Source organism: Coturnix japonica, chromosome 8, assembly GCF_054131305.1.
Source record: "Coturnix japonica strain WE chromosome 8, WE-NBRP24, whole genome shotgun sequence".
NCBI classification, from domain to species: domain Eukaryota; kingdom Metazoa; phylum Chordata; class Aves; order Galliformes; family Phasianidae; genus Coturnix; species Coturnix japonica.
Window position 1 is genome coordinate 19,471,088 of NC_140670.1, and position 139,052 is coordinate 19,610,139.

At 37.2% G+C, this 139,052-nt stretch overlaps 3 protein-coding genes and 1 long non-coding RNA gene across 20 annotated transcripts in view; 1 reads left to right on the forward strand and 3 right to left on the reverse strand.

Annotated features, from left to right (window-relative positions):
• The window catches only part of FFAR4 (free fatty acid receptor 4), a 6,289-nt gene extending 2,003 nt beyond the window's left edge, over nucleotides 1-4,286 (reverse strand). Inside the window, exons 1-2 of the mRNA XM_015867144.3 lie at nucleotides 3,618-4,286; nucleotides 3,069-3,197 (exon numbers count right to left, since the gene is read on the reverse strand). Coding sequence (XP_015722630.1) covers nucleotides 3,069-3,197; nucleotides 3,618-4,148 — 660 coding nt within the window. The 5' untranslated portion in view covers nucleotides 4,149-4,286. The remainder of the gene's footprint in view (nucleotides 1-3,068; nucleotides 3,198-3,617) is intronic.
• Nucleotides 4,287-10,927: 6,641 nt separating this feature from the next.
• Nucleotides 10,928-21,922, reverse strand: CEP55 (centrosomal protein 55). 4 transcript variants are annotated; one of them, XM_015867142.3, is made up of 8 exons: nucleotides 21,518-21,922; nucleotides 20,246-20,530; nucleotides 17,599-17,664; nucleotides 16,952-17,093; nucleotides 14,686-15,002; nucleotides 13,811-13,882; nucleotides 12,875-13,000; nucleotides 10,928-11,876 (listed from the first exon to the last, which is right to left on the reverse strand). In XM_015867142.3, exons 1-8 carry the CDS (start codon nucleotides 21,698-21,700, stop codon nucleotides 11,670-11,672), a joined length of 1,398 nt encoding a protein of 465 aa, XP_015722628.2. In that variant the 5' UTR covers nucleotides 21,701-21,922; the 3' UTR covers nucleotides 10,928-11,669. The 4 variants fall into 4 exon arrangements, with proteins under 4 accessions (XP_015722628.2, XP_085411316.1, XP_015722629.2 ...); XM_085555190.1 differs by having other exon boundaries at nucleotides 21,447-21,571; XM_015867143.3 differs by lacking the exon at nucleotides 12,875-13,000.
• Nucleotides 21,923-22,038: 116 nt separating this feature from the next.
• MYOF (myoferlin) lies at nucleotides 22,039-84,298 on the forward strand. Of its 14 annotated transcripts, none has more exons than XM_015867133.3 (55): nucleotides 22,039-22,342; nucleotides 29,026-29,081; nucleotides 29,975-30,066; nucleotides 39,065-39,173; nucleotides 40,332-40,416; nucleotides 42,450-42,610; nucleotides 43,285-43,413; nucleotides 44,472-44,534; nucleotides 44,620-44,670; nucleotides 46,003-46,033; nucleotides 46,429-46,544; nucleotides 47,733-47,859; nucleotides 48,077-48,180; nucleotides 49,139-49,207; nucleotides 49,340-49,383; nucleotides 50,251-50,333; nucleotides 51,778-51,816; nucleotides 53,646-53,770; nucleotides 54,161-54,277; nucleotides 55,338-55,515; nucleotides 56,317-56,441; nucleotides 56,954-57,060; nucleotides 59,039-59,231; nucleotides 59,790-59,945; nucleotides 60,346-60,477; nucleotides 61,774-61,937; nucleotides 63,285-63,399; nucleotides 63,529-63,634; nucleotides 64,705-64,847; nucleotides 64,978-65,151; nucleotides 66,250-66,358; nucleotides 67,853-67,930; nucleotides 69,684-69,865; nucleotides 69,960-70,118; nucleotides 70,288-70,386; nucleotides 70,717-70,878; nucleotides 71,384-71,549; nucleotides 72,086-72,162; nucleotides 73,629-73,685; nucleotides 75,726-75,737; nucleotides 76,136-76,234; nucleotides 76,824-76,949; nucleotides 77,403-77,558; nucleotides 77,670-77,761; nucleotides 78,453-78,623; nucleotides 79,140-79,288; nucleotides 79,538-79,677; nucleotides 80,057-80,145; nucleotides 80,231-80,326; nucleotides 80,923-81,064; nucleotides 81,206-81,305; nucleotides 81,743-81,936; nucleotides 82,629-82,738; nucleotides 83,076-83,223; nucleotides 83,629-84,298. In XM_015867133.3, the coding sequence occupies exons 1-55, from the start codon at nucleotides 22,273-22,275 to the stop codon at nucleotides 83,662-83,664; spliced, it is 6,213 nt and encodes a 2,070-aa protein (XP_015722619.1). In that variant the 5' UTR covers nucleotides 22,039-22,272; the 3' UTR covers nucleotides 83,665-84,298. The 14 variants fall into 14 exon arrangements, 11 of the variants coding, with proteins under 11 accessions (XP_015722619.1, XP_085411314.1, XP_015722617.1 ...); XR_014948893.1 differs by lacking the exon at nucleotides 22,039-22,342 and adding an exon at nucleotides 23,088-23,550 and having other exon boundaries at nucleotides 76,824-76,960; nucleotides 79,145-79,288; XR_014948891.1 differs by lacking the exon at nucleotides 22,039-22,342 and adding an exon at nucleotides 23,088-23,550 and having other exon boundaries at nucleotides 79,145-79,288.
• LOC146759974 (uncharacterized) lies at nucleotides 78,479-121,692 on the reverse strand. The gene is made up of 3 exons (XR_014948894.1): nucleotides 121,287-121,692; nucleotides 80,811-80,930; nucleotides 78,479-78,675 (listed from the first exon to the last, which is right to left on the reverse strand). It is a non-coding gene; the product is annotated as an uncharacterized LOC146759974 (long non-coding RNA).
• Nucleotides 121,693-139,052: the final 17,360 nt, after the last annotated feature.

Sequence of the window (139,052 nt, forward strand, 5' to 3'; positions counted from 1 at the left end):
TTGATCTTTCCGTAAATGCAAGCTGGAACATAGCTAACACTCCTGTTGATGCACAAGAATGAACCAAATCTAACTGTATGATTGCTATGCTGCTATTGTAGGGTAGGTATTAAAAGGAGCATTAATGTATTACAGTAACTAAATCGTAGTATATTTTCAATTTGAATGGGATTTTAAGTTTTGTCAGAACTCTTAGGTTTTCAGTCATTAATCAGAATTGCATTCTATGAACTAATCTGAATTCATGCAGCTGCTTTCATCACTGTGGAAGTCTCTGTGTGTCTTGTAAACTTACTGGCTGACGTAGTAGACCAGAGTACAGTTAGTTTGGTGAATATACTGTTCATGGGTGTGTAACATCTGTCATTAGATAGAATGTTGAATCTTGGGGGCTTGCAGAAAACTTTAAATCTAGGACTCTGCTCTCAGTGTCTTCACTGATGTTTGCACAGAGTAAGAACCTTCTTTCTGCTTGTACGTGTGACATATCCCTTTACCAGTAAGTTAAATGCAAACACTAACACATAATGGTTTTCTTCTTTAGGTAAAGATGGTAATGGTTATAGACTTTCAGTTATTCTTTCTGCAGTTTTCTGACATTCTCACAGAGATTGATGGCCTGGAATAAGTATTATTTAAGAATCTGGACTTCTGGCAAAGTTATCAACAGAATGTAGGTGTATAGATCAAAACCTGTGATAGAAAAATGGGCTTCTCGGTACTTGTTAAGCCTGAGAAGAAGACAGTCTCATGAGCTTCTTCTGTAGGCAGAGGATTCTGGTGTTTTAAATATGTAAAACTATTGCAGCTTGGTCATATCCTGCAGTACCTACTTGAAATCCAGAAATCAGGGTAACTCCGAAGGAGCCAATACAAGAGTTATTCTCTGAGCAAACAATGCCTACCTTAGTAGGGACATGCTTTGTGTAAAATACAAAGGACTAATAGTCACTATAGTCACTATAGTCAGTCCTATAAAAGTTCCCCTCATTTCCTGATGGAGCTGCACAGGCTAGAACTAAGAATGCAGGAATCACCAGGACTGCATTTTAATGAAATGTTCCATTGAAATGAGGTGATAATGATAAGTTTTGAATCCCTTTCTGGTCTGCTAGCAAAATGAATCTTGATAACTACAGTGGGCACCTGGACTGTGCTCTGAAGACCAGAAACTTAAAGGTCATGTATATGCAAATAATATCCTCCCAACATTAATTTCTTTACTAGTTTTTGCTTCTTCTCTAAATCCACATAGTTTGGCTCTTGCCTGAGAGAGGAAATACTGCAAAAAAAAATCAGTTAACAAATCATGCCTTCTAATCTGTCCTTTGTGGAAATATTGGAAAAAATTAATACTCAGATTCCAATTAAATTTAGGTACCTTTGGAGAGTACATTTCTCATAAAATTAGAGGTCTTATCTTTGTAGTGAATTGTCATCATTGGTGCTGTGTTATCTGAATACAAAAATGCTTTGAAGTGATTCCAGTAACTCAGCATCATACTGTGTGCACTGTTATCACAAAGTGTTCTCACAAAGTTAAAGTGAATCTGTTCTTGGGAATGACTCAGGGATTAAGATATTCTGCAGCTGAGTTCTGGTTGCTTCCTGAATAGCAGTATGAGAAAGAAGATCCGATTATAACATATGGGAACCTGCTATGGTCTTCATTCCTTTTTCAGTTCAGGAGGAATGGTAACACTATTTAGCATCTGTGTTATCAAGGTGGAAAAGAAATGCGAACATAGCAGTATGGGGCTGATTTATAATCCAGTATCCTGAATATTTTTGGGGGCTTCTAGGTCCCTGTGTACCACTGTGTCTTCTAAATCTACCAGCTGTAATCTGAAATCTGCAAGAACAAGCAAAACACTGTTCCTGCCCTGGTCTCTGTCCTGGGACTGTGGCATTTCTTGGTATGCAGTTGTTTTGCAATTCTATCAACAGGCTCGGAATACAGCTAGTATGAGGTTGCAAAGGGGAAGTAGTTTAGTTCACTAGAAAATGTTTACATTATGCATTTACCTCAAGATTGTAATGAGGTTAGAGCACAAGGAAACAAAGAGATTCTGATTCTGACTGTGAGCCCAATCAATAGCAATACATGCAGAGTCTGGAGCGTAGGTCATAGGTTCATGGTAACATCTACATCTAGCTCTGCCTCATTTACTCACAGGCCCTGGTGCTCACCACATCACCAATTAATTCCTTGATCAATAATCTGTGTGTTTTAGTTTTCTTTCAAAAGCCTGAAATGTTCCTTATAAATAATATGAGTTGAGATGCCTAGTAGAGGAACCAATAATACTGTTGTTACTAAAAAAAAAAACAAACACAAAAAGCCCAGGCATTCCAGCACTTAGTTTGTAGTTTTCTAATTCCTTTCCCACTTATTTTTTTGGAATAGGAAGGGGTATGAACAAAGTTTTGTTAGGGAATTTAGGTATCTAGAATTTACACTGTGATGCCTGATGTCTTGACCTTGTATTTCAACACCTACTCAGAAAGAACATGGATGCAGAGTACTTAGTTTACAGTCTTTGTCTGCAAAGTCAGAAGCTGTGGAGGAGTATGAGTACTCAAGTAAAATCTGTGAGCTACAAATATAGGCACAAAGCAGAAAATCACTAGATCTAAAATGGGAAGAATTTTGGTTTCTAGTTCTACCTTTCTTTGCTTTCCGACCACTCCCTCATGAGTCCCTGTAGTTTAAGCTTAAGGAATGCAAGATCCAATTTTATATTATTTCTGATGCTTAATTCTTTAAGCATTTAAGAGTCTGACAGTCTTTAAATATGAGTAACACTTAAATGAATACAAGTATTAAATACTATATATAAATGAAAGACGAACTTTATATTGGTCTTTCAGTAATGTGCTATTCAATTATGTCCCTAGTTGGAAAGTACAGACTGTTATTTACAGGATAAAATGCCTTGTTTTATATCACACGCTCTTCTATCTGAGCAAATAATGCACATACTCTTTAGGTGTATTTATGTACAATGACGATACACTGATGCCTAATGAATTAGTTTATTTGTTCTATAGCAAAATTTTAAAAATACCTGTAAGATTTTGGAATAACTGATGACAATGATTAATCCTGGTATTAAAAAGACAGCAACAGCATATGTCACATCCCAGATTATTTCTCCTGCATGGCTGGGCCAATCCAAGGTACAAATGTGAATCTCCTGTTTACAAAGGAAAAAGAAGAAAATGAACATTCTATGTTATTTTCCTATTATGTTCTATTTATCTCTCTGTGACCCCATTGAAAAATTGGCTGCAGCCTACTGAATCTGTAAAAACTTTCTATTCAAGCAAAGCTGTCAATTAATATATTACTTTATATTTTTAAAAGCCCACATATGTAGAAACAGATAAGTTAGATGAGTTGTTCACAATCTAATTGCTGCTGTAATTTCCATATCATATGCTAATGGAAACTTTAAGATAGAAAATGCAGACTTAATAACATATTTGAGTGTCACATTGGATGTGCTTTTGCATGCATTTCAAAATACCAGAATGAAGACCCTATGACCTATGCATGGCCACTTTGTACAGAGGCAAGCACACTTGCTGGGTGGCCATCCAACTTTCACCCTTACCTCACCAGTGACACTGGGCAGCTGCACCACAGTGAAGAAGCAGCAGAGTGGCAGGGTGACAATAGCAGCGAAGCCCCAGATGAGGAGGGCAGCAGCCAGCAGCTTGCGGCGTCGGAAGGCAGTGTGGTGCAGCCGAGCGATGCTGATAACCCTCTCCAGGCTGACGGCTGAGAGGGAGACAATGACAACGGTGCCACTGAGGGTCATCACATAGAAGAGCATGTGGCAGATGACATCGCCCAGCACCCAGGTCTCAGTCCAGCGCACAATGCCAATGAATGGAATGGCGGTGATGAAGAGCAGATCGGCGCAAAAGAGGTTGAGGACAAGGTAGTTGGCAGCACTCAGCCGTTGCTGCCGCCACACCAGCAGGCAGATGCCCCAGATGTTGCCCACTAAGGCCAGCAGGAAGACGGAGCCCAGTGCAGACAACTCACCAACAAGCAGAGCCGTCATGTTGCCACCCCTGAAGTCTGAGAAGAATGGGAAGTAAGTCTTGTTCTCCCCTTGTGTGCACCCAGCCCTGACCATGAGGGCAGCTGCTAGGCATCAGAGTGCTGCCCTAGGCAGCGGCACCATCCCTAGGGTTGCATTCCCAACCACCACGGTGGCACCTGGGGTGCTCTGACACAGGGCGGGGAGCTGGTTGCCATCCCCCTCCGCTTCTTCCTTCTGTCTGTGCTGCCAAGGGCTCGGCTGTGCCAGCCGTACAGTTTATGACCCTCGCACTGCAGTGCAACAAGGAAGTGGGAAGGTAAACACAGCACAGCTCATACAAAGGTGAGGCCGCATGTCTGGGGAGGCAGCGAGGGGCTGGGTGTGTGTGGGGCCTCCTGACACCTCCCCAGGGAGGGCGTGGGGCTGAGCAGTGGCACCTCCATGCCAAGGGGACCTGGGCCTGGCCACTTCTCTCATGGCAGCCTGATGGGCCCTTTGGGTGCCAGGTGAGCAGGGGGGGTCTTGCAGGCTGCTCCAAGATGCTCCCCTCTGCTGAAAGCACTTGCACAATAACAGGGTGAAACAGAAGCCCCAGGAGGGGGCTTCCCCAAGGAGGAACAGCTGGGCAAGCTCGTCTTGGGAGGCAGGAAAACAAGCTCTGTCCTAAGGTAAAAAAGAGGGATTTACTGATTTCCTCATGTCTCATCAGGGACCTTTGAAGTGTGGTCTTGTGCACTGCATGTCCTAACTGTAGTGCCATGTGAAGGGGAGATGTCGCAGTACAATAACTTGGAATTCTTACACTAGGTTGAGCTAGAGTTGTCCTGTACCTGTTGTCCATGGTATGAGTTCTGGCAGAAGAAGCCTTGTTAATCTAGACATAAGTAGAAAATACCATCTTTTCTCAGGATGAGAAAAGTTGCTCAAACACTAGAGGTAGCCTTCCTGCTTACACTCTGGGCTGGGAGTGAAGCATATGAAGGATCAAAAACAAGCAGATAATGCCTCGTAAAAGAAAATGAAATATTTTCCAGAACTGTGTAAACAGTTGTATAACTTCAGACAGCTTCATGATTCAGTATGAATGCAAGTTTCTCACTGCTGTCTGCACAAAATGCTTTAAAAGGGGAATGCAGTGGTGTATAAAAAAACCAATCATGACAGTGGGATGTTATCAAATGAATTGGAGTTCTTTGTAAAATAAAGACTGATTATTTGTGGGTCTAATGGATCCACTTAGCTAAAATAATACTTTTCCCTCTATGAATTACAAAAGCTATGTTTGCCATTGGATAGCTACAATCATAGCAACCATCACTATGTGAAATCTGAGGAAGGGAGGAATTGTAACCTCAATATATCTACTCTTGCATTACTGTAATAGGTGGGTGCTCTGTGCAGTATAGAGTCCATGTATGCTTATGAACAGGAAGTGATTAGCAAAATGCTTGGAAACCTGTTACGATGCATCATTTTTCAACCTACTTTACATTCAGAAGAGAGGCAACTCCAATCTCAGAGTTCTATACTGAATGAAAGCAGTAGGGATCTCTGAGGAGCTCGTTAGCTAGTCTCAGAGGTTACATGTCTTGTTTCTATTTTTTATTTCTTTTTTTGGTCCTGATTAAAAGCTCTAGTCTTTCCTTCTTTGTGGCAAGTAAGTGCTATGTTACCTGATAGCATAAGCCAAGCTCAGTTTTTCAGATTGTTCCTATGACAACCAAGAACTGTCATAACAGGTGGGGGTAGTTCAGCTTATTTATTTCTTGTGCATAAGAAACACTCCCATGGAAAGGGACCTCCTGGGCTAGGTGATGCTAGAGATGGTCTTTTTTTTTTTTTTTTTCCTCTCATTTGGACGTGACTGAGGAAAGCTTTTCACCTTATTTATGTAATCTCTTGCATAGAAATTGTTGTTTAGGTCTTTGGGCAGTACTTCCACGCACCCATGTCACAATAAGTAAATAATATTCACTTTTGTAACAGGTGTGATGTATATTTACTGTTTGCTGAGTATTATGAGTTCACTGTGTTAGAAATATTGATCCTTTGTCTTCACAATAGAAGCTTTAAGCTGGCAGGTGACTCAAGCTATGTCTATATAATAAGAGTTTCAGCGTAAGTTTCAACACAGATTAGCTTTCTATTTTTATTTCTTTTTCTTTTATGTGCCATACTTGTAGCTGTTCTGCTCCTAGACTGGAGTTGTTCTGTTTCCATGCTTGGAAGAAGCTATACTACTCAGTCAACAGTCTTCTTATTACATACAGTAAAGGAGGCATTTCTCTGTAAGCCAAGTGCATGTGTGAGTACAGAATCCACATAAGAGTGAGTTGTTCAGACAGTCATGATCTCTGTTAAGCTACGCTCTAAGCAGAGCTTCATGAGGGTGTCTCAGCTCCAGCTAGACTCTTCTGACTAAATGTAGTTTCCTGTTTCCTCTAAGCTTAAGATACTGTATTACATTTACACGTCTTGTACCTGGACTTCAGGAGTTTATCACTGATTATAGGATATCAGGATATCAGAATATCATACGCAGTGCAGAAATCATAAATGTCATCATTTTCTCTCATATCCCACAGACAGCGATTAGAGAATGCTTTTATTTACAGACTGGCTTCCTTGCTTTCCATTATATCTTATCTTAGAAGTGACTTGTTGAGATCAGCAGAGGTTCTTCAGGTCAGAATCAGGATAAAAGCTTTAATTTTGACATTCCTTCTTGAAGAGAAAGTTTGTGCTCAGCTAGCATAGAAGATGAGAGAAACAGAAAAGCCATCCTTGCAACACCAGTGAGAGAAATTACAGATAACTCCTTTAAGTTATGATGTAAAACCCTCTGACTTCCCAAGTGTAATGCTAAATCATATTAATTATTTCCCCCACTGCTCATGTTTTTTGTTATCTGTAGCTGTTTAGAGTCTGGTTACATTATAACTTGAAATGAGATAATTAAAGAGAAGCAGCTTACAGCTTCTCATAAGCCATGTCCAGACACATAGACACCTAAATTAGGCTGCATAGTTTTCCATCTAATTGAATGAGATGATACTGACCAGATCATACTTGTTACATTATTAAAACTTGAATTTTTGCTAATGCACTGTGCTTGCTCACTACTTTTGAGAATATTAGAGAAATTAAACCTGGCTGCACTTCTGTCATGAAGCAAGCTGACACTGACTTGATAAAGTCCTAGGCCTTGAAGGATGTTCTGAGGCTATTTGCCTCGCTCTCTCATTTTAAGACTCCTCACTCAGCTTGAAACATTTAGGCTGCCAGTTGGCTGGACAGGCAACAGAAATGAACTCAGGTCCTTGGAATGGTTTAGACAGTTTTATGTCTCTGTCCCTGTGGAGATTTTACAGCCAACCACCAGAGATTTACCCAACCACCAGAATGATTTTCCTTATGTATGTCAGAGTTCCTGTTGCAGTTTTAACCTTGTTACTTTTCTCACTAAGCATAGGAAGATTTCTTTCCATCATTTTTCACGTGTGGTCTTTGCTAAAGCACATAGCCCCAGTTCTTGGCTTATTTTGATGAGAAATCTGAAAGGTTTGCTACATTCACATAAGCTCAAACTGTTCTTGAAATACAGTACTTGAAATTACATGTCGTAGTCCAGCTAAAACATTATTGACTAGAATTGCAAAAAATATGTGTAAAACATAAGAGTCTGTTTATTCATTGTGTAAAACTGCTGTGCAATCTTTCAAGTGGGATAACAAATCACACTCGGTTTCTGAAACTTCCCTGAGAATTTGATAAATTGTCATACTACTGATTTTGCTTTTAGACGGTTGATCGTTTGTACCTGTAATAGTTACTGCATTTGTCCTGTTTGTTTCAGCTCATTCCTCTTGACAAACTGAATATTAATGCTGTCCTCTGAAGAGCTCTTAGTCCCTACCTTGGGTTACCTCAGACTTCATATATACAGTGTTGCAGCATCATGTGCATCATCTGTAAAAACCCATAGTTTTGGAAACAGATAGATTAACCTGGAATTGCCTGATACATTCCTTTCTTAACCACTTCATATTTTCACAGGAGTTCAAGGGGAACCTAGGAGAGAAATCCACTGAGAGCTACTAACATATGGGAACTGTCTGGCTCTCAAAGCCTGAGATCTTCAGGTCTCAGAGATGAGTGAGATACATCACCTGTCCTTATACTTGACATCCACTTGAGATTGTTTGTCAGAGATACTGTATGTTCTGACCACGTAAGTCAGAGCAGAGATCCACCTTTAGCTGCACTTATGTTCTAGTAGCTATGAAGCATTGATACTTAATTAATTACAGCTTTTCAACTACTTATGCTTCCTACGGTATAGGCTAGAGGAAATAATTATTTCCCTGCATTAAGAAATTAACATTTGATACTAAAGTCTATGTTAGCATATATTTTTTTCCCCTTTCCACAGCACTTGCTCAGTAAGGAAACCACAGGTGTGTGATATGACTCCAAGTGCCAGCTCTTGACAGTCTGTTTTGTTTTTTTCCAAGAATCAAAGTTAGGTTGATTTTCTCTATTCCTATGGCTTTTCTTCTTCCTTGTTAGGTATCATGTTTTGTTTGTTTTTTTTTTTATTTGTTTGTTTTTGTTTGTTTTAATTTCCTCTGAGTCTTTTAAAATCCCTCCACTGTCCTTGTCTGGTAGATGCATAACTATTCAACCTTATACTGTGCCTTGAAAATAGCTCAAATGGACCTCCCCAGTGACAGTGGTTCTCTTTAATACATGGAGACTTTCAACAAGACCATTCTTTACTGCAGGGAACAGATCCACTAGGCTACCTAATTTTGTCATGGTTTTCAAATTAGAGGAAAGAAAAGATTTAGAACTGCTACAAGTAGTGTTGCTATGCACTGCAGTTTGTGTTATAAGATAGTGTATCTTTCTTACATAATTTTAATCATTTTCACAATAAAACCAACTGCTAACTCTAATCTTATCCATTCAAGCAAATACAAGATGTGGAAACTAAGAAATTGATTGACAGTTTAAAATGGAACTGCCACATTTTCGTTACTTGTAATCTCTCACTTGCATCTTTATTACAGAGATATCACAAGGACAGCAATATTCCCCATAATCTTGTCTTGAGGACAACATATCATTCATGGTAGCATTAGCTGCCAAACAGAAGCAGCCAGTTCTCTAAATATTTGTGCAGTTGATCATGATTCTTTTATAGCATAACAGGCGCTATGCTTTCCTGCCATAATGTCTTTGCATGGTTAAAGTAGTTTATAATATAGCTTGCCTAAACATCTGTAAAACAGCTGTTGGCACAGAGCAAATAACTGCACAAAAGATCATAAAAATCGAGAGTAAGAAAGTTGCACAAGCAAATAAGTGATGAAGAATCATGAATGGTTCAATTAATATAACCTTACCTTGATAAGAGCTATCTTTCAGTCATTGTTACATTGTAAGAAATTGTCCTTGTGTAAAGTGACAGAGTAGTCAGGCAGCAGAATGGCTGCCTAGGGAGGTGGTGGAGTTGCCATCCCTGGCAGCGTTCAAGAGACATCTGGATGAGGAGCTATGAGATACAGGCTAGTGGCTTGTAGTGCAACAGAAATGGGAGGATGGTTGGACCAGGACTTGCAAGTCCTTTCCAACCTTGTGATTCTGTGTTAGGCTCAGTATAGCTTCTTTCCAATCACACTTCGTCACATCAAAAGCACTTAATTCACTTTCCATTTACAAAGAACCATATATGTGAAAGCCAGGATTTATTAATACGCTGTATTAATCCATACGCTTTCCTAGACTGGCATCCTTGTATGATGCAGACTTCATAGTTCTTGCAGTGTTGAAATACAGTTGTATTAAAATTCAGTAACTTGAAATGGACTGCTGAAACTGAAAATACAAAAAGTGCTTGAGATATCAGCTTCCCCCCCCCCCCCCCTTTTTTTTAAATTCTTGCCTTAATAATTAAACTTACAACTAAGTCCTGGCAGTGAGACAAGCATTAGGTACAATCCCATCTTTTGTAGACATTTAAAAAAAAGACTGCAGTCTTAGACTCCTTCACTTCCAGTGGCCTCAAAAGAGACAGTGATATGACCTGCATGCTTTATGAAAGAGTCAGAGTTCCCTTCTATGGTTAGTAATGCTAACAAACAAACTTGTGATTGTGCCTTCAAAGTATGATTTCTTATCCACAAGAATGTCATTTTGCTGGTTTTCAAACAACATCAATGCCATACAAATGTATCATTACATTCTCTTATGTTGTGCTTACATAAATATAAACATGTTAAAGTCTAGAGCAGGTGTTGGAATAAACAAGACACTTTAAAAGATATCAGGTTATCAACTTTATCTGAATCCCCTCCATTTAATAACTGAGCAGCAGCTAATGAGCTGCAGCCTTTCAGTCCTCCTTGGTAACACCAGCTTTAATGAGAAAGTGTTTTAAGCTAATTTAAGAAAGTCTCAGAATTACTGCAGAAAAGCTGCAAGCAGGCAAACTTATTTCATCTATAATACATAAAAGATCAGAATTTATTGCAGAAACTATGCTGAATATACAGCTGGGAATAGAGTACTAGCTGATTAATATGTTGTGAAAAGACACCTAACCTAAGCGCTTCTAAAAAAGTAGTTTAATAAGTGATTAAGGTCATTAGGTTGGAATGAAAAGCGTGGTTATCTGGAATTTAAAAGTTAGGAGGATGTGAAATGAAGAAAATTTCTATCATGACAAAACCTTAGGATTCTGAAGCACAGTTTGCGTTACTTCTTACTTCACCATCTCTTTGCTAAATAGTAGCAGTATGCTTTCTTGCCAAATGGTCAAAGACAAAACTAAGCCTGACAATGAGTAAAATTGCATCACCACTTTTCAATTGTCTTTAAATATTAGCTTTTAATAATATGATGCAATATTATAATAGTAATTGGAAACAACTTTGGAAATACTCCATACACAAAAATAATATTTAACCATTTAAGAGTAGGAAGAACCTTATGGGATAGATACACAAAATTTTACAGCAAACTATGGTGAAAATTTGACACTGGCTAACAATTCAAAATGGTACACCAGAGATAGACTTACCTTACAGCCTGAGTGCAGGTAATTTGCTGGTCTCAGCAAACCATAAATTTGTAAGAGAAGTTAATTTATATAAGTATACTATAAGTAGTCCTCAATTTCATCATTCTTATGATAACAGCTTGGACTTCATTATAGGTAAAATGAGGAAAATGCTCACAACAAACCCAGGTTTACAGTAGATTTTAAGAAAGAATTATACTGTGATCACAAGTCAGTAAAGACTCCATTTTCTGTCAGTTTCAGAACTGGAAATGCTCTTGTTTTTAATAGTGCAAAAAAAAAATAAAAAAAATCAGTAGTTTACTGTATGAAAAGAGCCCTAATTCTACAAATATTTCCATTTTCGAGCAAAAATGCAATGACCACTCCCACAAGAGTCATGTGGAATATCTGAGGCCAAATAAGTTACTGTTTTCATTGAACAGAGAGTCCTTCATACAAGCTTAAAAGAAAAGTTTTACAAAAATATTTTGCCTTTTTAAACAGTATTTTGGCAATGCGTAGAGAGCAAATGCAAGTCCATTTGGAGCTTAGGCTGTACAGAAATCAATATGCGCTAATAATTCTCTGTGCTGACTTGTTGGATACTGTGCTTTACATCTGGGACACTCAAGGAAACTTTCATCAAGGAGATTTGAATGTCTCAGGGAAGGACTACTATCATATGCTGCAGTCTTCTCGTCATACACAACTTTCAAATCATCTTGTGGTTCCGTAAGTCCACACTCCTGGAGCATCTGGAAAAAGAAAAGCTTTAGTAAAGAATTGTGGCATGCTCACACGAGGTTCTGATCACATAGATGTAGGACAAAAAGATATTTGATGGCACATAAACCACATGTTACATACAGCAATAAGGACAGAATTTTAAAGATGGCTAAATGCAGTTATGTTACTTGCATTAATAATAAGGGGGCAGTATGGACCTGTTGAATAATTTTAATACAATATTTGAGTTAAACAGCAGATGCATCTCTGCAGGCTATTTAACACAGGCTTTCCACAACATCTCATTAAATACACAGAGAAGACAGAAGAGTATATCAATTACATTATAGCAGTATTTAATGCATATTCATAGTTTGAAGTGCTTCTCTCCTTCATGAACCACTGAATAAGAATATGAGTCCTGCCACTTTAAACACTGTGCAGCAGCTACCAGAGAGTATTTCATAAGGTATAACAAAAAAATCATGGTGAAAACTATGACATCAAGCTTCAAACTCCCATGTTATCATTGCTAATCTGCAGCTACTTGGCCACCTTACAACTTTGTCATGGTTTGGTGGTGTTGCTGTCAATATTCTACATCATAACATCATGTGCAATATGGATTATTGGAAGGTTCGTGCTCCGGTTCCGTGGAATGGCGATGTCCCAAGTGCTCAGCACTCATAGGAGAACTACATATCCCAGAGGACATCGCAGAGGAGGGTCTAGTGGTTAGAATTTGGCGCTCTCACCCCCATGGCCCAGGTTCGTTTCCCGATCAAGAAATGTCATGTTCAGGGAACCATCCTCTGCGAAGTCCTCTGGGATATGTAGTTCTCCTCCAAGAGCTGAGTATCACTTCTCTGTAACAGAACTTGTATTTAACTAGCTAATATAAGGTTCTGAATAGCTAAAGGATGTTAATATCTGATGACATGAGCAGAAGGCTCACTACACTCTAGAATAAAAATCTGTTCATTTATGCAAAATCCCTGAATTAACCTACAAGTTACTCAGTACATACCAAAGGTTCAAGACGAGTTATTTGCTCTCTAGCCTTGAATAGCTCCTTAAAGATTTTGTTTAACTGATGCTTCAAGTTCTGGCGGTCAAGCTTTTCATTCTCCAAGTCTGCAGTACATATTTGGATCTTGCAACACCACAAAAGGAATTAAAAGTAGAATTATTAAGAAAAATGGTGGAAGAAGGGTGATTTTCCCTCTTTATATATTTAAAGCAAGCTTTACTTACAATCATGTCCTAAAATATGTTAAAATCATTTCTTGCTTTCAGTGGAATTATATGCTCAATTATGAAAATAATCAGAGGTAGAGTTAAAAATTATTTTGATTGAAGGATATTTCATCTGTCTCACACTCCTAAACTGAAGATTTTCTGGAAAAGCATATAGGGGAACTTCCCCCCACAACCTCCAAAATTCCAGTTTCTACTCCATGATCTTTGTTGTTGCAATTTGAAAAAAAAAAATATGGGCAGCACTACACCAGAGCTTGCAAACATTCAACATTTTCTCCCAAGGACTTAAGTTAGATCTCTAAAAACTTCTTTGGGAAAAAAAAAAAAAAAAGTATCAGGGAGCAGACAGCAAAGCAGTTATTTGTAAGTTACAAATTTCAATGAGCTGATTAGTTTTAGGATGTTTCCCAGACCTAATTTGAGACTGTACAGTTTATATGTATTTGAACAAGTGATTGTACAGAAAGTAGCATTAGGTTTTAATTGAAGCCTCTCACAGATTTCCTCTGGAAAACATAAGAATATTTATAAGCACAGGAATCACCCAGAGTTGCATGTTAATATCTATTACTACTTTAATATACTGTTTATTCTTAAATTTGAAGTACAATATGCACAGAGACTTTCTAGAATAACTTAAGTATCAGATTATTGAAAACAAAAAAACAAAAATCAAGTCACATCTGAACATGCAACTTCATACCTGTTGTTCCAACAAAGCTATCCTAGCATGTTCCTCCTGCTGCTTGAGCAAGGACTTACGAAGAAGCTGTACCTATAAGGCAAAAAAAGTAATTTCCATGTACAATAAGTCTAAGAAAAAATTCCCAGGAAGGAATGGAACTAAACTTTTGTATTCCAGTGCCAGCAGAAAGCGTGTCTATTTTACAGCTGCCAAACAGGATTCAAATACCTCTCCTTCCTTGGGGAAAACCCCAGAAAATGCTATCACTGTAAAGATTAGAGAAGAAGGTAGATTAATATTTTACCAAGTAGAAAAAAAAGTCAAAATCAACTGAACTTTCCCAGGTGGTTGGCAGAACAGAAAAATACATGTATAAAACAGCCTATGTTTAAACTAACATGTCATGATAATGCTAGTGTTTTTAAGGAGCAACTTCTTTTAAACAGAACTGAAAAGTTAGAAGATACTGGACTATAAGGCATTAACTAAATGCATTTATAAGATATCCTTCATTAACAGGATATATCAAGCTTATACAATGAATGCTTTTGTTCTGTTAAAAATATATATATATATATATATAACAGCTTATTATCAGCCAGTGATAACCACTAACCTCTTCATCAAAGACATGATTGCATGCCCAAAGAAAGTTTGATTACCACCAAGATGCTGACAGGAATACTTTGCTTTATTTTACCAGTGTAGTTATCCAAACAGAGAGTCCTTGTGATTATTCCAAACAAAACGTAAGTAGCAGATTATTATTTTTAGCATAAAAATACAGCATATGTATGCATTCCCAACTCTTCTCAACCAGATAGGTAGTGAAAAGTCAATGGGCTCAAGAAAAAGGAGGGAAGAATCAAGAACTTCAGTTTTTATCTGCCTACCTGAGATAAGAGATCTTCAGACTTTTTCTTTTCCTCTCTCAGCTGCACTTTAATACTTTCGTTTTCTTGTTTTAGCATCTGTATTTTCTCTTCTTTAATTTTGTTTTCATTTTCTTGATTCTTCATTTCAACAATCTGTTGTGACTGCAGTAAGGCATTTAAGCTCATTATTTCTTGTCGTCTTTGTTCGTACTTCTTTTTGAACTCATTAAGTTCACATTTCAACTGGGTTACAGTGCATCTTTCAGCTTCAAGATCACTCTTTGCATTTCGTAAGAGCTGATCATAATGTTTTTGCATTTCTTCTTGTAGATGACCTTAATGAGACAAATATGGAGAGAATACAGGAAAAAAAAACTCTTCAGAAGCAGAGCACCAAACTCTTGATAGCATTTTGAAGCATCCTGATATAAACTGACATTTTAGGCTGTCACACAGCCTAGATTATCTCCAAACTAAATTAAAACAGCTTTATAAACTTCTAAAGCAGAAAAACCTTCTCCAGGAATAGTTACTGAAAAACAGCAGCTTAGCTTTGGTGTAGTGCCACAGCCACTTCCCTTCACTAACTGTTATAGTAGTGTTAGAGTATTTGTCCTGGCTACACAAGCTGGTTGGTCCCACTGATAGTTCTTATGTGGCCTCATGCATTATAGCAAAACATTAAAGATCAAAAGATATTAGAATCTCATGTTTATATTCAGGCTCCTTAGTAAAGGTTCCATCATTACTCTCTCCTTAGAGACACCCTGGAGGTCTTATAAGTTCTGCTCTATCACCACACAAAATGAAATATCTGTTCTCTTCAAGTTGTATGTGATCACTTCTACATTACATTTAGAGGAAAGTGAAGTAGGTCCTTTGATCAAGAATGCCTGCTTCTTGGCTAATGACCTTTGCTTAAATCACTGTTAAAATAGTTTGTGCTTGTTGACCCAAGAAAAACTTATAACTAGGAAAAAGAAGTGCTCCATAGAAATTCAGAATATAAAGTATACCCAGAAGCAAAATAAGGAATGCACATTCACAGTCCCTTGTGATTTCTGGTACTCAAGTTCTTGTCTTGTGTGCTTCTCCTGTTCAGTGCTTCCCTCATGTTCTTCAAAGTGTACTTTACTAGGGAAGGTTTCTTGCTTGAATGTTCAACACTCTCTACCTAAAGTTAAGCCTTAAATTTGTTAGCAATACTCCTTTACTGGGCAAGTAGCTCTTCAGAGAGATATCAAGGTTTTCCTTGGAAAAAACAAAAAAATTCATTCTCAATTCTAGCTAGTTTTTTAGGCTTTGACTTCTATTGCTGTCTAGTTGCTTGAAGAGGAATGCTCACTCCCTTACTCCATGTTTCTTTGCTCCTTTGATGACAAAGCTTTGACCACAGAAACTCTAATTACTTCATCTAATGAGCTACTACAGTCTACACTTTCTCCAATACACTGTTCATAGATTCTTGAATAAAAAAGATTAAAAATGATAGTTCACAGTTCTCTGTAAGGTTACCAGCAGCAATAGAGAAACTGCATATTAATTACAAAGTGGTAATTAAGCATGTTATCACTCCAGCTGAGGATAGTTCTATTTCATAAATTTACCTTGCAGATCAGCTGCAGTATGAACCTGATAATTTGACATTAGAAGGAATCCAACTCCTTCTGGCTCTTCTATTCAAGATTTTAATTTTACTCTACAAGCTAGTCAAGCGTGACTCAGGTCAATCTGACTACACAGTATAGAGAAGGTGCTTACTGAGGAACTCCACAATGAGTAAGTGAGCTAGAGGTAACCAGATCCATTATTGCAAAACATTCTGGACATGTGTCAAAACCTATCATAGATGCCAAATGATCTGTTCAGATGAATAAAGAACATGTCAGGCTTGAGTCATTTTTAATAATATTTATTTTGAAAGAAACAGACTGATACACACCTAGCCAGTAAATTCTTAATGCTTCCTTTATGGAGGCTAAGAGTGTACTTTGAAGGATGGGAGATATGCATATATTTACCTCGACACTTTTTGCAAACAGAAAGGTGGCCAATAAACTGTCAAAGCTTTTAAAAAATGTTTGGTGAAGTAGATAGGAACAAGATTGATCAAATAAGGCATCTAAAAAACAGGAAGCAGAGAAATTCAAAAGTTTTACCATTAAGTAAGCAAAATACTATGAAGAAAGTCATGATTACTGCTATTGTTTATGAGAAATGTATTTTATAGATAATTATGGTTTGGGTCACTCATGAGGGGAAAAAAAAATAAATAAATCAATACCTTCTGCATTAGATTCTTTGGGTTGTTGCTGACTAACAATTTCTGACCTCTGTTCAAGTTCAAAGATCCTTCCCAGCAGTCCCCTGACATACACTTCACGTTGCTGGTCATACAGTAACCACTGCTGGTTTTTCTCAAGAGCCTTTGTAGGAAAAAGAAATAATATTAAAAAACCCTCTGGTACTTCACCAGATTTGAAAACATTATTCACCTCATTTCTTTAAAAGTTAGAAAAACTACACATTGTACATTTGTTTAAAGAAAAACTACTTATTTCCCCTGAAAACTGCATTAATCCTGTCTGCACAGTTAATAAAACCCTTCTTGGTGTTACTGAGCATAAGTTAAAAATGCAGCAATATTAAATTCTGATTGGCTGGCTTACTGGAGTAGATTAATCACTGGAAGATTTTGATGAGTCATACTTCAATGAATTAACCTTTCATTTTGTCAAATACAGTGGAATACGTTAATGCACTACAACTTATAGCTAGATGTCAGATATCCTACCCTGCTTTATCTGATATTATCCTCTAGCATACCCCCCCTGAGGTCCTATTGTAATCAAGAATATATATGGTGACAGTTTACATTCTAATACATCATGATACATCATTTCACATGGAATGCTGTACAGGAGAACTTACATCTTTTAACTGCTTCTCGACTTCACTAAGATTAGTTGAAGACCCAGGACCGGTTGTTACAGCTTCCTACAGATGAAAAGCAATCAGTTAACATCCTTTAAAATAAAAGAGTGTATCTAGTCTTGTATAACTACTAATCTCAGGGTTAGCATAAGAGTAGTTTAAATTAAGGCAGATGCATTTACATGACACTTGAATTAAAAAAAAAAACAAAAAAAAAACCTACTCTATTTTTAGAAGAAACTAAATTGCATGGAAAAAAATATCCCATTTTTTAAAATCTCCTGGAAAATACGGAACAAATCTCTCAATTTAGTTCCCTGAATAACTGTTACATTAAAACATTTCATAAAACACCACTTTTTTTGGTTGAACTTCTGTCTTGTGTGACCTGAAGTGTAACAGGAAAGCTTCTGAAGAACTCAAGTATCTACAGTTTTTATTTAAATGAGAAAAATGTAAATTATTTCTTTTTATTTTTATATCATCATTATACCAGTTTGACAGTAAAACAGACCAATAGGAACTGTTGGGGGAATCCAGAGAACTTAAACTTATTTAAGATAATCATAGGATTATAAACACCTAGAAAATGATGCCTGTTCAGAATTATAAGGACATACTGGTTTTCCAAGGCCCAGTCCACAGCAGAGTGCATAAAGTGTGAGTTTCACAGTCCTTTAGCCCCACTTAGAACTGAAAATCCGTTAAACATTTAACCTTTGTTCATAGTATGTTGTTCATTCACCTCACAATAGAAAGCTTTTCAAAGTTGTGTACATAAGCCAGAAGAACTTGTAAGGACATGAATGGAAATTATGTGCTAAATCAAGCTACATTTTTCTAAAGTGTTCCTGTTATTTGTTGAACATGATTTAGAGCAAGTTTCATAGCTGAAAAATACAAGAGATTTTAAGTTGGACACAGTTATTAAAGCTCAGTTCTTTCCAATAGGATTTAGATTCATCGCAACTGTTCAAATTCTTATTTCTGTAAATATTAAAACTTGTACATCAATGAAAACTGCATCACTTCAAGTTGTCATACAGCTGTTCTTTCCACTTTGGAGTATACCTGTTGTTTGATCATTGCCCAGCAGTTTTAAAGAAACACTGCTCAATTTGTTTTCAAGTTTCCCAAAATATTCAGCAAGAAAGTCTAAAAACATTGTTGTCCTCCACTAATATATCAGCAAAAATTTACAAGTGCTGATTTTAAACTAAAAAAATTTGGCAATTAGAATCCATTTTAAATAGTCCTTCAGGCTTCTTTTATCACCAATTGAGAGCAAGTTATTCTAAAATTAGAGTGTAATTTCTAGCATTACCAAGAAACCTGATGAACACTTACTTCACTGCTGAGGTAAGTAGTAATTACTCTTTAATCCTCCTATTTTGTACCTGAGATTAAAAGATACACTTCCTGCTTAAAACTCCTTAACTAAGAACTGAAGACTCAGTACAGATAGTAAGTGATGGTCTTCACACTTCAAGAAGGATTCTGCAAGATACAGGATGCTTTGCTCTTGTATTTTTTTTAAATGACCCATTATCTTGGTATGCCACTAAACCTTTCTGCAGAGTCAAAATATTACATATATTAGAATATTATGTGTAGTGCCACTTAACTGTAACTTTGTGCTGCCTGTAGGATACTATGCTAGATGCAATAAGGGAAGTCTACACAGAGCATCCTACTGTTTAGAGCTGCAGTTTTACTATTGTTGTGGTACAAATTCCTGTAGTGGTAACTAGATAAATAAATCCATGGACATCATAAAAACAACACTGAATGAAGTTTTCATTCAAAATTCATTCATTTTCATCAAAAATTTTCTCTAACACTTTTCAATGCTTTGAAATTAGACATAAAACCACTAGGTGTAATGTGTTTATTTCCCAAGATACATATTTGTATCTTACAGAATAGCAAAGTATCATAATTGAAACTGAACCAATTAAATAAACCCCAACCTAACGTGATTGATAAACGCTGAATTTCTAGAAATTGCTTAACTTCATTATATAGCTTGTGGAACTAGCACCATCTACAGGTTGCAGACTGAAAGAGACTTACAGGCAGCTCTTTTCAAGTACTGAGTTCCGTGCGCTCTTTAGTGAGAGAATACTGCATTTTCCATAGAGCTTTATAATGGGCAAAAAAGCAAGCAGAGCAAACAAAATGCACTCATAAAAGTAACAAAGTGCCTGACACCACAACTATTAACGAGTTTAAAAGAAAAGTTATTACTTTACATTCTGTTATGCTGAAGCATTTATCATGCATTATGGGATGTAAACTATAGGCAACTTATTTTAACCAAGAAATAAATGAAGATTTGCAAGAACAGAGAGGATAAAGGTATTCTCACCACTTACCCTGACTTAAGTAGGTGAGGAGTTTAGCACTCCTTTATTAAGGCCCCATGTCTATTGCTGCACTGAATTCTTCCCAGCTGTGCTGCTAGAAATTGTACTCTCCTGCCTGTTTATTTAGTGGTTAGTCTGGATACCACCTGTTGTGTTATATGCTGAAATCATCTTATATGAAGACTCATAAGATTTAAAACTACATTTTATAAAAGACAGCAGTGCTCGGTGGGTGAAAATTCCAAACCTAACTTGTAAACAATTTCTTCAGTGCTTACCTGCGATGCCTGAGAACCATCAGATCTGTTCTCAATCTCAGAACATTTTGCAGTAATAGTGGATAAATTACATTTTAATCGGTTCATTTCTTCTGTTAGAGAACTAAGTAGCTGTTCTCTCCTTTCTGCTTCCTTCATTTTTTCTTCTAGCTGACTGTGTAATGAGGAGACTTCACTGTTCTTGCCTTTGGACTTAAGCCTGTCTCTTAGGTTTTGGATTTCTTTGTCCTTCTCTCCCAGAAGATGGTTGTATTTTTCTTTTTCTTTTTCAAGACAAAGTATTTTCTGAATGAAACAGAGAAGCCGCACAAATGAGTAAGCATCAGCATATACAGCAGTAACATTAGGAAATACACAGCAGTTCAATATATTCCATTTGAAATGTTCTCTCTGCTTAGTTACCTGACAATGCTACAGCAACCACCCAAAATATTCCAAATGATTCCAACAGTGCACAGCAGGCGAAAGAAAGAAATAATGCAGAGAATGACATTTCACAGTCTTGGTAAGCAGCTTTGTTTATGAATACAAATCGCTATAGTATAAGAGCGGCTATAGAGTCATTCAAAGGTGGCAGAGAAACTTGAAGCACTCACATTTTATAAGACCTCACTTAAGGAAGGATTTGACCCAACACTCACAGGAGCTAAACAGTGATGCCTAAAGGTGATATGCCTGAGCATGCATGTGACTGTCCACATGTAAACTAGTAGCCACCTATTAAATAACCAACATTCAGCATGCAGCATACTCCACCATACATCAGAAATGCACAATAGGAATTTGCCATGGCAATAAGCCATAACTGGTACTTAGACTAGCATGAGAACTGACACTACAGCACAGACACATCAAAACCATTATGATGAGGCCCAGAAATATTGTGCCCAGTCTGTTAAGCATATCCCTTGAGTGAGTCCACTTAAAGTATACCAGTGCCTTAGGAAAGCTTGACAGCATCACATATCGAATACAGCTTCTTTACCTACGGCCACAGATGTACCTTTAACAGACTACAAGGTATAGAAGTCGGCATGGAATAACAACATAAAGAATTAGCTATGGTTTTATTTAACCATGGCTGCAAAGGTGCTCGGCAGCCTTGTTCATGCAAAGGACCCAGTGCGCTGGGATCAGCTGGACATACAGGACCAGACACCGTAGCACTGTGGCCTCAAGCCTTCGTATTTAACAGCCTTACCAGGCAGCTTTATCTGCTCAGTTATCACGGGGAAATAACTGAGGACAGAAGCGTGGCAGCGCACCCCTCACCTCCTGCAGCCGGCTGCGCTCCGTGTCCTCTGCTCGGCCCTTCCCTTTGCTGACTTCCTCCAGGGATTTCCTCAGGGCTGCGTTCTCCTGCTTGTACTTCTGCAGATCGCTCTCCGGCCTGGAGCTACCGGACTTTAAGCCCCATTTACCAATAATGACACCCTTGGCCGTCTTGGAATTCATTTTCCAGCGCCTACACAGACAAACGCACAGAATCGCCTTGTCCCCGAGCAGGGCAGAGCCTCTCCCGCAGCTCCGATGGAGCTCAAACTCCGCAGTGCTGTCAGCTCCCGCAGCCCCGCACACCGATAGCGGCGCTCACCGTCCCCCCGCGTTGGAGCAGGGCAGCCCGCAGAGCGGGACAGCGGCCGCCCCGCTCAGTCCCTGTTTCGCTTCCGCAAGTTTGAATGCCGCGGCCGGATCATCGTCACTTCCACCCGCACCGCCTCGCAAACGAAGCGAGAACTACGGCGTCCTACGAGGCTTAAAACAGAGCGAGGGCGAGGCGGGGGTTGGAGAGCGCTTCTGCGAGGGGCGGGGATGGAGCAGGTGGCTGTTAACGGACAGCGATGCGCTGCTGCGGGACTGAGAGGGGGCTGTCCATTGGGAGGCGAGGCTTCATTGGGCTGTACCAGCACACCTGGAGCTGAGCAGGGCAGAGCACGCTGCTGGTTGTTTCTCTTGTGTAAAGTCATAATCAATAAATGTTTGCTTAATTGGATTTTCTAAGTTTGCAATTAGAAGATGGTTTTACAATGCAGGCATTGCTCATGTTGCTTGTTAAGCGTGGCTGTCCTGCTCGGTGTGGGGCGCTCCTGCAGGAAGGTAAGTGGCAACCAGGGGGGCTACAAGGCTCAGGAGAGCGTTTCATTTGAGCTGTTTGTATCTGGTTGTTCCATCCCTGTCACCTTTCCTGAACGTGCTGTGTTGAAGCTCTGAAAAAGGAAACAAGTTTCACACCAGCTTCAAAAACAATAAGTGATGGGTAGTTCCTGTGGTTCCCCATATAACAGCTCGGTTGACCTTTCTGGAGGACTCATTCTGTGCTGTTTTGTTGCCCTCTCCACCCAAAACACAGGTTTTGCAGAAGTAGTGCAATCCGCTTCTTTTTTTGCATGTGGCTCACAGCTGGTGAAAATGGCTAGAAAGCTGAGGATGAGGATGGAGTAGCTCGGAGCAAAGAGTTCTTGTTCTTGCCATGCAATGTTTAGCTGCATTTCTTTTAGTGCAGTCTACCACACGTGTTTGTGTTTAAAACATAGACCTCCAATACACAGGGTGTTATTGTGTTGTTTGTTTGTTTGCTGCACGTATTTGCTTAATTCATGTCGAGGGATCTACTGAATATGTCACGTTAAATGCAGAAAGGCAGTAATTTGGCACAGCTTCTTGGCAGAGCTCAGGATTCATCCGCACGACGCTGTCAGAAGGATGGTGTGATTTCGGGCGGCCCTGTGTGCAGGCAGCAGTTGGGCTGCGTGCTCCTCGTGGCTCCCTTCCACCTCCAGGTGTGACGGACTCTCATTTATCACGCGGAGGCTCCGCAGCTGGCAGCAGGGGGCGCGCGGTCGGACTGCGAAGTTCTAAAATGGAACAGAAAAATGCAATGCCGTGCCTCGGTGTACCGAGAGACAGATGCGATGGGTCCTGACTGCTGGAGCTACCTTGAATATGTTGCTCGTGCTTGCCTCGGTTACCGGTGTGATATTCATCACACAGCTGGATCGCACCAGTCAGAGCTCCTTTTGTGCAAAACCGCGGCGCTTGGTGTCAATTTACAGGCACTGAATTTGTCATAGCCTTCGGGAGCAGTTCGTCATAGACCCACCCCGAGCTCCGGCAGCGCCGTGCCATTCCCTGCCGCCTCTTCCTGCTCGCGTTGCCGCCCCGAGCTGCGCCTTGTAGCCCGCGGGTTCCTTACGTGGCTCATTGCCGGCTCGGAGCGATGCTCCGGGTGATCGTAGAGTCTGCTTCCAACATCCCCAAAACCAAGTTTGGGAAGCCAGATCCGATCGTTTCCGTTGTTTTTAAAGGTAAGGAAAGCTGTCATACACAAACCTCCCTTCTGAAGTATGTTTAAGGGTAGCGTCCTACGTAAGAGTTAGAAAATCTGTAAAAACACGTTTGCATGAAGTTACCTCTGATGTACCGTTAGGAAAAGCTTTACTTAGAGAGCCTGAAGTTACCTGCGTGGGGTTGGTCTTGGGTGGAGTGAGCTGCTTTTTCCTGCGCTTCTGTCTCAGGATGCAGGTTATGGGCTTTGGCAGAGGACGAGCTCTTTGCTTTAATATGCAGCCACATTGCAGAGATGAACTGAGTTTCAATTGTGATATTTAAAATTACCACCCAATCAATCACTCCTCTGTCTTGAGTATTTTGCTCAGCTGCTGCCCACTAACAATTCTACTGTTGCAGCACTGTACCTTTAGTTGTTGACTTCTCTATTGCTGTATTACCAGCATGTAAAACAGCAGTGCAGTTACTGAAGGTGGTAGGGTAACTTTTTAGCAAGATGATTTGTATTTAAGATGTTTCCATTTTGAGACTATTTATTTAGTTTAAAGATGAAGGATGGATAGCACATTTTCTATTTTTAATGTCTAGATGCATCTGGGAGGGGGAGAAAACTGGTATAATTAGCATTTACATGTAATATATAGAAACCGTATGTTTTAGCTATTGCCATCACTTGTAATATGTAAAGTTAACTATGTTTTACTATATGTGTTACCTATTGCTGTCATTTCCTCTCTTGTCTAGACTAAAGGAATTTGATTGTAAATATTGATTTATCTTAAAGGTGTAGAAAGCTGCAAACTATCTTGGATCCTTAGATGAAATCTGGTTTTCTAACTGCCCTGAAATGAGAATGGTATTTCTTAAAGCATGAAATCATCAATCACTGAAAGGGCTTATCATCTTCAGAAGCCAACTATAAAATGTGCCTTCTCTTCTTTTGTACCTCATGTCTGTTTAAATCCTGCCAGTAATCTGCTGTACTTCCTATGTCATCCAGTACAATTCAGTTGTAATTAGTAAATATAATTTTCAGAATTTACTTATTTTATGTTTTTACTTTGGTATTGATGTTAGTACCCTAACACAAAAATTTTATAGCAAACATTTCAGGAATGAGTTTACATTTATACTTTGTGTTCTGTAGTTGGCATTACTGATATTCACAAACCTGGTCATTTATTTTCTTCAATTTAACTTCACAATTTTGGCATCTAATTTATCCTTATGTGTAACACTTCTCTTTTATGCCATTGCACTACCTAGCAGAGGTCAGCATTTCGGCTTTCTAAGCAGAGTTGTGTAAGGTGAGCAGTATCAGGCTAGTGCAAGCTGTTGAGGAGCTCTGATTTAGTTTGCAGTTGGAGTAGCTGGTTGCTGAATGTGAAGGCATAGGGATCACATCTGAAATACCTTGAACTTCTGGCTCTTATTGAGGTGTTTTACATGCAGCCAGTTCCCTCATGCCAGTTTCAAGTTCATGCAATTAAAATGTTGTTTTTAAAATGATGGTTTTTTCCCTTAGTTTTTTTCAGACTTGAGCTTTCCATAGCCTTTGCTGGTGTCAAGGTTCAGTGATTTTAAGACTTATTCTCAGTATCTTTCAGAATTAGATCTTTACAGCCATTAATGTGAAGAAAAGGCCATGACCCTACAGCTACTACTATGGAAGGGACTGAGAACACTTTATGTGTTAACCTGCATAATTAGTGTAGTTTTATCTGTGCATGCAATAGGCTTAATCAATACTTGTGTAGGTAAGCAAGTTATAGGCTATCTAGTGCCAGCACAATTAATAAAGTGATGCCAGGTACTTATAAAAAGGAAATAAGCAGCTGTTTCTATTGGATGTTTTGTTTACAACAGAGGCTTTTTGTGTAAGCATTTGAGTTTTTTTGCACATTTCTATTCAGTCCAGTGGGTTGGAACATTTCATTTATTTACCTTACGAACAGCTCATTGTTCAAAGAGAGCTACGCCCTGAGAGCAAACCAGTACGGCCATCTGGAACTGGCTGCTGCAGAATTCTGAAATAAATGATTTGTCAAATTAATAAGAAAAAGTGTTGTCATCTGCTGAAGTGGCAGGAAGTGATAATGATTATGTCAGTAGTTTTTTATTTCTTGTTAAATATACCAAATTGGGGGGAAAATGTGTAAGATTCTTCTTTGGAAGCAAAAGAAAAAAGAAAAATCAACATAACTGCTCATAGGTGCAGTCAGGTTTCGGACATTTAGTACAGTGCTCCTTCCTTTTGACTGTCACTCAGCTTTATTCATTAAAAACTGCCATGAAATAGTATTAAGTTTAACTGGGCCTATCTGAATATATCATCATCCACTTGTGGTTAATATAAGAGCTTTCCAGCAGATGCGCAGCCATTTATTGGTTCATATTTCAGCATATGAAAGGATTATTAGAATGTAATAATTCACAAGATATATACCCTCTGTTCTGTGGAGATTAAATAACTTCCATTTTGTGGCTTTTGGAGGTCTGGTTACTTGATCCTGCTGTTTCTACTACTGTGCAGTCTTAATTCTTCATTAAGAACAGTTCTGGGAAAACAGTGTAGTGGATTGTGATGCTCTTTTGAATCTCAGTTGTTACAGGAGAGTAAATGCAAGATTTAAGCTTTGATTGTTTTTTGGTATTGCATTTGTGTTTCTAATGATGGAATAGTTGTTGTTTAAGCAGCTCATCTTTGAATGAATTTTTTGAATACTGCCATTGGCTATCACAAAGTTCTTATTGCATGGAAATATTTGCAGTGAAGAATACTGAACAACCTTTTGTAATATCATGCCTCTATCCAGACAAAGCACTGCAAGATTTCTTTTGCTGCATCAAGAATGGCATAGTTACTTTTTAAGGAAACAAGCATGTGGAGTGTCCCACTCATATGCACTATCATTTCTTATAATTTCTTGTTAGGACCAAACTAAAAATGATGACAGGCCCCATCTTAGAATGTACTGTGAGTTGCATTATAGTCTTGGCTGCTGTAACTGTAGAAGAAAACAGACTGAGAACTTAAAACTACACCATATATCCTGTCTTGCTTGGCAATAACATGTTTAGCAAGGTAAATTTGGTGGGAAGAAAGTGTTTTTCTTACAGGTTAAGAAGCAAAAAGCAAACAAAAAAAAGCAATACATGAGAAGAATGGTAATAAATAGGAAAGTTTGTAAAATACAAAGTAGAAGAAAATATGTGACTGAGAAATATTAATGTTATACTCAGACTGACTAAAACTACAGTGGAACACCAATGTATGCACTGCTTCCCAGTGTTTTCCATCCAACTTCCATACACATGCACAGCACAAGATTTTTTTCTTAGAACAGTCTAGGATGTGCATACAGTTAGTGGAGTATCATAAATCTGACTTTCTTGTTTTTATGAAAAAGTCCAGAGTGGGAATACTTTACTCTCTGTCAAGAACTGTCTTGCCTGATGTTCAGGCCAAGACATTCCTCTCATTACAGAGTTGCATTTGAGCTTAGACAGGGATCACAGGACTCATATTTGTTAGTTCTCTCAGGATCTGTGATTCAGAGTCTCCTTTACAAACAGCTGCAACTGTTCCTTTTTCTGCTGGCACTGAGAACATCTTTTCCAATTTGTAGGAGGACTTTGAGTACCAATTCCAAGCCATAGACATTCCAAGATATCCAGCTTTCAAAATGCTTTGTCTTCTCTTAGATATCTTTTTTTATATTAAGTTGACGTCCCTTACTGGCATGATATTTAATTCCTTGTTCTGCAAAATGTACCTGAAGCATAGTTAGTTATGAATGCTCTTTCCTTTGTGGTGTGACGTGAGTCAATATCCTGTATAAACTGTAGACAATGCCTGTTACATAAATGCAAGTCAGCTCTCGCAATTTATATTATGGAGTGCCTTTTTTTTTTTTTTTTTTTTTTCCCAATACAGTGCACTCTGATCCAATAGAAGCAATCATCACAGGCTCCTGCTTGAATAGTGTGTATATGAATCTGCCCATGTAGCATGTCTTTGCTCTTGTTTCCCAGACCTCTATAGAGTTTTCCTAGCAAAGTAGAGGCATTAACTTGCAAGTAATAGAAGTGCTACCACCTTTACTGTACTCCTTGAACTCAAGAAGTCTGTCTGTAACGTGGGTTTCTTGAGATGGCTGATTACCTGACAGATCAGCAGCTAGGATACTGACTTGGCTGAGATGCATGCATTTGTTAACACTATTATATGACATTTCTCTTTAGAGACCTGCTTGATTGCTGGCATTCTGTGCTCTTAAGTGCTGTGTCATGACATCTTCTCTGTTAGAGCTGTGTGCCTGTAGTGCAGCTAAAACTTAAAATATTACTTGACTTATTATTCTCTTGTAACAAAGTTCCATTTCCCTTTCTCAGAGGTGAGGAGGTCTGCAGAGGGCCTCTGCAGCAGTTACTTGTATTCCTCACCAAAGAAGGAACTTGAACTGGAATACCACAATCTAAGAAATTTACAATCCCTCTGTCATTTGTAGGTTAACCAAGTGCAAATTTTACCATGAAGTATTTGTTTATGAAGTCATACATGTGATGCCTCTGAAAACCTTCCCCCCTCCTCCCTAGATGGACTGTAATTCCTTTTAAATGCAGATGTACTTCTGTTAATATTTGCTCATTGAAAGCAGAATATGCTGACAGTTTAATATCTTAAGGTTTTGGGTTTTTTTTTTCAAGTGATGAAATTTCAGATTTAGACTATTGTGTAATACAGATTTAGTATCTGTGTAGCCTGTTGCTTTTACTAGTAAAGTTCTGTCCCTCTGAGGTCACCATGCAGTTAGATGTCTCCAGGCTTTTTAGTTTGTGTTATTCCATCAGTACTGTATTCGTAGTCAAAAGTCACAAAAGATACCTAAGCAATAATTTTGCTTTGTGAGAATAGGTCTAGCCATGCTTAAACAAAACAAAATAAAAAGCCTCAGCAACCTCTGAAATTGCCCAGGAAAGTTGTTTTGTTTTTTTGTTTTTGTTTTTTTTTTTTTAACTGGACAATCTGCAGATATTGAAAGGGGACTGTATAGCTGTAATTACAGAATGAATGGATAGCTAGAGGGTATATAAGAAAAGACTCACCAGTGCTGAGGCTCACAGTCAAGATGGATGCTCACAGTGTTGAGACTTGCCACAAAAAGCCCACACAGGAGCAATCTCCAGAAAGAGTCAGATAGCGGTGGTCAGCCCTTAAATGGAATCTAGGAGAGGTGGAGTCAAGCTCCACCCCCTTCTGGGAGCACAGCTGAATTACCTTCACCTGTGCTCCTGCAGCTGGCCCATCACTTGCCTCAGATGATGAATCAGAGATTCAGGCTGTGATTAATAGTTTCCCATACGGGGGCAAAAAGAATTGTAAAGTTTGGTTTAAAGCTCAAGTTTTGTTTTGAAAAATGAAAGGAAAAATTTTGGTACGTGTAATACTTCAGTGAAATCAAATGATTGTTCTTTATTTGTCTTTCCAGATGAAAAAAAGAAAACAAAGAAAATTGACAGTGAGCTCAATCCTGTTTGGAATGAGGTAATTTTTATTTTAATTAATTCTTGATCCTTGATGATACAAAGCACCTGTAAAATTTGAAAGTCAGTTTCTAGACTTGTGAATATTAGAGGCTGGAGCTAACAAATGTATGTTCTTGAAAGTGTACGTACAAGGGAATGGGTTCATCCTGTGCCACAAACTATAATGCAGTAAATAATGATTTTATGTTAATGTAAATGAGTATCTGGTGAATCTGTGTGTGTGGTTGGTATTTTTTTTTTCCTTCTTACTTTGGACCAAACAATATTCAGCCCTTGAGTACTGTATATGAGTGCGTAATTGGATCTTTTATGATATACTAAGAAAAAAAAAAACACAGAATGAATTGTAAACTGAAGTCCCATGTGGTTTACGCTAAGGCTGCTATTTTGCATCTTCAGTAATATCTTTCTTTGGGGGAAATATTTTCCTTTTTTATTTTTATTTTAAACAATCAGAAATGAAATCTAAAGATTATTCATTGAGTTTATAACATGTAAAAAAGGGAAGCCTCAAATATTTATGTAAATTCAACAGCAACTGACTTCCTCCAGTTTTGGATGGGAATTGTATCCGATTCTATGAATAACAATAAACTATTTAGTATGACAAAGTGGAACTGCAAAAGATAGTATCTAAATATGAAACAATTGAGTTCTTTTTCTGTGTTGTTAATAGAAAGCAGCAACTCAGTGTTCTCTGAGCATGTTCCAAGGTTTTAAATTTTGCTTTTGCAAATGCCAGTGCATACTTGTATATCTCCAACTAAAAGCAGAATTTATTTCTGACTATTTTGCTGTATAGATTACTCTGCTATTAATTACTTTTAATGTAACTTGTATTATGAGTTAGTTTTTTTACTGCTATTTTTTTATTTTTTTTTTCCCCCTCAGATTCTTGAATTTGACTTGAAAGGAATCCCTCTGGATAATTCATCTTCCCTGACAGCTATTGTGAAGGATTTTGAAACAATTGGACAAAACAAGTAGGTACTTTTTTTGCTACATTAGACACAACTTTTAATGTAGAAGTCCTGGAAAAAATTAAAACTGATAGTTGCTGCAGAGAAGTGATGTGTGCGATTCAGTGCTTTCTGATGTAATAACTGCTTCTGGCCTGTAAGGCAGCATGTTTCCCATCCTTCACCCATTGGATTGTTACTGTGAAGAAAGTGCCTATTTAATTTTAGACATTCTGAAGCTAAGTCCAAGGTGTTTAATGCAGAATTTTGTTAAAATTTTGATCCCTGTGGCTATTACTTCCATTTGAAAAGTACAGATACCATGATTCAATCAAAACTTCCTTGTAGTTAAGGTCCTTGTGTAAGTAGACTTCTGTCACTTCACATACCTGGAACAGGTCATTGTCTTGCAGAAGTGTGCAGTGCAGAACCCAAATTGTGCATGCGTGTGTGTGTGTGTATATACATATATATATATATATATGCTCTTATCCAAAATGAGATGTCAGTTCCCTACTACTTTGTATGGAGTTCCAAGATGTTCAAAAGGACCCATTCCTTTCCTGTCAGCCCTTCTTCCTCTTCATGAATGCCAAGTACTACAAGCCCTACAAAGGGCTATTGCTGCTTTGAAAGGCAGTGATGATAAAATTTTATGACACTGTATATATTTGCACCTATTGGTAGTAGTCTACTTCCGCTGTAGATTTTTCTTTATGCCTTTCTACCTCCTCCCAACACTTAAATTGCAGTTTGTATTTTTATAGTGGTTCATCAGGTCTGCCTTTAAAACTCTGTTATGTGAGCAGTTGCCCTCAGGTCTCTGATTTCTAAGATTTCTTTCGGTCAGTAAAGCAGTAAAGCATGCCTCTGACTTTAGGAAAATCCCAGAAACCACTTCAGGGAGGAAAGCTGGCCAGGAATCTGAACGTTGTAATGGAATTTGTAGATTATTACCAAATAAGGGAAGGTACTTAACTCGAGCCCTTAAAATACTGCATTCTGTGCAGGGGTTCAAACTGTAGCAAGCGTGTTTTTTAAACCCTTTTTGTAACTATCATCTGGGCTTGTGACTTGGGCTTGTGAAACCTAACCACAGTTTATACAAATTCCATGTTTACGTGGTGTGTTCCGCTTACTTATTTTGTGTATAAATAAAAAAAATTTAAAAAAAAATAAATCTGGAGAGAAAAAAAAAGTGAAATTGGGAAAGTGATTTTCATGCCCAGAGCTGTACAACAATACACACAGTCCACACTGAAGACAGAGCAGTGCCTGCAAAGTCATCACCTTTGAAAATAAATCCTGAAAATCCACCACATGTTTGCACTATGTGATGTATTTGGCAAGGAAACAGGATAAGCAGAGTTAGAAGTAGGAACAGATGAGTAGGCATCCTGGCTCTAATGTGGTAATAGGAAATGTCATCTCAAAATTTCTTTTAAAGAAAGAAAGCACTGTAGCAGCAGAAGGGGCTTTGTGTTAATGAATATGTAGTGATGGAAACATATAAAAGAGAAAGTTCTGGAATAAGTTTCCCACATAATACTTGCATATTTCTGTAGAATTACTGATTGTATTTAGTATTACTAAGTTGGGGAAGTTTTTAGATCTACCATGTGATTGTTTTGACATTGCTTACACTCTTCAAAATCGTCTGATATTTGTTTTTATCAAGGTGGTCTCTATCACAGTTTAAGAGTCTCTAAAAACTAATGAGACCACAATTTATTTGAATTAAGTATTCTTTTTAATTTTTTTTAAATACAAAAATCTTATCTTTAAAGACAAGATCTTGTACTCAGCCAAACATAGTGCTATGTTTATTGACTCAAAGTGCGTAATAATAATAGAAATTAAGTTTATTTCCAGGTTATTATCCTCACTCATTTGTAATCATAGAATTGTTTTAGTTGGAAGGGACCTTTAGGGGTCATCTAGTCCAACTTTTCTGCAATGAACAGAGACAACTGCAGCTAGATTTAGAAGAATGTAGGTTTTTAGTTCTAAGAATAATTCAAATTTTGGCTGCCAAATGAAGCCTTTTTCATGACACCTAGCTCAACTTCTGCTGACTTCAAAGCAGAACATTTCTAGTTAGGGAACTATTAAAGTCTGTGCAAGGTTTGTGAAGGTCTTGTACTTCAGGTTTGTGAAGGTGTTGTACTTCAAAGAAGTCAATTACACAATTCTGTTTTCTTTGTGTATATCTAAGAAGATTTTTGTTGAAAACCTCTCCAGTTAATTCTTCTATGAATTTGTTGCCCTGTGAGGTGGATAGCCAAAGCAAGGGAAAAATTATCTTGCAGGTATCTCAGTGTGCAGCACGTAGCTACTTCAGTGCCCTGTTCTGAAAAGATGCTAAGTGTGCAAATGGCACTGCCTTGCATTGTCTGCATTCTAGTTCAGGACTGGGAAGGTAGAGTTCAGTGTCTGCCAATGGTCCTTACTACTGTCATTATAAATGACATTAATGTTAAACAAAGCAATAAACAAATATAAGGCAGGGCAGAAGAGTGCGTGCTGTAGTGTACTGTATTAATTTTTAGATGTAATATTGATGTTGTTAACTGAACTCAAGCTTTTCAGACATAAAGGCCCGTTATTTCAGAAAAATGGTCTTTGTTGTGGACTTTTGACATTAGATGTGAGCTTTGGAATTATGTCTTGTGCTTAATGTAATGGGATTTGACTCTAAATTAAAGAAATTGTTCATTACTGTAATCTTTTCTGTAGGGGTTCATGCTTTTATTTTACTTTATTTTATTTTGAATTCTAGATTGAACTGGGATTTAGCTTCTGATTGTAACAGGTTAGTGTAGGGGATTGTGTTTGCTGAGAAAGGGCAATGAGAAGAAACTACACCGTGTGTTCAGCCTTATTTTCTTTGTTCTAGAGGAACATTCTTACAGTGATGCAGGATGAGGAGCGCTGTGGATGACTCATTGCTTTGGCATGTTTCTGTAAAAACAAGTTTGAAAGAACACTTGAATGTTTTCCCTTTCTCTTTTCCTGGAGATAGAATTTACTGTTCTATTTACTGGATTACTGAACTGCAGATAGATGAAATGAGTACTGTTCATGGTAAAAAGGCAAAGTTGTTCAAAAAGATAAACGTAGCAAACCACACTTACTTGTATGTGGACAGATCATCATAAGAATTAACCAGAAACCACTCATGTGATCTGTGTTGAGCTAGATTTTCCAATGTAAAGTTGTCTGAAAAGAGAACACATCTGCTTTCTATTATGTCTAGAAATGTTAGTTGAACGATTTCAAACTCTGCGAACAAATCCTTATGCAGTTAAAGATAAATAAATAAAATTGCATCAGTCATCCCTGAGAAGTTTAGATGAAATACCATTAAGTTACAATCTTGATGAATGAAGTGATCTTAAATTGATTTGAAGGGAAGAGCTGGGATTTCGTGTTTCTCCATGTTCTTTGTGTAGTGAGTAACATAGCAACAGAGGAGAAACAGATTGGGCACACCCTTGCAGTGCAGCAAACAATCATGTTTGAGTGTTTTCCATAGGTACACAATTACTGGATTGTTTGAATTTTCCTGCAGTTGGATCCTATAGTGTAAATTCCTTTCTATGTCAGAGCGGCTGTGCATGAATTGGCTTTTCTTTGCATAAGTTACATGCAAGATATAGGCTGGTTAAGGTTCAGCTTGGGAGTTTTCTGCTTCGCACATAATATCTCTGTATTGTTTCATAAAGTTTGTTTGTACAACAGCTATTATCTAATAACTAAAGAAGATTAAAAGCAGTTGGTTTGCTCTTAATAAACATTTTCAAACATAAGATAAGTAACAGAGGATGGATGTTGGGTCTTGTAACACAGAAGCTATAATGCAACATATATACTGAAAGAGTAAGTGTGGAAATTATAACTGTTACGCTCAAGTTTGCTGATGAGAACAATCAATAAAAGCTCTGCCAAAGTAAACTCTCAAATACAAGGCAGAAGAATTCAAAGGCTTGAATGTCTGCTGATTTAAGGTTACTTGGAACTCAGTACAAGTAGTATTTAAGCAGATGGAGTACTTGATATGCCAAAGAATTCAGTATAAGTTGTTACTTTCAAACAGAGATAGAGTCATAAAATGATTGGTACTGTGAATTAGCATTTCCTCATCCAGGAATGGGTGTGAAGTTTTACTTCTCTTGGGTATTTATTTGGGCAGCTAACAGGAAGTGCTAGCCACAGCACTAACAGATTAATTAGTATTAGCACACATTCAGCACTGCTTCTAATAGTTGGACATCAGAAGTTTAGTGATTTCATGCTGATAAACTTAAGTATTTCCATTGATTATGAACAGGAAAGTATCACAGGCCTAGTATGGTAAATTATATTTCACAGAATCACAGAATCACAGAATCACAGAATTACCCGGGTTGGAAGGGACCTCAAGGATCATGTAGTTCCAACCCCCCTGCCTGGCAGGGCCACCAAACATACACATTTACTAGATCAGGTTGCCCAGGGCCCCGTCCAACCTGGTCTTGAACACCTCCAAGGACGGGGCATCCACAACCTCACTGGGCAGCCTGTTCCAGGACCTAACCACCCTTCTAGTAAAGAACTTACCCCTAACATCCAACCTAAATCTTCCCTCCTTCAACTTAAAACCATTTCCCCTAGTCCTGCTATTATCAGCCCTTTCGAAGAGTTTACTCCCCTCCTGGGAGTAAGTTCCCTTCAGGTACTGAAATTTCAAGTGGTACTTGAATATACTGGTATAATAATATATGGTATACTGATATTTCAAGTGGTTTAATATCTGCTTCTGAATGTGGATGTTATTTTTCTCTTTTGAGGTCTTATTCTGTGATATAGTAGAACTGCTTGTGGCAAGGCAGCTTCTTTTCCTTTCCTTCTGCAAAGCCAGAAAAGTTTGAGGCCTGCCTGACAGGGCACATTACATGTGCAAGTCTTGGGGGTGGTTGGATAAGTATGTATGCAGAGTTAAAAAGCAACGCTTGGCTGCTTAAAGAAAAAGACTCCCCGTCACCCTTAAAGTCATGACTGCAGAGGGGAATTGCAGGCAATCCTGCCTCGAGGTAAAGAAGTCTAGAGAGCCCAGAGGAACAGATCAACTTCATATAAATCCATAATAATGGTGCAGAGAACTAGGCATTTATCAGAAGTGAGCGCAGTAGTAGACCTTGCAGAAAAAGGATTAAACAGCAACAGATTGCTCAGAAACATGGTGACGGTGCTTAGCTGATAGGCTCTCACATGACTTAGACCAAATGTTAGGGACTAGGGAGAAACAGCTTGGGAAAAGGCTTTCCTCAAGAGTTGTCGAAGTCATAAAGGTGAGACTTAGTGATGACCTTGAAGCAGTCCTTGTTACTTTTGAAAACAAGACTTCAGCCCTTGAGTAGCCACATGATCAAAACCAGACTGGACTGGCAACGTGTTGTAGTCAACCCTTAGCTGAGGTTTGAACAGCTTTAGAGCAATTCTGTCATTCTTACAGGGGAGGAGTGAAACAACTGACATCCGATGAAAAGGACCACTTTGAGGAAGGCAAAGGACTAACTGCCCAAAGTTTCTCTAAAGCTTAAAATGAGTCTAGGATACTGCATCAGCTATTTATTAGATTTCTTAGTCTTGCTGTAGTGGAAAAGATAGGAGACTGTTGTCCAGCCTGTTAGGGGAGGGCAAAATGAAGGACTGCAGAGAAAACTGGAAGCAGGCAGGTGGTCTGTCTAACTGACTCAGCCTCCCTGTGGTGATCAGTGTGTTACAAAAGATTACAATGTATTTAAATGTGTGCACTGTTTTTATTTGCTTAATACAGAGAAGGATACAGAAGTGCAAACTACCACTAAGGAGCTATTCCTTCAGTTAATGTCAGCCGATAAGAGGGTGTGGTTGCTGAACGAGTCAGCCAGATGAAGCTCCTTTCAAAGTTAATATAAGTCACTCCAGCTCATATCAAAGGATAATAGCAAGCATGCATGCAAATTTTTTTCTGCTTATGTACATGGGAATAGATTTTATTTGCCTTTCTCTAGAATCAGGTATGGCTAGTTGGTTTTTAGTACTCTTGGTTTTGTTTCTTTTTTTTTCTTTTTTTTCTTTCTTTTTTTTTTTTTTTCCAAGGTTTGTATATTTATGTCTGTTATTCTCAAATAAAAAGGCACAGTCATAGTTGAAGGATTTGAGGAAAATTTGAAATAGAATTTTTTTATTGATTAATCTTTCACTGAAGGAAGAGTAGTGAAAATTTGATTTTCAGTATCAAGTTGTATAAAGGAAATTCAAACATTGGTTCCTTTCATTTATAGGAGTTGTTTCCCATTTGTTCATATACTTGCTTTCAACGGTATTTACATCTTAGAAGCTATGAGATAAAAAGGCATTAAACTACACAGGATTTTCCTGGCTTAACCACTTTGAGCTGGAATGAACTTTTTTGACTTCTCTTTGACAGTTGAATAACATAACTGCCCACAGGACATTTGTTCTTATTGTGGTAAAATTTGGCCAAGCACGGAGGAGAGTGTCTGTCCGGTATATAATGTCAGGCTTACGTGACTTCTGTGGAACACCAGTTTGGGGAATATTAAGACGTGGGTGGTGTGGGGAAAAGCCTTTATCCATTTGAGAGAGGCCATCTACTGTTGTTTCCTGTGCTCAGTATACATTACTGCCTGGTGTCAAGATTTGCTGAATGAAATCATTACTGAAGGCAATGTCAAATAATACTACAGTTGGAGATATATATAAGAGTACCACAGTGATGCATATCTGATGTTCGTAATCTACATTTTTCTTGTGAGTTGAATGCAGTCATTACATAACAGGAGAATGATTCTCAAGCTCCTTGAAGTTGAGAAATGCATGGAGTCATTGTCAGCTAATGTCCAGCTCTGTACAACAGTTTGTAAGAAGTGAAAATGTACCTAGCATTGATTAAATGTCCACTGAAAATAACCTGTATTTTTGTAGCTTTTAAGGAATGCTTAATTGAGACTACACTGAGTGGAGGAGTCTGTTTAATGAAGGAAAGAAAGGCAGGTGTCAGAAATGGAATCAGAGTTTCAATTATGATCATTTTAAAGGTTAGAACAGCTTCACCTGTGCTGCATGGCCTGTTCTTAAACTGCTATTTACATCTAGCCCATCTCCTGTTTGTCAGGAATATGTGATGCAAAGCTAGAATATTACTATGTGCTGGCAACTCTTCTGTTAGACATTTTGGGGGAGATAGGGCTTGTGGATTAGGACTCGCTGCTGTGTGAGGATTGCCAGCATGTCAGCACACAGTGACTTTTTTCTATGGCACATCTCATTGCATTACAGGACCAAAAGCAATTGAAATTCATTTCTGACAGTAAAGAGAGGACTTTGAATATTCATTCATAACCTAATTTAGAGACAATGTTGTATGGAAAATAACTCAGATTAAGAGGACACCTGTGAAACTAGGAGACTTGACCTGGTGCCCTCTTGCATCCTTTTGCTTTTAAGATCCTGTGACAAACCAAAGAAGTGGTTAGATAGAGAAGAAGAGAAGGAGTATAGGAAAGATCTCTGTAAGCTAAAGGGAAGTTAAGGCTTGAAGGAAAAGTGTGTAAGTGGTGATATAGAAAAAATCTTTGCTCTGAATTAAGATGGTATTGTAGGCCTGCCATTTAGCTGAGATGTTGTTTGAAACTTTTTAGTGAAAGAGAGGACTGGAGAGGTTCTGAGAGCTGGAGTATTGCCCGTCAAAAGTAACTGTTCAGAGAAGTGGCAGATAAAACAAAATGGCAATCATATGAATGCAAATGGAGCAGAATGTTTTTTAAGGTGGGACAGAGATTAAGACAAGGGAAGGTACATTGGGAAACAGAATGTAACCCTCTAGACAAGTTTAATGAGAAACATCAGCAGGGAACTGGAGGAAGGTTCTGTATCTGACATGCATACTCAGCAATGCATGTTCTCTTGACATAGCGCCTGAGAATGGCTACGATAATGCCCTTGCTTCATGCCATAAGTGCCTTTGGATCCTTATTCTCTGCATGAAAAAGCTTTTTAGATTATGGTGCAATGTAATCTACTCAAAGGGACCACACTTAGATCTTTTTTTCCCATGTCAGCAGCAAAGTTGGTATCTTGTTTGAAAAAGGTCTTTTACAGTATTTACAAGATGAAATTATCCTACAGGTTTCTCACTGGTAAAATTTTCACTTATTCCAGTAATCCACTTTGTAGGTGTTAACTTTTACTACATATTTTAGTAACTAAATGCAGTACCAGACATCGTGGAACTGATTTCACACAGATAGAAACTCAGCCTAAAAGAAATGTCTCAAGTTAGAAAATGAATGCAGTTTTCACTTTTTAATGAAGATGACAGAGAGACAGTTTGAAGAAGGCAGAAGCAGCTCAAGAGAGTCTGACTCGTAACTCTTGGGCGTCTTCTTTTGGTAGGTCTCTCTAGAGGCATATATAAACATTTAGAGAATTGAGAGGCAAGCATGATAAATATATTTGAAAATGTAGAGTACATTTAAAAGATTATTTTGTGAAGAATGTAGAAAGAAGATCAATTGTATTTGGTCTGTTTTATTGTTTTTATTACAGAGAAGTGTGTACCTTTTTGTGTATGTTTTTGTGTGATACAGCTGTAACATCTTTACATAGTACTTTACATCTGAGAGTTTGCAAAACCATATAGGAAAAGATTAGATTACCAGTGAGAACTATAAATGAAACAAGTTACATGACTGATGATGGTTATACGCAATGTAATAATCAGAAATGTATATATATATATTTAATTTACTTTTTTAAAAGTATCTCTTCTGTAAAGAAAATGAGTACCTATAAGCTCAGTGAAAAAGAAAATATGAATTAATACTATTCATTCATCAGATGACATTTGCAATGATCTTTTGGGTTTTCAAATTATAGCTAGAAACATTTTGCTTACAGACACAAGCTATGGGTGAAAAGGAACTTGTGCTTAACAAATGTTTGTATTCTAATAATGATTTTTACTTCGTTTCAGGTTGATTGGCAGTGCTTCCATAGCTCTTAAGGACCTTGTAGGTAACCAAAGCAGATCATGCCCTTTCAAGTTCATACCTCTGCTAAATGAAAGAGGACAAGAAACTGGGGTGAGTGACTTGCGTTTCCTGCTCCAGCAGCAAGGAGCAAATATATTTCAAAATTATTTTTACTGCATAGACTAAAATGCTTTGCAGTTTTGTAGTAAAAGCTTTGGACACTTATAATTTATAGCAAGATGTAATTATTCCTGTATAGGCAGCTTGTCTGATATCAGAGAGATTCCTTTAGGTTAGTTAAATTTTTTGTGCATGCATTACATATTTGTCTATATGTTATAGATACAGTGAGCCACAGGGTGTATGTGAAAATCAGCCTAGTATTAAATATATATATATTTTTTTCCTAAGTAACAAGTTGACTTCGCTTTTTGCTGTATTCTAATATCCACCTGTGTCATAACCATGATTCTAGGAAGCCCATAATCATGTGAATTTTTACTTCCAGCTCAGTTCAGAAAACTACACAAGGATTGCTTAACTTAGTTTAGCATGTGTTTAAATTTAACAGAGTGATTAACCAATGTCTGAGAAAAGTAATGTCTGGAACTAAACTTTCTGTTTGTGCAGACTGGCTGCTAAGGCACTAAAAGTTGCATAATAAAAGACCTTAAAGGGTATTCCGTATTTCATCAGCTGCAGTTTAGTATCATGGTTAGTTGGTCATGGAGTTTTTCTTTTTTTCCTGACTCCTCATGTTACTGTGGCAACTACGAATAATAATATTTTATTCAATCATCTAAAACCACAGTCAAGCACAAAAAAGCAGTTCTGCAATTAGAATGGAAAATGACGTGTTTTTTCTTCCAGGATGGAAGTATGAACAGGCAGTTTACAGAGCCAAATTGGAAATGTTGCTTGTTTTTCAGACTTCTATTGCTTGTCAGATAGTTTATATCTCTCTGTCTTTGTTTTTTCACTTATATGTGAAAGATGTCACCTAATCTGCATCAGTATCATGAAACTAAATAAATTAATATTTGCTGAATGTATTATGTACTTGTATTGTAACTGCTTTTTCAAAATATAAACAAGGCAATATCATTTTTTTGAAATAAAATCTTAGAGCAATACTCTGAAATTTTATTATAAACTTATCCATGAACATACATAGTTGTTCTAATACTGTACATGAATAGTAGCTCTCTGCTTTAAATGAGTTGTTGTGAACACTGTGTACTTCATAGGAAACCATGTATTTTTCTATAGGCAACAATAGATTTGGTAGTAGGATATGAGCCACCAGCCGGACCTGCAAACCCAAATGACCCAGGAGGAAACAATACACAAGAAGGTATTTCAATCGTTTTTCATAAAATTATTTTTTGGTGTCCTGTGTATCATTTTAACCAGACTTTTGCTGAGAATGTTTTTGAGATCCTGCATTTTTTCCAAGTCATCAGGGAACTGTGAAGGAACAACTTTTTCAGTTGACAGGTAAATAATCACACTAACGGTTAGACTGTGCTTGTGCAGAAATAACTAAATGTAATAATATTATATGCTTGAGGAGTAAATCAGTTTGACCATTATCTACTGATATCAGGTAACATAAGACGGGGGAAAAAAAAAAAAAAGAGTATCCTGGGGTGAAATTTTGATTCCACTGAGAGATGTGCTTGGGGAGTAGAAGGACAAGTAATGCAGACACAAAAGTTGTGTGTTAGATTACTAAAATTCAGAATAATTACATGGAAGTGTGGACTTGAAGGCTAAAAGTGTTAATCGACTTGTATGAGATTATTTTTATAGTTTGTTCTTTATTTTAATATTCTGTAACAGAATACAGATAAAACAGACTTTTATCTAGTATCCAGCAACTGCATGAAAATTATTTCAGTGCCAGTTAGTGAGCACCTCTTAGTTCATTATTGTAAATGTCTATTTCCTATTAGATTAAACGAGTTGTGATTGTTGCCATTCAAGTTAAAAATGAAGCGCCGAGTCAGGGTGTTAAATCAAGTTGAGTGTTTCAACCAGGGCAGATGGATTTTTAAAGTTGTTAGGGAGACAGAGACTTCCAGTTACAAAATATATGTCAGTTATGATTTTGGGCATCTCTTACAAGGATCACTGGGGAATTCATTATGCAAAGTGATCATCATCCTGTGTTGGTGAACAAACTCATGAATTTAGTAAATGGTTCTGTTAATGCTAACTACCATACACAGCATGTTCTTCCTGTGCATTTTACCATATTCACTGTCCTTCACTTAATGAAGGAAGCTAAAAACACAAGGGAAATGACACTTCTGTGGTCTATATATTTATAGATCCTGTTTCATAATACTGGAATTTCACTGTATGATTCAGTACTGCAGTGTCATGGGGTCGTAGAACTGTGTTCCACAAAGATCCTGTGATTTCAGAACCCTCTTTAAAGAGGATTTTTAAGAAACTTCCCCTTATTTTGGAGGTGGATTTAAAGTTTTGTTTTAGATGGCAGTATCTGCCTTCACAAACTCATGAATGGTTTCATATTTTCAAGGTACTGCTATGCTACACTCTAGTCTTGCTGCTAGGAAAAATAGCTTCAGCTGGTGGATGGCAAGCTGAACATGAGCCAGCATTCTGCATTTGCAGCCCAAAAAGCCAACTGTATCCTGGGCTGCATCAAAAGAAGTGTGGTCAGCAGGGTGAGAGAGGTGATTCTGCCTCTGCTCTGCGCTGGTGAGAGCTCACAAGGCATAATGCGTGCACACATCAGTACAAAAGAGACATGGACCTGTTGGAGTGCATTCAGAGGAGGGCCAAAAAAAAGATTCAAGGGGTGAAACAAGGCTCTGGGAAGACCTGAGGGCGGCCTTTCAGTATCTAAAGGGAGGCTGAAGACAGACTCTTCAGTAGGGTTTGTTGTGATAAGGCAAGGAGAAATAGTTTCAAACAAATAGATAGATTTAGATTGGATGTAAGGAAGAAGGTTTTTTTGGTTTGTTTGTTTGGTTTTTACACTAAGGGTGGTTGAGACACTGGTGCAGGTTGCCCAGGGAGGTGATGGATGTCTCATCCCTGGAGACATTCAAGGTCAGACTGGACAGGGTTCTGGGCAACCTGATTTAGCTGTAGATGTCCCTGTTCATTGCAGGGGAGTTGGACTAGATGACCTCTAAGGATTCCTCTCAACTCAAATGATTTTAGAATTCTAATTGTCTTAGATAACCTGCACCCCAGAGGAGGACAGATCTACAGTTAGCTTGGCTAAGATGAAGATGAGATAATACAATTTCATTACTATTCATCTGTATCAGATTCTTGTTACTGAAACTTCAACAACGGTACATCAAGCTGTACTATTTGTTTATTATCTGCACTGCTTTTTAACTGTAGCAGATGGAGAAGATGATGCAGACTATGAAGATGTGGATGGTGCTGTTGCTGGCATCACACCAACAGTTCCAAGTGGCACAAAGGAAGCCCAGCTGGCTAGGCGCATCACCAAGGGAAAGAAAACACGGAGAATCCTTTCTAACAAACCACAAGATTTTCAGGTAACAGATTTAGGGGTGGGGAGCAAAGTGGAGAGGCCAGAGTCCTTTCAGCAGTGTGTGGAAACAGGACAAGGGGAAACGGCCAGAAACTGGAGAATAGGAAGTTCCGCACAAATGTGCGCAAGAACTTCTTTATGGTGAGGGTGACAGAGCACTGGAACAGGCTGCCCAGGGGGGTTGTGGAGTCTCCTTCTCTGGAGATATTCAAGACCTGCCTGGACACCTACCTGTGCGACCTGGTGTAGGGAACCTGCTTTGGCAGGGGGGTTGGACTTGATGATTTCTAGAGGTCCCTTCCAACCTCTATGATTCTGTGATTTACTGAGTACTAAGTGTTGCCTTTTTCTGATATCACTCCTTTCGCATTATATTTAATATAATTTAATATCAGATCATTCAAAGCTAATGTAATGTGAAGACAATTAACCTCTAAATTTAGAAACCTTTAAAAGCCTAAATTGTTACGGAGATGTCCAGCTTTGAAAAATTCAAGTAAAGTTATATTTGCTGTCATAATTAATTTTGAAAAGTCTGTCGGTATCTACCAGCTACTTGAGGTCTGGTTACCTTTTTTGATGATGTATTGGGAAACTGCTGTCACTAGAATAATACACACGATAAGGAATGAGCTAATACGAATGTTTGAATATTTCTGTCTTAATTTCTTTATTCAGATTCGTGTCAGAGTCATTGAAGGTCGACAGTTACCTGGAAATAACATAAAACCGGTCGTCAAAGTTCATGTTTGTGGTCAGACACACCGAACGAGAATCAAAAGAGGAAATAACCCTTATTTTGATGAAGTGGGTGTTTTTAGAGTAATGTAGAACCTATTCTTTGATGCCATTACCCATGTGATATAATAAGGGCTTTGAATAGTTGTGTGCAGGCTAGGAAATCGCACACACAATAAAAGGAAATAACCATAGATCTCCAGGGTGTCTGTAGCTGAGATTTTAGTGCACTGCTTTACTTTACTGACTGCCACGTGGAATCTGGAAATGCCGCTGTCTCACTATATGTAATCTGTAAATGCACTGTTAGTTTTCTCTCCAGATAGAGACTTGTACCTGAAACACATGGAAATGGCAGAATAGAATTCACTGCAGTTTAAAGGGCACAGAAGTGACTGTGTATCTGAAACAGTGAATGTACAGATGTTTCACTCATACCGGACAAAAAAAAAAAAAAAAAAAAGAGTGAGAAAATCACTTGCACCTTAATTTAATCAATTTGTCATCAGTATGTAGAGGAGAGACCATGTTTGTGTACCCTTATCTCTCATTGAATAGAGTATTAACTAAAGTATGACTGGGCTCAAATACTAAACCTGCTAAAGCATATACTATAAATGTAGCAAGTAAGCTGGTAGTAAAGCAAGGAATATATTTATCTTCACACTGTCCAACTCATATTTTTTTACTGCAGCATTACATTCAAAAATGTAAAAAATTTAAATCATTATCACCATAAACACTATGCAAGACCTTTTTGACAGCTATTACAGAGATGACTAGTGCAGGATTGAATGTCCTGGAGAACAAATAACCTTTACAATTGCAGAGTATGTTCCCCCTGAAGCACAGAGCAAAGGTAATGCTGAAAGCTTCCAACACAACTATACCTACTACATTTTTTTACAGTGCAAGTCTTGACTTTGTCTTCTATTTTGTACTTATTTACTATGTTCAGTTTTTAATTCTGTAGTAAATAATTATATAATGTTTTCAGTACAGAGGCGGACTGAAAATATGATAACAGGTTAGGGTTCATAAGCCTTCTAAGGTCATGTTTTAAGATTTTCTCAAAAGATTATGTGTTTGCCATTTTGAGACAGATTTTTTTGTTTTTACCTTAACAGATATTCTTCTACAATGTCCACATGACTCCTTTAGAGTTGCTTGATGAAACAATTAGCATTCGGGTAAGAAAAAGCGATGCATATGGGATTCTCTGGCCATTTCACTGTCATAATTAGGAGCATTCCTGATTCATGTCTGTCTTTATAGGTATATGATTCTTACTCCCTTCGAGCAGACTGTCTAATGGGTGAATTTAAGGTGGGTATGAAACATCTTCAGTATCTTGACCAAATTAAAAGAAACAAGAGAAAGTATTTAAGTCTCTGTTTTTAAGCATTTAAGCATTTAAATTTAAGCATTTAAATTTATAGTGCTTTAGCATGGGGCCAGAGAATGGCCAAGTGATGTCTTGATTTGTTATGTTAGAGACCATTTGCTTTAAGTACTAGCAATTCCTTTTCTTAAGTAGATTATTGTTAAAAGAAAATTGTACCTGCTTTATGTACCAAGTAATCCAAGTGAAAAAGTAGATGTTCTACTCAGAAAGTAACAGGGTGATTATTTGGCATGACAGCATAAAGATGCAGGCTCTGAAATGGTGCAGTAAGGTGTTCATTTGATCAGAAACTTAAGTAAAAGGCATCACAGAAAAGTCTCTTAAAATAAATTCTGTGGTTCTGATGATAATAGTGTGATTATTTTTATATATTTTATTGGTGTGCTCTATTATAACATTTCTATTATCAGTGTTGATTGTCTTTCATTTGCTTATTTTGTACTGGAAAAATTCAGTTTATCTCTAGACTAGAGATGCGTGGAAGAGCACTCTTTATATAAAGCAGGTCATGCTATAAATGTGGTAGCTTCTGCTCCTTGCTGCTTAGTTTCTCTATAATTTCTAATGATTCAGAAAGTGATGTGTTGCTCTGATTGTTCATTCACTAAGAAAAATACGCAGATGACAGTTTGTACTTCAGATGCTTTCTGTTCCTGCACAAATCTCAGGAGGAACCCCTGCAGAATTTTCTAGAGAGAAATTCTCTCTAGAAAATGGCTTTTTCCAGACCTGTGAGAAACACGGGCCCCAGTTGCCATAAGCAACCATACTTAACCTTCCTGAACATGTTTGAAACCTGATACAATTAATACAGTGGTGGTATATGTGCAATCTTGTCCAGGTTTTACCCAGTGGCGGAAATACTGTTCATCTTTTATAAAAGAAAAATTAAATGATTCATTAAAAAAATGAGTTTGATTTCTGCAACTGAAGGAAGAGATTTTCTGCAGGAGATAAGCTTTTCAGAACTGTTTTGTTCCTTCATGAATGTAAAATTAAGAGAAAATAAAGAAATTCAAGAAAGCAGTAAGCTAGCTCCATCTTCTGTCTCTGGTAAATGGAAAAAACAGAGATCCAAGGAAAGAAGGAAGTAACTACCTCTGTTAGACTGTATACAGAATATGATCCCAAGAATATGCTCTGTAAACTTTTATTCTGTTTGTCACAAACTTGTAGAAAAAATTCAGAGTTTTCCCAGCCATTTTGATTCTGATCTGTTTCTTCAGATCTGACATCTCTGCTCTTTATTGCAGATTGACATTGGCTATGTCTATGATGAACCTGGTAAGTAACAGCTACTTCATATCATTTTTCCTAGTTTGAAACTTGAAATATTTTCATTACAATTTCTTAAGTAAATTGAGATTGCTGCTTAAAGTATTAAAACAAAACAAAAACAACAGTATGTAATTCCTGAAGAACAGGCACCTAAAATTTAGATATTAGTTTTAGTGTCAAAGACATTTTTTGAAAGTACTTAAAGCACTGCTGAACTTTTTGTCCATTGTGTTGCTGTACTAGTATGCCACTTAATTTTTTAGCATTACTAGATGTCTCATTTGAATGGAGATATCGAGACCTAAGACAGGATAATTTTTTTAAACAGTTAGCTTTGCCATTATGAATTTTGCCTTTATGAAATGATTATTATTAGGTGGGTTTTGCTTGTTTAATTTTAGGCCATGCAGTCATGAGAAAATGGCTTTTGCTGAGTGATCCTGAGGATACAAGTTCAGGAGCTAAAGGCTACGTGAAAGTCAGCATGTTTGTCCTAGGAACTGGAGATGAGCCACCAGTAAGTTTGATTGACATGCTTTTCTTCTACTCCCTCCACCTCATTCATGGATATGTATTCATGTTCCCCTTCATGCTTCACTGATTCTGTATAACTCCTTCTGTGATCAGTATGTAAAAGTAAGGAAATACTTACGAATTGTTTCAAGGGCATCCAGTACTAAGTGACTCTTAAAGTGTTATCCTTCCCAATCAAGCAACCTTTAGTCAAACCCTGTCTATGCTGATCAACCATTTGTAGGTACTTCATGTCCTGGAACAAGTAGAAATATGCTATCTTGGTGTTGCATGTGAGCTAATATGTAATTCTACTTAGCACTGGTAATCAGACTGAACAGCATATTGGTATCAGTTACAATGAATGTCTCAGCTATTGAATAACGTAGACAAGCCTGCAGAGAAACCTGAGTACCAGAATGCTCCAGGTACTTACCTGGTGAAAATCAGGCCCATTGATAGCTTCAGGTTAGTTAATTTGATGTATAGGAAAGAATATGATTGTTGAAAGTTACTACTACGAAAAATTCAGTCCTTAACAGTCTGCTGTCTTGTAAAGTTAAAAAATAGACCCTTTTCCCTTCTGTGACCGTTTTTCACCCTTGAATGTTTTCTGTAGTTGTGCTATTACCCCTGCCTGAGATTTTAACATTCTCCTTTTTAATTAAAGCTAATACAGTCCCTAGAAACGCAGAGAATCTCTTCCTTGTTCCATGTTATAGAATAATGGAATGATTTCATGCTGTCTAACTGGTTCTTGATATAACAGTGCTATTTGTAGTTTTTTGTGGTGAAGTTTTTGAACTCTTTTTTATTTTTAAAACAGTAAGTTCTGGTAAGCTATATCAGAACTGTACATATTAGCTAGTTGTAATATGATGTCTTACCACAATATTAATCTCAAGATGAGTATGAAAATTGCACAAAGTTGGCATTTTGTGTGAGTATACTAATGATCAGCAGATGATGGTTTTAAAAGTGCGGTTGTGATAGAAATGAAAATTAAATAAAATAAGGTTTTATTATTATTATTATTGATAATACAACAAAATTTTCATTCTTTATAAAGAAACTGATAACAGTCTTTTACTTGAAGTGGACTGGAGGCATCAGTTTAATTGCCTTAAACCTGCATGTTAATCTCCATCTTTCTTAGATACTATCTGCTATGTACCAATGTATCTCCCAACAGGTTGAAAAAAGGGAAAGAGATAATGAAAGTGATGATGTGGAGAGCAATCTGCTACTACCAGCTGGAACTACACTTCGATGGGTCACTTTCCTTCTCAAAATCTACAGAGCTGAGGACATTCCACAAAGTACGTAAATGGTTACTGTGTGCCTATTGGTTTATTTGATTGCACATTAGAATAATTAACACAATAGAAGTACCTATGCTAGCTACTCAGACACAGCTAACATAAAACATTGCTGTTTGAGCTCTGGTTGATTTTAGTGGGAATGTTATGCCAAGTTTAAAATTGAAGAAGAAAAAAATGTACAGACTTTAATTTCAGTTTTGAATATTCTCTCCAGTGGATGATGCTTTTGCACAGACTGTCAAGGAAATATTTGGAGGAGAAGCAGACAAGAAAAACCTGGTAGATCCCTTTGTGGAAGTTTCATTTGCTGGAAAAAAGGTAATGAAATAAATATCTGAGTCACTGCATTTTAATTGCAGTCCTGAAGGTGAATTTGTATGCCAGTATATGTTTTAAGTTTACCAAAATTATGGAAATGTAAAAGTATTGGTGCTAAAGTTCACCTACTAGAACGAGGACAGTCTGCAAGTTACAGTAGAATACGTGTAAAGCTGGTGACTAATAAAAAAAAAAGTATGACTAAAGGCTAAGAACTGATGCGTGCCAGACTGCTTATCTGCTGGTTCCTGATTGCTTTTTTTGTAACTGGTTGTGTGGATTTTTCTGGATGGGTCAACATTTGTACGTTTTATCATTAATACGTTCCTCATAATACCAAATTTGAGCTGAAGTCCAATTGCACAGCCTACACTCATAGCTATCCAGTCTTTAAGAGGAAAAATGTCAGTCCTTTACTACGCTATATAATCAGGTTACCACCCTCAGTGTAAGCAGACCTCAGAGGAGATCTTTGGTAGTCATTACCAACAAATAATATAGGCTCTCCCAAAAGTATATTCTTCATCTATTCTGAAATCTGCATAAAGTAAACTGAAATTAGGTCCTTCCTTTGTTTTGTTTCTTTGCAGTGGTAAGGAATGAATATTAGTTTGAAAGCATCTTCATTATAACTAGTGGAAATAACAAGCTTTTTTTCCCCTTAGGGTAATTCCAGCCTCAGGTTTAAATGCTATTTCATAATTTTCTTTTCCCTCCAATAGTTGTTAAGGTTGCCTGTGCAGGTCAGTTTAGCTAAACGTGGCTAAGTTTACGAACTGAAAACAACTGGTTTATTGTAGCATAAGAACTTCAATATTCATCATTAACTACTACCCCTTATTTCTTTGAGTAGATTATGATTGATCCAAAGTTATAGCTAGAATGTGCTTTTTTTTTTTTTTTTTTTTTTTTTGTCCATTTTATCTTTGTGCTCTATTTAATTTTATGTTTTTTTCAGGTTTGCACAAACATAATTGAGAAAAATGCTAATCCAGAGTGGAACCAAATTATTTATCTTCAAGTCAAGGTCAGGTTTTTTGTGTTTTGTTTTATTTTTTTTCTTGTTTATTTAGAAAGCAGATATTCTTTTGGAACCCAAAGTATTAAGATTAGAGAGATGAAATAATTAATGGGTTATTTTATTATCGTTGTTTTTCAGTTTCCCTCAATGTGTGAGAAAATAAAGATTGCAGTTGTTGACTGGTGAGTTATGACTTAAAGCATTGGGTAACATAAATAATATTGTGTGAAGTCTGTTTTTTTAGCTGTCAGATATTGTTAGAGTCTCAATCTACAAGAGTATTTAAGAAGATGCATAGGTATCTTTAATAATACGGTTTCTTTACAAGAAGCCTGATTAGCATAGTGTTAGTTTTGTGCAGTGAGCAATGAACACTATGGTTATTTAGGTGATAGTGAAGAATAATATTTGTAATGCTTGTATATGTCTTTTTTCTTTCCTAGTTTTGTTCCCACTAACTAGGACATCAGTATTTTTAAAAATGTTTGAATGCCATTGCATTTCAAATAAAACCTGAATGGCTGCTTCTGTAAATGTTTGTCTTGCACGTATCAATATTGTCTTCCCTGCTAATTCATGGATTGTTGAATGCAATTTGAATATTAAGCACCCCTTAGTGTTTAGGTTTAGGCGGTTCAAATCCTTGCATGCTAGAGTTGCTGGTCTATCTGTATGCCTGTTTGGTCATAGTAAGCATAGTTCTAGAGAGAAGGCAGAAAATCTCACAGGGATCTGGTTTGCAGATTCCTGACTACTACAAATTCCTGTCTGTATTGTGAGATATATAAATGATTATTTTCAGCAGAGCTTCTAGGTTGGGTACTAAAATTTTACTATATTTTAAGGAGTTTTTCAGTTTTTCACATGACTTCCTCATGATAAAAAACATTTTTGTTACTGGTCATTACCTTCTGCTAATAATAATAAAACAATCCAGATGATACAAACATGAACACACAGTCTTGGAGTGCATTTTAGCCACCTGTACTTGCTTCTGTGTAGGATGGCCAATATAAAGTTTAATTAAACCTTTCCTTTTTCTTTTGTAGGGATCGCCTTACCAAAAATGATGTAGTAGGAACAACATATTTAAGCCTCTCAAAAATTGCTTCTTCTGGAGGGGAAGTTGAAGGTAATTAATTCAGCAGTATGTAACATACTTTCTTCTCATTGGAGGAACAATAAGGATCAGTGCTCTTAAAGCATAATTTCATATAGCTCCTCAGTTCTGTAGCAACAATATTATCTATTTCCAGAGACTTCAATACAACCCTTACAGGAAACATACAGTGGGAAACATACAGGGTATTAATGTTTAAACCACATCATCAAAATAGCAGTAACTCAATATTCAGTTTTGTGTAATAAAACTCTTTGCAATGGTATGGTAGTAGTTTTGTGTGGAGATTTTGGAGAACACTAAATAAGCAGTTTCTGTTATCTTTCTGTTCTAATATAATACTATGAATGTTTTACAAATGATCTTTGTTGACTGTATCTATAATCTCATATTTTCCTAAGAGATTTTCGTACAATTGAGCCAGCTCCATGACAATGATTACAATGATTCTGTGTTATATTGCCTGAAAAAAAAATATTTAGTCTTTTTCATGAACATAGTGTGGTATATTGGATGTCCATATGAAGTTTTAAAGCTCATGGTCAAACAATAAATTGACAGTTATTAATATGTTGTTCATTAACTTGTAGGATGCTGATTCAAAACCATTTCCACAATTAGAATCTAAATTACTGATTTTTATTTATTTTTCTCTTGTGTTTAAAAAACCTATATGATGTGTACTTATTGTCAGAAAGCAGCCCAGTTTGCCCTGGAGCAAGTAACTATATCAGGAGTTTATAAACAAAATGCGTGGCTCCAACCCTGCATGACCTTGAGCCAGTATTGAAATATCAGATGGAATTGTATTGCCGGACGCATAACATCAAGTTTAGTATTTGGTCCCCTTAAAAGTATTGCTTTCAAAAGTACAACTTTACTTTCATATATCCCACATGCAACCAGAGCCAAAAGCAAAGGTTAGGAAAGCAATGAGGAGCCTAAGACAGAAGGGCTGGGCTGCTGGGGAAATTTCAGCTCTGGAACAATCACTTGTACTACCCACACAAGTATGTAACTTGAACTGCTGCTGAGTCAGAGCCCACTTATGAGCCAGGAGTGCGTCATTTAGGTGCTGGGTAACTGAAAACATGTTACTTGGATTCTCTCTCTACTGAAGTGCTGATATTGGAATAAACCATTTCTGTGTAAAATCTCATTATATTCCCAGGAGCTCAGTGCTGGGATTGAAGCCTGTTCCTGGTTTCTAAATGACTGAGAAGCTCCTTTTCCTTTGGAATTTATAAAAGAAAAGTAACACCTTCATATTATAATCAGGAAGTGAAATTCTAGCCCATGTGAATTCTTGTTGGTATTTTTTTCTCAGGTCTTTGACTGTATTTCTAAAGCAGATTGCTTGTTGATGTGTGTAATTTTTTTTGTTTGTTTTGTTTTGTTTTTTGTTGCTGTTGTCTCCTGTCTTGTAACATCTTCAACATCTCTTTTTATAATATAGAATTTTCATCTTCGGGAACTGGGTCTTCATCATATGAAGGTTTATATCTCGGTCTGTTATTGATTTTACTCCACTGCCCAAACTGAGAAGTATTGCATAAGAAAACCCATCATCTTAAATGTATATACGTATTTTAAAAGTTCTCTGAAAGAAGTCACCTTTATAATTACAGATTATCAAACATTGCTCACTGTATAAAACAGTTTTGGCACTGGAACTGGTTTGAAAATGTTTCTGGTTGGCTGATGCTTCATGCTGTGTTTTAGAGTTCAGAATGCAGTTGCTTCAATTATGACGTGTTCTAACAATAGATTGCAGTTTTTAACTTACAAGGTCAAAACTATGTTTGCAGCTGCTTAGCCTCACGGTAGTAAATAACTGCAAAAAACAATTAGCGCATGCTTTGCTTATCCTTAGCCATGTGTATAAAGTTTGAATAATGAAATCTGATTCTGTGACAACCTGGAGAGATGGCTCTTTCTGACTGTTTTGAAAGATTCCACATAAATATTTATGAAATGAAGAATAAATACAATTGGAGTGCAGTTGAAAGGTAACGAACACATTCCTGCCCCCAAATTCTTTGCTTACTATTTTTCTTGCTTAATTAACTTAGTAATACTAAGTTGAAGGCCATAATAGCTTTTTAGAATTGCTTTCTATAGTACGTGATCATCAGCCTTCTAAATGTTGTATAAAAGAAAAAAACAGCAACAGTGAAGAGGGTGTAGGGTCAAAGGATCCAGACATAAGATACTGGAAATCTTTATTTTACATTTTGAGATTTTGAATTACTTTGTATTGACAGGAAATTATGTCAAGATGTTGCAAAGTCACAGAAGGCATAACCTTTTATTTATATTTATATATTTTTATTTATATATATTATATAAATATTTATATATATATATATAAATAAATATATATAAATATATATAAATATATTTATATATATTTATTTATAACCTCTTTTTTATTTTCATCTCAACTATATTTTCCTGTGATAAATGTATATTCCATTGTACTGCAGATCATTCTGAGTGGTCTTTGCTGCAAGGTGTAGAACCGGACTCTGATCTTTTTTACATGGGGATCATTTGATCTAAGACAACAGTTTGGATAAAACAAGGGGGAATTAAAAAAAAAACCAAACAAGTCTTTCCTGTTCTCTCATAACAGTGCAGTATTTTTCCTAGTTGTGGGAGGAGATTAGTGTATAAATTGGAGCTTACTGTCATTGCAATTGGTAGCAGTTATTATTAGAGTCTGCATTAGTCTTTGCTTTACCATGAAGTGCAATCTCAGAAAAGTTACACCACAATTAAAACATTAATTCTGCTAAATTCTAGATTTTTGTGACATGGTGTACATCTTTCTTGTGGCTGTTCAGCTAAAGCCGTGATGACCTCTGCATTTAAATGAATGCCGATATTGTGTTTCATTTCCTTGTGGGAAAGAAGCTTTTCTGTTAACATCTGAGTGTATTTACATTAATGAAAATCTAGTATTTGGAGTGGGGCAGAAGTTCTGGTTATTCTGTGGGCTTTAGTTGTTGTTTGTTTGTGTTTGTTTTGTTGGTTTGGGTGTGTTGTTTTTTTGTTTGTTTGTTTGTTTGTTTTTGCTGCATGAAGTAGTACAGGAAGTATGAACAATGAAAGAGGAGATTAGGAACAAATAGCCAGCAAATAACAAATATAGTTACTTTAAATTTATATTGTATACCCAGATAATAAAGTGTTCTTTATTTACTAATAACTAATACTTAACTAATATCTAACATTTGTGCTGTTGAGTTTCAAAGTAATGGTGATTTTTTCCATCTCTGAATAATAACTAACAAAGATATAATGGCAATATTTGCTTATTAGTCAACACTGGAGAAACAGAAGTTGGCTTTTTACCGACATTTGGGCCCTGTTACTTAAATTTCTACGGAAGTCCAAGAGAATACACAGGATTCCCAGATCCATACGATGAATTAAACTTTGGAAAGGTCAGTTTCTTTATTGATTGCTTTTAATAAAAGGATTAAACACGATTAGATGAAATCAATTTAAATTTTGTTTTTTTCATACTATACTCCCTTTGTTATTTTTTCTGATAGAAATTTTTGAAGGAGCAACATAGGTTTTTAGTGACTTTCACTACCTGTATCTCTTTGTGCACTTGTATTTCTCACCTCTTTGTTTTCCTAAGTATGCATTTATTTCTCACTCCTATATTAACAATTCCAACTGGTTTTTTTTCATTTGCTCAAATATGTACATGCCTCTGCAAGTTTTAGGAACATGCCAGTGATTACATAAGCATGTACAGGCAAAGAAATTTATGTTACTTCAAGAGAAAAATGTAAAATTGAATTAAATATGTCATTCTGTTATAGGGAGAAGGAGTTGCTTATAGAGGAAGAATTCTGGTTGAACTATCTACAATGCTTGAAAGCAAACCTGTTAATAAAAAGTTAGATATGATTCCTAATGATGACATACTGGTTGTTGAGGTAAGTTCTTGTTTTACTGTCACTCCTGGAAATGGAGTTTGCCTTGTCTGCTTATTTCTGGAGAGTGATCTAAGGTACTAAAATTGAAAGTGTTGAGTTGAATCTTAGAATCAAGATATGCTTATTTACAGTGCAGCTACAGAAATATCAGACCCAGTTGTGTATGCCCACCCTGCTATTGAGGCTGAGCTGGGACCCTTCATGAAAGGCCTGGAGCAGAGTCCATCCGGGTGGGGGCCCTGATGATACTACACCCTGCCCTGCACTTCCACTTGTGGGGCTGAATCATCCAGCCCGTGCCCTGCAGGCTTCTCAGCTGTCCTTACCAGGCACTTGGAGATATTCCTATTTCCTGCTAACCTGGTGTCTGAACTCTTCCCAGCCTGGGAGCCTTGCAGTTTGGGCAAGGGATTCCTGAGCAGCCTGCAGGGCAACAGAAACTGGGAGCATCACCATGGCAGGAGACAGTGTATGCCTCCTCAAGACAAGGCTGGGAGCCATTCCCAGCCCGTTAAGGGAAGGAACATCCAAGGTTTGCATCTTTCCCAGGCTGAAGGCAGAGAAGGAGGGCAGCTCTGCATTATCTTTCATGGACTAGTTGTGAATGCAAAGGGCTCTTGTCTGCAGCCCTTGCTCCTGCACCCAAGGGATGTCCTTCTCTGCCCCAAATCACTAGGCTACTTTGAAGTCTGGATTTGTGCAAGGCCTTTAACATGGTCCTGCAACACATCCTTATCTCTAAATTAGGCCCTGCCCCCAGAGGGGAGTATAGCGCAATAATCTTTACAGTCCCTTCCAACATAAGCCTTTCTATGATATTATCTATGATATTATGATAATGAGATATTTCTATGATATTATATCATAATATAATATAATATTTTATATTCTCAAATGCAATGACTTATGACACACATCTGTCTTTTTGGTACATCTCAGAAACAAGCAAAAAACAGTAGAATAATTATTCTTTCCATTGAGCAAATAGTACAGATTTTTTTTGATTTGTGGTTCATATCTTAGAAACAGCTAAACAGAACTAAAAATGTTCTTGTTACAGAAATACCAGCGCAGGCGGAAGTTTTGTTTGGCTGCTGTGTTTCATTCTGCTACCATGCTGCAAGACACCGGTGAGCCTATCCAGTTTGAAGTTAGCATCGGTAACTATGGCAACAAGTTTGATACCACCTGTAAACCTTTGGCATCGACAACTCAGTACAGTCGTGCTGTTTTTGATGGTAAGGGTGCTGCTGGTATTGGGATAAGATCATGTGCAATTGTCCTTTGAGGGTGCAGGGTGTTTATAGCTTTGGAATGACAGCCCTTACTCCACTAAAACTTAGTGGAAAATGAACAGAAAATAACAAATGGTTCTTTGTGGTCTTTGAAGAGTAGACTGAAAAGCCTACAGAGGGTCTCAGAGAAAATTTTGTAAAATTCAGTTAGATCACTGACTATATATTAGGAAAACTAGTAGGAAAAGGAAGTCACGGTGTTTTACAGCTACCTAAAAGCTATATATTAAGGAGGGAAAACACCATCAGAACATTCTGCTTTCAATGGTAACAAAAACTTTTTAACTGAGGGTCTGGCAGCCTAAAAGAAAACAAGTAACCAATTCCACACTAAAATATATTTTGGTTATAAATTTAGTTTATTGAATGCAAACAGCAGGAGTTATTTTGTGTATTAAAAGATCAGAGAAAATGATTCTTTGAAGATTTTATTTCAGAGAATCGCATTAATTCTCACAATGTTTTACGTTATTACATTGGTTAGAACAATCAATGTCTTAATGGATTATTTATGGAAAAAAAAGTCCACTTAATGATGATACAATTTGAAGTCAAGTTTTACCATCCAAGAGATGCTATAGACACTGAAAAATATAAATGCTGTGATAAGCTGAGCTAGTTTGCATGTTCTTCCCAGATGACAGTTCATAACTGAAGCGAATAGAACAACTTGTACAGTGTACAGTATGTATCCATGATGTATGCCATGAGTTCTACATCTAACATATAGATGTTTCACACCAGGTAATTATTATTACTATCTGCCATGGGCAAACACAAAGCCAGTGGTAACATTGACTTCTTTCTGGGAGGACATAAGTCATAGATTAGACCCTGTGAATGTAATCCTGAACATGGTTGAAAGACTGGTAAGTTACTCACGATCTTTCTTTTTTACTGGTCTGTCTCTTTTCTTGGATTTATAATCAAAAGTGACATTTTGAGCAAATCATGCAAATGTAATTTTTCTCCTTATTTCCTGTTCAACGTTAAATGTAGAACAGTGTGAAAAACGGCCCTGATAATCATAGATGTGTATTCCGGCAAGGCCTGATGCTGCTTGAATCTGTGGGGAATTCCCACAGGATGGATGGGTCCTCTTCATTTGGGAGTGTGTTGATTTTTGTAGAACTGTATTTACCCTGAAGTTAGGTGCAATGTGAATTAGTAATGAAGACAGTGTGAAAGAACATCTAAAAAGTCATGTTACACTGGAATCAAGTTTGAATATCTTAGTCTTTTTTTTTTTTTCTTTTTTTTTTTTTGGTTTAGGCTTTAAAATAAGTTCAAAATAAAGTCTTGAAAGTTACATTGACTATAATACTTATAATACTGCAATTTGAGTTTCTAAGTGCAAATCCTTTTCTTTTAAATTCCTCAGCAATCCAACTTAACCAACTTAAAATCTGGAATGCAGGCTAAAATTTCTGAAAACAGATTAGCTGAGATGTGGTTGAAGCTGATTGATGAACTTACAGATGATATAAGGTAAAAGAACCTTTCTTATCTCCTGCCTTAATAATCTTGCTTTTAATCTTCTTTGTTGCCTTTACTGAGTCAGAGAACAAATTCTAAAGACTATAAAACTCATTGCCCGTATGAACTGACTTGAAAACTGGAATTCCAGAAGTTTCTGAAAGTACTCAAACATCACAGATATTGCCAGTAAAGTCATCCATCTGGGATTATTATTCTCTGTTATCTTAGTCAATGATGGTAATAAAGCAGCATCTCTTGGGGGAAGAGAGGGGTGGATCTACAAAAGAACTGCTTTGCAAATGTGAAATTGTGAATCTCTGTTGTCTTTCTACCATTTTATCTTAAAGCTTTTTAATCTGTTTAGAACTTAAGGGCTGTAAAGATAAGTTTTTTGAGTGATCCTTTAGTCAGCATATCTGCAATGTGGTCAGAAAATGCAATGGGAGTCATCACTTAAAGATGTTTAGAAAGAGAACAAATTATAAATAGCAAGGAAATAATTGTATGAGAAAGAAGCATTAACAGAAGGGGGTGAGGAAGGGAGATGGAAAATGAGAGAATAATTATTTATTAGACTAAATAACAGAAAAGGTGCATTAATAAAAGAACTAATTCATCAAGCTCTAGAACCAAAGTAGAAGTAAACAGAGGAAAAAGCAAACAGTGAAAATCATTTTACATTAGCAAATAATTGTATGGTAGATAACTTACCTCAAAATATAAACCTACTATTCTACAGAAGAAAGTAGAGAAAGAACTGACATGCATTAGGAAAGCAAATAGCAAACTATTGTCACTTGGAGCCATCTGGGGAGTATAGAAACTTTAAGCTTTGTATTGGTGATAACAATCCATCATCTGACACATCTGCACTGCTATTCAAACTTGTTTTATTAAATAGTAGTAGCAACTCGACATACCAACCATGTTAGCTTTCTGTTGTTTATAGGATACAGAGCCCTCTGAAGTTTGTTTTCAGGAGACACAAAAGCTTTGTCAAAGGTGAATACCCTGGGCTCAGTTCATAGAACAATTTTCTTTGCCATGGTAGAGTTTTAACGAATAGGAGTTTGAGAGAGTTTTTAGTGCACCATTTAAACCTAAAATGTGGTGAGTTTCTGGAAGTTTGGATATGGTACATTTGAACCAGGTGTAAGTGCTCGTACCCTGGACAGGCAGCATTTACTTTCAGATTAGTAGAACTAACTATAGCAATAGGTGCAGTGGTCAGTGGTAAGATTTTGCAGAGTCAAAGTCCTTATTATTAAAACTAGGTCAGAGAAGGGTCAGTCTTTCCAAACTTTGCAGTGTCTCTGGAATTTTCCTTTTTAAGTATCACTTTAAAGAACTTCTAGTGAACTCTACTGAAGAAATTTAATAGTGGATCTTTGAAAAACTACCTTTTTCTTCAAACCAACACCTCAGAAAAGCTACTTCTTTCCTGGGCTTTATTGCACTACTAGAATACTGCTTACTTCCATTAAGTAGTTACCCTGCCCTCTGGTGTCACAAAAGTTCTGTTATGGATTTCTTTAGAGGTTTTTCCATGTATTGTTGCCAAGAGTTAGATAGCTCTCATAGTCATAGACACAAGCTGTATTTGTATATTGAATTTCTGAGAATTTATGGTTCCAGTAAAGGAATGGAACCTAATATTGGTCTAATATTTTATCTTTGAAGTGTACATTCTAAGACGATAATTTTCTGATCTGCATATTTTAGGGAATAGATTTTGCTTGATTTCGTAAGCATCAATTACATGATAGCACATCCCTCAAACTGTTCTATATTGGTGTTTCTTATGTAAGCACAGCATTTCTCCAGCTTACATGGTCAGCTGTAAGTATCTGCAGTAGTACTATTCTGGTAGTTTTCAGTTACAGAAAGCAGTAGCACTCAGTCTTTTGCCATTGTATGCATGTGCTCATTTAGTGTATGGCTGGACAAAATTCAGGTTATTAACTATGATAATAATTCTATTTTTCAGTAAACCATTTCCCCTCATAGAAGGCAAATCTAATATTACAGTCCTTGACACTCAGATAGAAAAGCTGCGCCTAAGGTCTCTCAAACAGATTGGAGAAGCAGCAATGAGGATGAGGAATGAAGCTACTGATGTGAAAGCCTCTTTGACAGAAATTGAGGATTGGTTGGATAAATTAGTGCAACTGAGTGAAGAGGTTAGTACCACAAAATATCAATGATTTGATTAGTTTGAAAGTAGCTATCTAACCCAAAGTGCTCTAATATTCACTGCTGATCAAGGAATATCTGCTCTTATTAGAAGAGTAGTTTTAGATACCATGAAACTAAATGTACTTTGTCTTCTGCTAAGTCTTTTGCAAGCATTTCAGTGTGCACCGTGTCAATCCAAAGCTATAGCAACTGGCATCTGTCACTGCACTGTAAATGGATTGGGATACAATGCATTTCTAGATAACATTGCAACAGATGTGGGAACAAAGTCTTTTTAACATTGTTTTCCAACAATCTTTACGGTATTTTTAATGATTGTTTCACCACTGTATACTGCATTACTTGTAAAGTAAATCAGTTTCCTCTAACATAAATTCAAGCTTATTGATTCTTAACTGATAAATCCTTTGACAATACTAGCTTTATGTTGCTGTTGTCTAAACATTGGGCCAGTTTGTGTTTCTGTTATCTAAGCATCAGATTCATTTAACCTTCGATTAATTACCAACTTTAACTTTCTTTACCATGCAAATAATCCACAGCCACAAAACAGTATGCCTGATGTAATCATATGGATGATCCGAGGGGAGAAAAGACTGGCTTATGCTCGTGTTCCTGCGCACCAAGTGCTGTATTCCACCACAAGCCCTGAATCATCTGGTAAATACTGTGGAAAGACACAAACAATCTTCTTAAAGGTATTTTTTTTCTCTCAAAATCCTTAAACTTTAAATTCCTATATTGTGATGCTCTCTTACATGTATATGACTCTCCTGACAAGGAACACTAACATCCACGTGAACTTTAAGTTACTGTCATAATTAAGAACCCATTACTGGATTAAACTTGAGAAAGGTAATACAGGAGCAGGGATTATACAAATGTTTTATGTGTTTGGTTTTTACATGCCCAGGGCAGGTACCATTTAAAGAATGTCTCCTTCCTGAACTATTTTATTAGCTCCTTTTGAGGAAATGCCATGTAGGAAGAGATGAATCGTGTATTATTACTCATTTAACTGTGTAATTGTTTAGATTGTCCTGAAAGCTAAAACACCTGTATAACATAATGAAGAATAACCTTATGTTTGTGTGTCAGTACCCGCAGGACAAGATGAAAGATGTCAAAATGCCTGTGGAGTTGCGAGTTAACATCTGGCTTGGGCTCAGTGCAGTTGAAAAGAAGTTCAATAGCTTTGCAGAGGGAACATTCAGTGTTTTTGCAGAAATGGTATGTCCATCATCACTTTCTTGCATTAAACTTGGATAATAAACCTTAGGAATTCTATGCAATTTGAGCTCTTCTGAAATTGTTTTGCATGTTTGACAGAATGGGAGAGTATTTATTACACTGAAAAAAAGTGCTGAAACAAGTAGACCACGTTAAGGGCAATTAATAATCAAGTCCATTGTGCCTACCAGATGAACTTCAGCAGAACAGAATCTGAGCTGGTTAATCAGGTGAAAATCTGGATAATTCCAGTGATTTCAAGACACTTTTTTAGATTTTTATCAGTGATTCTTCACTTCTTTGCAAATAATGCATGGATACAAGCAGTTTTGCTTAGTAATGGTTCTTTTGTAGGAGCAGAGAAATTGCCAAAAATTAACTGTTAGAGGAAATGCTGGCCAAAACCAGTAGATTTCACTGATATATTGTAACATGTGAATGGTGAAAGTAAAAAAGATTTGAAAGAAAACTACTTCCAGTAGTCCCTCAGCATGTAGTAGAGATTCTGTATGATAATGATAAGCTGTAAGCATCTTTTCTCTGCTGAATTTGCATGTGTCATTCTGCATGTAATCCATTGTAACAGTTGAGGAAATGGCATTTTTACAGAGGCTTGTGTCATCATTGCACCTATGCCTAAAATATTAAATGTAGTGCTATATTAAGTAGCTTAAAATATTCAGAGGATTTTTCAAAGCCATTATTTATTTATTGTAGAGGTTTATGAAGATATGGAATATCTATTGCCCTTCATACAGCAATCCAACAGTTTTATTTCAATAAGAACTGAACATCATATACTAGGACAATCCCATTAACAGAAAGGGAAATACAATATATAAGCTGTGCTGACATCAGAGTTGTTTTCCCATTAGCTTCCAAAAGACTAATTATTTTCAGTTTTACGTGTTAAAAAATAAGAGAGTATAAATAGGAGATTTGAGATGGAAAAGAATGAGAGGATCGTGCATCTGGGGAACGGAAGAAACTCAAGAAACTCTTGTTCAAATAATGTAAAGGTATTTTATTTAACAAACCTTAACTTGGTGGGAATTTGACTGTAGAGTCATTTAGCAGCAGAATCATTGTTTACATTTACAAGACAGCACAGGAGAAAGAGAATGATGGTAGTGTAAGGCAACATGGGAAAGAGATATTTAATTTCATGTAAAGTGAGTAGCAGAATGCTTCAATAATAGCGATTAAGTAAACCTTTTTTTTTTTTCTTTTTTTTTTTATTCCTTCTGAAATTTTCGTTGTTCCTATAGTAATGTCTTATTCTTTCTTCTCAAACAGTATGAAAATCAGGCTCTTCTTTTTGGAAAGTGGGGTACCTCGGGACTTGTTGGTCGCCACAAGTTTTCTGACGTCACAGGAAAAATCAAACTGAAGAGAGAGTATTTTCTACCCCCAAAAGGCTGGGAGTGGGAAGGAGAATGGATGATTGATCCTGAAAGAAGGTGAGATACTTTTAATTTTATGCAAGCAGGAATAAAGGAATTAACTTCTGAGTGTGGAGGAAAACATCACCTCCCTGTTGTCTTCGCTGAGAAAGAGATTTACAACTGGACTTTTTAAAGACAGCAGTAGCCAGCCAATAGTCAAACCTATTTAAAATACTGTTGCCTTTTGTTGTTCGCATACACTGGGTTATTATTTTTTGTTTGTTTTTTATTTTTTTGAAGACCAATTCATGAGGTCTTTATCCTTCACCAGCTCCACCAGGTTCAGCTCTGTCAGAGGCTGTCAACTCCTAAGTTGTCCCAGTTCAACCATTTGTGTTCTCTCACTTAAAATGGGACTGGGTAAATGTGCTATTAAAAAAAACATAAGCCAGCATCAAAACAAAAAGGTGTGGTTTGTGTGTGTGTGTTTTATAGTGTGTTTATTTTATTTTATTTTTATTTTATTTTATTTTATTTTATTTTATTTTATTTTATTTTATTTTATTTTATTTATGAAGAGTTCACTCAATTCTGTACTTGTGGTAAGAAATACACACAACTGTTTTTATAGAATCACTGTGCAGGAAAATATGTGCTATTTGACCCATTTTGAAGTCATGTGAGTTTGTAGGTATGAATGGGTGGATTTATTTCCACATTACTTCAGTGAATAGTCTGAGATGAAGAAAAGCAATAATACAGAGGTGCTTTCTTAAATAATGGGAAAGAAATCTCCAGTTAAAATGTCTCATACCCAATTCTATTGGAAAATAGTCTTCGTGCTCTACTTGACCAGCAGATGGCACTCGAGAACATATTTTAGTGCTGTCTGATACAATAACAAATGGTATTAACAAAGGCTATTTTCTCAAATTTGATGTTCTTTTATTTATTTTGCTTTCAAGTTAGAAACTTATCAAATGATTATTCTGTTTGCAAATAGCAGAATGGGGATAAAATTAACAACATTGCCAAATTTTAGTGCATAGCTAGTTGTATAAAAGCTAAAAATGCGTGCAGCTATCATTAGATGGTCTGTTTTCTCTCTGTTTGAATGTATGATGTGCTTTCTTTCTCCAAGAGAAGTGTTCAAAGCAGCTGAATAATAATGGCAGTTGAAACAGCTCCTGCCAGTCACCCATGAGTAATGTAGCGCTTATTTCTACTTCTAGAGGAGTTGCTGCAGTGTTAGGAAGATGTTCTAAGAAAATAAAGCTATTGTACATGAGAGCTGTGTTATAAATTGAATTTCACAGAGAAGGACAGTCCGGAACTACAGCATGTATATTGCTTCTATGTATTATTCTCTGTGGCCTACTTAAGAAATTTTGGCTTAATACTGTGTTTGCTTTGGATTTGCAGTTTATTGACTGAAGCTGATGCTGGTCATACTGAGTTTACTGATGAAGTATATGAGAATGAGAGTCGTTATCCTGGAGGAGAATGGAAAGCTGCTGAAGAGAGTTTCACAGATGTGGTGAGATGTATAAATCAGTACTTTTCACTGTAAAAATATGGAAGCTTAAGAGAAAAAGTTCCAAGATATACTACACAGTTTGTTTTATCTACTAATGCATGGAACTGCTGTGTTTTTCCTATATAAAAGAATGGAGAAAAAGCTCCACCACCACGTGAGTTCACGTGTCCTGTAGGATGGATGTGGGAAGATGATGCTTGGAAGTCAGACTTAAATCGAGCAGTGGATGAGAATGGTAATATTTACTGTTTGTATGGCATGCTATCTAATAAAAGTATGTATAAGTATCTACCAGAGAACAAATCATAGAATCCAAGAAACTGTATGTTGGTCTTGACTGCAGTTGCAGGAAGTATTTTTTGAGTCTAAAAAAAATTTTGAGCTTTAAAAAATTAAGAAAATATAAGGTGTCATGTGAACAATAGTCTGCTAACAAAAGAGGTTCCTCATTATAAAGTTGGTTGTATGAACATTGTGTTTAGAAACAGAACCTGTCCTTGTTTGAAATGCATTTCTAAAATTTTTTTCCTACATCCAGTGTTAGTGAAGTCCAGTGATTAGGATTTGGCCTGTAAAATGTGGATCAGCAGTGTCAGTTGTTGTTTTAAAGAAGATGGAAGCTTAGGTTGAGATATCAAGTGTCTGTAATTCAACTTTAAAGTATGTGGCAAAGGTAGGGTTGGGTCTATCTGGTATTTTAGGTGGGAGCCTTTAGCCAGGGAAAGAGTCACCAAGCAAATCTCAAAAACCTCATCATGAGCAATGTGCACTTGCAGCCCAGAAGGACAACTATATCCTGGGCTACATCAAGAGAAGCTTGACCAGCAGATAGAGTCAGAATCACTGCTCTTGTGTGACCCCACCTGGAGTACTGTGTCCAGTTCTGGGGTCCCTCATATAAAAAAGACATCAAGCTGATGGACTGGGTCTAAAGGAGGGCCACAGAGATGATCAGAGGGCTGGAGCACCTCCTCTGCAAGAACAGGCAGAAGGAGCTGCGAATCTTCAGCATGGAGAAGACTCTGGGGGGACATTATAGCAGCCTTCCCAGTACCTGAAGGGGGCCTACAGGAAAGCTGGGGAGAAAGCAAAATGAATGCATTGAATTTGTGCAGGTGTGCTGTGCAAAACTGATCAGAATGAAAGCACGATTAAACAAATCAGTTATTAGGCAGTTCTGAAATGAAGATGGCTTCATAATCTTTCTGTGACGATAATAACACTGCTGGTCAGAATGTCATATTGTTCTTACTTGTGTCTTCCACGTGTTTCTAGAAATATACCAACTATTCAATTCTATTTTAGGATGGGAATATGGAATTACTATTCCTCCAGACACTAAACCAAAGTCATGGGTTGCTGCAGAGAAAATGTATCATACACACCGACGACGAAGACTGGTGCGGAAGCGTAGGAGGGATTCAACTCAGGCAGTAACAACAGGAAGGGTGAGCAGAAGAGATGCAGTAACAGACTATATTTCTTGCACATTGCAATAGTGCCTGACAAAGCAATTGCAGATTTTTTTTTCATGGCACTTATACAATATCGTGGATCACAGAGATTTACATCTCCTAGGGAATGTCATCATATGAAGATCAAGAAGGATGGGAATATGCTTCCTTGATTGGTTGGAAATTTCACTGGAAACAACGCAGTTCTGACACTTTCCGTCGGAGACGATGGAGACGAAAAATGGCTCCCTCAGAGACACATGGGGCTGCAGCTATCTTTAAACTTGAAGGTGCTTTGGTAAGGGACACAGTATCAAAAAGCCAGTCCTTAGGAAGGAGGTCAATCTATTAAATTATAGTCTCTGAATCATTAAATTGATGTGTAGCTGAGAAACTAATACAATTTATACTGTTAAGTCTGAAAGGGACCATTGAAGTAAGTACTTATGTTCTTAAATAACACTTTTGTCGATTGTTCAAATTATTACTGTATAATGAGGTCTAGATCAAAAGGCAAAATTACTAGATAAGCCTTCTGTAAGTAAAGTGAAAAGATGACTTAACATTTTAATGCACATAATTTAGATGTGCTAACATCAGTACAAGAAGCAAAAGAAACTGAAGTAACTATCCTGATTAATATTTGCAAGTATAAATAACCAAGCACGACAAAAAAATATAGCACAGTATCTGAAAAGTCAGAATATTGTAGGTCACAGTTTATCAAAACTTAATTATGCCTCAAGTTATCAGGTTAACACAGCTTCATAGATAAGCTCTGTTTATCAAGATACAAATTAGAGCCAATAACAGTAAAGCACATTCTTGTAAGGAGGCACTTTTTTTTTTTTTACTTTTTTTACTTTTTTTTTTTTTTAAGCTAATGATTCAGAGTATAGCATTAATGAGTTTCCTTTTTGTGTCTGTGTGTTTTCCTTTTTTATTTGTTTGTTTATTTATTTATTTATTTTGCACTGAATATCAGTCCATGATTCACCAATTAGTTTGGTGCCACAGAGCTAAAAACTTTCTCATTTGACTGTTCTTCCTGCACTGCTGCTAAAACAAATCTAAATAGAGTGCTTCTCTGCAACAGGGCAGTGCAGAAGAGCTGTCCTGCACTAAGAGCTGAAGTAGCTAATGTATCTCCATCAGTAAGACATTCTGGAAATGAGATTAAATGACTGGATTGTTTTCTGCACAGCTTCAGTGGCAACATGACATGAGCTTTGTATGACTAAACGTCTTTTACTGTACATTTATGTAGGGAAAGTAAGTTATACCTTGTCCTGACAATGAAACTGAAACCTGTACATCTCTTTATATGGTACACTTTTGTCAGATTGTTTCTGCATTTGTAAGCATTCAATGATGTTTTTTCTTCACAAAATTTTAGGGAGCAGACACTAGCACTGATGATGAAGGGAAGGGTTCAGACAGAACTAAGGAGTCAGCTACAACGGTGTTTGGTGCCAATACACCACTTGTTTCCTGCTACTTTGACAGTAGGTTCCTAACAATTCCTTTCTTACAAATTGTGTCTTTTTCTCTTCGGTATCAAACAGAATAGTAATTCTTTTTGTTTTACATGTTAACTGACAAACCTCCTGCAATAATTATTCATCTGATTCTTATTGAAGCCTGTTTATCCTACTAAGTAAAAAATACAGTTGATCATTTCAATATTATAGTCTACAGTTCATAGCAGCTTCTATTCTAATATTTAGAAAAAGGAATGAAGTAATTTAATATGAATAAAATATCTCATTTTGTTTGATATCTTTTGGACATTTGTGAAATGGACAAAATTCCCCAGCTAATTATTGCAAGAGCAGAATTCTAGGCTTTATTAAAAGACACATTTTTAGCATTAAGGTCCATTCATAAAAATGCAGGGAGCTAAACCAGCAGAGATTATGTATGTGCAGTTAGTTTTCTGCTGGTTTGGTTCACTTAACCAACTTGCTGCTAGGTCAGACAAATGCCTAACACAGTATAAGTAATAACACCATTTAGGTGAGTTGGTGGAGTATTCAGAACTTTGCCAGCCTGAACTGAATTAAAATGCCTTGGAGTTTCCACAGTGGGATTCACAAAAGTGGGAACGCTAAGGTGGGAGTCACCAGTGTTAAAAATAATAGAGCCCAATTCAATGCCACTCCAAAGACCCAGCATCCTTTTTGAAGATCTTTGACTGGAAAGTCTGCCTTTATTTGGAACTTAAAGAACTCTATCTCCCTTCTGGGAATAAGTGCCCAAATCTCTCAGAAGCTGAGGAAGTAATCTTGCTGTTTCTTTCAAGTAATGACCACAATAGGAGGAAAATAGCTCCTTTTCCTGCCAGAGTTCAGAGGTTTCAACTCATTGTGGATATGAGTGGCTGGAAAGTCTGGAAATGATAGAGCTGACATCTTCAAAGGAAATGTGTAGTAACTCAGCCATATGTTGCCCTGGGTCAGGTCTCCATCACATCCTACTTTTCAGCTATTCCATCATGTTTGCACAGATTCATTTTGTGGGATTTTTTTAAAAAATATTTTAGCCAAAGAGTTGAGGATGTAATTGGAATTATTACATAGATGTAGTTGAAAGGTCTCTCCTAGGTCTTTACAAGTTCTACAGTGAATAATGTAAGTATCGGAATACCCAGATGTTGATTCTGTTTGGAAGAGCTAGGTTATCACTGTGTTTCAAGCAAGAATTATTGAACAGAAGGATTTTTAGATGATGATGCACTGAAAAAGCCCAAATAGCATTAGCATTTTTTTAATTTTCATTCCTGCTTTAAGTTGTTCTTATGTTGGAACACATTTTTGAAGGTGCTACTGCAACAGCACTAGCATACAGAAAAGTTAGTATTGTGCTTGTGCTTTTCTCGAGAAAATGCTTTGAGCATTGGTAGCTTCATTTTAGGAAAGATGTCTGTGCAATGCATTTGATCTCTGTTTTGTTTGTGTTTTTTTTGTTTTTTTTGTTTTTTTTTTCTCCATTTGATACAGGGGTGTATACTTACCACCTTCGCTGTTATGTATACCAGGCACGAAATCTCATGGCTCTAGATAAAGACAGCTTTTCAGGTATGGAAAAGCCCTACTCGTGGTGTAGAAAAGTAGATTTACAATGAACTAGAAATTTGAATTACCTACAGAGAATCTTAAATCTGTAAGTTCTGTGTATAGGTCCCAGTTACTGAAAAAACTGTGCTAGGAAGGAAGTCTCATTCATTATGTATGATCCAGATTTCATTAGTACAGCTGAAAAATAAGTGCTTTGCATAAGCAGCGTTTTCTGCTGTCAAAGGAATCCTCAGTGGGGAGTGGGAATTGGTCAGGTCAGGTCACTTTGACCAATCATTTCCCTATGCGTTAGCTTCTCTTAACCAAAGCATACATGCAGTTCCTAAGCTGTCTTGCAGAAAGCTTGCATAGAAGTGGGGATGAAGAAAGCTGGATGGCTGTTATATCAGCAACTTCCTCACAGTGTTCAGTATTTTATAGTAGTTAATTTCTGGGAAATGAACTTGTAGAAAGCTATGCTGAGTTTTACTAAGAGGCACAGATTTTGTTTGTTTTTATGAGAACAACTTCTGCACCGTTATTTCCAGCTCTTACATATTCCACCTGTGCTGTATCCAGCTAGCATCTTTGTAGTCAGACTAATTAAATGTTCAGGTTATTAAGTATTTAATTGTTGTTAACTACAATTAAAATTCCACTGGCAAGTCACAGAGTAAATTGAAACTGGAATATGTAAGAATGACTTCACACTTTACATAAAGTCAGTCAAGGAAGATGAAATGGAAAGCTTAGAATACATTTTTATCAAAACTGTCATTCATTGGTATTCTTTTTTCCTTTTTTTAGTTAAGTGCATTGCACCCCTTATCAATATAAAGAAGATATGCAGCTATAGTTATTTTAGTGCAGTTTCTTGAGAGGAGGTTGTTGGGCTTGTTTAGAACAGCTGCCTATTTTGTCTTTTGTCTTAAATCAATATATGGCATTTTAAAATATTAAGAGACAATTATAAGTACTTCTAATTTCTGTATATGGAATTCAAAAGGGATACCTCAGATGTAGTCGCGCATAGACCAAAACACCTACGTTTTATTTTCCTCTGAAACTAGTTTGTAGTTATCCAAAGTTTGTACAGTTCTGATCAGGTACTAGAAGCTGTTGAAAATGACCTAAAGATAACCTTTAAAACAGCCTCAAGTCTTTAGCAATTGCAGTTTGTACAGGAAATGATAATGACCATCATCAGATATCTCCTGCAGAGCTCCTGATGATTTAAAGACCTGCCAAACAGAGCAGAGGGCTGCTTTAATCATACAGCTTTTTCACAAGAAGAGTGTGTTATGAATAAGATGTTTGAAATCAAAGTTTTATCTGTGTAATATAGCCTGTGAAAACTTATTTAGCACAAACCAGTTAGGATGAACTTCTTGTATTATTTGTGGTTCCATACTGTTAGGTATCAATGGAGATAACGAAGAAAGCTTCTACAGATCATATTTAAGAGGAGTATAGCATAGGCAATGATGTATTGTAGTTTTCAAGTCTAGTTTGTGATTTTCAAGCTATTTATTTTAATTATTTCCATTTTTTATTACTATGTTATTAAAGAGTGGTATAAAGGAGGCTATTTAGTAATAGAATAGTAAGAGGAATTTGCTCTATTAAATATAAATGATATGTGTGGTGTTTTGGTTTGTTGTTTTTTTTCCTTATATACAACAGCTTATAGAAATGGTAATGACAGCTTGATAAAAATTGTGCTTGTGTGCCTTATGGTTTCATGAGGTTTTTCAATCTTTGCATAATGTTTCAGATCCATATGCTCATGTTTCTTTCCTCCATCAAAGTAAAACAACTGAGATCATTCATTCAACTCTAAATCCTACATGGGACCAAACTCTCATATTCAATGAAATTGAGATCTACGGGGACCCACAGACAGTGGCCCAAAATCCACCTAAGGTTGTTATTGAACTGTTTGACAGTGACCAAGTGGTATGTGAAAGCTTTTTACCTTCTTTTTTTTTTTTTTCTATTACTGTTATTTAACAATAACATTAATGGCTATGATTTTCATTTTTTATTACAGGGTAAAGATGAATTCCTTGGAAGAAGTGTTTGTTCCCCCATGGTCAAGTTAATCCCAGAAGATGACATCACACCAAAACTGCTCTGGTATCCTGTAATAAATAATGGCAAAGCTAGTGGAGACATTCTTTTTGCTGCAGAACTTATTTTAAGGGATAAGGTATGTATTTATTATATTGTGGGTGTGTGTATGTATATGTGTGTCCTATCGTATATATTCTTTCATAGAAAGTCATAATGTGAAGAATTATTTTAATACTTGCAAAGTATGTCATTTAAGGAAGAGGAGAGAAACCAATACTTATGTGTCTGTGTGTGTGTCTTGACAGAGTGGCTCCAACCTTCCAATTCTTCCATCACAAAGAGCGCCAAAGCTTTACATGGTACCTCAAGGAATCCGACCAGTAGTTCAACTCACTGCTGTTGAGGTACTGTTTATTTTTAAGCTAACTGAAAACAAATGCAGCAGTCTCATGTTCCAGCTAACAAGTTTGTTTAAGGAAAAGAAAAAAAAAATAGTGAGAAATGTCTGGGTGTTTTTGTTTTTTTTTTAAATAAGCATGTTTGGGTTTCATTTTTTCCCTTATCATTCATAGTAAAACCACCTTGAAACATTTTGCCAGTTTTTTGTGTTTTTTTATTTTTTTTATCGGAAAGACTTTATTTCTTTTTCTCCTACTTTCTGAGTATCATACTAAAAATATTGATCCTCTGTCTTTCTCTCTGTCTTTTGCTTAATACTGGATTTTATTTTACAGATTCTGGCTTGGGGGTTGCGGAACATGAAGAACTACCAACTGGCACCTGTTATATCACCGAGTCTCATTGTGGAATGTGGGGGCGAAATGGTGGAATCTGTGGTGATCAAAAACCTCAAAAAGACTCCAAATTTTCCATCTTCTGTTCTCTTCATGAAAGTCGTATGTTGCTAAAAAAAACCACTATAAATACCCACTATCAGCTGCAAAATCAGTTACAGCATACTTTTTAAGGGGATTTGTTATGTCAGAATGGAAAGACAAACATACACATTCATTTTTGACTTAATGTAAGCAAGCTACTGAGCATGAAAATTCTAGTGAAGATCAGGTAATTGTGTCTAACATATGTTGAAAAAGTGTATGGTCTGATATGCTCCAGTGCAGCATATAGGTGTACGTACTTGAGAAAAGATCAATTTACATGCAGAAGTGTGACTACTTTCCTATTGCTAGGATGGGGGCTGTGTAAGATTCAAGAATATTGAAGATTTGAGGCAATTAAAAGTATTCTTCATGACTTTTATTGAATCATTTTACATGGTCAGAAATTTAATTCACCATATATTCATAAATCAAGTAGCAGCTCTAATTTAGGGGGAACATTTTTATTATTCATTTTCCTTATGCCTGCATTATAATCAAACTCTAACATTTTGCTTTTTAGCTTTTGCCAAAAGAGGAGTTGTACGCTCCATCTCTTGTTATTAAAGTGATAGACCATAGACCATTTGGACGGAAGCCCATCGTGGGACAGTGTACTATTGATTTACTGGAAAGCTTTCGCTGTGACCCCTACACTACTAAAGAAGACATTGCTCCACAACTGAAAGGTAAAAAGCAGGAAAAAGACAAGTTATGCTTTCCTGTGAGATGCTAAAATAACCAACTTTTGATGTTGACTGTGCATACTGTACTGATGAACAGCCTTCTTGTGTTGCATACTTAATTGGAGATAGTTTTTCAGGTCATAAAAAAATTAAATAGTGCAATGTTCTGTGGAGTAGTAAGAGTGCAAATGAAAGTCAGAATGGGAATGCTACTTAAAGTTCCTCTTTAACATTAGCTTGAAATTTAACTACCTACGTATTACCACTGTTCTCATTACCAGAGAAACAATACAGTATTGCAGCTAAAATGCTCTGACTGCAAAGCTGACATCTTCACCTATATTTTTTTTCCAATTTTTTTTTTTAATTCTATTTTTGAGAAATATTTGTGTATACTGCACAGAAACGTGATGTATATCTATTCTTAGCAAAACATGTCGATGAATTGCTTTCTCTGGAGGATCAAGCTTTCAGTCAATGAATTAATTTACATCTTCTGTAACTGTTCGTATTATCTTAATAAAATCTTTGGCTTACAGTTAGTCTACTGTCTGCTGCACCTCGCCGGGATACAGTAATAGAAATGGAGGACACGCAACCACTGCTCGCATCTCAGGTAACATCTGAAATTTGGTGCTTGACTGTCTTTTTCAGAGCTGTGGTTTCTGATTATCTAAACAGCAACATTGTCAGTAACACATGGAGCTGTCTGGAAAGTCAGATGGAGCAAACTTCCTTTGATAAAGGAAAGCAAAGGAAATAAGTTAATTATTTTATCCGCTGTTTTCATTTAGTAAACATCAAACTGTATCTTTTAATGCAAGATCAAGTTTTCCCCGTAACATAGGAATCCATTTATTTATTCAATGGAAAGAATATGATAGTGTAATAGAATATTACCTAGTCATCTACCAGTAAATTTTAGAGCAGCCTGATCTCACACAGCAGTTTCAGATAAAGTGTATAAAGATGGTATATTTTGTATATATGCTTTGGTGATGACAGAATCAAAACTGTTGTAGCACAGACCTACCGTTCATTTCTTTCCCCCACAGTCATGGCGCTGCCTCTCTTAGCATATAGTCATCCAAAACTGATAACACTTGAAACAACTTTTATCTATGCTAACACCTCTTTTCTTTCCTGTTCTCTTGTGTCTTTTGACTCTCCCTACACTACTGCTCTGATTCTTTCAGGACTACCACAGTACAGTCTTACTTTACAGGTAAAAATAATTCAGCTTGCAGAATTTTATTCCTGGCTTGGAACCTGAGAGAAGGCAAATTCCAAACAATATCTTATCGAGGAAAAATTATTGGTAATTTTAGAACTTAACCTAGAAGATATTTTCACAAATTGCTGATAGAGCTTTCTTGACACAAATGGGTTCAGTGGTGCCCTCAAGTTTGTTCATTTTGTAGGCTTTTAATCTATAATTTTGATTTTTCAAACATTCCTATTTGTTCATTGCTACAGAGGTCCCAAAGTAAATACTTCTAAATGTCAACTATTTGCTATAATGTCACTGAAGGTATTGTTCTTCTTTTATTTCTTCTTCAGTGTTTTAATGTCATGAAATTTTATAACTGAATTGTCTCATATAACATTTTCTTATACTTATTTCCTTCATATAAGTTAAGCGTCCTGAATATTTAATTTATAACAGTAGAGAAATGTCTATTTTTTTTTAATCTGAATTAGGCCTTGTGTTCTGATAGAAATGTTTTCTAGATGGTACAGATAACATTTCTAAAGGAAGTAAAAATTAAGAAAAAAAGTTTAAAAAACAAAAATACCTGAACCCACTGGCAAAACTGGTGTGAGTAGTTTTAGCTGATTTTGTTTATGGTAGGAAGTATTTTAAATGTTAGATAAGTCAAAACATAATTTCTTTTGGAGTTTGACATCACCCAAACAAAACATAGTACAAACCTGTGTACAGTTATAGCATCTGTATGAGAGAAGGAATAATTTTCAAAGTAAATCAGGCTGAAGTAACAAATACATCTGTGGAAGGCATAAGTGATATGCAGACAATATCACAAAAGGCAGAAATTTCATCAATTACATTCCAATTTCCAGTGTTTAAGCAGTATGTCAACAGCACTCAGCAAAATGGCTTCTCCAACCACAGTGCATGTATGTATGTATGGAAATATTGCATGGAGATGACCAGAATGGTAGCATAATGTTAATGGGATGTGGTCTTCTGGCTGAGCTTCTCTTAGCAATAATTCCATATGGAGATCTTGGAGGAAATGATTCTTATAAGTAAGTCTAATAAGACTGGTTAAAAATATTAAGGTAACTGTCTTTGGGGACTTATAAATATCCCACAAAGTCTGTATTAATTATTGCTATAGCATATAAATATTACTAAATCATTAGTTATCATTTAGAATCTTTGTACTAAAAGCACCAAAATTTAGAAGAATGATTTAACCACACTATTGGTGTATAAAATTAATTCAAAAGTCTGCTTTCCAGACAATGAAATAAATGTGCAGTAAATAAATTTCTAACCCTAACTTTTGGTAAGGATCCACCATCTCTTTTTTCCCATAATTTTAAGATATTCAAAAGCTAATAGTTCAGTGTAAAGATACTTTTCATATAAGAAGCGATAGTGAAATCAATTAATAGATTTAAAAACAAGCAACAACAAAGCAGTAACTGTTAAATGGTCTTTACCACGTGAATATTTCACTCCAAAATCTCAAATTTATCACATGGCATTTTACCCTGTTTTCCTGGCATTCTATGAGCACAGCCTGCTTACCACTTTTTAGCAGCAGTATCCAAGTCCATAAGGATAAACACAGTTTGCTTTGATGATTTTAAAAGGCCCAAAAATTTGGCTTTTTCCATAACCATTTCTTTACAAAGCAAAGAAGTGCATTAAATACAGCAATTTATTAAATTCTTACATTTTGCCTATAAATTCTGCAAATTAGAAATATGGCTTCTAAGAATAACCAACTTGAATTACAATATTTATGGGGCTTTTTTTTTTTTTTGCTTTTTTTTTTTTTTTTTTCCTTTTTTACAGTTAGACAAGACTGCTCAAACATAGCAGGCCTGAAAATCCCTGCAAGATAAATATTTTCAGAATAGAAATAGACTTAAAAGAATATGGTATATCAGAAAAATATCCCAACCTGTTGATGCATTTGGCTCGTACTCATAAAATGCTTTGCATATTTCTTTTGCTTTGCACCAAAATGTACAAATTATGTCTTTAAATTAAGCCACAATGTACACAATATGAGCATGAACAAATTATGCTAGATAATTCTGGCTTCCAAATGGAACGCATGAAGCTTGCTCTGAATGGAACATCTGATCTTGTTTGCAGTATCTGTTACTTGGCAGGTGAAGCATTTTGGATTGAGCAGATTGTTATCGCACAGATAAATCTATAGGCACATATCCTGATTGTTACTGCATTTTACAATTCACTTGGTGTTATTTTTCGGGCTCCTGAAATTCTGTAGCCTGTTAGCAGATGAAATAATGGGAGTAGAAGGGGAAAATGCTGCTGCTGAGGTTTAGCAAATTGCTTTTTTTAAAGAAGTCGATATCCAAAAGGTGAAAAAAAAAAGAAAAAGAAAAAAAAAATTCAATTTTATGTATGTGAAATCTGTTTGAAAAATGAATCTCTGGAATAAATTCACTTGTGCAAGTGCTCTTATTTCAGATGAAAATGTGTTTAAATCAGATCCAGTGAACTCTGCAAGTACAAGTGGAAAAGCAGTGAATACTCCAACTGCTGTTGAAATGAATAAATAGAAGCCAGGGTTGAATGCAGCAATGCTAACGGTTTTGCTTTGTTATTTGAAGAACAAAGCACAGCATTGCAATGTCTCACAGTCCTTTGTGCAGCTTGAGATTTTTTTGTTAGTTTGTTTTTCACTTCTTATATAGTTTCAATCAAGTTTAACATCAAGGTCATATAGACAGCAGCTAAAAAGTTATATGTATGCTGTCCGACTATTCTTTAGAAGTTGTAAGTTATTGATATTAGTTACTTTACATGCAAAACTGTATACAAAAAAAAAAAAATACAAGAAAGCAAAGCTCTATAAGCTTAAGTCTATTAAATTCTACAAAGCATATCCTCATAACTGTTTCTATTTTGTTTTGGGTTTGTTTTTTTAATGAATTGATCCTCACGAGCAGCTTACGGAAAAGGTAATGTATACTATTTTTCAAAACCTAAACATTGCTTTCTCATAACTGAAATCTCCAATTGAGAGTCAGTATATCAAGTACTGCTCCCTAAACTTTCAGAGTATAGATGATCATTGCAATCTCTGACAGTGTGTGTTATAAATATACCATTGACTTGTAGAATGGGAAATTCAGGAAAAATATTCAATATAGATGTAATAACCCCTAGATATTCAAAATCCCCTCAATTTAATGATCTGTTTAATACCCGAGGAGTCTCCTTACATCCAAACAAATGAGTTTTACAAAAAACTTCCTTTTACTACTAACTGTTGTTTCTGCTGCACAGCATGGAATGAGAGGCTCTACCATCCCATAAAGTCTTATGTCCTTTTTTTTTTTTTTTTTTTTTTTTAAAGGAAGAAGAAATTGTTGATTGGTGGAGCAAATTTTATGCTTCAATAGGAGAACATGAGAAATGCGGACAGTATATTACAAAAGGATATGACACATTGAAGGTATTGCTCTAGAAAAAAAGAAACGAATATTTGACAACTTTAAAGGCCCCAAACCTGGTCAAAGCTGTACCCTTCATTTTTTAAAACCTCAAAATTTACCTGTATGTGATTTCATGTGAAGGTCTGTTAATAATTCTTGTGGTGAAAGTGAAAACTTTGCTGCTTCTTTACCACATAACTACACTTACTAAGAGAAGCATTAAGAGTTTAGCCTGACCTTCAGTCAAATGCCATTGTATTCCTAAGCATCCAGACTAAGACCGTATGAACAGACAGAGGGCAATATCATTTAGCATTCATTTGTTAGAGGTTGAAACCATACCACTTTCACACCTTATCTAAATACACTTAAACAAAGTGAAGATAAGGTGGAGAAATGCTATTTACTGTTTTTAACGAGGCTTAAATGAAGCCTGATAGCACATTTTCCAAATATTCCATTGCTTCCACTTAGATGTAGAAATAAAAATAGCACTAAATTCTTTAGTTCCACAAGACATTCTACCCAACATACACTATGCTTTGCTGTTGGAGCCGATACATACAACGATTTCTAAATTGTGCTGTTATCCTTTCTTCTTTCCTTAAGGTGTATGACTGTGAATTGGAAAAGGTACCTGAATTTAATAACCTAACAGATTTCTGTGATACGTTTAAGCTGTACAGAGGCAAATCTGAGGACAATGATGATCCGTCAGTTGTTGGGGAGTTTAAGGTAAATTTCAGGTAATGGGCAAAAAACAAACTACAAGAGACTGCATCCAGCATTTAAATGCTTATCATTTAAGTAGGTCTAAATGCAGGCATTTCAGCAGATAAATACAGAGGCATGTGTTAGTAGGGGCAACAGATGCTCTTTAACTGCTTAGGTATGGTCCTTTTCATTTTTCATAGAAGGAACAGCTGCACATGGGCTCACACTGTTTGTGATAGTTGTTAATTTAAAATAAATAACTGACCTTAATGCATTCTTTCCTATGCAACAGAACCTTCCCAGGATGTAATTTTGCCTTTGTGGTCTTACCCAAGTTAAATGACTTCTGAGTTACATTTAAGTTGAATTAAGCTGTGATTTTCCTGTTTCTATGTAAAACTGCGTACATGCATAGGATAACTAGGACTGACTTTTCTGCATTTATCTTGACTGAGTCTCTGTATTACTTTTTAGGGATCCTTTAAAATCTACGCCTTACCTGATGATCCCACTACTCCTGCTCCTCCCCGACAGTTCCGTGAGCTACCAGACAGCGGGCCTCAGGAGTGTATTGTGCGAATTTATATCATTAGAGCTTTGCAGCTTCAACCCCAGGATAATAATGGGCTGGTGAGACTTGTTGGCTTTGGAATGTCCATGATGCAACTCTGCTGTACTAGAGATTAAATACAGTTAATCTTATAATAATTGCTTAACAATATTTCTTCTTATTTTGAATAGTGTGATCCATATATAAAAATATCCCTAAGCAAAAAAGTAATTGAAGACAGAGATAATTATGTGCCTAATACTCTCAACCCCATTTTTGGCAGGTAACAAACTTCTTTGTGTTCTTAATCTTTTGCATTCTAGAATGTTTTCATGCTTTCTGATAATGTCATACAATTAACCATTATTATAAAGATCCAGTGCAGTATTTACAGTTATTTAAGGACAATTGCAACTTAAGCTCCTAAAGGCATTTCACTTTGAAAACAATGGGCAGCAAACGTGTTTGGCTCATCTATAAATATTCTAAATTTGGTAACGGATAAACAGCACAAACACAAACAATGTGCATCTAAAAACTGCCCTGTCTAACAACAGAATAAAGAAATGCAAAAAAAAAAAAATAAATAAAAAAAATAAAAAATCACGGAAAACGTTTAACTCTTGAGAAAACATTTGAAACATTTATAGAAGCTCCAGCTGTGCTTGTATTGTGATTTTTCTAAAAAAAATACGTTCTAATCATACAAAAGCTATGGATTAAGCAAGCGTATTTTTTATACTGTAGCTAACATAGCCATGCTATTAGCAGCATATTGTGCAAAAAGGAATGCTGTAGTATCTGTAAGACTACAAAACATAATTATTAATGAGTACAAATACCAAGCGGTGTAGCAGTAGTAACTGCTGCTAGAATTATCAACACCAAAAGCATCCGTTTAACATCTTATAAAGGTCATTTCTCAAAAATAAACTTTTTGAGCAATAGCGTTAACTGGACATTTTTATGTTTAGAATGTATGAACTCAGCTGCTTCTTACCTCAAGAAAAAGATCTGAAAATTTCAGTCTATGACTACGACACATTGACTCGTGATGAAAAAGTAGGTGAAACCATAATTGATCTTGAGAACAGATTTCTGTCCCGTTATGGATCTCACTGTGGCATCCCACAGCAGTACTGCACGTAAGTCATACTGCCTATTCAGAAGTTGTAGCTGGTAGATCTAGTCCTCACTCTGTAAAAAATGAAACAAATTGGCACTTTCTTCATCTTAATTATATGTTTTAAAAACAACAGTTTGGCCTCTGTTGCTTGGTTGTTAACCTCACTGCATTATCTTAAGTAAAGCTGCAAAAGCTTCAGAAGAGTCTTAGCTGAAAACAACGTTAAACAGTTTAGTATACCTTTCCTGTGCTAAAATGTGTGTTCTCTGTATAGAAATCATACAACACAATTTTCTGGCTTATTCATGACAATTAATATGAAAGCATTGTTAAAATTGTTGTTTTGATACATAAAGAAAAATGCACATTGTCTCAAAAGGTAATTATGTTACTGTCAAAATTAGTCAGTTGGTCCAGGAGCTACATTTCTGTCCTTTCTGGATTGGTTTAAAGCTTGTAAATATATTTTACATAATTTGCCAATGCCCTGGAATGGTGAATAATTTTAGGCTATGTTTTGTTGCTTTCCTAAAAGTTCAGGTGTGAATACCTGGCGTGATCAGCTGAAACCAACCCAGTTATTGCAAAACATAGCCAGGTTTAAAGGCTACGCTCCTCCTGTCTTCTCTGAAAATGGTAGAAGGATTACCTACGGGGGACGAGATTATACTTTGGAGGAAGTCGGTGAGCTTGTTCATCTATTCTGTATTTCTCTCTTAAATTCACATTGGTATAAATATAAAACTCCTCCACTATTTATGAAAGACAAGGAAAGAAAAAAACTGACTCTAATGTGCACAGTTTTGTGCTAAAGTCTAATTTTTTTTAAGGTTTTTTTTTTTAAAGTTTTTTTTGTTTGTTTGTTTTATTTTTAAGTTTTAAATGCAAATTCTGCATCATAAGCCCCTGTTCTATTCCTTTATTCTATTTCAGAAGCCAATAAGGTACTACATCAGCACCTTGGTCCAGGTGAAGAGCGGCTTGCCCTTCATATCCTCAGAACCCAGGGTTTGGTACCCGAGCATGTGGAAACGAGGACCTTATATAGCACCTTCCAGCCCAACATCCCTCAGGTACTGTGAAATGGTTTTACTTCAGTTTCTTGAATACAGAAATACTGCATTTCCATAGCAATCGGAAAAGTTGAAGTTAAATAAATAAATGAGCCTATATCTCAAATAGAGTACAAAGTCTGCAGTGGCTGCCTCACTTAAGTCTAGTGTATGGGACTGCTTCTCTAGAGCAGGAAGGCCACCAGCCTCAAATAATCAGACAGGAATAACACTGCACTTAATAACATCTGAGAGAACAGAAAATAGTAACCTGTGGAGGTTTAAGCGAGTTTTCTCTGTGGCTAGAAGTTGCTACTAAGCAAGGCAGTAGGCATTTCCAGGGAATTGCCATGATGAATATGTACTCAGCACTCCTCATTCATCTTCTCTGCCACTGCAGGGAAAGCTCCAGATGTGGGTTGATGTTTTCCCCAAAAGCTTAGGACCTCCAGGCCCTCCCTTCAACATCACTCCCCGAAAAGCCAAAAAGTAAGTATTTGTATATTATGCACACCATCTGTCAGCCCTGATAAAGTAAACTCAATTCTCTTTCTCTGAACATCTTTTCTTTTAGGTATGTCTTACGAGTGATTGTCTGGAACACCAAAGACGTCCTTCTGGATGAAAAGAGCATCACAGGGGAAGAAATGAGTGACATTTACGTGAAGGGGTAGGAGCACCTTATCCTCTAACACTTGGAGATGAATCTTGTTCAGGGAATCCTGGCCCAGAAAAATGAATTCCCAAAACAATCTGGTTCAGGCAAATCACTGTACCCTGTACCCTCTAAATTAGTGCTAAGCTCAGAAGTACTATAACATACAGCATGACCAGTTACTGTGTTATAAAAGATCCCAGAAGTGCAGCCTTACAAAGAAAACAAACCTAGAGATGAGAAGTAACAACAAGCAGGGAGTTAGCTTTGATGCTACTTATCCTGAAACCTTGTTACATTTCCCAGTCCTAATGTAAAAAATTCAACAGAAATCAAAAGACTATAGAGTATTTATCTAACAACTCCTCCTAAAATAAATAGTAACATAAACCAGTTCATCACAGAGAAATAGTCTTAGGAGATCAAAAGTTTGTTTCCGGTGTTTGTATTAACAATACCAAATTAGAATCAAATTAAAAGAGTAGGTAAGTATCTATACCTCTGTGAGCAGCTTCTCTGGCTTGTTTGCAGTCACTCAGTAACATGACTGTAGTACAAACTACCGGTGTGGCTCTACTGCAGACACCAAAGATGTCCATTTGTACTTTCAGATGGATGCCTGGTAATGAGGAAAATAAGCAGAAAACAGATGTTCACTACCGATCACTGGATGGTGAGGGAAACTTCAACTGGAGATTCGTTTTTCCTTTTGACTATCTCCCAGCAGAGCAACTCTGCATAGTTTCCAAAAAGGTAGGCATTTTTGAAGACTTCTGTACTTAAAGTGTAGGTTTTAACTAGCTCTGATAATTTTATTTGCTGTACACACACAGGCAGGTTCCTCTTTTTATCTTTCCTCTTCTTTTTTTACCCTCTTTGTTTCTTAAATATTAGGAACATTTTTGGAGTCTTGACAAGACAGAATTCAGAATCCCACCCAAACTGATCATCCAGATATGGGATAATGACAAATTCTCCCTGGATGACTATCTTGGTAAGAAAGCAAAACAATTTTGAATTATATAAGGGCTGTATGTTGAAAGTCAGCTACTGCTGGCCAAATAATACATTTAACTGCTACAAATTACTTAAGCATTATATTTCATCTTTCATAAAGGAAAAGGAAAACGAAAACGAAAACGAAAAGGAAAAGGGGAGGGGGGGGGGGGGGGGGGGGCTGATACTGCAGCTTGCTAAATACATTTTCTCAATACTAATGCATTTAACACTAAAAAGATAACTGTAAAAACAGCCTGCTGTGTCAAACTTGCCTGCCTCACAACATGCTTAAACAAATAGGAACGTAAGACATATGTTGATCACTTTCTTTTCTAGAACATCTTTGGATATGGGAAAGGTTTATGGTGAACCACTTTGCTGTTTGATTGGTTGCATGATGCAATCCTGTCTTTTATTCTGTTCATCTCCTAGGGTTTGTGGAACTTGATTTACATAAAACAATAATTCCAGCAAAAGTTCCGGAGAAGTGCAATATGGACATGATTCCAGAACACAAAGCAGACAGTTCTCAGAAGGCTCCCATGACTGCCTCTCTCTTTGAACAGAAATCCATGAAGGGGTGGTGGCCATGCTGTGTTGAAAAGGATGGCTCTCGCGTTTTAGCGGTATGGTTTATGGTTATTATTTCACTTCTCTTCAAAATTACTTAAAAATAACCTTACTTGTAATTGCAAAGATCTATCTGAGAAAAAATACTAATTAACTGTTTGTATGTTTGAACTCTCATAATTAAAGATATTCAAACATATATTTAAGTCCAAAGTCTAAACATGAATTTTTTAATTCTTCATATATTTTATCATTTGCTAGAATATTAATCTTTTTTTAATATATACACCATTTCCTTCTAGTGCTTTTGCTATTAAAACTTTATACTGCAACTCAGCAACAAAGGGGGAAAAAAAAAAAAAACAAACATCTCTCAGCAACAGCAATAAAAAACCAAGATGCTTAGTCATTAGGACAAGATGCAGTCATTGGGTTGCTCTCTAAAGAAAAACAGAATTGTCTTTTAGTAAATTGGAAAAAGCAAAACATAGCTTAAAGTGCAACTACTAAGGAAACAGCAAAAACATCTTGTGTGCTATTTTGTTGGGGTTTTTTCCTATTTATCATTCTCAGACACCATCAGAGCACAGAAACATGTATGTATGTTTTCAGATGGAAATGGAACACCACCACTGCTCCCCAGACGCACACAAAATGAGCTTGTCCAGGACTACTATGTTTAGGCATCAAACGAGTACTTTTCTTGCTCTTTCAATAAGATACAATGTTTGTCATATGTCTTCTGAAGGGTAAAGTTGAAATGACATTGGAAGTTGTCAATGAAAAAGAAGCTGAGGAAAGGCCAGCTGGTAAAGGAAGAGATGAACCCAACATGAACCCCAAACTAGATCTACCAAAGTAAGATATTTGTCTCTTACTAGCTTGAAGAACATATTTCTAGCTACTATGATGTCCCTGACAAAAGCATTACAACCAAGCTACTATACATGAACTATATATGTCCTTTGAATAACTGCTTCTAAAAGCTATCTATGTTTCCTTTCACAAGAGTAAGGATAAAATGCAAGGTGGTTTCAGTGTAATGGCACAGTATTTGAATGAAGCCGCAATTTGATGCTAAAAAAAAAGTCTCTCCAGCTCTAAACCCAGAATTTCTTAATATGTTATACAATCAAAGTTAAGTATTTTCAGTATTTAAAGTATGATTAATATTTGTTTGTTTTTCAAAATACAGCCGACCTGATACTTCCTTCCTTTGGTTTACAAACCCCTGCAAGACAATGAAATTTATTGTGTGGCGCAGGTTTAAATGGCTCTTCATAGGCATTATCATCCTGCTGATTATCCTCTTGTTTGTAGCAGTACTCCTCTATTCACTGCCGGTAAGAATGTTTAAGTGTTACTGTTGTTTAGCTGTAGGTGAGGCTAGCTTTTATAAGTCACAAACAGCATACTCTCTTTTTATTTTGGATAAGAGATTCTGTCTCAATTCTTGCAGGAATGTAAGGTTTATAAAAGCTAACAGCTATACACTGTTACAGCTGACTTTTAATGAGAAATAATTGTTAAAACTAGAGCTGAAGCAAATAACTGCTTTAAGTGTCAATAACCTACACAATTAAAACCTGCATCTGGATTACATTCTATTTTACTCTGAAATATTTTTTGTTTATTTTAACTGAAATTAGGATGTCCTGAATGCATTCTAATGCAGCTAGAATCTTAAAATCTCTTTTTGAAAATGACAGTTATTTCACTTCTTGTTTCTTTCCCTCTCACTTCCGCAGAACTACCTGTCAATGAAGATGGTGAAACCAATTTAAAGAAGAGTTTTTTTCCACCTCATCTTTTTAAACAGCAGTGAGGTTTCACCTCAGGCTGTGGACCAAATTGAGCAAGTCTTTCCATGCATTTTGTTGGCTACGATTTTGAACTGGAAAACATTGATGACAAGAATTAAACCAAGGTCATCTAAAACTCAAGGGATCTTGTATTTTTGAAAGCAAACAAAAGACCTACATGTATATTTCCTGAATACAGTAATATCTACCCATTACCCCTGGTAAGGTTCTGACTTCTCTTGCTTTTATACCAACTAGATTTTTCATGAAAATCACTCAGGAAACTGCCAGTTCTTGGTATTTCTATTTTTTAAACAGATGCACCTTTGGATAATTCCTCTCCATTGGTGCAAGTCTTTGCATTTTAAATTAATGAAGAACAAGCACCGCTAATTATTGCGTGAAACAAAGAAATCTTACAGTGTAACTAAGGATAGGTCAGATGATTTTAATAAAGTGGTTCAGCATCACTCCACTTACAATACAATGTTTTCAAATCTACATTGCAATAACTATGTACGTATCTGAATTGCGTACGCATAGAAACAACTACATTAATATACTGTTTACTTATTGTAACTTAAAAATGGTTAAATAAACTTATCCACAAGTAAAATGCAAGTTTCCAGATTCATCTGTTGCAACACTGCAGTGCATTAGGTATTATACTGGCACTATAGTATAGCCTGTATCAGAAGAGAATGGTGCTGCTAATCTGGAACGTATTTTACTGCTGTCTTTGCAGCAAAGAATAAGAAAATACTTCTACACAAAATTGTAACTAATTCCTTGATGAGTGAGGAATTTAATAAGTAGATGAAAGTTGCTGAATAGTTTCATCTCTAAATCCAAGGAATAATACAATGTTCTTAAATCAGAACACAAAGAAACACAATCTTGTTTGAAGCCAGACCTGAACACAGAAAGTATTTAATTTAGACTCACATTTCCCTGTAACTAGGGAGAAGAGAATAAAGTAATTGCACTAAAAGCAAGTTTGTAGTCTGAGATTCCACCTTTGTTTTATGGAAGGTCAAAGCAGTAGCCTCTCTATGAACATTTTCAAGTGCTTTAAACGCAGGAAGTCTGCAGCAGGATCTGCTCTTTCTGTGATAGTATTACAAATGTAACATCAAGACTCCTCATGCCTTAAAAAAAGAGGTCAGTAATAACTGCAAGAATTGATGTCTGTATTTAGCAGCATGCAGTGGTTTTTTTCCCTTTTAAACAGCACTGTGAAAACCATGCACTTGTCAGGCAAAATAAATACTACTGCCTTAATTCTGTTGAACAAACTAGAGTAAAGTAATCACCTAACTGTGACGCCCTGTTGGTTAGAGTGGAGGCACAAGCAATGGCCATCCTGTCAAAAGGTACACCTTTAGTTTTTGGTGAAAATACGCTCAAGTGTCTTGATCTCTGAATGGGAGCTCAGAGCTGGAACTAATTGCTACCCCGATGGATTGCTCCTTCAGCAATAATGAAATAGCACTCCAGAAATAACTGATGGTAGCATCAGCCAGTGCTTGCTCATCCACCAACAAACCCTATCTCAGTCAATGCCATAAGTATGACCGAGGAAAGTAAATAAATAAATCACAGCAGCTTCATCGTATTTCAGAAAAGTGTGTTGCATGTAATGGCTGTTGTTAGACAAGCATTTAGCTTTAAGGAGGTTTTTAGGAACAGCATTCCTCAGAACACAGTTATAAAATGGAGCAGAGATCCAAGCAAAACTCCTCCCCTGGCATTTCAAAAGCCTGGTACTCTCTTCCAGCTGACTCTATGCAAACAAGCCTAGGCTTGATGGTTTTGCTATAATTATGCAAATATTACATTTTTAAGTAACTAAAAAATTGGAAAATCCACCCTGGCTCCCAGCTGACTCCAGAAACAAAAAAAGCACACGTTCACAAGCAAGTAAATGTGAGCACTATCATTTACATACAATGCCAGTCACACAATCCTACATGGAACTGGCAGGCTTCACACTTCCCTAATCAAATTTTCCTTCAAGGCCTGGAACAGATCTGTGTCACATTTTCCACAAGCTGCACACTTCAAAGTTTCTAATTTGTTAGTGATTATCTGGGTCCAAAATGACTTCTCTGTTTTGGAAAAATGAAATCTATTTGATGAGGCTACTTTATCTGCACCTGAGTGTCCTTAAGACATAAAGTACAAGATAGATGAAAGCCTGGGAAAGGCTAAATCTGGACAGAGAGCAAACTAAAATCATTACATCATCACTTGCCATCAATACATCAAAATCCTACCTCTGAACCCATGCATATTCCAAAAGCAGCAGCTGCAGTGATGCGCTCAGCCTTCCCAGAAGCTACGATTTTCTATCAAATGCCCTTCATTTACCGTTATTGGTAAATACAATCTAGTTTCCCAAGCCTGGACTACTGGCTGTGAGAAAATTGACAGCTCCTGTAAAGTACTTCACAACTCGATGGATTATAGGGGGAAAATAAAATAAAATACCATGTAGCTCAAGAAGAAACGTTTGCTCTCAAACCAGCTCTGGGTAAAATAAAGGAGTAAAGTCAGCAACACCCACAAGCTCTTCATGCATTTCTTCGAACAACCACAAGATGTCACCCCAGGTCTCATTTGTTTGCAAAATCCACAGCTTGTGCTTCATTCCCACCCTACACACAGTTCACATGTGAACAATAACAGTATTTAATAGTTAGGGGAAAACAGTCCCACCGATGCCCATTCCTTTGAAGCGTATTTGGTAGACACAGCTGTCAGTGCCTTTGGAACTTACCTAATCTATAAATACAACCAAGCTTAGTTATCTTAGCTAGTAAATAACGCAGGTGTTTTACACAACTGCTCAGTTATGTATGAAGAAACTGTCATACAATGAATTAAAGAAAATGTTCTGAAGAAGGAAAATTGGAAAATTATGTAAAAATTCATGTGACAAAAACAAAACAAAAAAAACAAAAACACATTGTCAGTCAAGTCCAAAAAGCGCTCTTACCACAAAGCTACTCTTCAGAACAGTTTCTTTTGTTATATTTACTGTGGCTGACAGATGAATTCCACTGACTAAAATGGGATGAGGAATACCAGAGGGAAAATGCTTTCTTCCTTGAAGCCACCAGAAAGCTCTGAATACACTAAAATTGCTTATGAAAGACTCCAATGCAGTTCTATTCCTCTCCCAGCCCTAACAGTTGCCGGGACTAGCAGCAAAAAGCACCCAAGCACCGCAGGAGGTGAACAGACCTGAACAGCAGTGCGACCATCAGCCACCTCAAAGGGATGAACAAGTACACCTCACAGCTGAGTGCTGCAGCAAGTTGCCAGCAACTATTTGGGATCCACAGACCAAACCTTTTCTCCATCCTTTTCCTGCAGTAGCGCTGCTACCACAGTAGTAGTGCTGGAGTGTGTTCCCACCAACACCACATCAGTAAGGGAACACACAGCTGGATAGCAGATTTGAGTTGAATCTTTTCAGAGAAGTGAGCTGAACACGCAGACTTCCCTCTCAGACCTTCAAAAATGCTGGATTTTTGACTACAACAAAGCTGAGGTGCCAAGCCGTAAGAAGACACACACACCCCTATAAATGAAGATATGCAGAAGGAGCAGAGTAGGGAATTCATGCAAACCTTAAGTGCAACTGGTGCTTGGCAGTAATGGAAATGGTAATTTGCACCCAAGCACCCAAACTCCCACTGAACAGCTACAGCTACATCCTCCATGGGATCTGCTGGCAAGAGCTGTGCAATGTGGAACAGCAATTAAGCAAAAAAAAAAAAAAAAGTTACAGCCTTCATCCAAGAGGGCATGGTAAATAAACCAATGTCACAATGTTCTACCAATCATTATCAGCTTCTGTTCAAATCATAGGTGTCAAAAGAGGCACATAATAAATGAATAAAGATTTAAATGTGGACAGTGACAGTAATCAGTAAGGCTTCCTGCAGAAGAACAGATGAAGAGGTCGGCGCTATCCTGAGAATTGACAGAGTAACAAGAAAATATTACATCTAATGGAAGCCACAGGGAAGTGGAGATCATATGAATTAGATGCTTTTCTTCAGGGGGAGTATTAAAACCATCCACGTGCACACGTGAAGACTTACTCTCACCCTCAAAATCTTGGAACATAAAAATGCAAAGAAAAAAAAAAAGAAAAAAAAACTCTTCGTTGCAGTTGCTGTTTTCTTTCTCCTCACTACTCAGACTATCTGATCAAATACCATGAAGAAGAAATTAATGAAGCTCTCTAAAGATCATGGATCAGCTATAGAGTCCCTGCTACATGCCCACAATACACAGGCAATGATGCCATTGGTAGCTTTCAGTATTTATTCCTGTACACTGGCACATCCTCAGCCAACAAAATCAGACTTAAAACAAAAAGGAAATAATACCCATTTCTTACTATACCCTGTGTTTTTTGTTGTCATTGTTTTTTCTTTGTTTTGTTTTGCTTCCTGTTTGCTTTATGTTTTTTCTCCAGTGTGGAACTATTATTTGCTTCAAACCATAGTCCTACAGTGTGGTGACATCACTGAGGGTATATCCTACAGGGTCATCTCTTGAGACACCAAACGAACTATTCTGAAGTCAAGCCCTCGGTTAGCAAGTCCCTGTGCCCCCAGAGCCCCTTTTTAGGGCTGCTGCCAGACTCAATGGATGAAAACACATCAACTGCATAGGAAGGACCTTCAGAATATCCTCCTTTCCCCCTCCTCCCCAAGAATAAATACCCTAAGAGGATAAAAGTAACAACTAAAAATATTTGGCCATCAGTCCACATATATACTAGAAATGGACACAGGCCTTGCAAGTATGGCAAGTCAAGCACCTGAAGGGACTTTCTTAACACTTATTCTAAACGTAAAAGTAGCTAGGAGCAAACCCTTACAAATCACTACCCAGGGAGAAACATATCAGGGCTTCTGCAGTGAAATTCCAGACTTCCTGATGCCCCTTTCCCTGATTTCAAGGGGAGAAATGCTGCAGAAATATTCTGTGTGTACATCTGCTCTCCTGGATACACAAAGTCTTTGTTTTAATTAACAGACGACAAATGTTTTCTTCAGACAACGATGTGACTGAGAGCTGCTGTTAATTAGCGCGTTTGCTTCAGCCTTATGCCCTTACTTCTAGGGAGCAAAGACACACACCGGACTCGGCAGCTCCATCCTTGCTCCTGCTCTACATTTGTGACACTCCCTGAGCTGGCACAGAAGTTAACTTCAGTTGGCTTTTTTCCGCACAGCAAAGGATTCCCATCAGAATAGGAGGCAAACAGTGAAACTCCTACAATTAATCCTGCCCACGTCAAGCCCACCTAGCCCAAAACACAGGCACTCTACCACATAATCTGTGAGCCCTCCCGCAAAAGCCTGCACAGTGTAACTGCTACCTTTAGAAAATAAAGAGGAAAAAAAGACAGAGACAAGTATTTATGCAATAAGAGAACAGGAACACCTGGTCAGAAATTCATCCCGGTGTTCTCATTTAGAGGCTTTCTTACAGGGGGGTCTGTTTTGGTTTTTGGCTGTTTCTTGCCTTAGAAAGCCCTGACAAAACGGTGATGGTCCCACTGTGCTGCGAGTTTAAACAGACGCATACAAAAAAGTAGACCGGTAGAAGCGATCGACTCTGAGGAAGGATTTAATTGATTTTCTTCAACCGCAGAAGTATACGTGCTGCGTGTGTTTTTAATTAGGAATCAGATGGCTCCACTCATCCAGCCCCGATCCATGCTGTGCCAACTTAAACCCTGCCAATGAATCTCAATAGTCAAACAAACCTCTGTCCCTCCTCAAACATCCACCATTCACATTAAATAAAGCACATAACAATAGAAGGAAAATAGACCTGAAAAGAGCTTATTTCCAAATGTAAAGGTCTAACCTGAAGATAGCTATTTTCATGTAAATCTGAATTCTTCTTGTCCATATACATAGACCAGTAATTATCTGTTCACTTAACATTCTAAGCTTCTCTTATGCGATTAACAGGGAGGAGCAAATTAAAGGAAAATGAAATGGAAATCCCCCAAAGCAATAAAAAGAGAAATGTACGTCCCCTGCTCAAAAAGTAGCAAATGGGCCCGCAAGAAAACTTCTGCATTCAGGGCAACGAGGAGAGGAAAAAATGCAATGAAGCCCCAAATTCATTTTGCGCAGCAATAGCCAGGACAAGCCGGCAAAATCTGAGAGGGTTCTGCACTTAGCGTCAGTTTTGAGTACTAATCTGCTCTTAGTCCATTTTGGAATGGGTGGGGCAAAGTCAGCCCTTATCTTTGCAAAGCTCACACTGTAGAAATGCTGATGCAGGGTCTATGTGAGAAAGTCACATTTAAAACACCTTCCCACAACTGTTCAGCACCTGGACGCATGTTCTGTAAAAATCTCAGCTATCTCATACTCGTCTCCTGCTGCACATCACTACTGCCTCAAAAGCTGAGATTCCGGTTTGGAAACTGGCATTCACAGTTAAAAATAAGAAAGAAACTGATTGCTGATCTGTGAAAATAACATACACTTTAGTTTTATCATGAATAAAAGTTTCAATTTCAATAAAAGCCTGAAGAAAGTTACTGCTATTGCTTCCAGTATGTGGTGCTGGAGCTATACAAGCTCTTAGGATCATAGACCAGGCTGTAACAAACTTGTCCTGCCATCTGCAAAAGATCAGCACCCCCACACTACCTCAACCGAAAGTTAGAGCTTGGTGAATTTGCGTTTTATTATTTGTTGTCCTTCTAAAATGAAGTAAATACATTGACTCTGCTGAGCTGATTCAGAAATGGTCTCTCTGCTGATGGCTTCAACCAAGTAAGCTACTTCCAGTCTTGGGCAAGGTAGAAACTCCTATTAATCCACATAGGCAAGACCTGATCATGACAACTAACATACCAGTATAAGTGCTAGTCCTATTTTTATTAATTTCAAACAGCTCATGATTATGTCCAGGATCATAGCGGGACAATTTTTTAACAGTATGGATTAAAAAAAATATCCAAAGCACACTATTACACACCATGTATAATCTAGGAGGACTAAAGCAGTTACTGTAATTCTTACCAGAAAAATCACCAAGACCTCAAGAGAATGAGTTAAAATACTGGCCAGAGTACTCCAAACTTGTCAACCCCAACACTTGCTGTACTATCCCAGTCATAAGGAAAAAGTGACAGGACTTATTGATTAGCTGGCAGAAACAACAGAATAAACTCTGATGTGGAAACCAAGTGCCAACATGAAGACATCAGCTCCAGGGATCCTGGTGAACTGTAGACTTACTGGGCCTGCATTTTTCTGATGACCCAGTTGTAAATTTTTTCATCTTTGTCTCCATTAAATCAGGAAAAGAATGAGTAACATGGACAAAAATCAAAAGAAGACAAATTAAGAGTGAATTGAATTAAGCCATAAAAGTCATTGCCTTGTAATAATAATGTGGATGGATGCTTTACAGATTTTGCATAATTTATGATGCTACTGGAGAAGCATATGAGGAAAGAGGCCAACGAGTTACATTCCTAGGATAGAAAAAAAAAAAAAAAAAAAAAAGCAACAACAAAAAACCACTAGAAAATAGCGATCTGGTAAGAACAACATTTATCAGGGAATGAGACTGCTTCTATGGGTTTCTATCTCCTTTTCCAAAGCTCTGCATCACTCACCTAAGACTGTAATACAAGATAGATCACAACATGCCAAGTTCCTCACAAAACCACCACTCTGACAAGGTTACAACCAAGAAGTAACCTGTCTGCTCTTTGCATGCAGTGCATTTTCTCATTGCAAAGCATGCCTGCCTGCACAGATGTCAGCGCATCTCCTCAGTTATTGCTTTTGTAGTGGATAATTAGCTATTAACAATTCCCAACGGTCAAAAATCAGCCCCCAAATCATAAGTTTCACTTATGTTACTTAATTTCTTTAAGATAAGTACATCTCTCTGGGAGATTTGTGTGACTTAAAGATGAGTATTTTTGACAAATTCCAGAGCAAAATGGTATGTCTCTAAAGAAACTTAATTCTGAGCTCATTTGTACTCATATCTATAGAGTGACTGTCCCAGTGTCAAGCATTCAAATATCTCATATCCAAACATTTTAACTCTTTGCTCCCACAGCTCCAACCAAGAATATGTAGTAGATCTCCACTGAGCTCAGCCTGCATATAGAAAAGAGGGTCTGAACTCTAGCCCAGAAAGCAGCATGATGCTTAGTAGTATTTATTATGGCACTTAAGCAAGTATTTCTCTCAGGATATAGATCATTCAGGCTGCAAATTCATAAGCTCCTACCTCCACTCAGATAACTTGGCTGCAGCCTCAGCCCTTGAGCATGTCACGCAGATTGCATACTTTACTAAGCTTGGAGGAACCTGGGAAACCCCTATGAACGCTTGTCTACAGCAAGCAATGGTTCATCTGCTAATTTTGTTCTTTCAACACAAATGTTATCTATGATTTCTGCTATACACACAGTATCCTTCTTGCACTACTCCAGAGGTTAGACAGCTAAAACAAAAGCCAAAGCATTTTGCCATGAGGGGAAGGTAGCATCATTATTAGATATGTGCTTTGTTGTAAGGTAGCTGTAGGCACAATCAAGCTGTCAGTGGAAATGGCTTAGACACTCCTAGACAGAACTGATGAATATTTCAATATGTGTGTTTTAAAATAGTATATCTAGTCTACAAAAATAGATTATCAAATGAAACAAATCCTGCCTAAAACTTCCCTTATATGCATTTCAAGAGAAACTTCAATACAGCAAATGTACTCCTGTTTCTGAGGTACAAACATCTTGTTCCTGGTTCTTTCAGCAACTGCAAACAAATAATTAGCCCTTCTGAACTCAGGAGTCTTGTAGCCTGTAGTTAATGTGATGTTACTAATGCATTTATAAACACCAGGCTCCAAAGCCAACACTGAGATATTCCATCACAATTTAGATCTCTCATTAACTTCACCACCCTGACCAACATGCTGTCACTGGCAGAGTGTTTGACAGTTTACATTACCTGCAGACATGCGTTCGTGTCAATTCAATTAAGAAAGATTAATTCCAGAACTGACAATGCATAAATATTTTTAAATTACACCTGGCCTTGTTGGCAGTGCTTACTCCAAAGACTGACTTCAGAAGAGAGAACATGTCCTTAGCCTCCTGGGTAGAAAGACAAACTAGGAGGAAGGTAAAAGAAAGAATTTATTATGAATTTAGTGCTCCATTACTGAGTCCAAGTCTAGCCTTGTTTTAATCCTTTCCCTCACCCCTAAAATAATTAAACAAGCTTATCTCTGTCTGTTACAGAATTAAAGGAAACAGCATAGCTTCTATCCACACAGACGCTGCCAGAAAATTGTCAGAGACATCTTTACAAACATCTTTTGCTACCTGGTTTAAGTATAAATTTGTGAGCTTTTTCGCTTTGTACGCAGTCAGGTACCGTGACAATAGACAATATATGAGGATTTGGATTGATAACATTTGACACTTATCTTCATGAACAAAGATCTGGTTAACTCCCCACTGATCGCACTTCTGATGAGTAAAGGTAAATGTCACATCAGACTAAAACAGCTCATACTGTAGAGCAACACTCTTACTCTTGGCTCTGGCACATAATAGTGATATCTTGCTGCAGTGCCCATGAATGTGCTTTATTAACTAAAAGTATCAAGCTCTGCCCACTGCCATCAACAGGTCAAGAACCACAGGAGTCAGTTTTCTAAAATTCTGGTCCTAGATCTAATCCACCAGAACAAACCTCCATGGTTTCAGTGTAACAGTTATAGAGTCATTGTGTAAACAGAGCATTTAAAAACAAACAAACAAATAAACAAAAAAATTAGTAACTCTCATCTGCTATAGCCAAAATCAGTGCCATACCCAAATTCTCTAAGGAAAAAGTGCAGCCCCACAGTAATATCCAGCTTTTGGGACCTGAGCCATATCTTTGCGCCAAATTATGCTGAACTATGCAGATGCATCAACTTCAATGATTCTAACCTTGGCTGATGCTAAACAAGGCTGACATCTCTTCCGTGCAATAGGAATAGGAATCTCTCTAAGACATAGACTGGCAATACAAGAGGGAGCAAGCAATCAGGCAGCAATGGCAAAGCCAGGGAGAGACAACACATTCCCAACATTTTTAATATGGTGGCTTGTCCCATGTACTATTTCCTCTGTCCTACTGAGTTTGGTATTATGGTTAAACTTGAAAAACAGAATCATGGAATTCATAATCACCAGTTATAAACATTCAAGATTATGGTGTTCAGACCAAGCTTATCTTATTTTCATTATCTTCATCATACATTGATTCCCTTTTGTAAAGATGGCACTCTCTGAATTTGTCTGTTTTTAACTATAATTTACTTTTAAATCCTGGATTATACTTGCAAAAGTCTTAATTGTTTATCACCACTGTTATCACAAAGGATCTGAAAAATAGTTCCAGATCCACTCAACAGCTTTCAATTCTGGTCAGAATTTTTTTTTTTTTACAAAGGCTGATTATTTTTGCAAGGAAAAACAAAATGTTTCAAAGACTAAAAAATATGTCAAAGTTGCACTGAGATTTAAACCCAAAGTGATGCACCATAAATAAATAAATGCATTTAAACCTTCCCACATATTCAGGACCTCCCTCATTTTATTCCCCCAAAACAGCAAACACTGGAGAGAAGGGGAAAACAAAACAAAACAAAAAAACCCCTACAAAATAAATAAAGCACTGCTCCACATGGGACCTCAGAAGTGGACCTCCAACTAAACCCCAGATGCTTAACAAGTCTTTGAAAACTACTTACTGGCATATCACAGCTCTCTCCTACAAAACCAGCCTTTACCATAACATACCACATCTGATCTGGTCACCCCATATGTCAATGCTATTTTCACCAAACTCTGTTATCCTGCCTAGAAATGGCTACTTGTGGGCTTACTGCTCATGATGAACACAAACTTGACCTTGTGAGAGCCAAACTTCATTAATCTAAAACCAGCAAAGTGGAGAGAACTTCTGGGAAAAAGCCAATTTACTTAGAGGTTCTTCATTAGAACATCTATAGTCTTAATCCTGTAAATGCACTCAAACAACATGGATTTCCTGAAGTTTTATGAAGAAATGTTTGAAAAAGAAGAGAACTTACACCAATAAATGACACCAAGTCATTAGAAATATGTAGAGATATATTGGAGAAGGAAATCCAAATTAGAAACACCTATGAAAAAGACAACTAAATGTACAGGGGAAAAAGATAGCACCAAACTGCACTGAAGCCATACAGGATAACACTGCAGCTGCACAGATGTTACTAATCCGGGGAGGCACAGGACAAGAAAGCAGGAGATCTTTCTCTGAAAGATGTTTCAGTTCACTCCCTTACTACAGAAGTTTGTGTTCCTTTATTTAAACTTCTGGTTGAAAAGAACGATTACATTATATCCAGCACTAAGAGATACTTAATTTTAAATGTCTCTAACCAATTTGTAAACCAACTAACATTATTCTCTCCTGTCTCAGCTTTGGAGAGGTGTTTCAGATGAAATTGATTTCAAAGAGCTCTACTGATTAAATCTTTTGGTTTTGTTTTGTTTTAGTTTACTTTAACATAGGGCTTGTTGTTAAGCCAAGTTTTCCTCAAGCTACTTTCTTCTGAAGGGGACATAGTAAGCTTGGTATCCAAAGGGAAAACCATTCAGGCTATTATTAGAGAGAAGTCAGAATAAATCAACTTAAAAACCTATACCAAAATAACTCCTATTTTTACATGAAAAGACATTCTCTATTTTCACTTTCTTCCTTTCTAGTTCAGCTACTTTCAGGCAGTTAACTGGCTTAGCTATGCTACCTTCCTCTGGAATATTGCCTTAGCTGGAAGAAAGCCAGCATCGTTTCTTGACATCTCAGGAGGGTGAGGGGAACTTGGATTACAGTTTCTGTCAAGGATCAACAACAAAGCCAAAACTTGCAACCTCAGGTAGCTTTGGGCCAGAAGTCCTCACTCACACCAAATTTGTCCTACTGCTGTGAAGTAGAATAACTGACAAATTTCTCCTTTGATTTACAAGCTTAAGTCATCCATTTTAAGCACTTCTGAGACCCAAGCCTTTTCCCACACAATTTCCACTTGCTCCACACACTGCACAGCCTGCTTTTCCATACAGAAAGTGGTTAGGAAAAAAAAAAAAAAAGAAAAAAAAAAGGCAGTGTAACTACAGTAGCAGAAAACCACGTCAGAGCCTTTGGATTTAAGCCACTTAATTGATCTCAAACTTAGAGCTGAAACATGACCTTACCAACCAAGCTCTTTGGTTCATTTAGTAATTGTCCTGGAAGTATTAATACTCATTTCATTAACAGTTTGACAGTTTACAGAATAGGGTGATTTTCTTGAAGCGAGGACAACAAAGAGAAAATGAAAGAAATCAATAGTTATGAGATAAGCCAGAATAGCACTGAAAAAACACCACAGGGGTTGTCAGTTTTGGGTCTAGCAATCAGCATCTCTTGATAGATTGTCTTGTTTTTAAAAATCAGATTAGAGACAAACAGTAACGAAACAACCCAATATCCATCTCATCTGCAAATAATCTGTCTTATATCTGAACTACAAAATCAAGTGCCTGCATTCTTCTCTAGCCTTTCTACAACCACAGAGGATATCAAAGGCCATTATTCTTTTATGCCTAGGGACACTAGCACCCCCAAAATGGATGGGGTGCTGCAGATCACACAGTTAATGTTCTTGCAAATGAGTAAAAGTTGTTCCAGGCTGCAACACCCTGCAACTAGCAAGCACAGAGTAGACCATAAGCAGTAAGTGCAGCGCAGGTTTCATGTTTGCTGTAGGTATATATTCCATGGCCATGATAGAGACACCCAGTAGCTCTGGCATAGTAAGATGATTGGCAGCCTAGTAAGCACTTTTAACAAAAACCTACATGTCAGAAGCAATTCCCAAAAAGGTCTGAGACAACCAACCAGTTTGAAGCAGAACATTACATTTTTACAGCTGAAATAAATGTTTGTACACAAGTTTGAAAACTGAAGAAATCTAAGATGAAATGGAAAAAGTTCATAGTTGTTGTACAATAGATTAAGAAAGGGTTACACAAGGCAAGGCACAGGTGTGCAATTAAATGCCCAGTAACTGCAGAAAGTTGCTAAAAAACAGAGTAGCTATACAAAGCAGCAGATGGGGAAAACAAAATAATAACAAAGGCAAACAGAAATAAATAGAAATGTCCCTTCTCCCCTTACACCCCATTTATTTAGCTTGTAAGGTCTCTAGTCTCATTGCTACCTTCTTAAACGTCTCTAACATGTATGAAAGCAAAAACTTTCAGATGCTACAAAATAAATAAATACTTCAAGAGAAGGCAGCACTGGAAAGTTAATACATTTCAGGTAGCGTATGTTTTGGTTTTGGAGGGGTTGTTTTGTTCTGACTCTTCTTGAAAATGAGTACAGTCTACATCACTACAAGAGCAGCCTCTGATCCCTCCGTGTACTCCTGAGTCAATCCAAGATGATAACATGGAAAACTAACTCTCCTAAAACAGGGACCATGAATGACACTAAACTGCTAACTCTAAAAGCAAGTATTTAAATTCTGTGTAGGCTTTATCCTAATATCAGTTTTGATACGGGCATTTATCTGTTTTGTTCTTACAAAGAATGAATAGCTGTGGATATCTTTTTTTGTTTACCAGTTTTTAAAGCCTCAAAAAATAATGAAGTCTCTCAAATGAAAACCACCCCTCACATTTTAAATCATTTCTTCATCTGCATGGGCTGCACCTATGCAGCATCTTCCAAGCATGCATGGCCTTTGTCATTTTTTAAAAGTCTGCTCTAGGTTGCTTTAGGATAACCAGTTTTTGTTTTTCTCTAGCAGTATAGAGAAAAGTAAGTCCACTTTGCTCTTTATGCTCTTCAATTTTGCAATGCATCATTTGCCTTTTAAATTGCAGATATTTTGCGTGTTTCGAAAACATGCCTAAGCAAGAGTCACTTGTCAACAGCTGCGTTAAATAGCACACTGATTAAAAGAAGTAAAAAGACCTGGGTTAAAATGAAATAGACAGGAAATTAAAAATTGCATCTGACACTTCATTTTTAACTCAAACTACTGTGAAGGAGAAGAAAGGTTAAAACTACAAATATCCTTATCTATAAAATTCATCACGAAGAGGGAGGCAGAAAGTGGTAGACTGTCTGCAATTTGTACCCATCACATGGTTTACCATCAGCCTGGTAAAGCCTGACCAGACAAGAACATACACAAGACAGTCCAGAATGTTCTAAGCAACAGAAACAGCGGTTCAACAGGTGACACTATTCCTACCAGGCAAGGAAAACATGCTCCTTTGGCTTTAGAGCATTCTGAGCCAGGCATTTAGAACAACCTGCTATGACAGGCACAAAAATATTGCTGATTGCTTAGATCTTTAATCATTTCAGGATATCTTTCAGGGTGAGCATACTGATTTCTCTGGAGAGTCCTGTTCATTCTTCTAGAGCACATATCCTCTGTTCCCTTTCTTGGAAGCAGCATGGATTCATTTTAGAAGCAGGTGAAACAACTTTGAGTAACTTATATATCTCTTCCAACTGAGGATCTCCGTCCTTATCCATGTCATCAGTAATCTCTGAATATATATATATTTATATTTATTTATATTTTATGTACTTGTTGAAAAGTACCTTCAGAATCTGTTGCAAAGTTTCAGCTGTTCTTAGAAAACACAAGACTAGCTGACCTCAGATTTGCACTGCCTCAAAAGGTTCTGAAATTAGCTGAAGCCCTCTAAAATACCACAAAGTTGTCCTAGAGATAAAGCAAGTCACAATCACCACTGAGTTTGTGCCCTTTGAATATCTAAAAGGTCAGCACCAAGGTGGATGCTTGCTTATTGGAAGAACATAATTGGAGTTCCAGTCTTAACAGTAAGACTGCTTTAATTCCTTTCGCAGGACAGATACCGACTGAGGAAACTGTAGGATGTGGAAAACAGGATACATGCAGCCTGTGAAAGGGATTCATCCCCAGAGTCTGGATGGAGAGAAAGATAGCTAGCATCCCTTCCCCTCTTCCTTTATCTTCTCCACTTAAACTACAGCAGAGTTTGCACAAGCAGGGCAAAAAATTAAGAAAAAGTGAGAGGAAAAAAGCCCAGACTTATCTATTTTATTCTCTCCCACATGTGGTTTCAAGCATGACTCCTCAATACTCTAGCAAGAAGACACAAGTAATCCAATGGAGTCTGAAGGTGCTGGGATCAAGCCAAACAATGACATCCGTAAGACTGCTGCAACAGTTAGCTGGTATCCTCCTGACTTATTTACAAAAACAAAAGAGATCTGGACAAAGGCGATGTGGAGCTCTGCAGAGCAAGCAAAATAGCACTGCATGCAGAGAAAAGACAATCCAAGAAGAAGAAAACATTTCAGAGAAATCTAACATTTTATCTCTTCAGCGCCCTTTGCTCAGAACACCTCAGTAAAGGAGAAGTTTTTGTTTTCCTACGATCGAAAGGCTGGGCAATTTAAAGTCCATCTCTGGAGAGAAAAACACACAAAACCACACCACCTCTAATAGTCTGTGGGTAAAGAAAACCTGCAATTCTATGCATTATTAATATCAACAGCCCCATACCACATGCACTTCAGGGGGAGAATAAGGCATGATGGAACCTATCAATGGGAGACAGCATCAGCTTTTGCGTACAGATTTTCAAATCCCCAGCCAGCAGAACAGCTTCCCCCCCAGGTTTTTACTTCTGGCATTTCTTAAGATATTTCCACAACACATTTTTAAAATCCAGAGACATATATATTCCCATTGCAGAGATTTTAAATCCCCACACTTAAAGTTAGGCCAGATCCCAAAAGAGTGATCTGAACACAGTTATCCTACGAGGACGAACTCCAAATCACTGAACAAGTATCAATTAAAATTGTTATTACTTGATGCATCCTGTACTTCATTGACTCAAACTTGTTACCCCAAATCTATGTAATTAAATGTAGCCTGGCAAACACATACTCAGAAAAAAACCTTATGGCACTCTTGTTAATAATGAAAGATCATACTCCAAGTCTCGTTATATGGGTCATGAATAATATTAGAAAGGATTGCTGTGTCTCAAAACAATCAACAAACAAGGGAGCTACAGAAAAGGGATAACAAACACAATAGACCAAAAGAGAGAAACATACATCCAAGGCACTATGGCACTGCCCTACTTCATTTATAAAAGAAAGCTAGCTAGTAATGAGCATTAACTTAGTTTGCTTTTTGTAGTGGTATGACATTATTCTAGATGTATATCTTTGGTTAAAAGAGTAGTGACACAGGAGCTCACTATTATTATTTTTACACCCAACATAACTATCAACTAACTAAAAGTAAATCCATTCATTTAGGAAAGAAATTAAAATAGGACATAATTCACCCGAAAAAAATAAGTGTAAAATGAACATAAACAGGCTCATTTACATCTTGACTCTCTGTAAATGTTTAAAGTGAAAAAAATGTGATAATTAACGTTTCTATACTCTTATGCTTAAGGAGTCATTACAATCAGCCTTTGTTTGCTACAGAGTTGGCAGCAGGGACCTGCAGCATTTGAGAAGGGAATGTTTTAGGGTCATTTAACATTATATCACTCTCCCTGATCCAAGAGCTGCTATAATTCTGCCAAAGAGCATAGAGGGTTTCCCAGTCAAGTTTCATCCTGATTTTGATTATTGTTTATCTCTAGTCCACGTCTGAATAGTTGTAGTAAAATAGAGGAAGTTTTACTTCTGAATTTGAGGTCAGCTTGTAATGAACCATGGTTTCAATCGCATGAACAGCTGTCTCTTTTATAAGCAAAAAGGGTTCACTTACAGTTCAGGGTAACACAGTAATAATTTAAGGAACAAGGAAGCTTCTATTCATTTCTTTATTTTTTATATGTTTTTGAAACATTTTGACATCTGAGTGCCCATAGTGACTTGCTGAATAGAATGCAATATTGACACTATTCTTCTTTGCAAAAAAATTTTGGGAAAAAAAAAATGAAGAAAGTTAATTTTAAAACCAGAAATACAGTAGACTTATCAATCACCATATAAAAGCCTTTTTCACTGAGAACTTCATTTTTCATAGCAAGAAAAACAATTATTGAACTTCTAAAACTCTGTAACTCAAGCTAAAAGGGATATAGGAAGTCAGGTATGGTGCTTGAAAATAGGACCAAAAATATCTGAAAATGACAACTAACCCAAATGGGAAAATAGGGGGGGGGGGAGGGAGGGGGAAGGGGAAATCAAAACAAAACAATCACACACACCCACAAAGCCAACAGAACATAACATTTCTAACAATTAACTATGACCTCAACAGAAGTAAAGTTGGAGTTATTTTTCCCTTGTATTTTGCTATTCTGGATAAGTGAGAGTCCTTTTATATGAATCATAGGATTAACTAAATAAAATAAGATTAACTAGAAATGTTATATTTCCTGACTTGTGCTCATTTGTCTAACCAAGATTTATTAACGTACTTTTAATTCAAATGTGTGTAAGAGGTGGACTAAGCAGCTTTTTGGTATTTACCATCTCAAACATATTACGGCTTCCTATTTCTTGCCAGACTTGATGTTGATGCTATTTTCTTAATCACCGTTTGCTTTTGGCAGTGGATAAGTCATTGGATCACAAGCCAAGTGATCCAGGCTCTATTCCTGGCACAGCCATTAACTTGTTATATGATCCTAGGTAAATCTCTGTGGATAAGATTTACTTATAGCAGTTCTTAATCACCCTAGAAGTTCCCATGGCAGCTCACTGGAGCTCACTCTTAATTTCATATTCTAGCCTTTGCTCCCCCGTATGAAGTAAGTCTCAGTAAGCCCGAGAACTTTGCTAAGCTCAGTTTCACTCCTTGAGAACACAGAGAATCCTCTCTCTTCACCAATTCATTTGAGGTAAGACTGCCATCTCTTCCCTTGGTTTATGTTGTAATAAAGGTCTTACACACTTTGGTAGATGTATCGTGGTTTCTCCTTTGAGCTTAAGACAAACTGAGCACAAATCTGCAGGTATTTACCTTTCTTTACCAGGAATAAATGGGTATCCCCATTTCCCACTGCACTTTCTTTAGAGGAAGGGAAGTTATTTCTGAACTCTTTAACATCTTTTCCTTCAAATTCCAAACTGTTTCCTCAAAAACAAACCAAAAGAAACCAAAAAAAAAATAAAACAACCCACCTGATTATGTACATAGTAAAATTTAGGAAGAAATAGGGATGCAGAGCAATCATAAAGCAAAGAGAACTTTATAATCAGTTTCACTGGAAGCTTGCAGAGGCCTCTCTTGAAAACCAGAGCCACACATTATTGAATTGAAGTAATCTCAGCTGCTCTGAAACTTCTATTTACTTCTGTTTTTCAGTAAATAACCACAATCAAGAATGTGTACTGCTAGCAGTTTTTTCCATAATGGTTTCACTAATGGTTTAGTAAAATTTAGTGGTATTGGTATTCTTTGTTTAGTACTGTAATATGGTAATAGCAATGTAAACCCAAACCGAAGAATCTGGAGGTTTTATTTTACCTAGCAGGCAAATCTATGGCACTTGTAATTCACCTTAAGGACAACCATCATAATGAATTCTAAAACCTGAACCCAATTCTAGATGAGTTGATGTTCTGAATGTAGGGACAACTGGCTTATCTAATTCACTTGGCTGTTCACAGGACAAGTTGAAACAAGGACAAGAGATAGAGACAGAAGGAAAGGAATGAGAACATGAAGTGTATGAAAGGGCACCTACCAGGTTGTGCCTTTAATCTGCACCCCTAGTGAACTTCTAGCTGTCGATAAAGAGGCTCTTGGCTCTTCTCTGAAGTGGCTGAAGTAGGGATGAGCTAATTCAGCACTGTATGTGACCCAATTCAGAAAATATGCAGCTATTCCACTAAAGCATACACTGTTCTCAAAAGTTATTCCACTAAAGCCTATACACTCCATTGTGGTCAATGGAGTTGAATCCAGTTGGTGGCCAGTCACGAGCGACGTCCCCCAGGGCTCAGTGCTGGGGCTGCTCCTGTTCAGCATCTTCACTGATGATCTTGATGAGGGGGTTGAGTGCACCCTCAGTAAGTTTGCAGATGATACCAAGTTGGGAGGGAATTTTGATCTGCCAGAGGGAAGAAGGGCACTACAGAGGGACCTGGATAGACTGGATCAATGGGCCAAGGCTAACTATATGAGTTTCAATAGGGCCAAGTGTTGGGTCCTGCATTTTGGTCACAATAACCCCAGGCAACCCTACAGGCTTGGGGAGGTGTGGCTGGAAAGCTGCCTGATGGAAAGGGACCTTGGTGTGCTGATGGACAGTCAGCTTAATACAAGCCAGCAGTGTGCACAGGTAGCCAAGAAGGCCAGTTGCATCCTGGCTTGTATCAGGAATGGTGTGGTGAGCAGGACTAGAGAAGTCATCCTGCCCCTGTACTCGTCATTGGTGAGGCCTCACCTTGAGTACTGCGTTCAGTTTGGGGCACCTTAGTACAAAAAGTACATGGAGGTATTGGAGCAGGTCCAGAGAAGAGCAACGAGGCTCGTGAAAGGCTTTAAAAAATCAGCCCTATGAGGAGAGGCTGAGGAAGCTGGGGCTGTTTAATCTGGGGAAAAGGAGGCTGAGGGGAGACCTTATCGCTCTCTTCCAGTATCTGAAAGGTGCTTACAGTGAGAGCAGGGCAAGTCTCTTCTCACTGGTGACAGGTGACAGGACAAGAGGAAATGGCTTCAAGTTGCACCAAGGTAAGTTTAGGCTGGACATTAGGAAAGACTTCTTTACAGAAAGGGTAGTTAAACACTGGAATGGGCTCCCCAGGGAGGTGCTTGAGTCACTCACTGTCCCTGGATGTGTTTAAGAGCCGTTTGGATGTGGTGCTCAGAGATATGATTTAGCAGAGGGTTGTTAGAGTTAGGGTTCTGGTTAGGCTGTGATTGGACTTGATGATCTTCGAAGTCTTTTCCAACCTGAGTAATTCTACGATCCTATGATTCTGTCACTTTGGAACAATTGGAAGTCCATATTTCTAAGACCTGTTGCTCTCTGAAAGTCCTCCTTTCCCCCTCACATTTGCTGCTCACATTCCTCTGTTGCCAGATGAAAACGTAACTCATTGGTCATAGTACTCTAAACCCTTTCTTGTTGATTGACTGCTTGTTGATTGGCCATATCTAAAGCATAACAAAAGACTGACAGGACACTCCTCCTGCCACACATTCAATGATTCAACACACTAGAAAGAATAAACAGCATGATAGAAGTGATCTCTCCTGCCTCCTCTCCCACCCTAATAATAATTATTGCAATTCAAAGAGCACACACTTGGGGCACTGAATTACTGCAAGTTCCTTATTTGTAACATTCTTTCACTTCAAATGAAGAAAAACATCTTATGGAATCTTAACGTTTCTAACACACATCTGTGCTTATGTTCATGCCCAGTTAGATTTGTTTCTAATCTCACTTTTTGTATTTTTGATGTGTCCTAAAGCAAGGATGACTTCCAGAAGCAGGGACATAATCCAGTAAAGCACTGCTGCTCAAAATTACCCTTTATTTTAGCACTATGCATTACAGACTTTCCTTTTTGCTATACTAAACCAAGATACTTCACCAAGGCAGACACTCCATCCTATAGCATGTGCATTTTTACTTAAAATTTAGCTTTAGAATTCTTGTTTTGAACACAAGAAATGGTAGTTATGCCTGCATTAATAACCTTCTGTTTCAATCCAGAGATTGTAGCATTCCTGCTACAAAGTATAGGCAGATTAAAAGCTTCTAAAGAAATGCACTTTGCACTTCTGGAGCTGTAAGGCTGCAGCAGGAAGATCACTCAAGCCCTTCCCAAATGAGAAGCTAGCTATACTATCATTCTCCAAAAAGAGGGCTTTCTGGTGTTTTGGGTAGACATCATCAGCATATCAAGGGATGATCTTCTGAAAATAACATCAGTTTTTGCTGTTTTCTGGAAGAACTATGGAGCCAGGTTTGTGTGATGAGTAATAGTTCTCTGCAAAACACAGGCTTTTGGAAGTACAATGAAAGAGTTCCTAATGGAATTGCATCATAAACACATGCATTTGAATTTAAAGATAGGCTAGCCTTTCACAATGCTTGTGTGGTTTTAAATGCAACCCCTCTTTGACTGCTGCAATATCACTGTGCTTCTCTAATACTTGCCCTTAAAAAAATCTTTTCATCTCTCCTCACTGCATCTCATCACTGTTTGAGTCTGGGTTTTTTTATGAGTTATGCATCTGCCACATTCAGAAAGCACAGGTCAAAAACTGAAATTTTAAACTACAATCTCAATGTCAGAGTGAATGAAGGGAGAAGAACTGCCTTTGCATCACTAGGCTGCTTTCCCCATTGAACTCTGACAGATCTGTAAAAGGCTGACAGTACACCCTGACCACAGAAACTCACAGATTAATAAGGCTTTTCATCCCCCCTCCTTGCCCCAGTTGCCTATTGCATGAGCAAGGAGGTGGCGAACAAACCAAATCTTTGAAGCATAACATTTAGGAAAGCTACACTCATTTAAATCAGGTATTTAACATAGAACTCAGCCTAAAGAAAGCTAATATTGTGCTATTCTAGGACCACACAACCAAATAAAACTCATAGATGTGGCTTCACGTTTGAACTGGCTGAAGCTCAAACACGGTTATCCCAGATGCTGATTTATTACTTAGAAACCAGGTAAGGAAATGGCATGCAAAGAAGACATCTTCATAAAAGTTCACTAATGACTACAGAGAATCATAGAATCGTTTGAGTCAGAAGGGATCCTTAACGGTTGAGTCCAACTCCCCTGCAATGAACAGGGACATCTACAGCTAGAATAAATATACAAACAGTAGCTACCTGTGTACAAAAGCAGTTATGTTTCACTGCTAGGTTTTTGTGGTACATATACAACAGACTTTCAAAAATGATAGCAGAACAGCTCCTCCTGGTACAGCATAGGAATCTGCAGAGAGAGATGCCTCTGTAGATCTCCATACAAGCTCAGCAGTCTAGAGAAAGAAAGCGATTCCCTTCTCATGTGTTATTGACAATCCTACTCTTGTTTTGAGCTGTTGATGAGTTTATAGGAGAAACATTCCTAAACCACATAGCTAAAATGAAAAAAAAAAAGGGGGGGGAAGGAAAAAAAAGGAAAAAAAATGTATAAAGTAAAAGGGTGAATATTTCCTCACATCCAACAGTATGATCATTGCTTAGATACCAGAGAATTGGTAGAAAAATAATAACGTGAATAATATTGATCACACACACACAAAATATTCTCATAGGGAGCACAAGAATAAAACTCCTTAAATTCTTCATTTTAAGGGAATGTGAAAACAGAAGATGACAAAACTGCTGCTAAACCAGCAGCAGTGGCTAATCAAAGTTCATCACTGACAACGATAATCAAATGCATCATTCAACTCAAACAGCTACTTAATTTCATTTGTTTTACAAGACTCATCTGTAGGACAAGTGACAGAACATGGTAGGGTAAGATCTTCAAGTACTATGAATATATCACTAGGAAATAGGGATACGGAACACAAACCTGTAAGAAACAAAATACTCCTATCACTGTACGATTTATTTGTTCACTGTGGTCAAGGATATCTCAAATCACAGAAATAAAAACATGTTTCTTGTACCTGTTATTCATTAACCTCCAGCTAGAAAGGGAAATAACAATTTACCTTACTCTCAAAAAGCAACGCAACTCCAGCAGTAAAACCTAAACTCATAAAATCAGGGCTGCAGCCAAACAGTCTGAATTTGGACAACACAGCAGCACTTGTGGATGCTCATAATGAATGGTAAACAAGAAGAAATAACTTGCTGACATACTATTGCCATGCTCAAACTACAGGGAGTACAAATAATCTTTAAGTGCAAGCAATGTATTAAAGTTAATTTTAAGGTCATGCATCACCTTGTTTGTACACAAGGTGAGGTAAGTTCAGGTAAGTTAAACCTTCACCTGCCTGTAATGACTCCTGCTACCACAGCTCATGTGACTGAGAGGAACACGTCTGCAAGCAGTTACTCATCACAGTTTGCTAATTTCCTATTTTTACTGTTACAAACTAAATAAATACATTCTCACCAGTTGATACTGCTTTGTTTCATTGAGCCATTTGTAATAGATCTCTAGCTAAAACTACATCCATCATACTAATCCAAAAATAATATTACTTAATATTTTTTTTCTCCTCTGTTAGCTACTCAGTTTATTACTGCCTTTAGTTCTTCTCCCTTCAGTACTGTTTGCTTTTCATATTATTAGTACATTGATTTGCCATTGCTTTCAAAGTCTGTTTCAGATCAGATTGTGCAAGCTGACCAAAAAGAGAGATGGTGCTGGTGGGTTGGCAATATGAAGTAAAGTGGCAGAAGGCTGATACAGTCAATTGGAATAAAAGACACAAGAAATCAAAACTGAGACATGTGCTTAATTAAAAAAGTGATTATATTCTAACAGACCAGGTAAAGGGTGAAAAGAATATTCCTGTCCATACATGACAAGGACTGACTAACCCGGCAGTCATATGTGCAAATAAAGAGGGTACTTTGAAAGAACATCCAAAACAAGGAGATATTTCCACACAGAATAAAGGAGAAAAAAATCTACCAGTAAAAACTCTAGAGCCTTGCAATCGCACCTCTCCAGGGGATATGGTGGGCTTCACAAGAACACACAGATAAACAGAGAATTTATTCATCCTGGGAGAAGGAAACCTCAGGTTCCAGAACTGCATAGATCATTAAATATAGTCTTGATGGAATTCAGACTGCATCACTGCATTCTGCTCTCAAAGTATGAAGCATATGTTAGGATACCAAGCAGGTGATGCAGGTATCTGACGGAGCAGGGACAGATTTTTAAGCCTACATGAACCATAGCACATTGAAAAATATTTAGACACAAAATACAGTCACAAAGGAAAAAGAGGAATGCTAAAATGTAAGAGTGAAAGAGAAACTTTAATAGTGTTTTACATGAATAGTAAGAACACATAAAGCATAGGACTTTGGTATGACGCCAGATACAGATTCCTCATGTTTTCTAAGAACCTTATAGAAAACAAACACCCACATACAAACTCATCTCTAAGACATTCTCATCACTTAGAAAGATGGAGTTGACTTAAATAAATTGATGTTAGTATCTCAAACTTGAAGTAGAGATTAAAATGAAATAAGAGTTTGCTTCCTTTTTGCTTTATAGTGCTACCAATTCCCATCCCAGTGACTTGCAAGCAAATTAAACAACTTTTTGCATTAAACCACTGAAACAGCAGCTCACCACACTTCCAATTTGAAATCCACACAAGGTTTCACAGCAGTTATTGCAGTCTAGATTCTAGTCTCACAGATTAGAACCACTAAAAACAAACTTTGAAAAGCACAACAAAAAAATAGTGATGCTTAATGCCAGCAACACAATATACAACCAATAACATTTCCTAAGAACCACAGCAATTAGCTTTCTTACTGAATTAGGGATGAGTATAAACATACAATCCACTCCTGGCTCAGTATAAAAATCCTGGAGCCAGATGATGCCTCATTTACATGCATCTACTTAAGACAAGAGGAGTTTCCTTTACACACCTAACACTGCAATGTGCACATGTATATATGAGCACATGTGCACAATAGAATGTACCTCCAGACCATGGAAATCCCATCAGGATTATGAATGAAATCTAGAGGTCCCACAGAAGGCCATCCATGAAAAGCATTTTAAGTCTTGTTTTTTTCCCAGTCTATAAGGTGGAATCTGTTGCTAGAGATGCACTACAGTTAAACAGACAATATCTTGAACTACACAATTGATAGAACAATTTTAAATCTGCTTTTGATAGAAGCATTCGCTATGAACTGCACTCAAAGATCTGCACAGTACCACTCAGAAAAAGATCAAATCAGCTCTAGCTACAGCAATTACCATTAATCCATTATGCCCCTTTTTCCATTATTTATCTATTACAGTTCTAAGTGTACCAGAAGCACAGGTATTCCTATACTTTGCCTTCTCATTCTGCTTAATCTTATAACACTGTAAGCTATAAGCAAAAGACGACATTCCTGACTTCTGTGGATACATGCACTCATGCTATCCAGATCCAGGTTTCTGCCAACATATTTCAGAAACTATTGTGTAAATTCAAGTATTGTCCCACCTCACTCTGATCTGTTTTAGAAATACAAAATTACTAAACCAGGACTCAGCTATGACTTTCTTTAGGGTAGTCAAGTTACATAAGGAAGAACAGAGACACTTGATGTAACTAAATAGTAGTTGGCATAAATGGCAAACTTTTCTGTTTAAATGGGACGAATCTCATGGTCAGCATTCTGAAAAATTTAAGAGTGGGCTTAATGGGACTCCTCCCTGGACAACTATAACAAATTGCCATCATCTTGCCCTCTGTGATAGTGAAAATAAATTAATTCTGTAATTTCAGGGGCTTGAAGCAGATCAGAAGCACCATAATATTTTTAACTTTCTATCTTAAAATGCATCAGATTGCAATGTATTTAGAGGATGGCTATTTCTTCAAGGCTGTCTCTCGAAGTTATGGCAAAACATGACAACATTCATCACTGCTACATTCACTAGTCACGCTACTTTATTCTACATTATTTATTGTATCACAATGATCATATCCTTCTTTTGACCCCAAACCCTGAAAAATACCACAGACTGTTAAAATACTTACAGTAAAAGCATCCATCTAATCTTTCTAGTCGAGCAAAACAGAATACTCTATCAGGAATGAAAAACTGGTTTCAGTGAGGCTCACTTGACATAGGAATGAACCCACTGAGTATGGAAAGTAAAGACAAAGGGTGTTAAAATAGGAGTGAAATGTTGCAAGGAGCATTTCCCTTAATGAATTACTGGGAGATTTGTAGCAGGCCAGCCAGGGTAAGTCTTTCAGCATGTGTATCCAGAAGTGTCATGGACTTGCTGCACTATATCGTTGCTGCCCTTTCCATGAACTGGGCAGTTTCCTTTCACCAGTTTATTTTCACTTCTATTCTGGCAGCTGTCTACAGCAGTAGACATTTATCTTAAATAATTTGCTACTTGTTGAAGAATTCATTGGGGGAGGAAGGAGAGAAATAGCCATTCTTGGTACACCATGTCATAACTGATTAAAAAGAAAATTCAATAAAGATAAAACAGATTTCCCACAGATATTTTCCCCTGTTTCAGAGATCTTGTACAAGTAATCACCTTCCTCCTTCCCCTAAAACAACACAAAATCAAAACTTGCTTCATTTAACTCCCCAATTACTGTAGGGAGCAAAATTTGTGGAAGTGATTTGCATTTACTTATGTCCTCTCCAAAGGATATTTATTTATTTATTTTGCAGGGGAAAAAAAGAAAAACCAAAACAACACTCAAGGATGATAACAATAAAAGTTAAACCTACTAATTAAAGGAACTGTAAAACGAGTCAGTTTTTCCTTCCTGTCTAACATCATTAACTTATTGCAGCTATAAGGCAGACCCTGATGCTAACTACCTGTTCACATGCTCAGCACCTACCCTCAGTAGGAATGTTTCTGGAACAAGTAGATGGGACTGTGGAAATTCAAAGAGCTAAGAGCAGCATCCAGTCCATAGCTTCAGTTTCTGTGCCATATTAAAAATTATCTGCCCAGATTGTAAAGTACTGTAAAGAAGAAATGTCAGTGTCAAGTGTTAATGACAACAAAAGCAGAAAGAAAGAGAAAGAAAAACAGAGACAAAAAGAAAATACGGTAAAATAAAAATAAAAGCACTGAAACATTTCTACTCTCCTTACCAGCTACAGTTGTAGGAGGCTGGCAACGTACATTGAAAAGCAAGTCTTACAAAGTGTTCAGTAAATTTTTATTAATTAGAAGAAAAAGCAATACAGGAAAGAGCAAAAGTAAAACCCTGTTCTCCTGTCACCAGCAACCAGTATTCTAGGCATTGCTTGTTACAAATGATTTGATGAAGGACCAGTAGCTGCTAAACTTTAATGCTTTTCCAGGCTTTATACAAATTCTGTGAAGTCAGAAGTTCATAGCAGCAGGTGAAAAACCAGGCAAGCCTCTCTCACTCTCATTTTCTCTCATTTGAATGCAACACTTCATGCTGCAAGTTTGTATACTGTGGTCCCACAGTAAAGTAAAGTAAGCAGAACCATAAGTTGCTATTTAGCTCAGCTTTCCAGACAGAGCAAGAGCTAAAACTATTCATTTCACAGTTGCCAAGCTAAAAAGAAAAAAAAAAGAAAAAAAAAAAAATCCAGAGCTTGCATAACACATTCACTATACTTCCTAAGTATGTACTGTTCCTGTTCCACTACCTCAGAAAAGTTTCAAATGCAGGAAAAACAATAGACAGATCGGAAGATAAAATATTTTCTTTTCACTATAAAAGCTGAGCAATAACAAACTGGTATTTTCTAAATTGAGATTAAGCATTGAACCAGACATTCCCTATTTTGTAAGTACCTATGTCTAAAAAATACCCAAGAGAGATACTCTTTGGAAAGTTTTATCTTCAGAGTTCAAATTTAAGTTTAAGCAGAACAAGTCCAAACAGAACCAACACTCCAGCACTCTCTGTCCCCAAGTCCCCACAGTATACGCTGCTTCCTCGCCCTAAGTTTATATTCCTCAACAGGTATAGGCTGGTAAATGTTATTAGTTGGTTTTTTTTTTTTAAAAAAAAAAAAAAAAAAAGTATGTGTGCGCACAATTATGGAAAGCTTGTTAGACAGGAGCTACAGACAGAACCTCAACTATATATTTCTGCCTGAGCCTAATATTTCAGCAGAATAGAGGATTCCAGATATGAAAGCCAGTATTCTTGATGTTGCCTGATACTGAACCAATTGTTCTGACTAGTTAAAAATCAACTCTAGACAGATCTGCTCCAGATCTAGTCTGTTTGTGGGTTGGAAAATTCATGAGAATATGAATTTCCATGAGGACTGAGTTTCAAAGAGCAGACATCTTACAGGAACTGCTAAACTTGGAATCTTACAGTATGTAACTTCAGTGCAATTGTACCACTGCTCCTTGAAATATGATTAGGAAATGAGGAATAACTTTGGTCTATCGAGACTTGCAGATCACAGAGCCTGGCACTATCACGCTCAAGAACAAAGACTTAAGACTTAGATGGGAAACCATTATTTTGCACAGGTATAGACTCAGACTGGAAACCAGGATGAAGAGCCCGAGGATGGGGAGAGGAAAACAAACAAACACAATAAGAAAGCAGAAAAAGAATTCATGAAACCTCAGTAAAAGGATTTATGTCTGCAGATTACTTCTTTACTGAGTGGCAGAGTAAATAATAAAAATCCCTTAAAGCATAAGCAGCATAATTTCTTATCTCTCATAACTCAAGTATAAAGTCTTTAGTTTGGAGACCCAAATTCAGCAGACACTCTTGCACCTATTCCTCTTCACCTTAATCATACTTCATTTAAACTGAGAAGTGCTCTGTCACCTTGTGGAGCTTCCCAGAAAGCAAAATGTTTTAACTATGATCTCTGAAGCCTAAGCATTCCAGATGGCATTCTGAAAAAACACGGTATATATCACAGATAAAGAAGAGGGTTTGACCTTCAAACTTTCAACAGCAGTATGCTCAAATTAAGTGCAATAGTTACCCAGCTAAAATTGCATGCAGCTACAGGAGTCAGACTGCCCAAAATATGTTAAATCATGATGACAGGCCACTTAGAGATTTCTTCCTTTTCATGCTTACCCCGCTGTATTAATTGGTGATAAATATTTTATCACTACTATGGGCTTAGGAAGGCACAAATTCAAAGCCTAAAAGAGCTGTAACGTGGTTTACTTACTTACAAAAATATGTTTTCATTGTAATTTGAGTAAGGCTCAATGGCTACATTCTGGGAATTAATGATTCAAACTCTGTGTTCTTAATTTGTTTTCTTCTATAAAGCCAAGCCTTTTCAGAGATGCTGCATGGTCTAGTGATGGTCAGAGGAGAAGACAGAGCTATAAGGATACTGGGTTTAGTCCAAATTCACAGCACTGACTCAGTCTGGGACAAGTCACTTGACCTCCTATGCCTCAAACAGTCCAGCTGGAAAACACAGAAAGAAAAGCAGCAACCCTGACTGAGAAACAGTTATGACTAAGATCAGCTCCTGGATAAAACAAGCATCAAATAAAATGTGTTTTCCATATGGAAGCTGCTTTCCTAAAGTGGAATAAAATGTAAATGCCTGTCAATTATAATTATCTGAGAGGCAAGTGGTGAGAAAAACAGTTCTATGACAGACCAACAGGAAATTCTCAGCTAGCAGCGAAGGACAGTTTTTGAGGTGTAGAGAAATGGGAGATGGAAGGTAGTTGGGCATCTGGCAGCAACAAAGGTGAAACCAGGATTTGAAGAGGTCAGAAACAACAATGTATCTGAGTCAGAAAAGGTCACTTATTCAATATTCCAGCTGTAAGATGAAAGAATGCAAGAGATTTTTCAGCACAGAGATCACAGATGCAAGAACATCTAAAAGGTAGATTGTTATTTGAAAGTCTGTTGACATATGATGAATACATCCTTCCATGCCAAATAATTTCTCATCAACTCTCAGTTTTACCTTTTCCTTCTGCCCTCTTCTCTAAGCAGACATGCCTGATTTCCAAGATTTCCATACTGCTCAGGAATCCAGGCTTTTCACTGCACTACAATCTTAACTTTAATAACACTGCGTGGCTCTAAATATTAAACCATCTGAAAAATCCTGGTCTTCTATGATTCTTCTAAAACCCATGCATCACAAGTCACACAAGGAGATAAAATATTCCCTAGGAAATAGAGGGTGCATTGCAGCCAGGTCCTGTACTTGCACACTCTTAAACAGTACAAGTGATGTTCTTCCAAAAATGATTGTTTCTACTCTGCTCCCATAACAACATCCTTACAGAAACCTGAGACAGAAAACAAAACAAAAATATATAGAATTTTCTATATAGCCTGCTATCATACACTCCACTTATCCTGGACCACACACTAACCCACCAGCACTAACACAAGACTGCTCCAAGAACACCTGTGTCAGAAGATAACCAGATCCCAACATGAGGTAACATAAAAATGAGATTTCCTCTGTTCTGTCTCTCCTCAGCTGTGCTGTGTGTTTTTATGACAGAAAGCCATTCCACTAAAACAGCATTTTTGAAAGAAGTATATTTCCTATATTTACAGAACAGCTGAAGTAGCAGTCATTTCTTACTGGTATTTAGGAGGCTAATCTGAAAGTGAATAGGTAAGACTGCATGAAAAAGAGATTACTTTTAAAGAAAAATTAATATCTTCTAGAAGCACATAGAATACAAACAACAAGGGAAACAAGCACAGCATCATTTGAACTTAGAACAGATCCTGATTCTCCAGCATGGCCACAAAATTCCAGATTTACTAGCCACAACTTTGTGCTTTTAGAGAACACAGGAACTGTAAAAAAGACAGATGTCTGCACAGTAATATATAGGCTGAACAGATCATCAGTGTCACCTGTGAATTGTGAGCTACGTGAAACAGTCTCTCAGAAGTATCCATCTACAGATTGTGCAGTGAATCATTTAAATAAAGTGATTTCCTTGGACTGCATTTGGACTTCAAAACAAACTGTGAAAGTACTGCATGAACAACACTACCTTAAGTTGAATCATAACACCAGGAAGTCCACTAATATAACTAACCAGAGCAGCAACTCCTATGAAGATCGGTAAATTTATTCAGAACATTTTGCAAACCCTTGCAGAATCTGAGTTTACAGAATTTACAGCACGGGGATTTTAGCAAATGACACACAGGTGTGCCTTTGTTTCGGAAACAAATACTATCTTTCATAATACATTTGACCTATATAATAAACAGTATTTAAAGTCAAAAGATACTCACTTCACATAGATTTATAAAGGTGTCACTGCATAATCTTTCATTTCTGGTTGGAAGATGAAAGTGGGTATTTAACAGTGCTCACTATCGATCCAAGAAAAAGCTTCGAAAGACAAGCATAAAGACAGGTAAGGACAGGATTTGTATACAGAAGTTGACAGTGGAAGAAAAGCTATTCATTAAAACATTTGTTCCCCAGAAACATACATATGTATTTATGGAAGCTGTTTCAACAATATCTGTATATAAGACATAAAACCTAATTATGTTAGTCAAAATCAAAGTTATTTTCTCAATATAATGGATTTATCTAAAGAGATGTTGTAGATATGATGGATTTATTTTGAAAGTAAGTAGCTGCTTCTCTTCTTCCTATTCCAACCAGACTTCTCTGCAAGAAGTTCTTAGTAATGTCACATAATATCACTGACTACACTGGAAAAATGCAACTATTTAAAGGGCTCTCTCAGTTATTCTATCCCCTTTTGAAATTTCAAGGCACTGTCACATAACAGAACACCCAGTTCTGAAACAGCACGTCAGCTACACAGCAGGGATGGCTGAGCCTACTCTAAACACACCAGCAAGCAAGTACACGCAGGCAGCTTAGCATACTTGCTAGACATGACTGCAAGTAGGGACAATTCTCTTCACAAAATCTGGAGAATCTCAAGGCTCTGACTTGGAGAAGGATTCAAGGTATCCTATTAGCACTGATAATTCCAGAGCAAGACCTCTGCCAGAGATAATGGTCAGCCCTATTGAATATTGCTTTGAGGCTCCTAAGGTGATATCCTTTAGAGATCTTAATAATTGCACTGCCTTCATAAAGTGGCAATGAAATGCATAAAAAGACAACTGAGGCAGTGGATCTATATTAAGTTTTTTCACAGCTGCAATAAAGCCTGGAAATTAACTTTTTTCTTAGGCTAATAAAATATGCCAGTCTGCACACACACTGCTGCCACTTGTACAGATAAACATATTGATGCAGTGATCTGGCAGATTGATGGCAGGAGGCTGACCATATCAGAAACCTACAGCAGTGTATGACCTGACAAGATAGTAGCATTCTCAGTACAGCAAATTAGTTAAGCCTCTGCAGCTTGTACTCAGGTGGGATACCCTCCCCAGGACACAGGACAGGCCAGAAGCATTCGTGGCCTACCAAGGTAGAAATGTACAGCAACGAGTGTCACTTTGCTACATGCCCTCAGAAGCTGCACGGGAGCAGCCTCATACAACAGTACAGATTCCCAAAAGAAAAGGGAAAAGAAAAAACAAAACACAACCATGGTGAAAACTAGCAATAGCACAGATGCTTTTATGGGCTGTGAATCCTGTACTGACAGTTCCTCATTTTCAACTAGCCATGAGAACATGGAGGTAAAAATAATGTTTTCAGCAGTAGAAATGCGTTTCAAAAAGAACAGGGAAACAGAGGGTAGCAGTCGAGTAACTGGCTGAAGGACAGGAAGCAGTGCTGAAGGCTGAGGCAATGCAACTGCAGACTGCAAACAACCCAAAGAAGTAGGCTCGCTAACCACAACTTGGTGAATTATCTGACCTGATAAGGAGGAGGATATGAAAGATGGAACTACATAAACTTACAGCTGACCTGCTGTGAGGGACTCTCATTTTGCAGGAAGATGGCAACTGTTTTGTAAGGTCAAAGCAAAGACCTCTCCTGAAAGCATACCTAACAATGTCAGAGGGCGCACTAGAGAATACAGAAGGCAGACAAAAAAAAAAAAATAAAAATGAACTTCTTGCTGCAACTCTTATAACATAGCATCATCATTGTGCTCTTTCCACTGCTTCAGTTATGTTTCTCCTTGCCATTCACAGGGAAAGTGCTGTGTATGTAAACACTTCCATTAAGGGCAAATACTTCCACAAGTCACTAGAAGAAACATCTCCCTGCACCTGCACACCAAGGGCAAAACACCACAGCAGCTGTCTCTGCCTATACAAGGTTTAACTACAAACACGTGCAGTTACAATTGCAATTTGCTACTTGCCTGTCCCCTCTTGGGAGCACACCAATTCTACTGCATTATTTTCAGACTTCTAAGCACATCTTTTGGTGAGCTTTCGTTCAACACAGTAACCAAGTGCACCACTGCCTTCTCTGTGGTCTCACTGCTGATCTCAGCTTTTCTATTGTTCAGCCCTTATTTTAAGTAAGGCTCCAAAAGATTAGTGGATCTAGTAACACAAATACAACCAAAGTAATGCAACATTTATGGAGGCAGTGTGTAAGAATAATATTTACTCTTAAAGGACACTGTTTCGAAAGGAAGCTCAAAACTTCTACTGTATTATATGGGTAATACCGCACTGAGTTAGTAATGGTTCAACCACTTTGGAAAAAAATGTACAAGTTTTCCACCATTGTCATCCAAAAATATTTTAAATGCTTTTACACAGTCTAAACAGCATGTTTCTGAAATAACCCTAATGATTTTTCAATCTTACCTTGCAAGCAGAGCCAAAAGGCCAAAATATCACTGAAAACCCCTTTCACCGAAAATGCCTAAATAGACAGTAAGAGGTTAATTTCAGAAACTGACTTTTTGTTTAAAGCTTTCAGTCCAATACTTCGAGTCTCAAGAACCTTGAGAAGACTGGATAGTATTTTAGTTGCCTAAACTGCCAAACCAGAACTTTGGTATTTCTTGAAACAGGAATCATGCTTTCTTTTTATGCTGATACCCTGTCTGTACATCAGAACTTAAAAAAAGACTCAGTTACAATTAATGTACCACATCTGCTAAATTTGTTAAATAATAAGTTATAATAAATGAAATAGATAATCAGCAAATTCTAGTAACCCCAGCATTCACAAGGAATACAATCCCAGGTCAGTCACTTTCTCAAATACTAGAATTATTTCAGTCCACCAAATAATTTGATCACTTCAGTTTAAAGCAACCTGAAGGGAAAGACTGATTGTATTTGTCACCAAAGATATTTCAGTCAAAAGAATATGATAAATTAGCATAGTCTAATTTGTGGATTGGTACTAGATGAATTTCACCTTTTTCATGTAGCTTTAATAAGAAATCTCATGTCTATCATTTTTTATTTGTACTTACAGAGGACCAAAAGTGACCTTTAGAAAGATATTTCTAACAACAGAAAAAAGTGAGTCATGTTTTTATTGGTATTTCAGTTCTCTCACTGTAACTCCATGATGCATTAAATGCATTCCTGAAACATTTAGGACCACCAATCCATCTGCACAAGTACTGGAAAAGACAGCAGGAGTCACAGCCTTACTTAGAATAGGAATTCTTAAAGCCTTTTTTTACCACTGCAATTTTTACCCAACATGAAAACTGAGGAGAGTCTTAGACACATGTATGTAAACTAGACTGGTTACAAAACAAACCATTAGAGGAGATCTAAGGTATATAATACTTCCTGCTAGCAATAATAAGAAGCCATTGCCACTGAGATGCACTGCAGGCATTCTGGAGAAAAATCAGCTTTTCTGCTTTTCCTTTGCTATCCTGGAAGCAGGATGAAAGTTCACACCACAGCATAGCTAGCCCTATAAGATAAGCACTACCAACTCCTGGAATGGGTGCATGCCATTGAGATACTGCAGCCTTTTCTAATGTAACAGAACTGCCCAAGATAATGAATGCTTTCTTACAACAAATACTTTTTTCCACTTAACAGAATCAAGAGGCAGGAGGTAGAGTTCTGATCCTAGCAACAATCACAGCTCACATCACCAGTTCGATCACAATCTCAACTACCACTGTTGGTTTAACACCATAAATTTCAAACTACTGCAGATGTCCACCAAATTTGACATTTCCTCATTCTCCCATCTTTGTTGCTCACAAAGGACATGACTGCTAATTTCTTCCTTATGTTTGACTGTTCTTTGCTGAGTTTCACAATAGCGATCAATTATTTTGAAGGATCAAATGATTCCTTCCACAAAGAACATGTGCCTCATACAGAGACCAAATGTAGCAAATTTAACAAAACAAATTAAAAACCCACTCTATAATTAGTTGATATTTTCCTTAGACAAGGGTTTCCAAGAGCATGGTAATTGTAAGACAAGCCCTTAAAACAAGGTACCAGTTCTTACACAGCATTAAGACAATTTAAAAAAAAAAAAAAAAAAAAAAAAAAAAAAGCTTTTTCCTAATGTGAAAATCACAAAATACGCACAGTAATAAAAAAAGCATACTTCAGATGTCATGGATTAATTATTTATTTAAAACAGACATTGCAATTCTCTGAATCACAGTTTCTGAATAGTTGAGGGCAACAGATTTAAAGCAGTAGTTTTTAATGTCGATTTTAAGTCTGAAATAAAATGCTGCTTATTCCTGATAGAGTCTCCAGACCTACTAGATACAAGGAGAGTAGGCAGAAAGAATTCCTTTTCATGGAAAAGAAGCTGAATTTATTACAGGCTCCTCAGTCAGTTAAGTTTCCACACTTAAAAAGCAGCTCTGCACAAACTGTTTTTGCCGACCCATTTTTACCCAATAAATAGGTGAAAACTGCATTGACTGATTTTTAATTCCTAATGCTCTTCTATTTCACATGCACTTGTAAAACCCGCTCAACTCAAGACCATATCATGAGATGGCATAGATTCAAGCCTTAAACAAATACTTGAAGCCATGACCCATTTGTTTTGATATTCCACAGTGTTCCAGACAGGGAGAAAAGCCACCACTGAAACCATGAGACATACAAGACTTCACAATTTATTAAGAAGATTAGCTAGGTTTAATTTGTGCAGTAATGATTAGACACTGAATATGTGTTGGTTTGAAAGCCTAAAAGGTCAGGGATCAAGGAATTATTTGGCTTAATTGTGTTTAGTTTTTTTCCTTCTTTTATAGAGTTAATTTTTTTCTTTAAATCAGACAGAACTTTGCAAAACAGAACTCCAACCATATTCTGTACCCAACAACAAATGCAACCTAAATATCGTGAGTTTTTTCACTTTCAGGTTGTATTTGTAGAACTGCCTGCTGTGAAATGACAAAGTTCATGGTTCATGTGAACTTTTGAACTCAAGTGAGTATTTGACACAGCAAAACAATCTAAATGAACCTAACACAAAGTTTTCATAGTTTAAACCTAGCTTTCAGGCCTTTGTCTGGGGCAATTGGGTAGGAAAGTTCTTTATTGATGTTGTAAAAACTACCAGTTTAATAACAGCCAGAGAGAGTAGAGGGATCAGTGGAAAGAGCACCTTAGCATTTCTGAAATAGTGCTGGTTTGGTAGTTCATTGAACTTTACCTGACCCCATTACGAAGGCTTCCCCAGGACAAGTTGTAGCTGCATTTGTGACAAGACTGAAGCTTCCTATCTTATTTCAAATAGGCTCCAGGGCTGGGAGTTCACAGATAAAGTTAGTTAAAATGCATATACTCTGCACACATTAATTCACTTGGCTGCCTGCGTTGCAATTTCATTTTTATGTTCGTGCTGAATTTCTTTATTATGAAGGAGTTGAAGAAGTCTTTTTTCCCTCAAAAGGAAGAAGACTGTCACAGCCATTCCTGACTTATCTCTCACTTATATCCTTAAAGAAAAAAAAAAGTTCGTGTGTGTGTATGTGTGGAAGGGGGGGGGAGGAGAGGGCTGGGAATGGGAAGAAAACACAGAGCATTTAAAGTTCTTAGTGATGCTCCTTACAGACCCTAAATTTCAGCCTGCTTGCATACAACTGCTCTGATCCCTTCTTAAGGATTACTAAAATTCTAGTGCAGTCACCACTCAGGGTTTATCAGCTTCAGACCTACCTACCAACACAACTTGGAAAATGTTCTGAGGTTTTACAAATTATTTGTAAAGATGTCCCTGTAAGATGTCCCATACTTCAAGTTCACTGTTGGTTTCATAACTCACAAGCACATACAAATGACTATGTTTTCTGACCACCTTAAGCAATAACTGCATACTACATAGGGTTCAAACAAGCTTTGCAATATCATCAAATGGGTGATAAAGCCCTGCAGCTGCTCAGCCTCTTGTAAATAGCCTGCAAAAACCATAATACTGCACAAGGGACTGCGAACTACAGTCATTCAGTACCTCCTTCCATTGAAAAGAGTGGAAAAAGCAACCCAGAGTTTACTTACTGCAATTATTTACTTACTGCAGCTGTATCACTAACAAAATCACATTTCATGTCACCTCTGCAACAAAGCTTGCTAACAAAGTTACCCATCAGTTGAACAACGACAACACGTCAAAGTCAAGTACCAGAAAACTCCTGAACCAGCTTAAAGACATTTGGTAGTACTTTATTTTGCAGGATTTAGCACCAAAGCCTAACGGTGTAGCCGTGCCTCTAATCTGGCCGCCCTGGCTCCGCCGCTCGGACGCGCAGGTGTGAGGCAGCCACCGCTCGGCACCACCGAATGGCTGCACCCTCCGGGGCCGCACCCTGGGAGTTGCCGAGCTCCCGATGGCGCAGTTAACGAGTTATGCAGATGCAAATAACGATAAGCAACCGACGCCCAGAGCCAACCGCAGACCCGATTAACTACGAACAGTGAAACCACTGAGCGTCTCGTACCTGCGGTTAGCAGACTCGCGGTCTTCTTACGTCACTTCCCAAGGAGACCAAAACTGCGCAGTGTTTGCGAGGAGGGGGCAGTCGATTTTTAGAGCCGGTGCCCGGCGACGCCTTCAGCAGAGGAAGCCGTCCCGTCAGCACGGCTCCGAAACCGGCGGCGGAGAGAGGCCGAGCCGGCTACGGTGCGTCGCGGGCCGCCCGCTATCGAGCACTGTCCGCCCGCTATCGAGCACCTGCCCACGCGCTGCTCATTAACATCGCTAACAGCCGCGGTCCCACCAGAACCCCCCGCAGTGAGAAGGGAACGGTGCTGCGCGTGGGCGAGCTGGGAGTGTGTTCTGGAAAAGGGCATCGCACCTGGAGGTGGAATCCAGCTGGAACCTGACCCTCTCGTTAGCCAAAGAACACCGTCAGCGATGGCGGCTGCTTTCTCTTCATATTTTTTTCGGTTTTGGGACCCACCCGTGTGCCACAGTGTTCTGAGGTACACAAAGATACGGACAGGGAGGCACTGGGTCACTGTTTAAAGACCAATAATCCAGTGAGATTCCATGTGGAGGTCTGACCTACAGCAAGAATGTTCTGTATGCTCCCATAATCATTCTATTTTGAAAATAAACAAATAAATTGGTTGAATTGTTCATTGTTTCTATGTACCCCCCATGCAGCAGAGAATTCACAACCTGCTGAACTTTACAAGGAGTAAAGTTACCCTTTTCCACCAGCCGACATTCACAGAATCAGAGAGCAGTTTGGGTTGGAAGGGATCTTTAAGATCATCTTGTTCCAACCCTTTGCTGTAGGCAGGCACATTTCCCTCTAGACCAGGATGTTTACAGTCCCATCCAGCCTGGCCTTGAATGCTTCCAGGTAGGGGACATTCACAACTTCTCTGGGCAACCTGTTCCAGTGTCTCCCTGCCCTTGCAGTAGAGAATTTCTTCCTTACATCTAGTTTAAACCTACGCTCTTCCAGTTTAAAACCATTTTCCCTCATCCTGTCACTATGTGCCCTTATAAAAAGTCCCTCCCCAGCATTTCTGTAGGTCCCTTTCAGGTACTGGAAGGCTGCTTTAAAGTTTCCTTAGAGCCTTCTCTTCTCCATGCTGAAGGGCTAGCCCCGGTTCTCTCAGTCTGTTCTTTTTGGAGTGTCCCTCCTCTAGACCTGCTCCAACAACTCCATGTCCTTCTTTTTTGGGGGCTCCTGAACTGGATGCAATACTCCAGATGGGGCCTGTTCCTGCAGAACACCCTGATGTAGCCCCCATAGCCCAGCCCTTTGTAGAGATTACCAATATGTGTTTAATCCTTCACATTCTGTTGTCTTCCTTCTGGTAAGTTCAAAACAGTATATCAAACCAGTTCTCCAACCGAAACACTGAACCCTCTGTGAGACTTAGGAAGTTGACCCTTGCTCTGTAGACCCTGCATGTGCTGCTGCTTTCCCATTTCTTTCTAATTTGTTGTAGAACTTGTTACTGGCAACCTATTATGGAAGCATCAATCAAATCAGCCCCTAAAATGGCTTGTTAGACTGCTGTGTTGATGCATGCATTTTTAAGAGATTAGGAAGGAGAAAGTTTAGAAGGAAGCAGTGCCACTGAACTTCAGAAGTTAACAGAAACCAAATACAAGGGAACATGCAGCGCATGGTGTTTTGAGCTATGCTACAGGCTTCTTTAATGTCCATTTTCAGACATGATGTATGTAACCACGCACAAACTCCCTGCCTGGTGCTAAAGAAAGGTCAGGATTTCATGATAGCTAGCTGATCGTGTAAAAGTTAAGTCTTCCACTTACTGGCTGTAACTCCCTGTGTGTAGCTGTCCATAAAGTATAAGATAGTGGTAAATAACCCTGGCTTCTGGGAGTCATCATTTTGAATGCTGTATTATTAATTGGTGGTATCTGTTATCTGTTGGTCCTGATAATGTTGCATAAACACAGAGCAGAAGAAATCCCTAAGTCCCTACCCCAAAGAACTCTATTGTTACATAAAAGAGAACAAATTACAGAGAGAGCTTTTCAACAGAACACCAAAGCGATAGTCATCAGCTTGAGGAGCAGGCATCTCAGGACCCCAAGTGGTCTGTTGATGGCAATTTTTGTGTAGGCATTGTATCTAAGGGTCATGAAGATAAATAGAATGTACTTCTAAAGAAGTTCTTAATGATTCTCCTGCCAAATATATGGATGAAAGCACTATGGTGCTCTTTTGAAAATGTAACAAGTGGAAAATAGATACTGGCATTATTAATGGGTTAAAATAGGAGTCGACCTTTAGATGCTGAGTGAGAAGCTCAGTTAAAGCTATGAAACTCCTTCACAGACAAATCATTTACACTGACTTACGCTATGGAGAGAACGGCTATGAGAGAGATGAGTGAAATAACAGGGTAGGAAAATAAAGGTTTTAGCTGTCTTTCTGAATTGAAATGAACATGGAAAAACTGAATTTGTGAAAACCAGACAGAAAGGTATCTTAGAACTGAGATATGAGAGGGTGAGATTTTTATAAAAAGTTTTTAGCTGTGCAGGTATCTGGAAGCTGTGAATCAGAAAAAATCTGTAAGAAAATATAGTGCCTTGTTCAACACTGGTATCAGCTTGAGTACGTGGTATGCAGACACATGGGTGAGGGTTTGTTACATGGGATTCAGCTGGTGCACACAATCTGTGGGCCAGTTCCTTCAACAAGGATCCAGCTGTGATCATCTCCTCTTTGGCAGCTAATTGTAATGATTTGTTCTTCAAGTTGGCTGCTGGCCTAGGGATTTGGTTTTTCTCTACCAGTTTTCAATCATTTCAGATAGTATTAGAGGTTAAAGGGTTAACACACATGGAAATATAGACTTGGCACTTAGTTCTAGGCTATAAACTCAGGACTAAGACTATTATGTTTCATAACCATAACAATATTTTTTTTTAATGTCTGGGATTTGAAAGAATGCATGTTAGGTCTGTATTCAAATTCATCTGAAAAGTGAAATGCACAAAAAGCATCATATAGGACCTAATTATTTGGTTCCTCACACTGATCCCATTGCACTTCTCTAATCATCAATTGCACCTCTTATTCAGTTAGATTCAACTTAACAGAGTCATGCTCTAAGCACATTATTCAAAACACAGAATTGGTACATTAAAATAAATGTAAAGCAATGCTCTAGACCTTCCACAGTTATCACTGTAACTACAAAGAAGTATTTTTCATATATTTAAGCCAAAGGACATTTTTTATCTTCTGTTTCTGGTATTTCCTGTACTGCTTTTATGTAATCAGTACCATCTGTATTGTTAATACAGCTCCCAGCAATGTAGATTTCCAGCTCAAATAATTGACAGCTTTCTCCACTGACCTCATCCTCTATTGATGCATTGTCTCCAAAACACTTTCCACAGGCACACTCGTACTGTTTGCATACTCTCACCTCCTGCCTCTAGTTACTGTATTGTCACATCAAGTTCGGGTCTCTGTCCATCCAGAGTTCTGAAGTTTCTGGAAACTGATGCATTGATGTTACTAAAATATTTTGAAATGTACATATCTTGGCCATCCTGTCATCTATTGTAAGACCACGGGTTCTTATAGAGCATCCTTTATATGAAATGTTTCTCCCTATATCACTAAAAATCCTTCCTCCATCAGTACTTCTTCTTCTTTCTTTCAATCTTAAAAACAACTCAGGGTTCACTACAGGTTACTAAGTTTTGGGGTTTTTTTGGTTGTTTTTTTTGTTGTTGTTTTGCAAGATGTAATGAATTTGTGGTCTCCTGTTAATTTTGTTATGTTTGCTGCCCTCCTAATTCTACTAGGAGTATGGTTACTCATTTAAGGATGCACTCTGCTGATCAAGGTTTGTCCTCCAAATGAACTTCAAAAAGAAAATGTGACACTGCAGTCCCTTCAACCCCCCTTCTTTGTGGCTGGCATCAGCACTGCCCTTGCTGACCGCATTGCCCTAACCTGCTCTCAGATAAAACCCTTTCCCAGTATTACCTCTGCCTGATCTTTTAGTGAATGTTTCCCACAAGATGTTCTTGAAACTTTGTCAGTAGTAGTGCAACTGTCTACACTAACTTGTTTGCAGCTGCACCTTTTCCTTTAAGAGCATATACATTTTAGTCATTTCACATCTTCCCATCTGATCATGATTGTTTTCAAATCTGTGTGCAGCCTTTAGAAGTACTGTGTCATTAAAAACATCTAGTACCAATCACTGTTAACTGCTGCCTCCTTTTGCAATGAGGCATGCTGTGCTGCCTCTGGATCTATTGCCCCAATAAATATCACATCTGTGACCTCAGTGCATTCTGTTCTGTGTACCTCTGTATTTCTCTCTTGGGAAGCACATTTTTGCAGAGAGGCTTTCTTCACCCTTTGAACACAGTTTGCCATAGATTACCATGTCCTGGCAGTCTTGTTTTTAATGGGATGATTGGTACTCCATTATACATACTCCTATCCACTTCCAGTCCCTCTTGGCTCAATGTGCATTTTCTACCAGAGGCTGCACTTCTTCTACAGTCAAATTCATGTGTGGGCTACTGTTTTGCAAACATCCACCTGGCCTTTCTATCAGGTATAATCCAAACTCCTGTTCCATTAACAGACCCTTTCTAATATAAGCAGTCTAGATTGGACTTTTCAGTATCTAACGTGATCGCCTGGTTGTTACTTGCAGAGTAGCCAATGACCTAGAGTTCTCAACTTATATTTATCCATTTACAGTAAAAATAAGCTGTATTTCAAAAGAAGTCTATTTCAAAAATCCTCTGCTGATATTGCAATCACAAAATCATACTTTGTCCTACACAGCACAAAAAGGCAAAACCGAACAGAAAAGACACTGTATCCCTCTGTGAGCTGACCTATAAAAAGCTATAGCAAGCACATGTATCATTCCTTGTCACGTAACAGAATGCACTTTGATCCATGAGCCCTAAACTCTTTTGGGACATCTGAAGCACAATTTCATTGAGAAGCCTTGGGCCTGTAATACAGATAACACACAGGATGAACATTTTACTTTGCAATCTATGCAGAGCAATTAGAGATAGCGAGAGTGCATGATGGCATTTTTTAGGCACTATGTCTTTCCATCTTACAAACTTCCAGTAAGGTAAGTGAAATTACTCACGTGAATAAGGTAAACAATTCATTCTCAAATGAATGCTTTCAACAGATCTTTATGTAGACTCTTTTCAGCAAATGTCCATCCTTGTCTTTATATATTCTGCTGTTGAATTTTCTGCTTAATTTTATATTTTCTGTTTAGTATTTTAATGTTTTTAATCTACCCAAAATGTAAACAGAGGAAGAGGTGAAGGTGCTTAAGGTGTTTTGCAGACGCAATTGCCTCAGGGAACTGTCAAATGTAAAATTCAGTGGAAAGCTTCGGCATGTCTCTAGTTTAACTGAGTTGAGGAATGCTGCAAAAACAGGTGTTGTCTGACACAAGCAATAATTATCTTTCACCTTGATGGATGTTAGTTTAATCTGTTTTTTACATGGTAGCTAGGTCTCAGCTGGGTTAATGCCAGAGAGCAGATGAGATGTTTTGCGTACTTTGTGTATGACAATGCCCTAGACAGTTTTTACTCCCCTTTTTTATTTATTACGTGGAACAATTTTAATAGTCACTTTAAATTTAACTCTAGACTCATTTTATGTTACACTGTTGATATACATACACTTCCATTAACGGATGTTAAATGAGCTCACAGTTAAAGTATTGGCTTTTAAGGACTTTACCACAAGAAAAGAGATTCATGAAGAGAATAAAGTTCTAAAATATGGGTTAACTATGCAATATTTGTGAAGAATCATTGCTTGCTGTACGTGGTTAGAAGAAGGAAGTTTTTTTGAGAAAGTTGTCTTTCTACTGCATTTGTTTAAACCAGAGAAAAAAGTGTAAGTCCTATCTTTAATTTGAAATGCTTTGTAACTCTTCAGTATTCAGAAATCACACTACATTCCTTATTATATTAATCCATTCCAAACTATGCTACACCCTTCCTATGCCCTTGGGCAGACTTTCTAGCCCTATGGGCTCTGCAATGGTCTGTAATCCACACTACCATTAACCTTGGCACAATTTCAGGGATTCTCTTTGCATAAACATTTTTTAACAGTTTCTTCAAGGTGTTAGGCAATAAATACATGTTCAACATAAGGCTCATAGGGCCTCCTAGATTGGCAGTGTTCTCTACAGAGCTTAACTAAACAGATGTATGAAATACCACCTCTGATGTAAGGTTTGTTGGAATGATTTCATACTAGCACTCCATTGGCTACTGACAAGCACATGCTAATTTCTGCTAGATTATGTTTTCCTGATCAAGCATCCTCTGTCCCTTAAGAACTACTGATAAATAAATTTTCCTAAAATCTTTGTGAATCAGCCAACTTCAGGAGTGAGTATATGTCAATACTCAATTGTGCTGCACTGCTTCTCTGATTCTATCTCTTAACAGCTCTCACAGTACAGAATTTCAGCACAACAGTACACTTATGCACTGAAAACTGTAGTTAGCAATGTTGGTTGCCACTGAATACACATCCTACTTGATTCTATGATTCTACATATGTGACTGTACAGAAGAGTCAATGGTCTAAATATGCTTCTTGTATTCCAGACTGCTTCCTTGCAGGCAATAGCTATGTAGCTTGTTTTGTCAACATTAAAAACTTACTTCTATCTGTCTTTCAGCTTCATAAATCATTGTCTTAGGGAAAATTATGCTGGAAGTTTTAAAAACTTTGATATACAACACATTTGTCTCCATAGCCTGGATATCCTGAGATGATCAATGAATTTGAGTACACTAAGCTGCTGGTAATTTTTGTAGCTGTGTAGTTTCCTGCAGAGAAAATGAAAGATGGATAACATAGGTGAAAAGCACACAAAATACAAAATCATTATAATAAAGATTTAAGCAGTAGACAGAAGCCCACCTGTTTGTCACAGAACAGGAAAACAGAAAAATAACAGAACAACCTTCACAGTGAAGGAGTTTGATTTCAGATTGATACATTAAAGAACACGCAAGTGTAGTTATTTAAAAATCCTTTTCAGCGTATGTTTCCATTCCTTAATTTTGTATTGGTTTTAGTACTTTTCCCTCATATACTCAGGCTTCTCCATCAGGAAATAACAGGACTAGAGTCAATAGAGCTTGAAACTAAATAAAACAAAAGTGCCTGCATTTGAAGGTGGCATTGTATGCACTGGATAAACAAGCAATTTCAGAACTGTACATCAGTTTTTTTATCTGTTAGGTTCCCAACTTCAAGCTGACCCTCAAACCACATACTTTGTACAGATTACAATGCCTGGCATATTATTTTACACAGAAAAGAAAACAAAGACAAAAAGAGATGACCACTTGTGCTCAGGTATTTAATAAAAATATTTATAGATATCTTTTAATTAAAAGTGAAGAGTAAGTCTTATAACAGGTGCCTAAGAATTTCTGCAAAAGACATTCATGTGAAACATTGGCCAGCTTTCAGTACGGAATCTGGTTCTATTTTGACAATGTTTTTAAGGTGGCATTATGATTTATTTAGCAGCAGCTGGAGATATCATTACTAACATATGTGCCCCTCCCAGGCTAAGTGTCAAAAACACTCAGCAGGCACCTCAGATACAATATTAATGTTTTTGAATGTTGCTACAATAGACACAGAAAGTCCATACATGCCAGACAAGAGGAAAACAAAACAAAACAGCAAAAGAAAAAAGAAAAAAACAGCACATGCATAGACAGAAAATAAAGCAGAAAGACTCAAACTCATACTAATTTTGTGTAACAATTTCTAAGCATATTTTGTCTAAAACCTTGAGAATTTTGGGCTGTATGAACTCCGACATTTTAAAGAAAGATCTTTTTAAAGATAGAAACTGTACAGACAGAACAGTAACCCAAGACTTCTGCAGTTAGGATGTAAGTTGAAGAAATGATTATCTATATCAATGTGTGTCACCTACCAGAAGAATATGCTGGTTGTAAACTAAAAGCATGAAGAGCCATATGTGAAATGGGAATAACAACACTTACTTTCCTTATTAAGGAGAATGCCAGAAAAATTCATTGGGACAGCAGGTTTTAAATTCATAGTGATCACACACAGAACAGACCAGTCTTAAGACATATCTCAGGTGGAGCTGTTCAGAAATCCTCCCAGTAGTTTGGGAATGAAAGTTTAAACGGGATGACTGAGCTCAGGGTTGTCACGGCACAGAAGCATAGCCAAGTATGCTGAGTTAATACATCCTCTCCAGGTAGAGATGGCAAGTGTGGAGGAGTGATAAACCTCTCAAGAGCATATAAAAATATTTAACTTCAGATATTTACAAAAAAAGAAAAAAGAAAAAAATCATTAAAATCCTGGAAAACTGCCATCCTTTGCCACCAAATGATCTGAATAAGAAATAACAGAATCAGTTAACTCCGAGTAAAGTGTTTTCAAGAATAACGAATAATTCCAGCTGACAAATATAGGAAAATGTGGCACCAGTTCTTAAATGCTTTTAAATAGAAGTAAAGACTCAGAAAGGAAGGAAAATGAAAACGACTCAGAAATTTACTTTAGTGACCCCAGAGAATATATGGTAGAAATAAGCAGTCATTAAAGTTAATTAAGAGTAGAAGGAAAGACCAATGGGAGATGGATAATCTGTTATATATTTAAAAATTCAAAGCACAAGAACATACTGTCAAACTGATAATCTTTTACACACTACTTAAGAGAAAACTGAAGGTATCATTTACAAAAAAATAGGGAAAAAAAAAAAAAAAGAAGAAGAAGAATTGACACACCAAAAATAGCCTACACAATACAAGCACTGACTGAGTGACATTTATAAACAAGAAAATCTGTGGAAAAAGCAAAAGTAGAATTGCAGTAAGAAATATTTTTCTTTCCCTCCTTCATTTTCTCAGTAAGGCCAAAAGAAGATAGACAATAGTGATTTCTGCAAGGAAATCCAGACAAGAAACAGCTTCCTAGGGCAGGAGAACTATGGGGAGAAACAATGTAATCCTGATGGCTATGGGCTATTTGGTTATACTTACTTCGAGGAAAGTTTAATACAGATCTCTGTTTATGCCTTAACATAATTTGACTGTTGAATATTATCTGCTGAGTGCTTAAACTCAGAACTTTAGAGGCAAATACTACTAAACAATGAGAAATTCCAGATATGGTGTTGATTTCCTCCTCCAATACACCTAGACTTACCTGAATGCACTGTTAATAGAACTTAAATACACTGTTATTAGTGTATATATTAGTGTATATATATAATAATATTTATTATTATAAAAACACTGTTAATAGAAGCTCAAATGGGATAATAAACCTAAAGATACTAAGCTGACCAGTTCAAACAATTCTAGAGCAGAGCATCAGTTGTTTCCTCTGTCTTTTTCCCTCTTTTCCTTTTCTATAATTTTATTGGATTTTACTACAAATTGGGTTTCATGGTTTTCAACAGTCCTACATTTCAATTGTGAACAACGTATTCATTATTGGAAATGGATAAGAAGCAGGAATTTTTTCTGCTGTGCTGCTCAAACATTCAATACACCATTGACCACTGTAGTCATTAATAAGCATCATATCACCAACATGGCTAAGATGAGCAACAGAAAAGAGAACAACTAAAACAGAACCTTGATCTGTTTAAATTTGGCAGGATTCAAAGTAGATAACATGGCTTTTTATTTTTAAGTTACTCTGTCCTCCCAAAGGCACATACAGGAAAGTGCAAAAAATAATTAGTAAAAGTTTTGATAGTAGAGAGATGTAGGGAGATTCAGTTTTTAAGCCATTGGATCTGTGAAGTTGGCACAGTGTCTCTATTTTAAGAAGATAATATCTCCCTGCCTGTGCACTTGCTCTGCAATTCAGATTTTCATAGACATTCTAGTATAAAATTACAGCTGATAAGACTACTGCCTTTTTTTATCCCACCATTTAGAGATGTACAGTAGTGAAGAACAGCTAAAGAACCTCATCTTAGCACTGTTTCAAAGCATCAGTCCTTAAAATATAGCTGGAATATAATTATTTACAGCATTTTCTCCTTACTATAGGTTTCATTATAAGTTACAGATCATTCTGTGATATGAAGAATATTTATTGTAGGCGTGATATATCCTTACAACTTTTTATTTGAAATAAATGCATTTTAATATTTCAGATTTGTTCTGTCTAAACAGCACAGTATTACCAGAAACAAATGTTTTGCTCACATAATCACAATATTTATCTAGTTAACATTGCTGGCATTTTATTGCTGAACAAAGCAGAAAATATAAAAGGGGGAAGATTTTTCACTTAAATGCAAAACTCTGGGTGGAAATATGCTTTCTGTTGTTTTAAAGAAGGACTGCAGCATTACAAAAGCAACACAAGTGTGTGAACTTTTTTCTCCCCTTGTCTTGCAGCTGATCTATTTAGACAGGTCACTTTGGCATCCCTATGAAAGGTATGAAACTCCTGCATCAAGGAAATTGCCTACGATTAAGGGATAATACGAAAGGATGTTTAATCTTTTTTTCTAGCCCACCTAACACATGTTAATGACCATCAAGAGTTTTTAACCTTTCTTGCTAATGAAAGACCAGACTTCTTGCTTTTTTTTTTCCTGAAAAATAAATGACCTTATCCATTGATTCATGTACATTTGACTTGAAACACAATATGCAAACACTCAAACAAAATACGAAGTCTGTCCATTCACACTATGAGACCTTACTAAATATCCAGAATTTATTCATTTAGTAATCATTTGTATTTTACTGAAATAACAACATATGTGCAAAATCAAAGAAATTATTTTGCTTTTAACTATATTTTAATTTCTGATTTGGACTGAAAAATATTTATATAGAACGAATGGGATCTGCTGATTTAATAAGGTCTATTTTTAAAAATGTATTGCACAGGTCCTCTCTTCTTCTGATAGCTTTACTAATTTTCATTTCATCCCATTACGAAGCAAGTATAAATAGGCTTATTTTCTTACTGACATAATATGTATACACAGGAATTTAAATTATCCTAAGATTGTGTTCATGATTTAGTTTTATGTATCTGTCAAACCTGATCACTATGCATTTTTAAATGATTCACAGGAAAATGTGAGATTTCAAGAGGTAAGAGGACAGTAGTTCAGACTGAAGTCATAGGAATCACTGAAAATCTATTTCCCTAACAAATTCTGATTTTAAATGCTTGCATTCTAAATGAGTTTCAAAACACACGCAGCAACAAACAACAAGAAAAGATAAATTTTTGCTTTATCAAATGCCAAAGAAGAAAGCCATATGCTTGAACACTCTGGAAATTGATTAAGTAGTTAATCCGTCAAAGATCACGGAAAAGACATGCATGTGCCATTGGAATACAGATATTAAACATAAATGACAAACAATATGTTGTTACAGAAATTTTATCAAGTCAAATGTTTCGCAGTTCTATTACAGTGCTGACTTTATGATTTCTTCTCCTTTATTTTTAGAGCAAACAAAAGTATTTTAGAACATTTCCCAAACCCCTCTGTTGTGTTTTTGAATTATTTACATTCAGGCCAGCTATGCCATTAATTGCACTGCCTTCTGGAGTAAGTGAAGCTGGCTAAGGCAAGTATAAAATTTAAAGATTGTTCTTTCATGCCATCGGTCTCAAATATCTCTGCATTTTAGAAGCAGACCATTTTAAAGAGAACCACTCATTCAACTCCATACTGAAGGCGTAAGACTAATATTTTGAAAACCTCTAATTCAAAGACCTGTTATCTTTACTTGACCTTATTTCCTGTCATTGGCAAGAATGAGTTGCTTCTATTCACTCTAATAGCCATATAGTATAACCCTTGCTGTGAACAACTGCTATTTATGCATCCCTTTGTAGAAAGCTCCAATCTTGGGAAGTCATATGTCTGCCTCAGAAGGGTCATTTACAAACAGCCTCTTGTTTGACCTAAGGGATACATCACATCACCTCACTCTGTACTTTTTACCTTGTATACTGTACTTCCTTCCTCTCATGTTTAACACTGCACAGGTGGTTTTGTGTTTCAAAACCAGGTGTCTGAGTCTGAAGTCTGAATGTTTACCTTCCTATTATTTTTAGCTGGATTTCAGAACTTACAAAAATACAGATACTTTTCCTTGAGAAAGAAAAATCTATCTTTCATGGCTTCTTTCTGTTTTGTAGGGAAAAGATTTTGTTGACTTATCAGATATATGTTGTCCGACTAAATATGAGCCCAAACCACATAGCTACCCCCTTTTCTAAATCATTACTAATGACAAAATTAAAAATATACATATAAGAAAGCACTACAAGGTTGCATATAAAGAACTGAAAACCACCACCACTAAGAAATGTCTACTATATAAATTATAGGAGATATTTTACAAGAGAGCCCAAGAAAAGAAACTTTTTGAAGTCTCTCTAATTTTTTAACAGTATACAGATAGCTTTGTATTGATGATTATAATTGCTTGAAGTCAGCCAAAGCTGAAAAGTAAGAAATTCCATTTAAGTATTCTCAGTTCAGTTGTGCGTCGTGATGATCTGTATTCAAATGAATACAATATCATAAAGCACAGAAATGAAGGCATTATTTTAAATCAATTCCATGTAATTTGGAGAACATTCATTTTTCTTGAAGCAGATCAGCAGTGCCAGGTTGCTATTACAGAGACTTAATAAGTCAAAAAATAAAAATATTTTGTACAAACGAAGTTATAGAATACCCTGAGCTGAAAGGTACCTGTAAGGATCATTGTCCAACCCCTGACTCCACACAGAACCACTCAAAATCATGAGAATTTTTTCATCAGCTTTGAAAGAATTTTGTCACACTGAATCTTACATTCTCTAAAACATCCTTTCAGTGATGTCATTGCTTTATCAGGAGCCATGATAAGGTTCCAAACTTAGCCACATTGATAAAGCTGAATACAAATAACTTGCTTTGTCAGAAAACAATCTCTTTTTTCTCACTTATTCTGTGATAATGTTGAATAAATTCAATTTCCATTTTCCCAAGGACTGCTTTGTAGAAGATTCTACAGAACTAATATAAAGCTCAGCTTTAATTTGAGAATTTATCATAAATACGCCAGAATGGATGATACCATTCTATTGTGGCTTGTATTCAGAAAATAACAGAATTTCTGGGCAGAGGCAAAGCCTGGGGTGGAGCATTTGATGCTGTCTTAAGTAGTTGTTAGCTAAGGTAAAGAAAGCAGGAGCTGAGAGAGTTGTAAGGTGGATGAAAAGTTTGCTAGGTACAAAATGCTGAAAGGATGAGTATTTGGTTGGAGGTGGTTTGCTAAGTTTGCAATGATCAGTTTTGTGACTAACCTTGTTTCATAAAATGACAAAAAACTTGTGGAGGAGACTGTGCAAAAAACGATTAGAACAACATATGAGATAAACTGATGCTCTTGAAAGTTAGAATAGTAGAAACTGGAAGAAAAGTGCTATTTCAAGTAGAAGTATATATTTAACAACTAATAATGACACTTTAAATTAAGCTAAGGGGCTCATTCATTGGAAATATCAAAGGGGAAAAAGAGATTAGGAGGTATTACCCATTTTTGGAAAGACTGCATTGCCAACATGATATGACCATGAAAAGCCAGAAGCATGGAATATATGAGGCAATGCATTTCCAGTGGAAATAGTCAAAGACTCATAACACAGCAGAAGGTGTTTTCAAGCCTCATCTGGATTACTGTTCACATTTGCCCATATTATAATCTATTTTATTTTTTTCAAAACTGAATGACCTGAGAGAATTTTTCACCAACAGCATCATGGAGACAAGAATGAAAAGGTTCCAGCTGTACAACAGAGAGAAGACAGCTAAGATGGTTACACTATAAGTACATTAAAAAATAATAATAATTAAAAAAAATTACTTTGCTGTTGTTAAGACTGAGTTTGATACATTTTGAGAATGGATTTTGTGACCAGGTAGTAATTGCCTGCAAAGGCAGTATCAAAGCAGATTTCTTCTATTCTAATATACTTCTTGTGATAAAACATGCTAGCTCTGATATAAAAATTACCACACTGTTGCCAAGATGAAGTTATCTGTAATATAACATCTGCAAGGTACTGACATATAAAAATTGTGTCCCACAAAATTGAATTCTAGAAACAACAGTTCTTTCTCTCCTCACTTCCTTCCACCACCTGCTCCATCAGATACTAAACTTGACAAAAAACATTTCACAAAGCAATAGCAATGACAGGAATATATTATGCAAAATCTTGACTTGGTTATATTGAAAGTTCAGTATATCATTACTTCCAAAAGAAAACATACCTTAGGATGTGGTGAAGTGTAGAAAGATACTCTTACAGTCAGGGTGAATATTTTAGATTCTACTTATTGTGGCAAATTATGTTATTATTCTAGGGAGTTATTCATCTGTAGTGTGTGACTTACTGCTTGGTCCTACTTAACTCAGACGTATCACAACTACTTTTCAGGTAATAAGATTCTTTTACATTACTTATGCCTTATAATATAAGGAGTAAGGAATGCAAAACTGAATCTCCACTCACTACACTGAAAAAAATAAACAAACCAAAAAGGATATAAGAGAACAGGGAATTTATATTTTGCATTGATTCTGTCCACAACACAGCTGTTTTCCACATTTAACCCTCATATTCCAAATTCTCCTACTACTTGATGAATCACTCTTAAAAGTTTAGGTCTATCTTGTACCCAATTCCTCTCTCCAGAAAGAGATAAGAAAGTGGAGAGTGTTCATATTCAAGCACTGAAACACTGATAGGCTGTTAGGAAATCTGAGGAGGATGTCTACAGTAAGCTAATTTTGCTGCTTTTTTCCTCAGCTATTCTTGTGAGTTTTAACTACTATTCTCATGACCACAAAGTGCTACCCAGTGCAATGCTCTGTATTGCCATTATAGGAAACAATTGAACTAAGTCATTCAAAGGTTAGGCTTGAACCCTTGGAAGCCAAATCTCCCGGAAGCCTAACTTTCATCCTTAAAAAACATACTGCTCTCAAAAATTAAAATCATTCATCATAGGAAATTTTGGCTGTTTGTTTTCCAGTGCTGAGGTAGTAGATGGCAGCATAAAAAGCAGACAGGTTAACACATAAGCCTCACACTTGTCTACCCTTTTCACCACCATAGTAATCGGAAGGACAACATAAAACTCATCTCCAGACTAATGAGGTATTTTTCAAAAGACATTCTACTTTACAAAAGGTGGTACAATGCTCCCCTACTTTCAGATGAGCATCCCAAATCCCATGTTGGAATCTTACCATCTGGTCAGATCAGTACATACTTATGATCTTGTTCTTTTTTACTTTCCTATGGGTCAAGTAAAATCAGTTTTCTCCCCTGGAGTTGAGCACACTACCACTCTTCCATAGTCCACTATATACTACATATATCATACACAACAGTTATCTGTTCATCTTTTTGGTAATTCAGTTAGTACCTGAATAATTCAGAACCTTGTGTTCTTCCCACTTGTTTTGCCAATATTTTTATATTGGCACTGTGGGTAAGGTACTGTGATCTTAAGGTGTTGCAGACAATACAAACATAGTATTTGTCATTGCTTTTACCTGAATGCTACTTTTGAAGTGATGTAGTTACCTCCTCAGCTTCAGCTTGTTCTTCCAAGGCCTTCAGCATGGTGGAGACATTGTTTAACATGCCATTGACTCAATTTTCGTGCCTGATGAAATAAAAAACATGTGTGAATCCAAGACAGGTGCCAGTGACATTATTCATTAAAACTTCTGGAAGATGCTGAAAGTGATTTAAAAAAAAAAAAAAAGAAAAAAAAGCAGGGGAACCAACCTAGGCTATATTGTATGAAAATCCAGAACGGAACATAAATGGAGCTCTGGACTAAGGCAGCCACTATGAAAGAGCTGTTGGCAAAGTTTTGCTCTCAACAGCATTTTGGGAAGTGGCTTGGCCTTTATCACCAGTGCAACAGGAAATTCTTTTTAAGGCCATAACATTCTAATAACAACCATGAGCAGAGAAGGCATAATAGTAAAAGGAATCTGAACAGTAATATTTAAGACTTTGTTTTATTCCCATTACTGTGCTGTACACCAATTACACTAATGCCCACCACCACTACATGTTTCCACAGCTCTTGTGCTTTTAAAGGGGATAAAGGCTTTCTGAACAGGGAGAGAGGTGAAGAGATGTCATGAAAAAGACAAGTAAGGAATCAGCAATCCCAGGAAGTGAACTCAAATCCCAGCTGAACAGTCTGAGATCTACTCAGAATAGGTGGCAAATGCTTTCCCTGTGGCAAGGAATGGTAGAAAAGGCACACTTAATTGTCAGTAGCTACTGCTGCACTTCATGTCAAAGTGGTGCTATAATTGGCATCCAGCAGCCTCTGCATAAGGCCACATGGTTGGAAGAAATTGCTAAATTATTTAACTTGTAAACCCAGTTTGAAATGCTAACTGCAGAATATTTGTCTGAGTGATAAACTCTTTAAGGAGAAACCTTTGATCTCCAGTCAAGTAAAGACCCTTAAAAGTCCTGAAGTCTGGGATAGCCAGCCCTAAAGACCTTTGTTTGCAGCCATCGCTGAAAGGGGGGGAGGGAGAAAGCATTTTGCACAGTGATTGCCCAGAAGTTTGGCTTTGCTTGTAAAGCTGGAGGGTGAAAGGCTGTGTAGCTCCCTTCCCTTCCCCCAGCAAAATAGGGTTATCCAGCTTTATGGTACAAGACAATTCTTAACTACTGGTTTGGGCTTACCAAAGAAGATTTCAACCTGTAAAAAATAAATAAATAAATTTACAGACAGTTATTTTTCTTGTTCATGAAAAAACACTTCTTATATCAAATTAAAAATGGGTTGTCATATCCCTTTAGTGCAGCACACTGCATTATCTTTTCAGTTCCTTGCAGTGAAACGGAAAATAGCATGCCAGTTCCAGTAGAAACATTTATTTACTTTATCAGCTAGTTTGAATCAGCAAGACCAAAGCCTGCACGTGTGCTGTCATTGTTCACTATCACTTGAACTAAAAGCATCAATGCTGTGCTGCCAGCAGAGCCATATAAGCAGAGGACAGTTGAACCACAGGTGACCTCTCTCCTGCCACCACACAAGCAGAATCCAGAGAGACAGTAGGGCTAGTAATATTTTCTGCCTCCTGAAATTATCCATGAATAATATCCTTAATTTCCAAAATATTCTGTGACAGAAAGAAGCCGAATTTAATAAAATAAAAACAACAACAACAACAACAAAAAAAAACCAAAAAAACTCTATCAGAAATTGTGCAGTCCCAAATTTCACTCCTTCTTTCTGTGTCCTTTCACCACTATCACCCCGAACAAAAGTTCACAGCTGACTAGCAATGTCTGTAAATTGCAGATCTTTAACTGCTAGTTTTAGCCTCTGTTGAGCTCCCAAATGGGATGGTGTTGCTTGATGGGGTCATCTATTTACTTAAAACAGGACTGGGATCAAAAGTTCATTTTCATTGACCATTAAAGGACAATGATATATTAACAACTTCAGCCACTGCTGGGATGGATGTGACTTGTAGGTGACTGACACCATATGCCAGCCACCCTATTTCTTACAAGATTTATTTCAAGCCCCTTCCCTACACCTCTCAGGGAATATGGAAACAGCCATCTTCCATATCAATCTAGAAGGTGTACCTGTAGGCAATCTTAGACACATTATCTTCCCCT

Coding starts and splice junctions, on each gene's coding strand:
- MYOF (XM_015867131.2), top strand. CDS start 23,463: ATGCTCCGGGTGATCGTAGAGTCTGCTTCCAACATCCCCAAAACCAAG. Junction 69,866..69,959: donor TGTTTGACAGTGACCAAGTG/GTATGTGAAAGC, acceptor TTTTTATTACAG/GGTAAAGATGAATTCCTTGG. Junction 79,678..80,056: donor TCCAGCCCAACATCCCTCAG/GTACTGTGAAAT, acceptor CTGCCACTGCAG/GGAAAGCTCCAGATGTGGGT.
- CEP55 (XM_015867142.3), bottom strand. CDS start 21,700: ATGAATTCCAAGACGGCCAAGGGTGTCATTATTGGTAAATGGGGCTTA. Junction 20,531..21,517: donor AGCGCAGCCGGCTGCAGGAG/GTGAGGGGTGCG, acceptor TGTTTCATTCAG/AAAATACTTTGTCTTGAAAA. Junction 17,665..20,245: donor ATGGTTCTCAGGCATCGCAG/GTAAGCACTGAA, acceptor TTTCATCTGTAG/GAAGCTGTAACAACCGGTCC.